This window comes from Pantherophis guttatus, chromosome 1 (genome assembly GCF_059756535.1).
Source record: "Pantherophis guttatus breed Tessera chromosome 1, ASM5975653v1, whole genome shotgun sequence".
NCBI classification, from domain to species: Eukaryota; Metazoa; Chordata; class Lepidosauria; order Squamata; family Colubridae; genus Pantherophis; species Pantherophis guttatus.
Genome location: NC_142063.1, coordinates 161,551,805 through 161,693,674, shown reverse-complemented (window position 1 = coordinate 161,693,674; position 141,870 = coordinate 161,551,805). Strand labels below are relative to the sequence as shown.

Genomic DNA, 141,870 nt, shown 5'->3' with positions numbered 1-141,870 from the left:
AGCTAGAGTTTCTATTGCACTATCGCCACATAGATATAATAAAAAATGTGTAGGAATACCCTTAAAATGTCCCCTCCCCCCCAAAAAAAAAACAAAAGAACTGAAGGCAACCTGGCTAAAGTAAAATTCTTACAAAATTTTAAAATTGGAATGAATGATAAACATGCTATGGGACTACCTTGCAGGGCTACAGGAACATAATGGGGCCCTTTTGAATAGTAAAATATTTGAATAGCTGTAGAGGCACACTGTGCAAAACTTGCCCAATAAAAATGAGCATGTCATGATAAGGAGGTGTGATATTGCACTCCAAGGTATTTATAGGTGCACATCTTTTTGACTGAAGTCCCAACTATTTGACATTTCTAAATTTGTTGATGTCAGGCAAAAACTAAGATCTTGGTTTTCTGATAATTTATTCTAGTTTATGTTCTCTGCAAAATAAAGCTAAATCTAGTGCTTTTCTAATTCCCACGTGAGGTAGACATAGTAACAATATCATCAATGTACAGTAGTGCTGAAATTGCATGATCACAGTGGGCAGATGGTGGACTGGAACAGCAAGGACTTGAATTATTGGATTTAGATATAAATTCTAACATAATGGTGTTAATATACAACCTTGTCTTACACCTCTGTATGTTGGAACAGCTTTAAATAGATGACCCCGTAGGGTACATCTAATTTTCAGGGAGGAGTTAGAATAGAGTAGAATAACCCGTTCACTGCAGAAATTTGAATTAAAGCATCCTAGACAGAAGGATATTTTAGATTTTTCCTAACAAAGGAAAGCTTACTACCTTTCTTATTCATAAAATTTAATTCACTTAGATTTGGTTGTTTTTGTTTTTGTTTTTTTTTGCTTTAATTTATATGCCACCCTTCTCCGGAGACTCAGGGCGGCTTACAATGTGCTAAGCAATAGCCTTCATCCTTTTGTATATTTATACAAAGTCAGCTTATTGCCCCCACAACTGGGTCCTCAATTTACCTACCTTAGAAAGGATGGAAGGCTGAGTCAACCTTGAGCCTGGCGAGATTTGAACCTGCAGTAATTGCAGGCAGCTGGTCTTAATAACAGGGTGCTTTAGACCACTGTACTACCAAGGCTCCTTTAAATATTGTTAAATAAAAATATTCCAATCTTCACATCTAAGTTTATAAACTCACAATGTGAGAAAAAGCAATATTAAGTGATTCACCTTTATCATAAGCATACTTACTTGGAAATAAATCTGAGTTATGTTGTTAAGAATTCTGATAGGCATAATAGGATCCATGCATGAGCTAGAACTTCAAAAGTCATGAAATATCAACTGCCAATATGAATAACTTATATTCTTTGATCATCTTTCAGATGAACATTTCTGCATTGTCAAGCTACTCTAAAATTTGTCTGAATGGGTAACCATAATTATTTCCGTCTGCCAACAATTATCTCATTCAAGTGTTATATGATCCAGGGTGCTCACACAAACAATACTGGCTTTACATGAGAAATCATGCATTCAGTACAATTGTCCTTGGGGAGGAAAATCTGTCTCTGTGGACAATTGGAGAAGCTAGTATAAATGCAGCAATTAATAGACCTAGGAACTATTATGTTTCAATAACAGAGAACTGAATCATCTAAGGAAGCAAAATATTTACTACACTAGGGTTTCTGTCCATCTGAGAGATATACAATCAAATATACAATCTGTCCATTAGAAATGTGGAGAACTTCTGGTGATCTTCTGTTCTACTTCTCTGTATCATCTGAATTAGTAGAGACATTTAGGCTGATGTAGTGGTGTACTAGAGAAGGACCAAGAAGCTGAGCTGAAACCCACGTAGGCACAGACATGAGGAAAGGTGGGGCCCTTGTCTGGAAATCAAGGAGATTGTGTGTGTGTGTGTGTGTGTGTGTGTGTGTGTGTGTGTGTGTGTGTGTGTGTGTGTGTTTCATTTGTAGTTTCCTTTAACAGCCATACATATTTTGTGGACAATGTATTGACTGGGTCAATATACTTTCTACACAATGCTAATCTTCCAATTTCTGGAAGATATTCCGAGTGAGAATATATTTCTTCTAAAATAACAGATATGTAAACTTGGGATGCTCCTAGAACCAACATAATCAGGAGGATGTAAACAGTTTCTGTAGTAACAAGTATCTTAGCCCTGCTCCAGCTGACTTGGCAACTACATGCAATCATTACTCTCCATAAACTGGTAACCTCAAAAATGTACTAATTTTATGAGTTGCTGTAATTCCAATTTTCTGGGAGGTTATGGTTTATAAAGTTTTTCAAAGCATATTAATACTTTTGGCTTCTTTGTTTAGCTCTTAATACCCAAGTAATGATTTTTGTTAATATTCTACTAACAACTTGCTTGTCTCTATTGTTTATTATTTTTCTCGTTATTTTAAGGACTGCACTTAAAATCTTTTTATGCATTTCATGTATCTATTTTATCTTTTCTTCTTTGGTTCTTAATTTCCCTGATACTTTTTAACTTAGATTATTAGGGATATTGATCAATATTTCATACCAAACTTGACATAAATTGCACTGCAGTGATAGGGATAATCAACAAAGATCAGCTAAGTGTTGCCATATCTTTCATATAGCTATTTTATAATGTTATGTGAAAAGAAAAACTGTAAAAACCAAGATAAGATTTTTAGACCACATTCCCATATCTTTTGCCTCTGGCCATACTGGATATAACTGATGGCAATTGATTTCAAAAATATCAGGTGAGCACATCTTTCTCTCTCTGAGATAATGCAAACTATTAAATTATGAAAAGCTAGGAGAGCAGGTTTCACTGAGTTTTGCCGTTTACATTATTAAGGCCATGTTTAAGTGTATTTTATAACCAAGTCTTGCCAGAAGTATGTAATTTTGGACTGCACCATTAAACAATTGCAGAAAAGTAATTGGAAGGAGACAAAAGCTAGATGGTCTGGGACAAAAATAGTCATAATACGATCAAGCCAAGAAGATGTTAAAGGATGGGAACAAGATAGAAATTTAGATCTGAAAAAGAAAAGTCAACAGGAAACAGCAAAGCAAATCTTCAGTCGCTTACTGCAAGACTTGTGAATAATAAAATAATAACATGAAAAGTATATCAGATAATATAAAGGGGTTTAACAATTCCATTTTGGATATGGAACTGACTAGGAGGTTTCAATAAAGAGCTTTGCAAAATGATGTTCCTTTTATTGCTATAAAAGTTGAACTTGAGGATCCATTGGGGAACATATCTTTTCCAGACTTATACAAATCTTAAACTCAGAACATGGTTCTGTTGGTATAGTATAGTGGAATAATTTCAGGTAAAGTCAGATCCTAGGATAGAAAACTTGATCTTGTATCCAGGATCCTGTGTCAGAAGCTTCTCATTGATAAGTTATGTACATCAACTACCTCTAGATCAGTAATAAATTTCTGAGCTAACTCCAATGTATCTTTCAAAACTGGCACTTGAGAAGTGGTAGGCTATTGGTTAGAGGAGGCCTCAATCCAGAGAAGCATGCTATCTATTTATACTTATATACATTTATATCTACATTTCAATCCTGTGCTCTTACAACAAACCTAATAATGCTGAATGGCCCTTATTCAATTTTGCTTGAGGTGGCAGGAAATTCTGGGAGAGGTAGGTCAAGTGACAGTATAATAAACATACAGCATTGTTTTCATCAGAAGGACAAAAGCACCCTCAGACTGTCATAACACAAGCTCTGCCCTTTTTGTAACTGTGATGCACATATAAAAGTGACACATTTCCCACCAAGAAGGAAGTTAAATATTATGTGCTTCTAGACAGGTTCTTTCAATTATTGGCTAAACTATTCAGTTTTCTCTCATAAAGTTCATCTGTCTAACTTGGTGGGTAGCTCTTGATCTTCCTATAAATGAGGTGTTATTGATAAATCACCTTAGAGTGGATATTCTCTTGGGGTTTTGGGCTACAAACAGACCATGGGGAAACCTAAGCAAATATGGTTTTTATCTGGCCTTAAGCAAAAAGCTCTGATCATGGAAACTGAGCTGAATTTCAGTTCAGATGAGAAACCATAAGAGCTGTTTTTGACTAGCTAGTGGGGTAAAATGCACTTACCTTTGCTACTGGATCACAAATGTGAGCGTGCACGCTTGCTACGTTCGCGCGTGTCTCTTCCACACATGCGCAGAGAGTCAAAAACGGGATGTGATGATGCCCAGGGCGGGTGGGCGGAGCCTCCCACCACTGGCCCTACTGGATTGCACGAGCTGGATAGATCCGACTGAATTTCACCACTGCTAGCTAGGTATTTTGAGCAATTCACAGTTCATAAATACTGCAGGCTTTCACACTAATGTGGTTTGACACCTTACCATCAGCAGTCCTCAAGGGTAGATTCAGAAAAATCCCTTTTGCAGAAACAACTTACCCACTGTCTTCTATCAAGTCCACCAAAGTAACCATTAGGTACATATAAAGTGTCCTGTTCTAGAGAGTTCCTGTCCTGATGAGTAGGGCTAGCCAAGGGGTGAAATGCTCCTGGTACGGACTGGATCGCCCAATCCGGTAGCGATGGCGGCAGGGGGTTCGGAGAACCGGTAGCAAAAATCCCTGCTCCCCCCATGCCCAGCTGAGCTGCACAATCATCAGAGGCTTTTTTTAAAACTTTTAAAAGCATTTTTGCTACAACCTCTTCGGCTGAAAAAATGCCTTTAAAAGTAAAAAAAAAAGCCTCTGATGATTGCGCAGCTCAGCTGGGATCATCAGAGGCTTTTAAAAGCATTTTTTTCTCCAACCTCTTCGGCTAAAAATGCTTTTAAAAGTAAAAAAAAAAGTTGGCCATGCCCACCCAGTCACAATAATAATAATAATAATAATAATAATAATAATAATAATAATAATAATAATAATAATAATAATAATAATAATAATAATAATAATAATAATAATAATATTTCTATACCGCCCTTCTCCCGAAGGACTCAGGGCAATGTACAGCCTATTAAAAGCACAAAGACAGACATCAATTTAAAAATAATTAAAATTATTAAATAATTTCGGCCCAGATTTAAAACCCCAAATTTAAAACACCCAATTTAAAATCATTACATCGATAGCCCGGCCTGGCGGAACAGCAGGGTCTTGAGGGCACAGTAAAATACGCGGAGGTCAGAGATCTTACACATTTCCGGGGGCAGTTCATTCCACAGGGCAGGGGCTCCCACAGAGAAGGCCCTCACCCTGGGTGTCGCCAGCCGACATAACTTGGCCGATGGCACCCTGAGGAGACCCTCTCTGTGGGAGCGAACTGGCTGGTGGGAGGCTATTGGTGGCAGAAGTCGGTCTCGAAGGTACCCAGGTCCTATGCTATGGAGCGCTTTAAAGGTGGTAACCAGTACCTTGAATCGCACCTGGAAGTCCATTGGGAGCCAGTGCAGCTCATGCAGGAGGGGTGTCATGTGGGCACAATGAGTTGCGCCCATAACTACCCACACGGCCGCATTCTGGACCAGTTGGAGCCTCCGAGTGCTCTTCAAGGGGAGCCCCATGTAGAGAGCATTACAATAGTTCAGCCGGGAGGTGACAAGGGCGTGAGTGACCGTGCGCAAGGCATCCCGGTCCAGAAAAGGCTGCAACCGGCGGATCAGGCAAACCTGATAAAAAGCCCCCCTGGCCATGGCTGTCATATGCTGTTCTAAAGACAGTCGTGCATCCAGGAGGACACCCAGATTGCGAGCCCTCTCTGTGGGGGGTAGAGATTCACCCCCAATAGTCAGCGATGGCACCAGCTGACTATATCGGGATGCCGGAAGCCACAGCCACATTACACCCCCCCCACCAAGCCATGCCCACAGAACTGCTAGTAACAAATTTTACATTTTCACCACTGAGCTAGCCTACCCATTATCATTGTGCATTATTTTCAGGACATGTTCAATTGATTTTCAGCTTCTCTAGAATGAATATGCTGTCAAAATTTTTCATTCTAGTAATTGCTTTTCCTTTCAGCAAACCTAGCAAGCAGGAATATCAACACCAAATGAAAATCTCCAAGCAGGGGGGAAAAAAGTTATATAAACTTCCTGGGAGGCAAGAATCTCACAAAGATCTTGTGAAATGTGTTGGGGCTGCATTTAGATATGATAAAGAGAAATGGCTGTGGCCAAAGTAAACACTGTTTTTATATCAGAGTAAAAACACATACTCCTTTTCTTTAATTTCAACATCATTTTCCTCACCAAATGGACTCTCCCATCCCTTTGCTTATTCCTTGTCTGATCAAAAAGCCATTTAAAATCGCAATTGACTTTCCACAAATTGGTGGCTGTTGAGAAGATGAGATAAATCTGTGCTTTATGCAGCAACATATTAGAGTAAGGATTTAAAAGTTACTTTTGTTATAAAAATGTGTTTTTGATGTCCTTTAAGTGATCATGAATGCTAAAAAAAAAAGTATGCAGAAAATGCCTGCAGGAAATCAATTTCTTAATTAATCAGTGTGCTGATTACTGTTCAATACATCAGCTGGTCTATGGATTCCAGTTTTACAGCCATAATAATCATGTTATTGTTGCTCACTCATTACTCTTCTCACAAAAAGTTCTAAGTGCCCTGCTAATGCAACAACTCTTGGCATAGGACGAAAGTGTTTTGCCTTCAGAATGATCACTGCACACATAAGATAATCAGAATTAATTTGGAAAAGGATGCTTTCATAAAATCAGATGCTTTTCTGAAGGATTAGGGGAGTTTGAACTTAATCCACTGTCGATCAGATTTTTTTTCAAATGACCTTAAAACAAGTGACACCTTTAAACTGGATCCCATGTTTGGCCACATGTTAAACATTCATGTGTTAGCCTGCATGCTAATTGCCATTATTGGATGTGGAGATTCTCTTTAATATATGAAGTGGATATATCCTGAATTAAATTTTATTTTGTTCCTGTCATCAAGTCAAAATATTTGTATACCTCTTTATATAAAACAAACTTGAAGCAGCTTCCATTTTGTGTGAAATGATTAATTGGCAAGAGTTAAACTGTTAACAAAACATGGATTTTCTGTTCTTATTGGCATTCTCAGCAGACATAGGAAAAAAACACCTGCACCACTTTCTAAGGAGATGCAAAATACTTCAATCAGAAAACATTTCAACCATATAACAATTATTCGGATTTTCTAAGTTCAGAACAAAACACATCACTTTGTCTATCTCAAGTATTTCTACTGTTCCAAAAGTTGTAGATGGTTTGTTGTTCTGTGGCTGGTGTACTGAGTTGCTTTTCTGCTGCCCCCTTCTCCAAATTTGGCTCATGAAAGGACCAATCACTAGATTAGAATAGTTGGGATGCTGTTGGATGGAAATGGTGAGGGAAAAGCAGCAGTGAAACAGATGGCTAAATAAAAGAAGGAAACTGCAAACAGCTTCATACTAGCCAGACTGCCTGGAAAATTACCACTATTTTAAAAAGATTAACCTATATTTGGGGAAGTTAGAATTCATGTCAATGAGTTGCATGAATGCAAAATATGCTCTGCTTTCTTTTTCAGTCAGATAATACAAAGAAGAGGGATATTGCTTTGATTAAATTGTTAAGCTTTGATGGGTATATGCATACCCCACCAGAGATGTGCAAGTCTGCTATGTTGAGTCTGTGTGTTTGTTGAGCTTCAAGCAGCATATTTGTATTTGCTTTTAGCCATTGTTGATGTTGCATTTGAACATTTCTGGCATGGATGGACTTGCAAAATTTTGGGGTACATTTGAGCATATTCTTGTGCTCTGTTGATATTGAGCGACCAGAATTTATTTCAAAATGCTAAGAATCTGGGCTGGTTTGGTGGGATTGCTGCTAAGCTTGATGCACAGTTGCTCTTTTGCCTTCATAATGCTTGGCATGCATTATTAATGCTTTGCTGGTTGTAAAGTCTCTGACGGTAACAATGTTGTGTGTTTGTTGGCTGATTTATGTATCAATGCAAAAATTATAAACAGCCAAGAAAATTGCTCCAAAATGAATTCAATTTTTAAGAAGTTATAAAAACATGCCCAGAGAATTTAATTTGTGTCTTCCTGGCAGTGATTTTATTTTATTTATCTCCAGGCTGTGAAGTGTTTCTAACTAAAGGCAGAGTTTTGATGTGATTAGCAATTTTGTCCTATTAGTATGTTAGATGAATACCTCGGGGTTTATTTAAATAGCTGAATAAATTATTGCTAAACATAATTTGTTAAATGTATATGTTACCTGCCTCCCAGCCATGCTGCAGTGATTCTGTGGTTCCCTTTCTAGCTTTGGCCATTTTTATGTAACCTGCTGGCCCATAACAGTTAGCATAATCCCATCTATATTTATGGCCTTGATATATTAGAAAACTCCACAAACCTCTAGCTTTGGAATGTTCCCAAGCTAACCATTAAAAAGCATAAAGTACCAGTCTTTCTTGTGCAAGTAAAGTACTGTACTTTCTTGTTACCTCAAATTAACTTTCTCTTTTCACCGACTCTTTTTTCATCATTACAAAATTGCTTTTAGCCCACTGCTGCCTTGGCCTACGTCTTTTTCTTCCTCCTTTTTGGAAAATGGCTTCATATGCCTTTTACTGTATTATATTTTCTTCTTCCCCACAGTTCCCCTATGCATTCTTTACTCACAGTCATCCTCTCAAAAGGAATTATTTCCTGCCTTGGTAGATAAATCAGGTCTGCCACTCACACACACATTTGCAACTCATTCTGTCACCAATTGTGTAGACTGAGACAACCCCCAACCCACGTTCCCTGACAGCCTGTTGGCATCTGAGTTTCGATCAATATTCAGAAGAGAGAAGTGTGCTCTGTAACTTAAATACAAAGTAATATATCTCACCTCCTCCCTCGTTGCTGGAGTTTCAAGCTTTTGAGTCTTTTTAAAAGAAAAAAAAAGAGGAACAGAGCAATAGTTATATGCCACAGTGGAGAGAATTAGAGAGCTAAATGCATTCTCCTTTAGCCTCTGATTGAAGTGGGCTTCCAGGAAGAAATTTCCAGGTAAGAATGGGAATAAAAGTAAAATTTCTTTCAAGGGTTGTCTGTTCTCCATGTGAATAGGGGGAAAAATAAGATGAGGCCTGTATTGTGTTTTATTTCTGTTCAGCATGTGGTAGCAATTACTATTTTTCTGAACAATCTAAGGGAATTCTTTGTAAACTCAATTTTTTCCTATCCTTTCCCACCCTCTCCATTTAAGTTTGTATCTAAGAAAAAGACTACTTTCTCTTTATTAACTTCTTATGGATTGAAATACAACTTGGAAGCAATTTATCTTCCTGGAGGGTGCCCAGGAGAATTTTTTGCAATAGACCAGCACCATCTTGTGGTCTGAAATGACTTTGAATATTAGTAGCTCAGGCTTATAACCATATCCCTAGTCCTCATTTATACCTTTATCTAAATATTATCCACTTTCTATTCTACAAACCCTAAATTAAAGAGCACTGCCCTTTAAAGGATTCAGAAAGGTACTCTGTTTTCCCAAAAATCAGACCCAACCAGAAAATAAGTCCTAGCATGATTTTTCAGGATGCTCGTAACATAAGCCCAACCCACAAAATAAGCCCCAGTTAAGATTGTCAGCCAGATGGATGCATTTGGTACCGTATTTCCCCAAAAATAAGACCTAACCAGAAAATAAGCCCTAATGCGTCTTTTGGAGCAAACATTAATATAAGACCCGGTCTTATTTTTTGGGAAACGTGGTATTTAAAGGCCAGTGCTTCCCCAGACAAGCACAATCCAAAGCGCACTGAAGATGTCACCTTGAATGGTGATGAAACGTTTGCAACCAAATCGTCAAGCTTAGAGCTCAAACCAACAACATAATCTTGTGTTCTACTTGTAATACTTTTATGGGGGGCTTTTGTGTTCTTTCTTTTAAGTTGCTGTCCCTGAACAGCACAGCTTTATCGTGACCAGTATTGCTTATTTAAATTTTTATATTTGAATGTAAGGGTGCTCATATTTTTATGGTTTCTTCTTTCAAACTACCCTTTAGTTTTATTTATCTCTGATGAAATTGATCTAACCCCCAAGGAAAGGAGAAAGAGCAGTAATCTCTGGTTGTATGACATAATCAGGGAGCTGCATTATAAATATAATTCCAATGACTAAATTTAATCCATAGATGAAGCAGGAAAAAAAATGACAAAAACTAATTTTTACAGTAAAAGGAAGAGCTGAGGTTTCGTGATATATTACACTTGTTTTCTACCAACATCGTCTGATCAGCAGGGATATGGAAAGTCATAAAAATCATAAAAACCACTGAGTGGTGGGCCCAGAAACAGAGAACAATTCAAGTAGTAGTCAGAAATTGCCTTAAAAAAACAAGACTTTGCCAACCTTATTCTTAGCTTTTAAATTTCAGAATGGAGGAAATGAGAGATTTAGAATGCCTTGAAATTGTACTTCTCATACATCAAACTTTACAGAGAGCTGTGAGGGTATGCATGATGGCATAATCAATCCACAGAAATTCACCCTCACTCTCACTGCATCCCTAGCTTGCCATGTAAGCTAGGGCTGCTGGAAATTGTAATTTAACAATACCTGGAATGTTCTTGGCATGTGGGGGTCAAAAAGCATGGTCCTGATGCAAGGTCATAATCATGGCAATCCTGTGGCTATATCACTGGGTACACATTTCCATTTTGGTGTCATTAAGAGCCATGGTGGCGCAGTGGTTAGAATGCAGTATTGCAGGCTAACTCACTGCTCACTCCAGGAGTTCAATCCTGACCAACTCAAGGTTGATTCAGCCTTCCTTCCTTCCAAGGTTGGTAAAATGAGAACCCAGATTGTTGGGGGCAATATACTGACCCTGTAAACTGCTTAAAGAAGGCTGTAAAGCACTGTGAAGCAGTATATAAGTCTAAAAGCTATTGCTATCATTACAGTTTACCATGGACACTTTTAGCCACAGACTCTTTCTCTAATAATGCATGAAATGAAAGAAGACGGAGATGGGGGGGGCATATATGTGATTGTGAGGTTACCATAGCTTAAAACTTTACTTAGATGTACCACAATGGTAGAACTTTCACAAAAGCTTGTAGGCAACCTTTTAGTGTTCCAGCATGCTCATTTTTTTCCCTTTCTTTTGGGAATAGAGAGAATGAATGTGGAGAAGGAAATTACAGGTACAAGAAATTAAAATGTCACATAAGAATGTTTGTTTCTTATCTGTGGCTCCATGAATCTTTTCATAGAGTCACGGACTCTAGACTCTTTTCATAACTCTCCTACAAAGGAAAGTTATCCCCTATTTGAAGAATCCCAAGTCTTCCTTACTTTTGTAGGGAAAGACAATTTCCCTACAATCGGTTGTTCTGATTCTGGATGTTGTCAATGGCATCAATGTATCTTCTTGTGTCATTTGGCCTCAGGATCTAGAGTTGAGCAGCAGACATGTTCTTATATTAAAAGAATCTATATCATCTATATTTCACCACTAAAATAGTCTTTATCTATGGTTTAAATGGACATTTGCAAATACCAGTCATGACTCAAAGAGAAATCTGCTCAACTTTTTACCAACTCCCTGAATCAGTATCTGATGGGAAGCTCTCAAGTTAATTTCCCACAGATGTTGCATCTCTTTGGCAGTTTTATCACCGGGAGCTAACTTTGTGTTCCTTGGTTTACACAATGACAATAGCACTGACTCAGCTCAGCTGAGTGAGCTGTTTCATGTAACTGTTCACACTGAGCATTTTTTTACTACTTTTATAGGACTATAGATCTGATGATTGGATCTCCATGGGGTAACTGAGAATGGCTCATGCAGACAATGACTGCATGTGTAATCCTTCGTACAGGATTATATCCTTGTTCCCCTTTCATTGGATTAGATGTTATCCCATTAAAAAGAAGCAGCATCGAACATTATGCTCCTGTGTTGAGTTTATTATTCACAACATTTTCAAAGAAAGGAATTGCAAAATCCACCCACCCACCCATTTCTAAAATGTAAAATGATCATTAGGCCTGGGGAAAACAGGTCTGTCGACATAAGATGTTCTGTGTTGCCTTGCCCGCAGTTCTAATGATTAGAAAAGGCTTCAATGCAGGCATGGGTGAAAACATACTCCAGCCTCTGTAACTGTTGCCATAAAAGGATCAAATACTAAATTATATTTTACTTTACTTTACTTTATTTTGAATTTATATACCGCCCTACTCCCGAAGGACTCAGGGCGGTGAACAGCCAGAAGATAAAACACACATAATACAAAATTTAAAAACAATGTAAAAGCACATTAAATAATTTGGTCCAAACAATTTAAAACACCCCTATTGTTTTAAAACAAATTTAAAATTAACAAATTAAAAAGGAGGTTAGGCCAGGCCAGCCTGTTGAAATAAAAAGGTCTTGAGGGCACGGCGGAAAGTGCGTAAGTCAGGGATCCTCCGTATCTCTGGGGGGAGCTCGTTCCTGATGGCAGGTGCCCCCACAGAGAAGGCTCTCCCCCTGGGGGCCGCCAGTCAACACTGTTTGGCCGATGGCACCCTGAGGAGCCCCTCTCTATGGGAATGTACTGGCCGGTGAGAGGCTATTAGTGGCAGAAGGCGGCCTCGTAAGTACCCAGGTCCTAAGCCATAGAGCACTCTAAAGGTGGTAACCAAGACCTTGAAGTGCACCCGGAAGACCACCGGGAGCCAGTGCAGCTCGCGCAGGAGAGGTGTTACATGGGAACGCCACGTCGCTCCCATAACCACCTGCGCGGCCGCATTCTGGACCAGTTGGAGCCTCCGGGTGCTCCTCAAGGGGAGCCCCATGTAGAGAGCATTACAGTAGTCCAGGCGGGAGGTGACGAGGGCATGAGTGACCATGCATAAGGAGTCCCGATCCAGAAAGGGACGTAACTGGCAAATCAGGCGGACCTGATAGAAAGTCCTCCTGGCCACAGCCATCAAATGCTCTTCTAAAGACAGCCGTGAATCCAGGAGGATACCCAAGTTGCGCGCCCTCTCCGTGAGGGCCAATGACTCGCCCCCAATAGTCAGTGATAGTACCAACTGACTATATCGGGATGCCAGAAACCACAGCCACTCGGTCTTGGATGGGTTGAGCCTGAGTCTGTTTCTCCCCATCCAGATTCGCACAGCCTGCAGGCACCGGGACATCACTTCCAGGGCATCATTGGGTGGTCCGGGGTGGAGATGTACATGTTCCATTACTGAATCTAAAAAATCTTTTTGATGGATAACATTGGTTTAAAATGTAGCAGCCCCCATGGTTTTGTGGAAGTCTAGATTTGTACATGTGATATCTCACCTGTGGAAGCTGCATCAATTGCCAATTTGCTTTTGAGTCCAATTCAAGGCGTTGATTTTCACTTTAAATGCTTTACATGGCTTGGGACCAGGTTATTTGAAGGGCCATCTTTTCCCAATCAGATCTACCCAACTACCTGAGTAGAGAGGCAGGGAATTCCCCTCTCCTTGGTCCATCTGGCAGGATCAAGAAGGGTCTTCTCTGTGGTAGCTCCCTACCTATGGAACATTATCCCCGCAGAGATAATATTGGCCTCAGCACTGACACTCTTTTGCAAGGCCCGAAGACATGGTTCTGTCAATGGGCCTGGGGACCCCAGAATGATATGGAACCCATCAAGAGGCTTGTTTGATCCAGAGGTGGTATCCAGCAGGTTCTGACCATTTCTGGAGAACCATTAGTGGACATTTTGAGTAGTCCGGAGAACCGGTAAATACCACCTCTGACTGGGCCTGTCCCCATCTATTCTCTGCCTCCTGAGTCCCAGCTGATCAGGAGGAAATGGGGATTTTACAGTATCCTTCCCCTGGAGTGGGGTGGGAATGGAGATTTTACAGTATCCTTCCCCTACCATGCCCACCAAGCCATGCCATGCCCACCAAGCCACGCCCACAGAACTTGTAGTAAAAAAATTTGAATATATATATATATATATATATATATATATATATATATATATATATATATAAAATAAATACATGTTATCAGAATATAATTTTAATACATGTGTTTGATTTGCCAATTCAATTCTGAAATGTTTTATTGTATCTTGACAATGATTCTAAACCTAATAGAGTTAAAGGAGAAGAGAGGGGACAATCTTGATTTGTCCTTTTCATTATAAAACACATTTGTGATTTAAAAAAAAATCAATTTACCATTACTATAGCAAATTATGGCTGATCCGGTTATTCTGATACTAAAGGCAGTAAATTTTAGAGATGTCTTATCTCCCGCCTGGTATGAGAAATGCCACAATAATAATAAATTAAATAGCTAACAATTCATTGCTTTTTTATGACACTCAAAATCAGTCTCCTTAAGCAGCCAATTCATTACAGAAGTCGAAAGCCTATAATAAATCCTCTTTATATTGGAGCATAAAGCAATAGCACTATTAATTATATATCAAGTGCTATAATTTCTATTAATCAGTCACTCTCTTTGTGTCTGTATATGTCAATGCGCTTGATTATTTGCTTACTTCTAAGAGTCACAGCAGAAGAAAAGTATTGAAGCCTTTGAATTTTGGTGTTAGAGAAGACTCCGGAGGATAAGGTGGGCTGCCATGAAAACAAACCAATGGATCCAATGGTGGGTTGCTACCGGTTCGCTCCAGATTGGGTGAACCGGTAGCAGCGGTGGTGGCAGGCTCCGCCCACCCGCCCAGACGCTTCTGTGCATGCGCAGAAGCATCGTGTGCGAGCACACGCGCACCCACCAGCAAACCGGTAGTGACAGGTTTTGAAATCCACTACTGAATGGATCATCAAACAAATCAACTCGGACTTCTAACTCTAGGCACAAATTCCCATGCTCCAGTTCCCCTGTTCTTTGGACACATACAGGTAGTCAATTTACCACAATTGAGCCCAAAATTTCTGTTGCTAAGTGAGACAGGTGTTAAGTGAATTTTGCCCTGTTTTACGACCTTTCTTGCAACAGTTGTTAAATGAATCACTGCAGTTGTTAAATTAGTAACACAGTTGTTAAATGAATCGGGCTTCTCCATAGACCTTGCTTGTCAGAAATTCGCAAAAGGTGATCCCATAACCCAGGGACAGTGCAATGGTCATAAATATGAGTCAGTTGCCAAACATCTGAATTTTGATCACATGACCATGGGGATGCTGAGACGGTTATAAGTGTGAAAAACGGTCATAAGTCACTTTTTTCAATTCCATTGTAGCTTTGAATGGTCACTAAGTGAATTGTTGTAAGTCGAGGACTACTTGTAATGTGTCCAAAGTAGAAATGTGTCCTATTTTGGGCACATTAGGTGAAGATCTAGCTCTCTGGAAAAGGCTTTAATGCTGAGAAAGGTGGAAAGAAAGAGAAGAAGAGGAAATCCAGCAGCAGGATGGATGGACTCAGTTACAGTGGCAATGAGTGCACTGTTGGGAGACTTGAAAGAACAGGTTAGGGATGTGTGTCATTGTGCAGAAAATCTATGTGATTGCTAGGAAATGACTAGATGGCACATAATTCAGAGTCAATTCCAAGATTCTTAGAAAAAGCACTAGGCAAGATAAAACTCTTCAGTAGTGCAGAAGACTAGAAATTATTGAAGTACATTACATTCCAATGAGAAACAAATGGACGGCAGTCTAAAAGTCTTCGAAAATAGATAGAGAGCTATCCACTAAATATGATTTCAAAAGAGCAGGAACAGGAAATCACCAAAATCTACCAGCAAAAAACTATAAATACTATAAACGCACATGCCCAGGAATGATGTTTTTATTATGATCACCGACCATAGTTGCAAACAGAAACACATTAAAAATAAAATCAATTAAAAAAACAAGGTAAATTATTACACTTGGTGGGCTCATTGGTGAACAATCAAACATCTGCCTAATTTTTCAGGTAATATAACATTTTACCACCTTCAAGGCAGTGGTGGGTTGTCCCCGGTTTGGACCGGTTTGCAAGAACTGGTAGTAAAACTGGCAGGAGGCTCCGCCCACTGACCCAGATGTCATCATAGGTGATCTGCACATGCACAGAAGCGTGCGCAGAAGCATGCACACGCACGCTCCCAATAGTAAAGGTAAGTAGAACCCACCCATGAATCAAGGAGACTGAATTATACCGAGAAACACTTATAGAGGGTACAGTATAACAGGGCATGAACTGTGGTTTCAACAGCTCCTTGTCCGCAGGGGCACAGTCAACTCATGGGGAACTTTATTGTATTGGCCCTTCAAAATTGCTGTGGGGATAACATTGAAGCATGCTAGAGTTAATGCTCTTCAGAATTTGGAAACAGTTATGTGGTGTATCTCACTTGCCTGTAAAAAAAAATCAGGATAACGTTCTTAGGTAGAGCAGACTGGTCCTTTAACAAGTTGTTAAATATGCTGAATACACATTCATAACCCATTATTGCCCAGGAGCTACATAGGCTCACAAAATCAACTAAAAGCATTCCCCATTTATCTTTAAAAATGGGGGGGGGGGGGGCTGTTGTACTGTTGAGATCCTTTACTTCAATCTTTAATGAAGTGAAACACATCCTCAAATCTGCTTTTTCAAAAGGCAATTGGACTTTGGTGTTTTTTTTTTAAGACGTTTCACTTCTCATCCAAGAAGCTTCAGAACTTCAGAATTGAAGAAGTTTCTTGGATGAGAAGCAAAACATCTTCAAGGAAAAACGAAGACCAGTTGCCTTTTGAAAAAGCACCTTTGGGATAACCATGATCCAGATGACTGAGAATCTCCATACACTTCCTCAAAGCTTTGCACAGCTCTACATTCATACAAACACATTGTCAACCCCATTTTGAATATTCTGAGTATGGAAAGATTTCTAACAGCCAGCTCATATTCCTTTCCTATTTTAGCCCTCATATTCTGCAGGGAAAGGTTTGTTACATCTTTCTAGTTAAGTCCTACTTCTATATATTGATATCCAACCAATATTGCTCAGAATAAACACCCTACCATGGCAATAGAAACACCATTGATAAATTAATATTGCAGACAGGCCAATGTTTAGACATTAGATGGCAGCATTACATAGCATATAAAGTCTTCTGAACTTTAAGCTACAGTGATCATTTTACCGTAATTCAAGCTACTATATTTCCATTTTGGGGGGCTGAGTGCGTGTGTATAGCTGATTATGAAATTTCTCTCTGTGTAACTATGCACTCACAGCTCTTGGTTCTCTACACTACAGTAGAGTTTATGTAGGCATATATAAATTGTGGTCTATAGATAACCATCTGGAAATATAATATAGCGTATTCCATACAAAAAAAGAAATTGAAGATTAAGTAATCTTTGCTATATTTTGATAAGGAAAAAAGCTAAACTGCCAGTGTTTTTTCCTCCTCTTATTTCATCTTGTGATATAGGTAGGGTTTCAAATATCTTGAAGTCAAATAACTACTTAGCTTGGTGACTGAGCATCTGGATTGCCAAAGATCAAAATCAAATTTCAGATCAACTTTAGGTGTGGACTTTCTTAGGAAAGAAAATTAGGTGAAAGAGAGTTGGAGAACAGGTTTTTTCATTTATTTTATTTATTTATCATATTATAAAACCTCCCATTTCCATCACAAAGGGACTTTGGGCAGCGTACAAATATTGACACATATTCACATTTCTTCTTCTTTCCATCTGACTCCTTAATTTTGTAAAACACAAAACCACAGATTATATAATAAAAAACACCTGCAAAGTTCAAGTGAGTCATCAATTTCTGTCTTTCAGATGTTCTGGAATTATATCTTCAAGAAATTCTACCCTGTATAGCTTATATTTAAGCAGTTTATTTCATTAAAAAGATAATCAAAAACATATAACTCTGAAGTAGTAAGTAACCTGATGTTGTTGGTATGTCGATGAAAGATAAGAGTCAGCCAGCAGATAAACGCATATTATAACTCAGCAATATGCAGAAGGTCAATAAGCTTCCTTCCTTCCTTCGAGATTGCTTAACAACCACAACTGGAAGTGCCAAGATTGTAGTCATTGAGTGAAGCAATCGTATGGTATCTCACTTAATTACTGCTTTGTTCAACAACTGAGATTCTGGCCCCATTTGTGATCTTAAGGACAGGACCACCTTATTGTTGTCTAATTAAACTTATTTCTCTTTTCTTTCATGGAAGTATCAGTTTTAAGAATACTTTCTTTAAAAGAAAAAGTGTAGTATTAACTACATTGTTTTTCTCTCTCCGCACACTCCACTTTGTAAAAATATGTGTCATTTTGGGGGTTGGGGAGGTGTCTTCAGTCAGTATTGACTCCTGGAGACAGCCTGGACTAGTTTCTGAAGTTTTCTCAGCAAGATTTTGGAAGTGATTAGTCCTTGCCTCCTTCCTAGGGCTGAGACAGAAAGACTGGCCAAGGTCACTCAGCTGGCCTTGTACTTAAGGTTGGATTAGAAGTCACAGTCTCTGGAGCCTTAGCCACTGCACGAAATTGGTTCTCATGTGCTATCTAACAGAAAATATTAATTTACAGTCTACTTTTATTCCAAGAACTCAAGACAATGAATAATATAGCTGTCTCGCCTCTCATATTTCTGATACCAACAACTGATTTGCGGGGGGGGGAGGAGTGTATCTTGGGGTGCTTACACAACTGAGGACAGATTAAGATCTGGATCAGCCTGCTTTTAAAGTCCAACACCTTGACTGTTACACCATAATGACTCTCGGGAGATGTATATTTGACAGAGCGATGGCCTAATTCAATGCCTCTTTATCTGGGAAATAGCATGTTTAATCAGATTTACTTGGAAAATTACTCACATCAGTTTTATTCATATGGGGTTACTTCCAAGTAAATGCTTGATAGGGCCATCATTTAAAACATATATTAAAACCTCTGAGAAACCCAAAATCCGTAGTTTGCTAATTTAATTGTAAACATTTATTTTGGCAGGCAATGAAACGTGTAATGTTTAGTAGGCATGTTAATGTATATATAATTTGTACATGTGTACATTAGCTCCACCTATGTCATGCACATTCATATTTGGTGCTGGACAATAAAATATCTGAAATTCATTTCCATTTAAATTTGGCAATTTATATTCCCACTACACGATCACTTTGAAGGATGAAAGAATGATCCAAAACTCGGATTCTGATTTTAGTTGAAGTTATGATAAAACGTGAGATTTGAAAGATAAAAGGACATAATTATAAAACTCTTCTCCACAGAAGAAATAATCTACTTTATTATATTCATTACATTGTATGTAAACTCAGTTCTGGGGTCAAAGGTTTAAATATTCCCTTCCTTTCTTCCTTTCCTTCCTATCACCAATTATATGACAATGTTATAAAACAATCCTGTTTTATTGCACGAATTCAACTGACTTACGCTTTTAGCTGTAACTAAGGAAGCTGTTCAGATGAGCAGGCAGAACTGATGCCTTTCATATCCCCTTGTCAAGATGACAAGATGACACCCAAATTATATTTTCCAGCTGCTATGGGGGTGGTGGGGTGAATCCTTGTCATTTCATTTACTCTTCCTCCCAGTTCTTCAGCAGGTAATATACCAGTGGAGAACTGTTGAAGGTCAAGCCTGAACTGAAGAACCAGAGGTATCAGTGGATTACCTGGCTGTAATGAGAAAGGAAGGCAGTCTCACATGATCATAGGCAAGTGTGTTTAAACTGAATGTTGGGCCAGGGGAATACAGATAGTTCTCAACGTACGACTACAATTGATCCCAAAATTTATGTTAAGTGAGACAAGTGAATTTTGCCCCCATTTTATGGCCTTTCTTGCCACAGTTGTTAGGAGAATCACTGCAGTTATTAAATTAGTAACATGGTTGTTAAGTGAATCTGGCTTCCCCATTGACTTTGCTTGTCAGGAGGTTGCAAAAACTGATTACAATACCCTGGGACACTGCAACCATCATAAATATGAATCAGTTGCCAAGCATCCAAATTTTGATCACATGATCATGGGGATGCGGCAACAGTCATAAGTGAAAAACAGTCATAAGTCACTTTTTTTCAATGCCGTTATAACTTTGGTCATTAAACAAATTGTTGCTTAAATTGAGGACTACATATACTGCAACTGAGTTACAGGAAACCTGCTTCTATCTATTCTTCCTCATTTATCATCAAGTTACATTTGGAGGAATACGCAGGGAAGTCTTCCCAACCTTCCTCTGAGGAGCTACAAAATATTTCTTTTGTGTCCACCATTTCTACCATCTTATATTTGCTCACTACAATCATGTGAAGTAGGTTAAGGCTGAAGAAGCAAAAGGACCTTTACTTAAGGTCAACCAAGTGTGTTTTTACTTTTGTATTTATTGATGGGATTTATGAATTGCAGGTTTCATCTAACAGGAATGAAGTCAACATACAACACAGGACTTAGGCCGTTGAGTTTCAGGGTTCCTGTAGCTTCTCTTTCTTCCTCTGCAGGAAAGTTTGGGGTAGAGTATAGAATATTCTTTATTGGCCAAGTGTGATTGGACACACAAGAAATTTGTCTCTGGTTCATAAGCTCTCTGTATACACACAAACAACAAAGTGATAAGTCATAGTTTTCAAAACTTCTATGATTGGAATCTCCAACACTCTACAGTAGTGGCCAAAATTGTGGAAACCTTTTGGGAAAAGTGTATTTTCTAAACCTAGCTAATAATACCCCCTTTTTTTGGAGTAGTATTATAAAAGTATATATCAATGGAAAGATAATTTAATCACGAATGTAATGCAATAACTTTTATGAAGGATTTGCTATTAGAATAGCAGTTACAGTATAAAGAAGAAAAGTGAAACATGTAGGAAAAACGAGATATACAAATATATAGTTCTGCAGCTGTTATAATGTAAAACCAAGATTGAATGATTGCTTCTATTAACTGGGTTTTATTGCTTCTATTAACTGGGTCGCTTCTGACTAACAAGTTTCTTTATTTGGCTCCATAGATTTTCATTTGGGTTAAGGTCTAGGCCAGTGATGGCTAACCTTTTAGCCATCGTGTGCCAAAAGCGGGTGGTGGTGGTGCAGGGGGGGGTCGCACATGTGTGCCCACACCCATAATTCTATGCATCCAACCCTCCCCGCATGTGTGCGTGACCCCTCCGCTTCCCCCGCTTTTGGCACGTGATGGCACGGTAGGCCTGGTAGGCCCATTTTTCGCCCTCCCCAGGCTCCAGAGACTTTCTAGGAGTCTGGGGCGGGTGAAAACGGCTCCCCACCGGCCCTCCAGAGGCTGGAAACAGCCTATTTCCCAACTTCCGTGGGCCCAGAAGGCCCGAAAATCAGCTGGCTGGTGCGCACATGCGCGCCAGAGCTGAGCTCACATGCCCACTGATATGGCTCCGTGTGCTACCTGTGGCACGTGTGCCATAGGTTTGCCATCATGTGTCTAGTCTTTTCCCAGGCCATTCCAGCAGTGGAATATGATTATCTTGAAACTCGGAAAAAAAAAGTGGTATTATTAGCCATCAAGCCTCAAAAATACTTTTCCCAAAAGGTTTCCTTTTGGGGATAGTTTGGATTCGAATTTGGGTCGGTCACTGGGAGCTTTTTCGAGCTTGGTTAGTTTGGACTATCTAAACTTTGAACAAGCTGTTGGAAGTTTAAATAGTCCAAACCAACCAAGCACTCCTCTAACCCTTTACCTTAACAATTCAAGCCATCAAGGGGACAGGTAGGTTTGAGATCCAACACCAGGCTTTCTACCCCTAAGTGGAAACATGTACCTTCCCTAGGGCGCTTCTACCCACCTCCCCTTGCCAAGGGGAAAGCCTCACGTTTCTGCTTTTTTGGGGATGGGAGAGGGTCGTCCCAAACACCCTGCTGCCACTTCGACTCCTATCAACCTCTGCTGACAGGGTCACACAGCAAGGGTTAATGGGAATCGATGCCTAGTTGTTCCAAGGTGAAAAAACAGAAGGGCAGACAGGCTTCCAGCCAAGGCAGAAAGAACCGCGCGGCTTTTTGCCTTTGGAAAGGAGAGCGAAAGCTCGCCCAGCCCGAGCGCGCGCGTTATTTGAGAAAGCAAGAAATGTAATACTCGACACGGGCGGGGTCTCCTCCTGATGTAACAGGAAGCGGGGATGTTTCCCCTTCGGCTGCCGATAAGTTACAACCTCACAAGGCTTCTGAGCGCTCCTGGCGGCAGAAGCCGGCCGTCGTCCGCTTCGGGCTCCTTTCGAAGATCTCCGCTGATTGGATTGTAACCTCGACCTGTAAGGAGCAACTAGCGGGATCGCGACTCTTCTTTTTTTTTAACCGTTTCAACTCCTTTCTCGGGGTTTTTTTTTTCTTTTTCTTTTTTTTTAAACATCTTTATATATACCTCATTTTTTGGGGTGGTGGTGATTGTGGTGGGAATTCTTTCTACCCAAACCGGGAAAACCCAAACTCATTTTGATTCCTGATATTAAGCCCGGGAAGGAAAGCACAGCTTTTGGTGAGTAAAAAAAAAGGGGTGAGTGGGAAGAGATGGTGTGAAACATTATAGGGGAGGCGGAAAGAGAGAAACGTAACCCTTCTACAGTTGCTTTCGGGGAATAAGATTCATAAAAGGCAGGGGAGGACATTTCTCGGACCATCTAATTCGCTTTGTGGAAGGGGCGGGGGAGGGAAGCGGGGGGAGCGCCCCTTTTTCCCCAGCGCTGCTCAATAAATGAATTGCCAGGCGAATATAAACGGGCGCTCTCCGGTGCGGCTTAGAAGCCCGATCCAAAACTAAGCTAAACCGTGGGTTGCGTTTCTTTGAGCCACGCGTGCTCGTGCTTCGGCTGCCCGAATCTGGAAACCTAGCAAATTTGGAAGCGTTTGTGCGAGAAACGATCTTCTGAATCGGATCCTGGACCAAGTTCTGTAAGCATCTCTTTCTAAAAACACACACACACACACACACACACAAGACAAGCGGACGGGAGAAGGGAACGAGAAGGAGCAAGCTGCGCGGTCTTTATAGTGACCTCCTACCCCTCCGGCCTTTCAGTGGATTCATTTCGGCGTGAGAGTTTCAGCAGCGCGGCTCGTCCCTCCGGTCCCAAAGGGAGATGGGAAGTTTTTGTTTGTGTGTGGAGTGTGTGTGTGACACAGAGAGAACAAAATGTAAAACAGTGCATTAAAGTTAACAGCTTCATCTGAAGTCGGACAAATCAGACTTGGTGTTTGGGGGACGCTCCTTCCTCAAAAGGGCGCGATTGTACACTCGTGTGAGAAACACTTTTTTAGCTGTAGTTGTCGCAGGGAGATTTATTTCTGGGAGTAAATAAACCAGCATAGGCTGTACAGTGAGAGTCAAATAGAAACTCATGAATAACAAAATCTAACATTGGCTTTATTTGGACCTGTCAGAGTGACACAAAAAGTGTGCCCATTTTTTTTAAAGCTATTCCTCAAAGAGCAGGGCTTAATTAATTCTGTGGCTTCTCAATTAACGAATTAAAGTATCAGACCTAAATTTTAGCCTGGAGGCATGTTACTTATCCCTGACTGTCCTTAATAACTTCCCTGAGGATGAATTGTGGGAAATGTAAAAGCTTGCGAACTTTTGGGTGCGCTTTTGGCTAGTCGCAGTGAAGGTAATACCATCCTATGGCTGTTGTATTTTATTCTTGCACAGAATCAGGCAATAGTCTTATGTTTTAAACAGGAACCTGAGGATTGATTTGGTTTTTAATGCTTTGAAGTAAAACTGTCCATTGATTTCAGAGGAATATGATGAAGAGTTAATTTTAGATTTATGTCTATGGCGATTCTCAATCATCCAGGTTATGGTCATCCCAAAGGTACTTTTTCAAAGGCAACTGGACTTCTTGTTTTTTTTGTTTTTTGTTTTCTTGAAAATGTTTTCATTCCTCATCCAAGAAACCTCTTCACTTCTGGTTGAATGGTTGGGAATGGAAGGATTTAGTTCTCTGATGGTTGAGATCACCTGGCGGTTTAGATGTGTATAAACTATTAAATTTTTAAGCTATATAGTTTAATCCTAAATTCTTTAAATGTGCTGCAAATTTCACACTGAATCTGCTTTTGATTAAATATGATTAATATGGTGAAGTTGGAAGGTGGTGATAGTTCATCATTAAGCTTTCTGAGTTGGAGGTTGATATATGGTGTTGCTTTTTTCTTGTATCTTTTGTTTTAAAACTTGGCAGTTATGAAAATATGAATGAGTATGACATAATAGGTTGGCCCAGAACAATCTTGTCTGTCTGTCCATCCGTCCATTCATCCATCCATCCATCCATCTATCCATCCAATATTCCTTCCCCACTCCCCACACTGAATTCTAGCACCACGACATTCAGCTTTTGGGTGTTTGATTTTCAGTATATAAAAAAGTAAGTGCAAAAGTGTTGAACTGTCCACAGTGAACATGCCAAAATATGAATACAGGTTGCTGAAAGAAAATGCCAACATTACAATAAATCTGAATGTAGTTCCTGATTAGTGTGGTTGTGGGATGTGACTCAAGAAAACAATTCCCTTTTATTTTGTCCTTTTGAAAGCATTCTTAAATGCTTGGAGCACAGCTTCCAAATCTGGAAACCAATGGAAGGTATATCAAGGAACCCTATACAAATAAGTGATGTCTGAAAAGGAGAATTTTGTGCTTTAAAGAGACTGGCTTTTTTGCCTATAGGATATGCAGGCTCTTAAGACAAAACTGACTATATACAGCAGTGAAATTAAATATGATTTAAGATTGCCTTTGTAATTCCTGGTCCATTCCAGATATGTCAGGTGTAGAATTCTGAATATTGTGGTACTTGTATTCCCAATTCTCTTTGGAGGGCGTCAAGTTAAAAAATGGTTTAAGATTTGTACTTTTTCAGTAAATGTATGTTTATCTGGGGGGAAAAAGAATTGTTTGGTACAAGTTAATTTTCAAGCAAGCATTTTTTAGGTATTTTGAGAATTTGGGGTATATTCTCGCATAATGACAGTACTCTTGAGAGGGAAATTAATATTATTTTACCTCACAAATGAGGATTAAATGAGAAAGGCTGAAAAGATGAGGTAATTCATTAGACTTAAATCATAAGTCACCTTTTACTTAAATGTCTTGATGATGTGAATATATAGTTCTAGTAACAATAGAACAATTGTAATAGTTTGTAAAAAGGTATTGCAGGAAAAAATAGCTGTCTTCCACTGAAATTCTGCCCAGGCATTTAAAGGGCTAGGAGCCCTATTCTGTTTTTTATTCTGTTCCGTTTCATTCCATTCCATTCCATTCTTCCTTAACAGAAGAAGACAAGTTTTTTGATGTTGGATCACATCAAAAGCCCATCTTACACAACATCCTGTTTCCCACAATGAACAACCTTTCATGAGAGCAATTCTTGCATGCCACAGGAAGGTCTCAAAGATGCTTCTTAGCAACTCATGGAAAAGACAGCAAGTAGGAAAGCCAAAGAACAGAAAGTAAAAAAGAGTTCAAATGAGAGTTATAGTCACTTGTGCAAAAGCACTTGAGATGAGTGGAGGGCATCTTCAGCAGATGATTAAAAAACAAAAAGGTCCATCTACCAGAATAAGGAAACTCAACAATATTATTTGAAATTTCTCAGTTTAGTCAGTTTGTTTCATTTGGAAGTATTTTCAGTAAGAGCACTTTAGAACATAGGCTAAAAAATAAGCTTCTTTGATTAAGTCAATAAAAATAAATTAGTAGATCTATTGCTGATCATATTTTATAGAACTAGAACATGTGAATGGATTTTTGGCCTGAATTGGAAGGGACTTGTTAAATCTAAGCTGGTTAGAATGTTAAAACCATTCTTTAGAAGGAAATACAATATTCAATTTGCAGTTGTTTCGTTGAGTTCCTCAGCCATTTTGGGAAAATTACTGTTCCCTTTCTTTGTATAGAGAAGGATTGGAGGGTTTTTGTTTTGTTGGGGGTTTTTTTTTTTGGTGGTTGTTCTGTAGCTCTTAAATTTATGTCATAATTTACAGTTGATGCATAGTTATTGTTATTCACGGTTCCATGTGGATTTCAGCAATTGTCAGTAAAATGTACCATCAGTTTTGTATGCAGTACGCACAGTATAATTTACTGACATCTTAAATGCAAATCATCCCTATTCATCTAGACATAGCCATAAATATGGGCATGAAATGGGGGAGAGAGGTAAGTGGGGGAATTACCTTGTCTGTTAAAAACAAGGGTAAACCATCCAAATATCTGACATGTCTGATCACCTCAAAAATATCACTCTATGAAAACTTACAAGCTCTTTGCATTTAACAACATAAATTTATAGTGTGTACTTTATAAATGTATGGGCTTAATTTAATTAATTTGTTTGTCAAACATATACAAGATAACAAGTATAGGTATGACCATAAACATGAACAAAAGAAGTAAATACAGATAAATGGGGACATTTAGTTAGTTAAATTGTTAACCTGGAAAAAATAGGGTTGTTAGAAGGTAACGTTTATAGACTTAAAACAAACAACAGCTTGGAGCTGATAGCACTTGACTTCTAAATTAAATAATGCTTGACATTTATACCATATTACAAGACTCTAGACTTTTGACATATATTGTCTAATTCCAGTCTTTGCAGCTAGCTGGTAATTTAATCAATATTGCACCGTGGATGGATAAGACTCAGAGTTAGTAGTGAAATTCTGATAGAAGTTGACTTGGTCTCAGGCATGGTACCGTGCCACTTATATTGCCTCATATTTGATGTTCTCACTTGGTTCTCAAACATTTATTGACATTCATTTTAGATGTGGAATAATATGCAGTTGCATACATTACATACATTGGAGAAAAAAAAATCTGGATTCCTCCATATCTTATCCTAGTTTAGAAGGGGGAAAAAAACCTCCTTTATGGCATAGCAGTGTATGTGGGTGTTTTTTTTCTTCCTTCTATTCCTTCTGAACTGCAGAAGGTTCTTCCTTCATATAATTGATTTTACAAATAATATTTTTTTTCTTCCTGATATGAGACATGCATTGGAAACTACAGCAGTGATTTGCTTTTTAAATAAAATGATTTACAATTGGAAATGATCTCTACCCATAGATTGATGTTGCTGCTTTATAATATATTTTGACTATGTACGATTCTTTTTTGACTATGTAGAATGAAATATACATTTTATGCTATTTTGTCTCTGTAAATGAGAGAGATGTAATTGTGGAATAAGTTTTGGGAATGATTGACAAAAATTAAAAAATAATTTATCATAAGGATGAAAACCACCAACACTCTTCCTTCATAAGGATTAATGCTCTTGATTATTCTAACACAGGTTGCCAAATTGTGTATTGAGTTTAATATAATATAAGATAAGCAACCTTATTGGAATGATTATAAAAGAAGAAAGAGATGTATGTAAGTGAAAATATTTTCACCTGTGGACTAAATCTTCCTGTCTAAGTCTGGCTTTCGTTGAGATGTTTTGTATAAGGATTTAGATATACACGCCTATCTTTTATGCATTCAGTAAATCTTTTTTCTTGATTGGATGTGCTGAAATGGAAATCAGAAAAGCTTGGGATGTTGTTTCTGGATGTTTCTCTAAAGAAAAAGGGCAGTTTTATTATATAATACACAAGTAATTTTATGTGGGCATATAGGATATTGCATTTACTACATTATCTTTTGCTTTCACTTAAATATACTACGATATATACATACATACATCTAAAGATAAATATTTTCTCTGTAATATAAAACTCACAGATCTAGCTCAAACTATTAAAATTTAAGAATAAACATGAAATTATCATGATTTTGTAAAATTCAGAACACAACAAATTTCATTTTAAACAAACGTATACATTAAATAACTGCAAACACTGTGAATGAAAGGATGAGAATACATCTAATAGGAATAATACGGCTTATGCTACTGCTACTACTAGAGTTGCGAAACAAAGTTTTGAAAATAAAACATTTTTTGACCTGCAAATTAGTTACTGGAAATGTCATCCCGGAATAGTTTTCTTTGGAGTCATCAGATTATTATTAATAGAAGTATCCTGGATTAAATCATTTGTTTATTGAAGCTTTGAGAGAGGAAGAAGTTAAGCAAATAGTTAACGCTATGTTTAATCTGTTGTATAATAAGGAGCTAGACCATAGAGAAGGACAGAGTCAGATAATGTCCTCATTATCTGGTTAAGATGAAGTATATAGATTATGCCTACTAAATTCCTTTACTTTATGTAACAAAGTTACAGGCGTGCACGCGCGCACACATCCATTAGTTCTCAACAGCAAACTAAACTTCCCTTCATATTTAAGCTTTTATTTCCATTTATTTTTCATAGAATGATAATGGAGTGGATCCAGATTGTATCCGCTGAAAATTCATTGAAGTTAATACGAGAAAATGTTTGGGATTTCCAACTGTGTATGATGTTACTTTCCCCACGTTCTTTTGCAATTATATCTGTATTTTGGTCTGAGACGGCAAATAAAAGTTATTATTATAATTCAACTATTGGAATCTATAGTCAGTTAAATAAAGATAACTTTTAAAATTCCACAGAAAACTTCTCTAATGAGTAGAGAATATTGCTGAGTGAACAGCTTTTTGCTTAGTTTGAGATCCTATGAATGAAAATTCACATCTCCTATTCTTTTTATCCATAGACTCCAGCAGGTGTCACTCTGGGGACTGCATTTTAGCAACTTAAAAGGTTGTGAAGATAAAATTTATTGAAAAAAAATACATCTACTATATAACTCTCTCTTTTAGAAACATTTTTATTGCCAGGTTTTTCCTCTTTCTCTGTTCCCTTTTGGCTTTATCAACTTTGTGGTTTCTGGGGTAGTTTCTCATAGACAGCAGTTATATTGTCTACAACTTAAATTAAAATAAATTAGGCACAATTGCAGTTTGTATTCATCTACTCAAATTGGTTGGCATCCAAATCAGGTACATGGACTTACAGTTACCTTCAATGCATGCGACTGGATTGGGGATGGACTGAGCAATGGAGTAAGGCTGATTTAAATGTTTGTTTTCCTTATAAAACAATGCTGCAATAGAATGCTCCTTTATAAAAATGATATTGCTGACATGCATCAGTTCAGATGGGTCATGAGAATATCAATTGGCAGTAGGAAGCAAAGGCCTTGCCAGCAAATAAATAATTGTGCATTATGGGTATTATAAAAAGGTTTGCAGGAAGACTTATGATATATAATGTAAGTTTTTTAAAAAGAATACTTTTTATTTCCAAAGTTAAAATAAAAAAGTAGGAAAAAAAAAGAAAAAACAAACAACACTACCAAGAAAAACAAAAAACAATGTGTACAAAACACTAACAAATGACAAATCTAATCGTTAACACTGATATTAAATATGAAATGTCCACCCTGGTTGAAAAATATATCGGAAATATCTGGTACGTTTTCTTTTCCTTACATAGGAGATCTACAAGTAATTATAAAATTTTCCATCCATATTTAATAAAAATACTATGTTGTGTAGAAAGGGGTCATTGATGTGGAAATCTATTTATCAGTCAAATCGACCCACCATCTGTTCACTGTATAAAAAAAGCAGTCAACAGGTAACCCCAAAAATAAGACTGAAACAGGTAACTAAACTAATCTTCAAAAATCTCTGTTAACCATCTGTTACTGTATTTAACATGCAGAAAGTCCACTATGAGCATCCAATCTCTTATAAACGTATCTAATCCATTGCCTGTAATCAATGTGGTTAATTACTTAGCATAAACAGCCCTTGCGGCAGTCACCATGTAAAGAAATAACATCCCAAACTGGTTTTCTGTCAATTTATCGACAATACTTAGAAGAAAGACTTCAGGTTCCTTTAGTATTTGCATTTTAAATATTTTCTGCATTGTTATGATTATATTTATCCAATATGATTTAGCACACTTACTGTACAGGACCATCACACATGGTAAAACGTATACCTGAAATAATCAAGTTTTTTAAAGGGCAAATCTATTTGCTTTCAATAAATGGGTCTGGGTGTATGTTTCCTCATGCACGTGTGTCGAAACTATTTTAGGGGCTCAGTGATGAACTAATCTATAAAGTTAAGCAGTAGAAGTAGGTTTTCTACCTTGAATTTTAATTGTTATGTGAAGTGATGAAGGAAATTCACCTGTATAGATATAATAGCTCAATTGTGCCTAAAGTGGAAGAGATGATAAATCCTACTGCTTATTGGGAGAGGAAGGTAAGCATATTCTTATAAACAAAATCTACATACCGCTTGTATGAATGTAATGATTACAAATTGAAGAGTTTGGTCCATTAAGGCAAATGACTGGATACACATTTATTTGGAAAAATCTTTCTTTCTTTAATTTGTAGAAAACAAATTCAGGCATAGGCTATATCCGTCACTATGCATGAATTCTGTCCATAAATATAATTAACATTTCTTCATTTCCTAGGAATAAAAACTGCCAGTCAGATAGAACCTATGCAATATACTATATTTTTCGGAGTATAAGACGCACCAGAGTATAAGACACACCTTAGTTTTTCGGGAGGAAAATAAGAAGAAAGCTGATTGGGGGTGGACCGGCCTCCCGGAATACCCCCAATCAGCTGTTCCCAGAGGTGAATTTTAGCAATAGGTTCGTTAGTTGTGAGCTCTGTGCCTTGCTTTTTTTTCTGATTCTGAAACTTCTGAAACTGTTTCAGAAAAAACTTTTTTTCCTGCCTCTGTAAGCCTCCGAAACAGAGCTTCAGAAAAAAATGCTGTTTTTTTTTTTGAAGCTCTGTTTGGAGGCTTTTTTTCTGAAGGACTATCTGTAATCTGTTCAGTCTCCTTTCTTTGGTATCGGTATACAGATTAACCTCTTCCGATCTGTTCGTTATTGTGTCATTCTCCAGATTTGTTGGCATAGTTTGGTTAGAACCTTTATTGATTCTTCTTCTGTTGCTTGCCATATTATTTTAGATAAAAGCCTTTCAGAGGCTTTTTTTTCTGAAGCTTCTTTCAGAGGCTTCTTTCAGCCTCTGAAATCTCCTTTTGCAAGGCTGGGCGGGGCTACATTCGGAGTATAAGATGCACCCAGATTTTCACCCTCTTTTTTGGGGGGGAAAAGTGTGTCTTATACTCTGAAAAATACAGTATCTTTGATTTGTGGTTTAGAAAGACTAAGCTGTAATCCTAGAATAAGAGATAACTGAATTTTACTTATATTTGCTGCAAAGAAAATTGGATGCTTCTGCTTGTTATTTCTTTTTTTTCCTTGCAAGTTTGTCTTTTTTTCTTTGTTTTTCTTTTCTTTCTTTTCTGCTTTTTATTCATTTGCATTAGTTTTTATGTTCCTTGTAAAACTTTCAGTACATTTTTTTTAAAAAATAGAATACATACAGTGTGTGACTAAATTTTGAACACAACCAAGTGCTGCTGAAATCTAGCCTAGAAGTTGTGAAATGGCTTGGCAATTTATGGTATGCTGATATTATATTATTATTAGAATTTCTAACCAGCCGGTTCCTGTACTGGAAGGACGCAGTGAATATAATTAATCAATGGACACATCCAGAAGTTGTAACCTTAGGCTACATAAAACATTCCTGTTTCCTTTCTTTCCTCTGTACGTCCATCCTGTTCCTCTTTTATTTTGTTCCATTTCCTCTGCACCAAAGGTACAGAATTAGTCATTCTGGCAGGCATTTAAAAATGTGGCCAGGCAAACTTTTAAAACTATTTTCTGTTAATTTTCGGGTATATTTCAAAATCACTAACAACTGAATGGTTATTAATATGGCTGATATACTCTTGCTTAAATGCTGCTAAAGAAAAAATGTTAAGTAATTATGCAATCCAAACACAGCCACATACACATCTCTGTTTGGTAAGGCAAGAAATGTGCAAAAGCTGAGCATCTCTCTTCTCAGCTCAGGATGTCATATTTTATCAGATCCAAACATTGTCCTTAATTATACCATGGTAGAATTGGATTAGGCTTCAGCTATTGTGATTAATAAACATGATTAGTAGGATGTATGAAAGGGCTTCCTAGGCACACTTCGATTAACATAATTATGGTTTACAAAGTGTGTGAATCCAATTTTATGAAAGATTTACAATTGTCATTGCATTTGGAACATGCCATGATAGTAAAATAAGACTTCAACCACAATTTACTGTTGCTTTAAATATTTATTTTTTTCATACCAGATACTGTGATACCATGGGGGTGCAGTGGTTAGAATGCAGTACTGCCTGCTCACTCACTGTTCACTCCAGGAGTTCGATCCTGACCTGCTTAAGGTTGACTCAGCCTTCCATCCTTCCGAGGTGGGTAAAATGAGGACCCAGATTGTTGGGAGCAATATGCTGACTCTGTAAACCGCTTTGTCAGCACTTCAACCTGCATTTACTCTAGCGCTGACATAAGAAGGAGAAGAGGGGGCAGCTGGCAAGGCGATGCGTGACTTTTTTTTTTTTAATTTGATTTATATGCCGCCCTTCTCCGAAGACTCAGGGCGGCTTACAATGTGCTCAGCAATAGTCTTCATCCTTTTGTATATTTATACAAAGTCAGCTTATTGCCCCCACAAACTGGGTCCTCATTTCACCTACCTTAGAAAGGATGGAAGGCTGAGTCAACCTTGAGCCTTGGCGAGATTCGAACCCTGCAGTAATTGCAGGCAGCTGGTCTTAATAAGCTTAATAAGAGGGTGCCTTAAACCCCTGTACTACCAAGGCTCTTTTCACCTACTTATTTTCCCTGAAGATAATATCCCCTAGGAGATGAGACGGGAGGGGGGGACATTCCTGGGAGCTGAAGTAGTAGATATGGGGAGAGTGATTTGGAAGATGGCCAATGAGATGCAGAGAATTGGGGAACAGAAAGGGAAGGTTTGGGATCAGGAAGTCAGTGTTGGCTACGCCATAATCGGGGACAGATTGTCGTGCTAAATAAATGGAAGATTTCATCAAAGACTATTTGTTTGGAAATGCAATTTATTTTATTTGAGACGACATCAAAACCTGACACGCTTAGAGAGAGCTGTAAAAGCACAATGAAGCATAAGTCTAGGTGCTATTGCTATTGCTACATAAAAAAGAAAGGCAGAAAATCTGAGAGAGGCATGGTTTATTAAATCAAGTCCCCTTCATAGCTCCAAAACTAGGAAGACTCCACATTCCTTAAGTTTAACATTTTTATTGATTTATAAGATAAAATAAGATATAAAATACAAAAGTAAATAGAAATGCGGTGGGGAGGAAGGGGGGGAAGAGAACTGAGGAAGGAAGAAAAAAGAAAAAGAAGCATTGATTTCCGACTCTTTCTGTTGCAGTAAAATAAGGCATTAACATAAATCAAAACTTTTTGTTTTTTCATAATCATATAAACAAGCCATTTCTATAAGGATCTATCAATCTAATCGGTAAAACCCAAAATCAAAGTTTCATTCTTTTCCACTTCAAGCACAAAGTTCAGAAGCAGTCTCCATGTGGAAACAAAAGTACTTATATTTTTTTCTTTAATCAAAATAAGTCAGTTTTGCCATTTCAGCCAACTCCATCAACTTCTGCAACCATTTGTCCATGGTGGAAATTGAAGTGTCCTTCCATTTTTTGTGCATACAATAGTCTTGCTGCTCTCAACATATATAGTAGCAAAGTTCCAATTTTTTTCTCCAGGTCTTTTCCCATTAAGCCCCAAAGGAAAAATTCTGGTCTCATCTTTATCTTCATTTTCAAAATTTTCTGTAATAAAATATGAATCATACTCCAATTTTTTTTTCCGAAGACTCCATATTCCTATTGCAGACTAAGCTATTTCTTTGATTGGGTCTCATTGTTCTGTCTCCCAAATTCATTCCCACATTATACAAATGCTTCTGTAAAGATTATACCATTTGTTCTAACTTCTCCAATGATGCAAAATTTTACAGTCCTCACAAATCCTTTGATGTAATTCGGTATAATACTGACAAATTGACTTAACTGTACTTCTTACATAATTTGCAAGTTTATATGAGTCATATGCCTTTTAAAAGTCAGGCTTACTTTCCTCTGCCCAAAGTCAAAGGGAAGAATGATAGGTCTTTGTCTTTTGATGTACCATTGGCAGCTATCAATTTTAGAACAAGCTTGGTAAAGTAGAAAGTGGGGAAATTTATTAAAATTCTTAAGGTTTCTTTCTTTCTTTCTGAACTCTGTTATTTTCTCAATTTGATATCCTACTCTTCTTCTGTGGGATAATCTCCCTGAGCAACATAATTATCCTTATAAGAAGTTGCGAGGTTGACTTATGGAATCTAAGCTTCTCAAAACTAAAATCCAGAATTCCCTGACTCTTGCTGAGTACTATATCATACAATTAATCACTTTAATTATTCAGCTTGATTCTCAGTCTTAAAAAAATAATTAAATTACCCTGTCAGCTTCATATATTTATTATATCTTTAACTGACCATGTGGTCCATGAACTTGAAGCAAGTAAATGAATGGCCATTTCTTAGGACAGTTTGATTGTTTTGCTACAGTAGGTTGAATCAAGTTTTGCAATCTGATAGTCACAGAATTAAGGGACCAGGTTGGCATTTTTGTTGATTTCTCTTTCCTACTACAGCTTCCTGTGTCTTCTAAATAGGTGTTCTGGGAGGTGGGGTTGGAGAGCCTTCCAAAATAATTGTGGAAGAGGGAATGAGGTGGGGAATAGATGAAAAGTCTCATTTTTTATTTCTTCTAATGGTAAGCTTTATATGAAACAAAGCTCCTCCAACTCTGTTATTCTGTTAAGTGCATTAGAAAATTCAATTTCCTTTTATTTATTTATCAAATATATTGCATATGCCACTCATTTTGCAGTGCCTTTTCATTCTCCAATGAATATTATTATAAATCTGTGTACAGATTCATAAACACAAGAGAAGGTGAAATAAAATACACCATAAAGAGACATACCACTTTGCTTTTATTGCAATATTTTCCTTTGGTCACAAGCAAATAAATATCTGTACACGATACAAAACAAATATACGTGATCTGTTTTCATGTTTTCTGGAAAGATAGAACTTGAGCCATACCTGTAGAACAGTTTTGCTTAATGACACAGATATGGACATGAATTTGCTGGCACCCAAAGTTTCTCCTGGAGTCCTATTACAACACATGGAAAACTACATCTCAAAACAGCTATATGGGTAGCAGCATAACTGCATTCTCAATAGATAGAATTCTTTATTGGCCAAGTGTGATTGGACGCACTAGGAATTTGTCTTTGGTGCATGTTTGGCAAGCTTCTGCTATGGGTGGATGGGGAGGTCAGAAGGGGGGCGGGGATACCTGACTCTTGTGAAAGCATAGCTGATGTTCTAAACTGACTTTGATACTTCATCAGTTTGAAGCTCTCCATTTGAGCCTCATTTTTCAGTTAAAGTCCTTGACGTGAAACTTCTCCCAACTCAAAAACTTATTTTAACCAACCACAAAATGGGTTCTTCTCTGTGCATGGGAAAACCACCCAAAGAACTAGTGAAGTTTCTCAGATAATGTGTTGAAGATAAGAGCAGCTGATTAAGCTGTGTCAACAAAAGACAGACAACACGGAGAGAAACAACCCGATTTTCAAGCCGAATATCCTTATTTTTAATGCTTAAAAAGCAGGAGCATTATTTTACACAGGCCTCAGAACCACATGCAACATTGGGTCTTTGCTGAAGTTGAGAAGTTAGAAGTTGAGAAGGCTAGTATTGGTGCTGCCTTTCAGGGCTGTGAAAGCCTATGTGGAGTAGACTGAAAGAAAGAATGTTGAAGAAGACAACTATGAGATATAGAAGAACAGTGTGGAGGCGGCAGCTCATAGGATGCTGGAAATGTATGAAACCCCCTCTAGTCAATCAAATCCCTCATCTGGAATTCTGTTTGAGCTTCAGGAATCTCATAAGGAACAGGGCAAGCGAGGAAAGTGATTATCTTCACAATGTCAAGCAGAGAAAGAAAAAGGGTAAAGAAAATGTTAAAGGATCGATATATAGTTAAGTAAGCTATTTTAACTTTTTTAATGCATATATTATTTTAGTCTATGTTTCTTAGAAAAAGCTAGTTGTTGCTAGGTTCCTATCTGAGGCTGCTTCACAAAGTTGTAGCCGAATACGTTTGCTATTCACTCTGTAATATTTAAAGTTACACACTGTGCCGCTAAATTTTAACTGGCTACAGCGCTGGTCAGTGGTTGTATAGCACACGCTGCTTCTTTTGGATCTGGGAAAGGATTACAGGCCTCCCGGTTAGGAAGGTATCACAATCCTGTAATTCAAAATACTGGTATGAGTTATTGCTTCTGATCAGGGTGGATAAAAATCAATGATTTTTTTTAAAAAAATAAAAAAAATCAGTTTTTTTTAATTTAAATTGGATTTTTTTTTTATTTAAATCGGATTTTTTTTATTTAAATTGGATTTATTTTAATAAAAAACTTTTGGGGTAAAAATCTATCGTAAGATAGTTTTCTATTTAAGATACATAAATAATTTAGTTTATTCAGCATGAAATGGAGCTTAGTTATGTAGCATGAGGCTGTATATTCTGCAACACTGGGACTATCGGTGAGTCAACAGTGGGTCAAAGGAGTAGCAGAGATGACAGTTGCTCTTTAAAAATTATGATTTAAATCGAGTTGATTTAAATCAAGCCTTTTTACTAGTGATTTAAATCATGATTTAAATTGTGATTTAAATCAACTCGATTTAAGTCAAATCTACCCTGCTTCTGATAGATCTTTCCTTGAAAACCTAAATAATATCACAATTGGGATGAAAAAGGGGAGAAAACTGTAGCCCTAAGAATCTTAGATTATGACACCTACTCAACAAAGTGTTGTTGGGTGCACTTATTTCCCAATATTCCATTCCATTTTTATGTATTTATTTATTTTCTTTTATACTTATTTATTCATTAATTACATTTTTATGCCACCAATCTCACTATCACATGACTCTATGTGCCATTATGCTTAGATTAAAATCAGGATCAATTAAGGTAGCCATGGATATGTGGGATGTGTGTGTGTCTGTATGTCAACAAAACCAAAATGCTGGCAGTGGCTGAGAAATTGAATCCTGTCCCTTTTGACATGTAGGCAATGTGAGCGATGCATGTTAAAAAGGGTTATGTTTTCAATTGCCAAGGAGCATCTGCCCTTTTGATGTAGCTGACATTCTCCGGTACACCTCTGAAATACATATTGAATCATGTATTTTTTTTCATGTGAGGAACTGGGGGATAAATATATATTTTAAAACATTTATATTATTACACTGAATATTTAATGTCACCTGAAATGTTTCTCTCATGAGGCGTACCTTGTCTGGCAGTGATACACAACCGTGGCCTTCAAACCACTGCTGGTCTGCTAGGGTGTTTCAAGTAATCATTATACATGAAGGTGCATGAAAATAAAATAGAATAAAATAGAAAAGAAAGAAAAAATAAGAATATAGTAAAGATAGTAAAAAGGAAATAAATATATAAAGAAATGATTTTTTTCCTTCATAAGTTTAAGCAACTTTAGTAATTTATCACCTCCTGAAATACAACAAATGATCTTTTCTTCCTATATTCCATCTCTTATCTATAAACAGATCCTTAACACCTTAACATTTCGGTTCTGATATTAGCAAATGTCAATTTAGATGACAACATATTTATGTTAACCTTGAAGAAATAAACCAACTTTATATTCCTTTTTTAAAAAGTTTTAATGGTCTTAAACTTTAGTCCCTTCAAATAACGTCCTACAACTTAATTTCTTGCCATTTTTTTCTATGTCCCATCTCACAAAATTCTGCCAAGCTTTTAACAAGCCTTTTTTTGTAAATCCAATATAGGAAAATTATCCAGGTCACTCTATTGGTTTCTTATTTGTATATGTCTTTAAATTATCAAGACATCAGCTGCTTTCTTTTATATGTCCTGAGTAGTACATTTTCTCTGTCATTCATATAACCTGCCATTTTAAAATCCACTTTCTAATCAGTCTCAGTCTTGTCTGGAAAAAATTGGTCCATGACATCTTTTAAACACAGTCTGTCTATAGAGACAGACTGGTTCTCTGCCCTAATGATTTCTTCCAACAACCAGTTCACCAAACTGCTCAGAAAGTTAACAACTGGTTCTCCCGAAGTGGTGCGAACTGGCTGAATCCCACCACTGGCCTTATGTATGACCACTGCAGCATCCCCATGTATTTACATTCATATGCTTGACAACTGACTCACATTTATAACAGTTATAGCATCCCAGGGTCATGTTATCCCCTTTTGCGACCTTCTGACAAAAACCAAATTCACTTAACAGCCATGTTACTAATTTAACAACTGCAGTGATTCACTTAACAAGTGATTCACTTAACAAAAGCTCAATTCTAATCGTAAGTCAAAGACTACCTGTATTCAGAGATTTTTGGCCAAATGAAATCTTGTTATCTTAAAATCAAACTGGTGTTTGAGTATGGCACTCAATGTTTTAAACCAGTGATGGCTAGCCTTTTCCGGACCGAGTGCCCAAACCCCCAAAATGCAATGCACACACGGTTCCCGTGCGTGCACCAAGCCCACATGCATGTGTGAGTACCCCCTGCATGCACCCCCCACATGCGCACATGCCCCCTGGATTCGCCCCCCGTGCATGCACAGCAGAGACCCAAAGACCAACTGGCCAGCGGGAGGCGCACACACATGTGTGGTGGAGCTGAACTGGGGCAACGGCTCATGTGCCATCAGAAAGGGCGCTGCGTGCCCCCTGTGTGCCACATCAAGGTTTTAAACATAAAATATTTTATTTAAAGGTTTTTTTTCTGGAAGTCATTGAGTCAGTAGATGGGGTTCTTTTTCAAATCATTTTGGCTGCATCATGCTTTGTTTTAATTGCTTGATTGTTGTTACAAGAGTAACAGTGGTGTCAAAACCTTTTTATTCTTATTTCTTATTCTTTTAATTTTTAAAAGAAAAATCATGGTACTGGGAGTGGGTTTCAACACAGTTGAAACAGGGGTGAAATGCTCCCGGTTCAGACCGGATCACCCGATCCGGTAGCGATGGCAGTGGGTGGTTCAGAGAACCGGTAGCAAAAATCCCTGCGCCCCCCGCGCCCTCCACAATGCCCAGCTGAGCCGCACGATCATCAGAGGCTTTTTTTTTTTTTACTTTTAAAAGCATTTTTTCTACAACCTCTTCCGACGAAAAAATGCTTTTAACAGTAAAAAAAAAAAAAGCTTCTGATGATCGTGCGGCTCAGCTGGGGATCGTCAGAGGCTTTTCAAAGCATTTTTTTCTGCAACCTCTTGGCCAAAGAGGTGGTTAAAAAAATGCTTTCAAAAGTCTCTGACAATCCCAGCCGAGTTGCCTGATCGTCAGAGAGGCTTTTCAAAGCATTTTTTAAAAAAACCTCTCTGACGATCCCAGCTGAGTTGCCTGATAGGCAGAGGCTTTTCAAAGCATTAGAAATAATGCTTTGAAAAGTTTAAAAAAAAAAGTTGGCCACGCCTACCCAGTCACATTACCCCCCACCAAGCCATGCCCACAGAACCGGTAGTAACAAATTTTACATTTCACCCCTGAGTTGAACTTCCCCATATGATACGTAGTCTAACCATAGACAACTAACAAGTTGGGGAAAACACTGCAATAGATTTATGGAGATTCTCAGTCATCCAGGTCATGGTTATCCCAAAGGTGCTTTTTCAAGAGGCAAGTGGACTTTCTGTGTTTTTTTTTCTTTGAAAACATTTCGCTTCTCATCCAAGAAGCTTCTTCCGAAGAAGCTTCCAGAAGCTTCTTAGATGAGAAGCGAAACATCTTCAAAGAAAAAAAAAACCCTAGAAAGTCCAGTTGCCTCTTGAAAAAGCACCTTTGGCACAACTAGAATAGATCCAACATTCTAATGTCTGTTTACAGGCAATTGAAATGAGACATTGATTTTGATCCACTCCTGCTTTCCAACTGATGCAAATTGATGTAATCAGGAAGGAACAGAGTAGTTATATTTTATTCCCAACATATCCAGTTTGGAGCAGAAAAATTCACTATTTGAAACCTTGAAGAGCTACTTTAATAGCTGATCTAGTTTACTCAACTAGCTTGATCACTGATCTGTTTCAAAACATCACACAGTACAATGTATTCCTAACCCAGATCATACTTTATTATCTTACTGAAAAAATAAGCTTCAGTACTTCAGAAATAGAAAATATTCTTCAATACTTCAGAAATTTCACATGTTCTGGTTATTATTCATAAGCCCTCACAAGTGTCTAGATATGTGAGGTCATAAATTATAGTCTGGGAATTGTAAATGGCTCATTGGAATGATAATTTCAGCATATTTCTTTGAAAAGCTACCATTTAGTCATTGAGTAATCTGAGGACATACAATATTACAACTTTTCCCAATCTTGGTGCCATCCAGATGTGTAAACTCCTGTTCCCAGAATTCTCAGCAATAAATTATCCTGGCTGAGAACCTAGGGGAGGGGAGGGGAGGGAAAATCTCAGGCTGCAGTATTGTATAATTGCTGCTTGTTTCTGTAGTCTATGGCGTTTTGGCAAACCATGTTGTCAGCTGCAAAACTGTGTAGTGCTCTCTCCCTCTCCCTCTCCCTCTTTCTCTCTGTGTGTGTGTGTGTGTCTGTGTGTGTGAGAGAGAGAGAGAGAGAGAGAAAGAGAGAGACAGAGAGAAAGAAAGAAAGAAAGAAAGAAAGAGAGAGAGAGAGAGAGAGAGAGAGAGAGAGAGAGAGAGAGATGGGAGAAAGTACAAGAGTGGACATAGTCTAAAAAAGATCTTAAAATAATCAATCTTGTCTATTTTTGTTGCTCGAAAAGGCAAGAAATAATCCAGGGAATGCCTATCATAACATGTGCTCATGCTTTTGTTAGAAGTGGGCAAGATTTTGCATTCCAAATGTTGGACAGCAGCTCCCATCATTCCCAGACTACTGAAAAAATTGGTGTGAGGACTCCATTGAATTATGATTAGCACATATTAAGTAAGCAGCAATCTGGGCTATATTTAGGAGGAAACACGACTAGCTGAAACCTATGTATTTATCTTAGATACTACTGCTTGTTGTTCTTACAGTGCGGAGTGTATCCCGCATGTCCATCATAACTGAACATTTTCCCAAGCAATCAGTAGCTCATGTAATAGTCTCACAGATTTCTTTGATGAGTCAAATTGGTTGTTAACCATTTGTAGAAAACTTTTAGAATTTGCTAGTTTCTTATATGTTCGGTATTGGATTAATAAAATGTCTTTTATATGGCGAATACTTTTTGGGCTTTGTACCAGGATTTAGCAGTAAGTTAACGGAACTCTAGACATTTAACTCCCTCAGCTAGTTTTGGCAGCATAATATGGCTAGATTAGAAGCCATAATTCACTGCAACAAAGATGCAGTTGCAATGCTTTGCATCGCACCCACATTGAGTTCCCACTGCAATGCAAAGAAATGAGGCATGCGTATGCATCTATACATTTAATAATTAAATAAAAAATATAGAAAGTATATTCCAGGTTAATTCCTTCAGCCTTTCTGAATTAATGGATACTGGGCATCTCCCTTGAAAGCCTTGAGAACTACCAAAACCTAAAATACTTTCTGTAATTGGAAAACAGGCTCAGCTCTTACAAAAACCTAGCTGCTTCTTACCTTCTGTGTCCCTAAGCAGAGAAGTGGAAATAGGTTGTGCGTTACTCTTACTTAATTTTATTATATTTTTCCATATTTCCTTTCTTTAGGCCAGAAATGGAAACAGCTACAAAAATGTCCTGGAAAAAGGCAGAAGCTGTACTCTTACTCTTTGTCTTGGATTATTTATAGCTTGCTGATTTTTATTGTGCAAAAAAAAAAAAAAAAAAAAATTCTTAACAGAAAGGCCATTCTAATGAGATTCCCATCCCAATCACCAGTAGGAAGTTGGAACAGCTTCTTAACACAGCAGCTAATTTACCTGAACGGAACAGGCTTACTGAATCATTTTGAATGCCTGTCCTTTGCCTCTCTCCAGCCTGCCTCACCCTGACCTCCAGTTTCATTTTCCACACAATCTGCACATTTGGAAGGAAACATCTTTGCATTTTCTTCACTCCTGGGCTTTCCCCCCATCAACAGAACAGCCAGTTTCCTTTTCCTTTCTCAGACCCATTTGATAAGATGACTAATCTTTTCCATACAGTGAAGTGCACATCAACAAACACAACGAAGGACAATTAAATGTATAGTTGTCATTTGTTTAGAGAGAATCAATGTTTTAGGATAAATTTGTTTAGGAAGAACCAATATTTTACAATAAAGACTGCACAAATAAACCTGTTAAGAGTTTTCTGATCTCCAAAATGTACATCTTCGAGACATAATTTTGCTAGAGAACTGACAATAGTGTGAGTATTTTACAATTGTTGTACCTTCAGCAACCTGGTAAAATAATCAGGCTGGACAATCAGGAAGATACCGTTTCACTCTTCTCTTTGGCACACCAAAAATTGCATTTGATTTAACCACAGATTTTCCAAACTCAGCATGCTGTTATTAATCCAAACTATGATTATTTTAAACATATTTACTTTAAAGGGTATAGTCCATAGCTGCTCTGTTTAAAGTAGTGATTGTTAAAATGCATAATTCTGGAGGAAAAAAGAGTGCATGAGCTAAGGGAAAGGCTTAACTAGTTAAAAGATAGTTGGGCAGATGTTTGAAATCTATGATTAGTTACATTTACACTATAATACATTTAGAGTGTATTAATTTGCTTAAGCCCCTTATGGTACAACTCGTCGTATACATGTTTCTGCCTTCTAGAAGCTGCTGGATAAGTTACTCAGCTAGTTTACCAAGTTTGGAATAACATTCTCTGAAATAATCTGCAACTAACTAAATATTTTTTTCTATTTTTTCTATATTTCTTTTTCTGGCAAGTGATCAAATGCAAATGAGTACAATATGCAGGACATGTTCAGTATGCATATCTACAGATAGCTATGCTGTTGAGCTTTTGGGTTGGTGGTAATGCAGAAATTACGTTGCTTTGTTTACTGGTTAGTCTTTTCAGGTAGAGAAGTCTGTTTTTGCTGTTACCTCAAGCAATGAAGTGAATGCATTGCTCTTATGGTCTCTGCTTGCTTCTATGAGTGGTTGATCGGCCGATACCTCAGCCTTCAAAAGTATGCTTAACTGTTTGCTTTCATTATTTGCTCTGGGAAATTTGATTTCAAAAGAAAACTATCCTTGGTTCCCACTCCACCCCACCCAATCCATTGATGATGTACTCAATTTGGATTGCCATCCCATTTATTTTTGTAGCCCTAGGATGAAAGATAAAGGAGGCTTGCAACAATATCCCATTTGTTCCTATGTCACTTGGACTGTTTTGAATTTGTTCCATGATTTTTAATTAAGATTTTCCCAAAAAACATCTCTTTCCTTTTGGTTACTTCCTCCTCCCCCACCAAAATGTATGATTAGTCTACTTTTCCTAGTATAGATAGTCCTCAACTTATGACCACAATAGAGCCCAAAATTTATGTTGTTAAGTGAAAAATTTGTTAAATGAGTTTTGCCCCATTTTACAACTTTTCTTGCCATATTTGTTAAGTGAATCACTGCACTTATTAAATTAGTAATACGGTTCTTAAGCGAATCTGGTTTCTCCATTGATTTTGCTTGTCAGAAGGTTGCAAAAGGGAATCACGTGACCCCAGGACACTGCGGCTGTCATAAGTGTGAGTTAGTTGTCAAACATCCAAATGTAAATCACGTGACCATGGGGATACTACAATGGTCATAAGTCACTTTTTTCCAGTGGCATTGTAACTTTGAATGGTCACTAAATGAACTGTTGTACGTTGAGGACTACCTGTTTACTGCAGTCCAATATCTCCTTACATGGCAAGTTGTAGAGATGAACCCAATACTGTATCAGCAGGTTCTGACCAGTTCTGGAGAACCGGTAGAGGAAATTTTGAGTAGTTCGGAGAACCGGTAAATACCACCTCTGACTGGCCCCGCCCCCATCTATTCTCTGCCTCCGGAGTCCCAGCTGATTGGGAGGAAATGGGGATTTTGCAGTAACTTTCCCCTGGAGTGGGGTGGGAATTGAGATTTTACAGTATCCTTCCCCTGCCATGCCCACCAAGCTATACCCACCAAGCCACGTCACGCCCACAGAACCGGTAGTAAAAACTTTGAATCCCACCACTGTATCATTGTGTTAAAACAGCAACCACTTTCATATTAGATTCCTTCCAGGTTAATCTATAAAGATAAAGATAGTGATAAAGATATAATAAAGATAGTGGTGTTTAAGCCAAAGCAAAAACTAAACTGGAGAATCAGTATTCCTTTGTGGGGTCCTTGGCTCTATTGTCTTCTATTGGTATCAGTATTCTCCTTCTCTGACATTCTCATTTTCTCTTTCAAACATACTCTTCTCTTTTTTCCTTGGGATAGATAACTTGTCACAAAACTTCAGAATAAATACATTGCCCAGGACTTTTAAAATTATGCTAAAGTTTAGAAAGGTCATAAATTACCCACCTCTGTTCTAAAAGATTAGGCATGAGTGATAGGCTTCCTTATTTACCGTTCATGTTTCTTCCTTGGTCTCACAAGCTTTTTCCTTACGGCTTCTAATTGTCTTAACCAGGTTGCTGGGCTGACCATAGTTAGCATTAATTCCCAAGAAAAACAAATTCCTATATCCTAGTTTTGGATTCAGAACAACCCAGTTTGAGCAACATAGCGAGCTGTGTTCAAACCCATCTGGAAATCAAGGAAGAACTAGCTGTTTATGATTATTTTTTAAAAATAGATATTTCATTATTTTTTATCATAAGCTCCATTAAATAATCTCAGAAGGGAAAGGTAAAATATAGTTTGTATATAATATGCATAAATACACATAAACTAAAATTAAAGTTACAAATGCTGTGTGTGAAAAAGAAGTTGGAAGTACAGATAAAAAGTCCGAGGCAGGTTTTTCATTATTTGAATTGAATTATTTATTATTAATTCAATCTTGGCGTATTTGTTCTGAGAAATTGAACTAGCGTAGCTTTCTCAAAGATAAATATGAACTTTACATTACCAAATACAATTTCTATGTTTCTACTTTTTCAAAAGTTTAAAGCAGATGGAAGATATAAATTGATACCTTTTTTATGTGAGTTACTTTGAAACCTTGTTCTTCTGTTACAGATAGTCCTCAACTTACAACCACAATTGAGCTCAACATTTCTGTTGCTAAGTGAGACATTTGTTAAGTGAGTTTTACCCCATTTTATGACCTTTCTTGCCACATTTGTTAAGTGAATCACTGCAGTTGTTAAATTAGTAACACGGTTGTTAAGTGAATCTGACCTCCCTATTGACTTTTTTTGTCAGAGGAATCATGTGACCCTGGGACATTGCAACTGTCATAAGTATGAACCAGTTGCCAAGTGTCTGAATTTTGATCATGTGACCATGAGGATGTGCAATGGTCATAATCAGTGCTGGGTTTCTACCGGTTCGCCCCGGTTCGCGAGTGAAGCAAGCGCATGCACGTTCCCGATTCCAAACCGGTAGTGAAGGTAATACTACTGGTCATAATCATAAGTGTGAAAAACAGTCAAGTCACTTTTTCAGCACTGTTGTAACTTTGAACAGTCACTAAACAAACTGTTGTAAGTCGAGGATTACCTGCTATTGATATTTCTTTTTAGATGGTCTTAAGGTTTTTAATTTAGCTCTCTGGAGGTGATTAGCTCTTTTTAATATCCACTGTCCTTTCGCCTTTCCTATATTCCGGACATTGCTGTCTCTTTACATTATTCCTTACAACAACAAAAAATAGGGAATAAATTTTATTACAAATAATTATGTCAGAATCAATGCCTTCAGTTTGTTTCCCAATTATCCCACTTCTTTCACAGTAATTCAAACTAGAACAGAAAATAGCTCCCCATCAACACCCCAATCAACAAAATAAAAAGTCATATGCAACCAGGCATCATATAAATACTACACATAGAATAGTGCAAAGCACATATTCTGGTAGAGAAAAGTTCCCAGAGGATGGGCTCCAACATGAATCCAAAAGCTCGGAAGACTAAAACTCTGGTCTTGATGACCAACTCAGTTTGGATCCTAGAACAGAAAAGAAAAAAGTGCTATGACTTGCTCTTGATCTGCAGAAAAAAGCAGGCAGGATATAGATATGGCCAAATAAACTTGCTTAAGGTGGTTATTATAGGTTAAAACCTATATTATGGTTAAAACATTTATAAAGTATTTATAACATAAACACATTGCACTTATTCCTCTTATGCCTCTCCTCTAGGAATTGAAGACAATGTATTTCAGCTGGTTACTACTGAAGTCAACTAGTGAGCTTTTGCCCGACTGATGTTTTGAATTTAGGTCTCAGTAGAGTAGAGTAGAGTAGGGTAGGGTAGGGTAGGGTAGGGTAGGGTAGAGTAGAGTAGAGTAGAGTAGAGTAGAGTAGAGTAGAATATAAATAGAATAGAAAATAGAATAGAATAGAATAGAATAGAATAGAATAGAATAGAATAGAATAGAATAGAATAGAATAGAATAGAATAGAATAGAATAGAATAGAATAGAATACTTTATACTAAGTCCAAGTGTGATTGGATACACAAGCAATTTGTCTTGTTTAATGTGAAATCGACATTCAAAAGAGACCAGAATACTGTGCTTAAAACAGTTGCTCGAGGCAAAGAATTTCTGTATCTGCTCCATCTCTTTCCCCATGATTCTGTTGATTATGTATCAAGTTTATATCAATCTTAACAACCATATATAATATATTTCCTCCAAGAGGATCTGTCCCTAACCTGATCTCTCAGAATTACCATAGTGACTGAGTGAGTCCACCTTCCTTGATGCTAGTCACCCTCTTGTCTTTTCTCCTACCTTTCCCAACTTTAGAACTTCAGAACTTCAGAACCTCAGAACTTTAGAACTTCAGAAAGCTAAGTATTCACATAATGTGTCCAAAGCAAGATAATTTGAGCCTGGTCACTTGTGTCTTGAGTGAGAACTCTGGGTTTATTTTTATTAATTGAACAGAAGGCCTCTTCCCACTTGGATCTAGTCACCTTGTTTAATTCTTGTTTGAAAATTATACAAGCCTGATCCGAGGGAGAGTATCAGAAAATAGGAATGTTATACAAATAATCTTACAACTACAATAGGGACTGGAAAATTCATCCTTAAGCAGTGTAATCAATAAGCAAGATATCACAAAGTTGACTTGCAACTTTCCCTGCCAGCTTCCTTGACTTTGCTTGCCAAAAGTAAGCTGGGTAGGACACAAATCACATGAGCGCAGGATGTTGCAACCATCATAAATGCATAACAGTTGGCAAGCACCCAAATCATGATCACGTGACTATGAGGATGCTGCAATGACAATCAGTGCTAGTCGTAAGTCACTTTTTACACTTTTTTCATTATAATTTAAAATGTTTGCTAAACAAATGGCTGTAAATCGAGGACTGCTGTATCTGAATGGTTCAGCCTGACAACTCTGATTATAGAAACCCGTGAAATATGTAGACCCTACTGATGATTTAATATCAAATGCCAGTTTAAAAATTCCATATGGAACTATTCATTTAATTACTAGGCATATTAGTTTCTTCCTGTCCTGTTAACTGCTGAACTGACTACATGTTCTAGATTATTTATTTTAGAAGAGCTGAGCACAGGATTGGAAGTAAGATCTGGATAAGAAAGTCAAGTGAAACTGGAGGGAAAACTAAGATTCAGCTAAACCAAATCTGCTAAACCTAGCAGGAAAATTTTATTCTAAATATTACTTTTGGAAGATCTATCTTTGTCTAGGAACAGAAAAGAAATCCAGCATAAATTTATTTTATACCAACATGCTATGATCCACTGAAGCATATACCACCATACTTCAGGCCAAAGCAGTGAACAGAATTCACTTTGTAGAAGTTAGCATCCATTCAGGAAAGACCATGCCAGAAATGGCATAAACAGCTTTTGCTTATGCGGTGATTTCCATTCATTGGTCCTGGAAAGATCTGTGCAAATTTCCTGTATCTTCATCTATATTATTTCTTTAATGGGAATCCAAACAGAGAGAACAAATGTTCATTTCCGGACTTTGTTTTGTATGTATTCATTCATAAATCCATTTTGTCCCAATTCCACATTCTGATGGAATAAGAAATATCGCATTCCATTTTATAATTTCAAAACTATTTTATCCATAAATTGTGAATTTATGTGTGTGTTTTTTAAAAGTTACTGCAAAATTTGGAAAAAGCCTTCTGATATTTGAGTCTGGGAAGTACTAAATTCATCTCTTTTTTTGTCAGAATATGATAGAGAGAAATTCCCCAAACATTCCTATTTGTAAATAAACTACACAGAGAGGGAAAGATATAATACTCTTTCCCAGTTCATATGGAGCTGCTTATTTAACTCAGTTGCATTGCAATGTGCCACTGGATTACAACATAGGATGAGAAAGTCTACTAAATGGCTATGAGCCCAATGCTATCTTTCAGCCTAACCTACTACACTGAGTTATTGTGAAACTAAAATGAGAATGAGAATTCTAATTATTCTGTGTGTATCCTTAAATTCCTAGAGTAAATATAAGATTGTGGTTCTCAACTTTTTCTTCACCATGTACCCCCTTTAAATACCTTTTGGGCCATGGTCCAGGGTCACAGACACCCAAGACTTAACTCCAGATTTAAATCATAACATTTCTTCAAGCCTTCGTGGACCCCCTGTGATGATATCGTGGCCTCCCGGATCCACAGACCACAGGTTGAGAACTAGTGATATAGGATATAAATGAATGAGTGAAAAATGATAGTTCTAAAATGAGGAAATTCGTACTGCATTTTAATGCTTGTGGTCCTTGAAAAAGGAACTAGTTGAGGCTTTCCTTATGTAATGATGTGGAGATGGTTGGATTAATGATTCCCCAAATTCTCAGCCAGCATGAGGAGGAACATTTGAACTTATTTTCACCAATACAACAATCCCAGATTTCTTTACACACTAGTATCTTCTGTTTGAAAGATGGAAGGGGAGGGGTACCTGGTATCATCTCTTTCCTCTAAACAGTTGATGGGGAATCCCCAGATATAACTGAACTAATAATTCAGATTATCTATGCAGGACTTCACCCACACTTGTTGCCATCCTCCTGAGGATTGCTCTAGGTCTCAGACATTTGCTGCCTAAGGTAGAAAAAATATAATGCCCCCTTTCTGTTGAAGCTAATTGGGCTAATAGGTAAAACTCAATTTTTTCAACATTGTGGATCCTTGGTGTTCTCTGAGCTTGGTTGTTTTCTTAAAGAAGTTTCATCATCCAACTAGGTAACATCGTCATATCTAGAGAGAGTAGGATTTGCTTTCTGTTTATATACACTTGCTCTATCAGTGCTAGTGGGAGGGTTGTTTTCTTCTTGGTAGATCCTTAATTAGGCTGTTATACCTAGTCAAGTATATACTGTATATACTGTTGAATTGTTTTCTGAATTTGTAATCCCTTGATTGGGGTACTGTTTACTTACTTGATTGTTGGTCTGATATTAATGCCATTTTTTTCAACACTGGAAATCTGATGACTTTCGCCTAAGTGGCTAGTTTAGCAAGTGTTAAGACAATGTGCAATAAACATAGTTGTTTGCTCTTGAGAGAAGTGGGGTGGGAAGAAGAAAGATCCATGACTTAAGGTTATGACTTCATTTCCCAAATGGCAGAATCTAATCTTGATCTTGCTCAATTTTCATTTGAGAAGATTGATGTTTGTTACTTTATTAATCTATTTACAAGATTTATAGCTATTACAACCTACCAACTCTGAACAACAGTAACTGCAAAAAAAAACTTCTATTGTCATCATTGTTACAGGATATTGCATAACATTCTTGCCAAAACTCAGCTTTAATTAAATTCAAGAGGTTTGTGATTCTCAGGTACTTAATAAAACTTAATTTGGTTCTAAATATTTCTAATGTTTTCAAAATAGAAATTAACTCATCTGTCTTCATTTCAGCCATCCCACTCATGAATGATCTGTATCGGTAAATATCCAAACTTTTCAGATTTTAATTGGTTCATATCATAAGAGCCTTATACATAGTAGAGAAGATGTGGAAGAGAGCATGAGTTCTAGTACCACCTTTGACTACTTACCTCAAAGGGTTGTTGTTGCAGGGAAAATTGGAAAAAAAATATTACATATGTCTACTGCCTTGAGTTACTTAAAAAACAATAAAAGCAGGATAACGACCAAGTCAAATAAATAAATAAATAATGAAGTCACTCAAAAATGCATAATTTTTACCCAAACTTATCCACTTAGATTTGTAATTCAGCAAATGGAATATAAATAGAATGAAAAACTCACCCATGCTTTTCATCCAGTAGCAAAACATTTTCCTTCTGTCCCCATTGGAGAGGCTCTGAATCTAACAATAGTCTTACTGTGTACAGTAAGTAGCATTAGCAGGAAAAAAACTGGTATGTTTGTAGCAGAAGGGAGAGTTGGACTCTTCCTTCAGAATTAAATACTGTATCACAGTTAATTCTTATATATTGTTGCCATGGAAGGATGCAGTAATAGCTTTTAGGGCAGAGGTCTTCAAACTTGACAGCTTTAGGACTTGTGGACTTCAACTCCCAGAATTCTCCAGCCAGCATAGCATAGCTGGCTGGAAAATTCTGGGAGTTGAAGTCCATAAGTCTTAAAGCTGCCGAGTTTGAAGACCTCTGTTTTAGGGTGACTACATAGCCTTGATTTCTGCAGTAAAATGTATTGTTCAAGGATGTCAGTACTTTTATCATCATTTTTAATTCAAAACTAAACACTATTCAACAAAATCTGTGCAATTGTCTTTCTTCAATCGTCTTTCCCTTTTACTGCTTCACCTTTTACAAGGAAGCTCTTTAGCTTTTCTCAGTTGTCTTTCTTAGGCAAAAGAAATATCAAGTCAGGTAAGATTATTACAGTCAAAGGCCAGGGACCAGAACCAGTTAAGAACACTCAAGGAATACCCAGTTAAAAACTCTAGAATAAAATAATAAATAACAGATAAAATATTATTTATTATTTTATTCTAGAGTTTTTAACTGGGTTATTCCTTGAGTGTTCTTAACTGGTTCTGGTCCCTGGTCTTTGACTGTGATAAACGTATTTGACTGGGATGGAATAATTATTTCTATCGTCCTTGTCCATTCCATGCCCTCGTATAGCATCAGCCAGGACAAAGCATTGTTTCTGATTGTCATAAACTGATGGAAGATTAAATGGGATTATTTCCTCCTGATAACAGTCCTGTGAATTAAATCTAGAGAAATGGCTTGCGTAAACCAAATCAGAGAGCATTATGACTGCGCAAGAACCTAACTCTATTTTTTCTAATTAAACCCAGCCCTATAATTACATTTTAGGAAGGAAGGATTTCAGTCAATGTAATTTAAATCACAAGGGGTGGGAGGTGTAAAATGAAATAATTAATCTAACTTGCTTCCCAAAGCTAGAAAACACACACACATACATACAGCATAGGCACTCACTGGTTAATCTAATTCCTCAAGCCATGTCAGTTTATTGCTAAGTGAAGCATTTTTTTGCTATCTGTGAGGATATTGATTTGGATATACCTTTATTCAATTGTTTTATTTACCATATATGCTAACCATCTTTAAAATTGTGATGTCAAACCAAAAACATAAACCAACAAGGTTAAAAAAAAAAAAAAACCAAGGAAAAATATGACATAACCAAGGCCAACCAACAGTAATTCAGTTTCCAACCATTACATCCAGCAACCTGATCCAATGCCTGGGGGGGCGGGGGAGGCCTTATGGAAAACCAACAGGGTTAGGGCAATCCAAAAATTGGGAGTATGTTGTTCCAGACAGCAAGCACCAAGAAGGCACATCTCCTAGATCCTACTAGATGTCAGCGTTTCATAGAAGGGGCCCGGAGTAGGGCCCCTTATTTGGATCTCGTGAGATGGGCAGAGTCAAATGAAAATAGGCTTAATAAATGAGTGTATCTACAGTATGTAGTAGGACATATTTACAATATGACTTTGCGGCAGTGTTAAAAAATGTCATTTCAGACCCTGCAAATGAATCCCCATTCACTCTTCTCGTTGATATCTTAGTTGTATAAACCTACATTCCTATAAAGTTTCAATGAGTTTCTGATTCACTTTTTTGTCCATTGTGATATTTCATTAACTAGACATTTCATTCGCATGACAGGCAGCTCCACTAGTGCATTGTAGTATGTTTGGGTATCTACCAAAGTCAGTACTTTTGTAAGAAAGGCTTACTACCAATTACCTCCATCCATGTTGGTGTTCCTCCCAAACACGGTTGTTTGACTGAAGTTGTCTTTTTCAAAAGACAACTGGGCTGGGTTTTTTTCCTTAAGGATGAAGAAGTTTCACTTCTCATCCAAGAAGCATCATCAGTTGTGACTGAATGGTGGGGTGGGGTGTGGAAGAATAGGTCCTGACAGGATGGTGGGGAAGGGAAGGGAAAATAGTATTTCTTTGCAGTCATTTCATTAAGGACTAAACTTTGAGTGTGGTTGGTTGGTTGGTCCCATTCTTGAATTCTTGAACTTAGTGATCTCCTGCTAACAAGTAGCCAAAATTATTTCCTGCATTTTCCAAGCATTTGTTTTAGTTCTGCTTTCTGGATCAATAGAGAATGACTCTGCCATGTTCTGAAGGCTAGCTATCGGATATACAAGCACACCAAATTGTCTTTTCCCTTACTTTCTTTTTCTCTCAAAGCTTAGCTGTCTTAACATTTTTCTGGATGCATTGTAATTTGTCCAGTTCCTGCTTACATGTTGTTGCCCAGATTTGAAATTAGTATACTGTAGATATACAATACTCTGACTTGTACAGAATGGAATAAAAGTACTAATTCTTGTAATTTGGCTGCTATCAAATTCTTTGCAGCCAAGTATTTGGCACAGTTCGTCTGTGAATTTCACGTACATAGAGTTATTCCAACTCTACTTTGTTGGAGTCAGGTTATTCAACATTTTTTGAAAGCAGCACTGCTGATTTCTAGAGAGGTCCTTCATGCAAACTTCTGAAGAGAGGTAGAACTGCCTAAAATGGAAAATTAAGTTTGATTTTCAGTGGTGGTGAAGCTAAACTTTTGCCCAGTAGGCTTGACACCCATAACAGTCCTTGACAAATATCATTTAGACTGGAAGAAAGTGTCATCAGACAGAATGTGGTCAGAATGTGGACAGAAGATTCTTAAATAATGAGTTATGAGTGTAGATTTGGAAACAGATATAAATCTTATGTCCAGAGACCTTAGGTCTTGGAGACTGAAATATTAGTAAGGAACTGTCTAATTAACTCATAACCTCATAGTTTCTTAGATATTGCAAAGCTTTATTTTGAATTCACTTTAATGTACTATCTCTCTTGTTAATGGAACAGCTTAATAAGATTCTCTTTAAGGAACTCGTTTGCCACATAAGTCAGGTACAAGTCAAAACCGCTAGCCATAACTTAAATTACTATGTATAGCTTTAGAAAGATGGGGTTCACTTTTTGTAATTCAAACTTTGATTGTCATCTAAATTATTATTATGTCCCTTATTATCAAATAGTACCTAGTCATTGCACCCATATCCTAGTCTAGCTCCATACGTGAAGCAACTTATAAAGCCCAAGCATGGAATAACTGTAAACTCTTAGCAATATTTCTAAAACATTACAGTAGCAAGCTTGATTGTTTTATCACCTTTGCATAAATATATACCTATTGCTTTTGCCTTCAGTATTTTTACCATGATGGTTCATAACTGATCGATCAAATATTTCTTGCAATACAGGTAGTCCCCACTTACTAACTGACTGCAGTTGGGATTGGCAATTCCATCACTAAGCAACAGGGTTATAAAGTGAAATATCACATGATCATGCCCAAATTACAATGTCAGTTCATCAGTTCTGGTTACAGTTGTTAAGGGCAACATCACATGACCCCCATTTACAACCTCCTGCCAGCTTCTCCATGACTTTGTTTGTTAGAAGCTGACTGTGAAGGTGGCCTACGATGATCATGGGATGCTGCAATGTTTGTAAATACATATGTATGCTGCATGATCAAATAGTGATCATGTGACTCTTGGGATACTGCAATGGCTGCAGTGAACTGGTTGTAGAGTTTGTTCCGTGGCATGATAACTTTGAACACCTGCTGAACAAGTGATCAGTATTGACATTGTGCTCCTGTTAACGCAGCTTAGAACTATATTAAATATTTAAAATTTAAAAATAGTGAAACAAATTCACTGCTGTTCAATGAGACTAAGATCTTAATTGATCATCTGTTTTGTATTTTGTTTTCTCTATAACTCAAGAGATTTATGTTAAAGAAAACCTCAAAGATGTACCCTGAACTCTGTTACATTTGGATTTTGTATAGGAGGCACTTGATATTTTCCAATGTGATCTTCATTTCATTCATTTTGTTCACTTTTAGCAAATGATCTTGTCCAGTCAGATCATCCATACTGGGATACCCTCGTGGATTCTGAAATTCAACCAACCAGTGGCTCTTAGAATTACGGCATTTAAGGATGAATTGATTCTAACTTGGTAGAATTATTGCATCTTGTAGTAATAAATAATATAATATTTATAAATATTATTGGCTGATGCATGGACATAAAGTTTATTGCTGTGAAACTACAATACATCTTCTCTAAGATAAAAGATTCTAAGTGCTATATCCACAGTTCTTTTCATCTTATTGTATTGTTTAGTCTAAGTCCGTCTTCTCTGTGCCAAAAATAAAATTTCTTGTGGGGTGGGTGGGAGGAAGCAGATGACAAATGGACCCCTTCAGTAATTCTTGGATTATAGCATAGCTACACACTGTTTTGAACTGCTTGCTCCTAACCATATGTTTTTTTAGTGCACAATGCTTTTTATTTTTAGTTTAATTTCCTCTCACAAATGCCTTTGCTAAATTTCAAAGATTTCCCATTCTGTTCTAATGGAATATGTACAATTGTTCATTTTTAGCTTACTTCAATATTATTGCTTTGCACAAGTCAGGTAGAATGACAGGGTGGAGTAATTTTGAAAGGATATGGGAGGAGGTAGTCTGTTTATACATTAGGGGAATGCTAATTGGACTTTAGGTGCCAAGTCTTAGATGCTTCAGACTTTCCCATAACCACACCTTAAGTATATGAGCTTGACCCAAATTCATTACAGTCTTTTGTCCGCTTTTCAAAGAACAAATGAAACTGGCAGTCTTACGTGTGAAGAAAACTCATCTGTGCACGCACGCAAGTTTTTGCTACAAGTTCCTACATCTGTTCATTGCCCCATTGTTCTTTTCCTTGCTGGCTAAAGGAGATATATTCGCATTTTCTCCCAAATGAAGGAGGTTTGTGTGAAGCGATTATATATTGATACTTTTTGACTCTAGTCTTCTCTATTTATCCTGCTATTAAATAGGCAGCTTAAGGTTAAAGGTTAACCTTGTAGATTAAAGAAGTTGGGGGGGAGGGTAATTTTAGTTCATAAATAAATACAAATACAAATAATTAAAATAGAGATCTGTGTTTTCAATAACTTTATAGCAGTCTGGTAAGTTATGGGACCTAACAATACAACAGTCTTGTCATTAGCTTCAATTATGCTAATGTATCTGTAAAGAAACTTATTTTTAATATAAAAACACTTCTCAATGTTAAAAGTTACAATTAGTTGTAATTTTGCCACCTTGATTCATTACCCTTTTTAAAAATGATATACTTTTTTTTTTTTTTTTTTTTTTTTTGCAATACTAGGCTATTAGAATTAAGGCTATTGATGGTGCCATTTTGAAGGGTAATGGAAATAGGAAAATTTATAAGTCTACATAAGCTCTTTGTGGTAATTATTTATTTTTTGCTGGAATTCATTTTTCACCTCCGACTTCTGACTCTAGTAGAAAGATAAGACGCCTGCAGATAGGCATTGTTTAATTGTCACAATTTGGACCAGCAACTTAGTCATCAAGCAAAGCAATCACAAAGTGAAACCACAGCTATGCTGATACTGTTAAGTTCAACTTTCCTTTGCTTACAGACCTGCAGAGGTTGTAAATGTCTTCAAAGTTACTTTTGCATCACTGTTGTAACTGAAAATGTTTGCTAAACTAGGCAGTAGCTAAAGAAAGACTCTGCATGTTTAAACAGTTGTAACTGCAATAACAAGAGTCAAAAAAACCCCATTCTTTTCAGCTGTGTGCACAGATTTCCAGTCAATATGGATTAGAATAGATTAATTAAGCTAACGTCTCTGACAACATGCATTTTAAATCATAAACAACTTAAAAACTGCACAATACTAGATCCTATCACCAAGCAGCAACAGCAGGTGGAAGAGTGCCAGTCCATCAAAAGCCTAGGTACCCTGGTCATTTTCAAACTAGCAACAAAGGTTTATGCAATTCAGCATCAATCATATCAGATGAGGAAAATTGTTCTGCAGATGCAGCCTTGGGCTTGTCAGATAATAAATCATTGATAAATGCAACATTCTCAAGAAGACATTGCCAGTAGATTTCAAATGATAGGCAAACAGCCATGGGAGGTCAACTCATCCCAGATATACAGTATAGACAAGCCCTTGAAGCTACTCTGCCATTTGTGAACAAAAGATGAAGATATTCTTGCCCACAATGACCTTTTGGAGAAAGCTGATTAAAGGTTGTGTTATCCCATGCCCCCTCTCCTAGAGATGGAGAGAGAGAGTCTGAGTTAGATCAGGGTTGCTATTTTTTATTAGTGACTCCAATCCATGTGGGTAATTTATGAGGACACAGCATTAATTTCATTACTTACAAGCCAGGGATTGTGTTTTGAGTACAATTAAGATAAATACTACATGATAATATTTAATCATTTCTCCCCACTTAGGCTTATATGACAATCAAGTTGTTAATCTTGCTAACCAAAGATAAAAGCATCAAAGTTTTAGCTCAGTTTCTTCTGGATTCCTAATCACATTTATAACTTTGCTCTCACTTGATTTTTACTGTTGCCTTACAATATTCTTTTGGTTGTGCCAGATTCTTTGCTTTTGCAGATCTTGGCATGTATTCGTGTTCGTGCAAGCATGCCCATCTGTGTGTAATATGTATATTTCAGTTAATTTAGAATTGCTTGAGATTTTACAGTTTTTCACATTAAAATTATTGTTATTAAAATAAAAACCTAATTTCTCTGAATGAGAAAGGCATTGTAAACTTTTGTAAAAACTCTGAGGTCAGTGATTGATTTCCATCTTGAATGCATCCTCTTGCTTTGAAATCTGTATTACAGTGACTCAGCTTCTGCTGGATAGGCACATTAACCTCTTATAATTTGATAAAGTGTCAGGTCTGTCTTGTCGTTTGCAAAAATGTTTGTTGACTTCTCCAGAAATTGAATTGAATCACATTTAAAATTGGTACATTTAGTTATAAGTTCCTATAGGAACATAGATCACTTTTTCTACTTTTGTGTTTCTTGTGTCCTCCTGAGTTGTATTCTTCATTATGATTGTCTGTGTAATGATTTTATTTTCAGGTAAATTAATCTATCATATTATTAAGAATTCAATTCAAACCTTTATTGTCAATACACATGTGTATAATGAGATTGGATGAGCCTCCCTTAGTGCAGCCCCCCCAAAACACAAAATACATCTCAATGACTCATAAGTGAAAGAAGAAAAAAAATACCCCTAACCCAATAGATCATACTAACAGACACACAATCCTTTATACATATATGTGCATAACATAAGATAATATTATATTATATTTCACCAGTATAGACATATTGCACATTGTGCTAGCCCTGCAAGTCTATCATGCTAAGTAGTTATGGTGTTATATTGCATTCAGAAGTCTGACAGCCCACGGATAGAAGCTATTTTTCAGCCTGTTCGCTCAACTGGCTATGCTTCTATATCTCTTGCATGATGGTAGGAGAGTAAACAAGTGCTGACCAGGGTGTGAATCTTCCCTGAGGATTTTCCTCACCCTGCTAAGACATTGAGTCCTAATGATTTCATCTAGTGAGGTCAGGGGACAGCCCATGATATTTTCTGCTATTCTCATCACCCTTTGTACTGTCTTTCTATCCATGGCTGTCAAGCCAGCATACCATACCGTAATGCAATATGTGAGGACACTATCCTAGACCGGTAGAAGGAGGTCATCAGTCATTGTTCCACCTTGTCTTTCCACAAAATCCTTAGGAGTCTCTGTTGAGCCTTCTGGACCACCTGGATCGTATTATTTTTCCAGGTGAGATATTCACTAAGATAGACTCCCAGGAATTTGAAAGAGGAAACCCTCTCCACACAGCTCCCCTTGATGTAAACTGGGGCAAGTTCTTCTCTCTTCTTCCGGAAGTCTAGCACCATCTCCTTGGTCTTGCTGATGTTTAGGTGCAAGTTGTTTCCTGAGCACCATGTGGTTGACTTCTGGACCTCTTTCCTGTAGGCTAATTTGTCATCTCTGTAATAAGACCCAGTACGGTGCTATCATCCACATACTTGATAATCACATTAGATGGGTCAGAAGACACATAATCATATGTGTACAATGAGTACAGGTAGGGACTGAGCTGATGTGTGACAAGAAGATGTGTGACCTGAGCTTATTGCACTCAAGTCAATGGCATCCACAATGAAAGCCACTGTCTTCAAATTGGTGGGCACATTGCAACAATTAAAGCTTAATTCTTAATTGGGGTATATTCAGTCTATGCTAAAAAGGGGCAGATCTTTGCCCAGTTGCACCCACCATTTTGAAACCAGTGACTATTAACAGTTAATTCCCTTCAAAAGAAAGTTACTGTAAGTAACTAAACAGCACTTTTATTTTGTGCTAGATTTTCTGGATCCAGACAGTTTAATAGATTCATGGAAACAAAATCCAAGTAGAGCAGGTTACATGTTCTCTATCATTTGCAATTTTAGAGCAAGATTTATTGCATGGCTCAAAACTTATAACTATATGTTTAAGAGAAGAAGCAGAACTGTTAAGACCACTGCCATAAAACACGCCAAAGTATAAAACTCCCCATGATGTTTACATATAAATTTTAATTGTGTTTCTGAAAAAGAAGCTATGTTTAAACCATCTACTTTCTTTATCAACAAAACCGGAGAGTGTTTTATTCAGTGGAATTAATGTGTTAGTTATACCGGCAGGCAGTTTTAACTACTATCCTTTAAACCTCTGAACTCTTTTAATGAGATGATCTGATGACAGTAACTTTCTTTGCAAATTGACTTTTCTTTTTCATTCACACAGTAATTCTGTCTAGTAATGCATATGTGTTGCTATTAGGAAAAGTGAATATTTTGGGAAATGTGCTTTTGTACTGTTTGAAATCACTCAGACATGACATTGCATTTCTTTTTTAACCAGTCTTTGTTTTAAATAGGTTGGGGAAAAAAGTATTTGGCACCAGGTTATGCAGGAAAGAAAGTTATTTTAACTGTCTATTGAGGACATGTTTTTAAAACAGGAAAAAACACAGCCATGAGTTGATAATAGTTCACTGAAAAGGTTAGCACAACTAAAATGGTTTTGCCTTCTTTTTTAAATGGAACACAACATCCTACATGAATTCACAGTTTAAGAGCTGTAATGTGTAACAGGATAGTTTTCTTTCTGTGAAGTTCTGGTTCTGATTTGAAGTACACATTAACTCATTTCTTATGTGTGAACTAAGACAAAGAAAAAAAAGAAAGCCCATGTTTAAGCTAAGATGACCCTGTTTATTTATAAAAAAAAAAAAATACTCGGTGAGGAGAACTAGAAAAAACCCAGCATTCTTTAGAAAAGAAGACAATGTCCAGTGATTTTTACTATATACCATTATATGCTTGAATATGTACACCAGAACATTTTTTAATCAAATATTATGACACATGCATAAACCTTTTTTACTTGAGAGCAGGTCATACAGTATTTCAGACACCAAGTGTCTTTATTGGGTGTCTCACATTTCAGCACAAAGTTGCACAATCTTGAGGGCCCAGAAATAAATTGAATCCTTCAAAATTGCAACCAAATTTTGTATGCGGCAGAAAAACAAAAATAAGCAAAAATGTTTTAAATAAACTTTAATTATATTGAACTGAAAATGTTTAAAAATAATTATTTAAATATAGTTAAGCAAATATAATGAGGGAGCCAGTTTGATGTAATGTTTGAGAAACATGGCTAGAAACTGGGAGACTCTCTTTATCTTTTATCTTTTATTAGATTTATATACCGCCCTACTCCCGAAGGACTCAGGGCGGTGAACAGCCATAAATAAAACAAATATAATATAAAATTTAAAAACAGTTAAAAAACATATTAATCTCTGAATTCTAGTTTTGCCTTAGGCATGAAGCTAGATGGCTAGTCACTCCCTCTCAGATCTAGGAAGAAGATAATGGCAAACCAGTTCCAAAATCTTGCCACAAAACTGTAAACACTGGTCCAGGCAATCACCAGAAGTAAAAAATGACTCAAAGATAGACTCACTCTCTCTTTCTCCCTCCCTCCCTCCCTCCCTCCCCCTCCCTCTCTCTCTCCCCCTCCCTCCATCCCTCTTTCTCTCCCCCTCCTTTACTCTCTCTCTCTCTCTCTCTCTCTCTCTCTCTCTCTCTTTCTCTCACACACACACACACACACTCACACAATTTTGGTCTGGCCCTTCCTACTCTTTGGAATTTGATTCTTGCCATACTATCCAAAGACCAAGTATTGCTGTCTGCTCTCCAAAAGCTGGAAATTCTTGGTTGACTACTACAGAATGAAACTTGGAATATATATACTTGTTATGGAGACTGGGTATTGACCTAATCCAAAGGTGATTCTACATCACAAGGAGTCATTAAATAACTTCAAATAATAACTTCAAATAGATGCAAAGACAGTTGTTCTTTTGAATATGCATGGATATTCTCTTAGTGAGTTGAATCTTTGGTTTTATTATACAAACTGCAGGTTTAAAGGCTTTGAATCACAAGTTTGAATTCTATTGAATTGTCAAATTGCAAATTCAAATTGTATGATTCACTCACATTATAAGTTCTAATAGGAGGCTGCTGTTATTAATTTCCAGCTAACCACATTTGGCTGTTATGCTTTAGTCAAATAAATCTTAGTTAAAAAGAATTCCTACTTTGGACATAACAAACTATACTCAGACCCCAAAGCATATGGTTTGGATCCTTGGATGGCCAACCAGAGAGTAGAGAATTGTTCTACTGTGCTGTCCATCATCTCTGCCTATGCCAGCTATTTCACCATTGTCCTACTTGTAATACTATTTCTACAGTGCTTCCCTACTTTTACTGCATTTCCTCATCCCCTAGTATTTTGGAAGTATTCTCATCAGCTGGAGGCAACTTTAACTTTGGTACATTATCACATCGAACAAAGTCTCACTGTAGGAATTGGTGCCACAGAATCCATTCAGCATGCTAATAAATGACATCAGTATAGTATTACTTTGTGAAAGATTTATTGGTTGCGTGTGTGTGTGTGTGTGTGTGTGTGTATACCCACACAAACACTTTACACTCAGAACTTTATAATATGCAAATAAGTAGCAGATTTATTTACTGGCTACAAAGTCTAGACAGTTGTTGGCTGAACACCGAAGAGCCCCTTTTTTTAGAAGAACTCTCTTTTCCTTGTAGTTGAAGCATTTGAGATATTTATTTAGTGGACTTGTGTGGCTACCAGCTCACAAATTGCAATTCTGGGTGGCTAACATAGGGTTAAAACCAAAACAAAAGACAGGGCCATCACCATCTCAAGCAGTATGCTATTCCAAAGGGCAGACGCCATGACAAAGGAGGCACACAACTGAATCCTGCCAGATAACATATTTAGCAGAAGGGACTCCAAATATGCCCATCCCATTGGATCTGAGACAGCTGAAACAATCAGAAATAGGCCGTCGTGCAAGCAATTCAGGTTTGTGCCATGAAGGTTGTAACCAGAAGCTTGAATTGTATCCAGAAACCTATTGAGACTTTGTGCACCTTGCAAAATAATGATTTTATTGTGTGCTTACTGAACTACGACTAAAACTATTATGCCTGGATGTTCTTCCCATCCCTCTTACCTCTCCTTAATACTTTCTCCTCCCCAGTCAGGAGTGATGTGTAACTTGTAGAGCTGTTGACAAAAGGGCCTTTGCACCAGTGGTGGGTTGCTATCGATTCACCCCAGATCACGTGTAATATGTTCCGGCCGAAGATGAACGATTCTGAGGCGAATGGGAACAGCAACAGTAATGTTTATTCAACTCTCTTCAATATACATAACATGCCAAAACTCCCGCGCTTGACAGCTCCCTTTTATACCCGGAGCTGTCATCTTCCAACCAATCAGAGAATAGGTAGTAACTAACTTGGCCACTAGGGACTGACTGTATTTGAATATTCAACACTCCTTCTCACCCAGCTTGCGCATGCGGACGTCACTCGCATGCGTAATCACTCAAATATGCTGGCCTCCTCCGGACCCGCCCTGATCGCCTGAGCTCCACCCCCTCGTCTAGTACAGGCGGTGGATTTGAATTGCTACTCTCGCTAGATTTACCGGACTGCCCGGGACCGGCCTCCCCCAGTTGGTCCCCATCGACAGGTACGTCGTCCGCTGGTGTATCGGACGGGATTGGGGTTTCTGCTCTGGCCGCGGCCAGCCTTGAAGGCTGTTCGCTCATGTCCTCCCTGCTGTCCTGCTGGGGAATTAACACCCTCCTAGCCCGCAGTTGGTCTTTATGACGCTTCCAAATCCTCCCGTTATCCACCTCAACTTGGTAGGAACGCGGCCCCACTACTCCTACGACCGTTCCAGCCAGCCATAATGGCTGACCCCCATAATTACGGGCGTAAACCATGTCTCCCACTAGGAATGGTTGGTATCTACTGCGTGAATCCAAAGGCTTGCTTGGGTAATAAGAGGGGTGTATTCTGTCTAACAGGGTGCGTAATTTGCGGCCCATTAAGAGCTCGGCAGGGCTTTTATTTGTAAGTTGACAGGGAGTCGTATGCTGAACCATTAAGTATTCTTCTATTCGCTCACTCCAACTCCCGTGACCCAGCTTCTTAAGTGCATCCTTAGTGGATTTCACGGCGCGTTCCGCAAAACCATTACTAGCTGGGTGGAACGGCGAAATTAGACAATGCCGTATCCCCCGGTGCGCCAGGAATGCCTCGAACTCAGTAGATGTAAATTGGGCACCGTTGTCGGACATTATCATATCTGGTAACCCATGGGTGATAAATAGTCGGCCTAGTGCCCGAACAATGGTCTCCGATGTGGTGGAACGTATGGGTAACACCTCCACCCACTTAGAAAAGGCATCTGCTACCACCAGCAGGGACTGTCCCTGTATAGGGCCAGCTAGATCAATATGTAACCTAGACCACGGGGCCCCGGGATCCTCCCACTCCCGAGGCAGCTCCTTGGCCGGCATAGGTAGCGCTGCCTGGCACTGTGAGCAGGCTGAAACCCAGTCAGTGACATTCTTATCCAATTGTGGCCACCACATGTAACAACGACCCAATGCCTTCATGCGCACCACCCCCAGGTGACCCCGATGTAATTCTTGTAATAAGGATTGTCGTAGAGGGGGCGGAATCACGACTCTATGACCCCACAACAGGCATCCGGCTTGCGTGGACAACTTGAGCCTTCTCGTAAAGTAGGGCTGAAATTCCTGGGCGAGCGGTCCTTGCGGCCAACCCCTAGCCATCCAATCCAAAACCTGGGCTAGGACTCTGTCTTTGGCGGAGAGACGAGCGACGTCCGACGCTGTGACTGGCAGCGACGAATCAGCAATCAGGAACACCGAGGATACAGGAACAGGGTCAGCGAGCAGAGCTGGAATGGGGCAGCGGCTCAAAGCATCAGCGTGAGCAATGTCCCGGCCGGGGCGGTGAACCAATTGGTACGTGTATGCAGCCAGGAACATGGAGTAGCGAGTCATGCGGGGTGACATAATTTGTGGAGCTTGCCGGTCACCCGCCAGAATTCCTAGAAGGGGCTTATGATCGGTGTATAATACAAAGGAACGACCATATAAGTAATGGTGGAAGCGTTTGACCCCTGCCACTAGAGCCAATGCTTCCTTATCTAACTGTGAGTAATTACGCTCAGCAGGAGCTAAGGTCCTGGAAAAATAGGCAATGGGCAGTTCCCGGCCAGAGGGGAACTTATGGCTCAAAACTGCCCCCACCCCATAAGGGGAAGCGTCACATGCCAGAGTAAGTGGGAGGTGAGGCGAAAACTGTTGGAGGATGGCGTTAGATGTTAAGAGACGTTTTACAGCATGGAACGCCGCAACTTCCTTTGCTCCCCACCGCCAAACAGCCCCACGGTCCAAAAGGCGGTGTAGGGGCTCTGCGACCGTTGCCTTATGTGGCAGAAAAACCGCATAGAAATTTAACAACCCCAGAAATGCTTGCAGGTCGGCTTTACCGCGAGGGGCTGGTGCATCCAAGATAGCGGACGTCTTGGCAGCCGTCGGGTGAATCCCGGCGCCATCGTTCAAAAACCCCAAGAACTCTACCTGCCGCACTGCAAATTGGCACTTGTCTTTGTTCACTTTGAGCCCGGCGTTGCTAAATTTACGAAGGACCCAACGAAGCCTATCCCTCAATTCAGACGTGCTGCTCGCTGAGATAAGGACGTCATCAAAATATGGCATGACACCGGGGATCCCGTGCAATAACCTCTCCATCAGGCTCTGGAATATCCCCGGGGCTACACTAACTCCAAATTGCAGACGACGACATCGGAACGCCCCCCGGTGTGTCACAATTGTCTGGGCCTCCGCAGTCTGGTCATCCACCCGTAATTGCTGGTATGCTTGGGCCAGGTCCAATTTGGCGAAAATTGAACCCCGGCCCAAGGAGTGCAGCAGATGCTGCACAACGGGGACAGGATAGGCGTGTCCCAAGAGAGCCTTATTTAAGGTCGCCCGGTAGTCTGCGCATATGCGGATCGAGCCATCCGCTTTAATGGGCGTCACAATAGGTGTCTCCCACCGTGCAAATTCCACCGGTTCTAAAACCCCTTGTGAGATCAACTTATCCAATGCTGCATCCACCCTTGCCTGTAATGCGAAAGGCACTCTGCGTGGTTTCAATCTCCGAGGGGTAATCCTGGGGTCAAGGCTAAACGACACCGGGGGCCCGGTATAACACCCTAACTTGCCATCGAAACGGATGGAAATTCCTGGATTAGCATGTCCAATTCAGATGAGCGGATGGCATGCACCCCTTGCAAAGTGAGCCCCAACGCCTGGAACCAGTTTAATCCCAGCAAACTGGGCAACGGAGCTTCCACGACAATTAGAGGCAGGCGGCCAGAAAAGTTCTTAAAATTAACACAGAAACGGCCACACCCCACGACGGCTATTGGTTTTCCTTGAAAATCTTTCAACTGTAAGTGACAAGGGGAAAGACGGCTCTTGGCCATCTGTGGTACCAGTCTTTTGACAGTGCTCCAGGACACGATAGGATGGGCGGAGCCAGTGTCCACCTCCATCATGCAGGGCTGGCCCTCGATATATACTGTCACTTTAATCTTGCGATAGGCAGCCCCAGGTGGATCCAGATGTACCATTTAAATTCCCCCTTGCTCTCGATTCCAGGAAGGGCGACCGCCCGGATCGGCTGCTCTTCTGCCAGGAACTCGACGACTGGCCCTGGGGGGGGCGGGGGCATCTCCGCAGGTCTAGGCGCTCTGCACACCCTCGCAATATGGCCCCGGCGAGCACATCTGCGACAGACCACGTCTTTCAATCGGCAAGTATTACTAGAGTGACTACCCCCACAGCAACTGCAGTTTCCCCTCGGCTGCCTGGCATGCCCAGCAGGGCGCTGCGCATCTCTAATTTGATCCACCTCGGGCTCCACACTGGAATCGTATTCATCGCTCCCCTCAGCCGCATTGTAGTTAATGGGCTCGCCTTTAGGCTTGGCGGTCTGATGTCCCCGGGGCAAGTCAGCTAGGGATAGAGCAGCTAGCTCCGCGGCACACGCTTCATCCAGGGCTTCTTGAAAGGATAACTCAGGCTTGGCAATGAGTCGTCTTTTAAGGTGCTCGTCTCTCACCCCACTGACTAATCTGTCCAACAAATAATCGTCCAAGTCCACAAATTGGCAGTGTCTGGCCAATTTTTGTAGCGCCGCAACGTAGTGACTAATTGACTCCCCCTCAGCCTGATCCCGATGGTAGAAATGTTGGCGGCGAGCGATGCGTGATGGAGCTGGAGCGTAGTGTTTTTTTAATTTTGACATGAACTCTTCCCATGTCCCCGCATGAATTGATTGTGGAGCCATGAGGGTCATAGCCGTTTCAAACATTTCTGAGCCACAGAAGCTTAAAAAATAGGCTCGCTTCCTCTCGCTAGACAACTCCCTGTAATCATTTGCTACCAGGAAGCAGTCAAATCTGGCTACAAACGCCTCCCACGATTCCATCGAGGGGTTAAATGGGGCAAAGTTGTGTGAGGACGCCATTCTCCACCCCCTCTTATTCGAGTGTCAACTCTCTGTCTCCCCGTTACCGCCGGGCACTTCAAAACCTCGGAAAGCCTCACTTCCTCTTTTCACTGCCTCCAGCCGGCAAATCCCATCCTCGTCGCCACTAATATGTTCCGGCCGAAGATGAACGATTCTGAGGCGAACGGGAACAGCAACAGTAATGTTTATTCAACTCTCTTCAATATACATAACATGCCAAAACTCCCGCGCTTGACAGCTCCCTTTTATACCCGGAGCTGTCATCTTCCAACCAATCAGAGAATAGGTAGTAACTAACTTGGCCACTAGGGACTGACTGTATTTGAATATTCAACAACGTGAACTGGTAGCGGCGGTGGTGTGAGGCTCCGCCCATTCACCCGGATGCTTCTGCACATGCGCAGAAGCATTATGCATGTGCGTGTGCCCACAAGCGAGCCAGTAGCGACAGGTTTTGAAACCCGCCCCTGCTTTGCACACCTCCATCTAAATTATATTACAGATGTAAGATATTTCCATAAGATAGGTCCATGATGGTGAACCCATGGCACGCGTGCCGGAAGTGGCACACAGAGCCATCTCTCCGGGCACACAAGCCATCACCTGTTGCTCTTCCGGGTTACAGTGCACTGGCCAACTGGTCTTCACATGTGCGGTAGCGCTGGAATCCGGAAGAGCAGCCGCTTGGTGCGCATGCACGCGCTGGGAAGATGATGCTTCTGGTTTCTGGTGCATGCCTGCGTACCAGCCAGCTGGTCTTCACATGTGCATGTATGCCAGAAACTGGAAGACCAGGTGGCTGGTGCGCATTCACGTGGGCCGGAAACCAGAAGATCATCTTCCCAGCACGTGCATGTGCTCAGGGCGGCTGCTCTTTCGATTTCCGGCACACACATGCATGCTCCCATTTCGGCACTCTGTGCCAAAAAGGTTCGCTAGCACTGGGATAGGTGATAAGTTACATTATCACCAGTTGGTAGCAGGGCATCATACTATTATATCCCACGTTGTTCATATCCACCTTTCAGAGTCTGAACTGAAGAGGAAGTGGCATTATTTACTCTTTTACTCCAGAGTTCTGCTATTTGCATTTTAACCACTGTGAGCACATCTAAGATTGTATTTTCAGATAGTCAGCTAACAAAGCACAGCAGGTTCTTCAGTGAAGTGGAAAATTCTCAACAGGATTGTGAATAATGCTGGAATAGGATTGTATAGGCAGATGTTATGAAAGGAGAACAGCTAAGGCTGTGGTGGGCATCTCAAAGAGGATAATTGAAGTGCAGGGTTTTTTGTTTTATTGTTTCTCTGTTTTTGCTATGATTGTTTTATTTATTGGTTTTATTGTTGTGAGTTGCTAAGATTTCTGAGAACTCAACAAAGATCAGCAAAGTTAAAGTAAACTCTATTGAACATTTATAATATTTCAAAGTACATTTAAATGGAATGAAATGGAGATTATGAAGTGTTTTGAGTAGCATAGCAATTCGCTAACTTTGAAGAAAAAAAAACCAATTTGCATCAAAGAAATACCCAAGTATTTTACAATTAACATTTGCCCCTAAGCATCAGTCAAGCTTCTTGTTATGATTATATAATAGGTGTGTAATTGGTTTTAGAGTAATATAAATTCATTTATTAAAAGGTCAGAGTTTTGTAATAGTTAGTTAAGGACATTAGACAGACAATAAAATTGATATTGTTGCACATTTATTGGGTAGTAAATTTTATTTACTACTTACTACTAGAATTTACTCTATAAATTCTATTTATAGAGCCGTGGTGGCGCAGTGGTTAGAGTGCAGTACTGCAGGCTACGTCTGCTGACTGCTGGCTGCCTACAATATGGCAGTTTGAATCTCACCAGGTTCAAGGTTGACTCAGCCTTACATCCTTCTGAGGTTGGTAAAAATGAGGACCCAGATTGTTGGGGCCAATATGCTGACTCTGTAAACCGCTTAGAGAGGGCTGTAAAAAGCACTGTGAAGCAGTATATAAGTCTAAGTGCTATTGCTATTAAGATTAAGTAATCATGCATAGGACATTTACCAAATCATACCAAAATTACATCATCTCTATTCTGTTATGAATTATCTTGTCTGTTTGAGAAAGAAAGAAAGAAAGAAAGAGTATCCAACTGTTTGTTTATTGACATAAATCTCATGCAGGTGATGACTGTTGGCAAAAAAATCTGAAGATTAATCGAATACATGAGAAAATGCTACATGAGTTAAATATATGTAGGTATTTAGGTTTCCACAGTGCAGGGATATTTTTATATTACCAGTTACCAATGTGGCATATAAAATTATGAGTATCGTGCTAATACAAGCACCATATCGTTGTTGGTAATATTTCTTCCTATTTTGAGTGATCAAAGGAAGGAAGGAAGTGCCTTGATGAATCTTACTAAGTGTTCTATTCTGACTGGTATCCTTTCAAGGATCAGTCAAATAGTTCTGAGATACAAAAAAAAGAACACAGGAGAATAAGCTCTATCATCACTGTTTTTGTTATAATTTGTTTGTATTTTTATCTTTTATCTTTGCCACCCCAAGTTCCTTTGGTACCGAGGCATCTATGTAAATCTGTTTAATACAAAAATAAATAAATTAGTTTTTCCAGTACCTGAGATAAACAAAGCAAAAGTACTTTCATGCAATTTCATATTCATTTAAAATTTTAACCATAAAAGATAGAATGTATAATGTGCTGAGTCAGATCAAGCCATTTTAAGTCTGATGTTAAAAGAGAAAATATCAAAGCGACAGGTAGCAGAGGAGAAAATTCTGTTCAAATGAATGGGGAAAATCAACATTGCTGGAGATCATATTTGTTATGAATGGTTGAGTATGGGACATGATAATATTGTGGCATACTGGGGAAGAATAAAGAGGAAAGGAAGAGGGGGTAAAAGTGATTTTTATGAAGATGCATTATATAGACTGTAAAAACAAACACGGGAGACTTGAATGAGAAGAAATACTGTAGACCAGGGGTCTCCAATCTTGGCAACTTTATGACTTGTGGACTTTAACTCCCAGAATTCCTCAGCCAGCACATGCTGGCTGAGGAATTCTGGGAATTGAAGTCCACAAGTCATAAAGTTGTCAAGGTTGGAGACTCCTGCTGTAGATAATATATTAAAAGTAGAAGAATGAATGAGGACATCAATATTTTTTGTGATGGAGAATAACAACTTGTTATCCAATTAAATGGAGGCTATTGTCACTATCACTTAATTGATAGAGACTGTGTCACTGTTTTCCTTTTTTTATTGTTAATTATATTTAATTATTGTGTTAATTGTTTTTGACCTATAAGATTAATTTTTTTTTTTTTAATTTGATTTATATGCCGCCCTTCTCCGGAGACTCAGGGCGGCTTACAGTGCGTTAAGCAATAGCCTTCATACTTTTGTATATTTATACAAAGTCAGCTTATTGCCCCCACAAACTGGGTCCTCATTTAACCTACCTTAGAAAGGATGGAAGGCTGAGTCAACCTTGAGCCTTGGAGAGATTCGAACCAGCAGTAAATTGCAGGCAGCTGTGTTAATAACAGGGTGCTTTAAACCACTGTAGTACCAAGGCTCTTGAATGTGAACAGTATTTAATTCTCTAAAGAACAATTCTTAAGTGCAAATTTCTTAATGTATAAAAGAGCTGTGTTTACAATAGTTGCCTCTACAGTAGATAGTTGGAAGTAGAACAAAATACTAGCTAACAAAATATGAATCCAGATCAGGGATGGATTCTAATTTTTTTTACTACTGGTTCTGTGGGCGTGGCTTATTTTGTGGGCATGGCTTGTAGGCGTAATGTGACTGGGTGGGCGTGGCCAACTTTTTTTTTTTTTTTTTACTTTTAAAAGCATTTTTTTCTACAACCTTAAGAGGTTGCAGAAAAAAATGCTTTTAGAAACTTCTGACGATCAGGCAAGTCAGCTGGGATCGCCAGAGGCTTTTAAAGGCATTTTTTTCCTACAACCTCTTCAGCAGAAGAGGTTGTAGAAAAAATGCTTTTAAAAGTCTCTGAAATCCCAGCTGAGCCGCACGATCATCAGATGCTTTTTTTTTAACTTTTAAAAGCATTTTTTCAGCCAAAGAGAAATTTGTAGAAAAAATGCTTTTAAAAGTAAAAAAAAGGCTCTGATGAGGTGGGCGGGGTAAGCGAGCGGCGACCGGGCCAGGGACCAGTTCGGGGGTGTGGCCAGCCAATGTTATTACCGGTTCTCCGGTTCTCCGAACTACTAATTTTTTTTTACTACCAGTTCTTGCGAACTGGGAGCAACCCATCACTGATCAAGATGTTATATTGGGTTGGATTATCCTTGTTTCCTAGGCTTTAAAAGAAATGTAAAGGAAACTAGGCATCTATTGATAGAATTTCCCTGAACTGCTTTCTTATTTCATACTATTTATTATGAATAAAAGAAAAAAATAAGAAACACTCCCAGCGGATATATTATGTAGCAGTTCAAAAATTGTTCTCTTCTGACTTTTTCCCCCCTACGCTTTCTATATGTGCCTTTTACTGGTTACAGTAATTGAAGTAAATTTAATGCGGCTACAAACGCCTGCAAATTCCCATAGCTAACATTGGTGGGAGTGTGAGAAATGAAGACCAAAACTAGAGCTGAGTTGCCATATTGGAATATTCTGACATTATGATTTTAGAGGCCATATTACAGGAGCATTGAGACCTCCCCTTTATTGACCCATCTTTCTTATTTCCATTTTTTCCCAAGCTTCCCAAACAAAAGGAAACAACACAGACAAATTGGCCAGTCTTTTTCAGTTGATTTGTTTTCCCTGAGGGTTAAGACAAAGTGACGTGTCTTCTGCAGTTTGCTACTGTTATTTTAATTCTGTTTAATAAACACTCGGGAACTCGGCCAACATTGGATGCTTTTAAGTTTCACTGGCTGAACTGGGAAAGTTAAGTGCAAACTTCAGCCCTCCCACTGAGAGCTGAGTCATACAGTAATCTTATAGATGACTACTGAGGGGTAAACCAGATTATGTTCAATGGGATATTTCCCCAGTGAATGAGTTTAGGATCATAACCGTAACATTTTAAGATGTTTATAGCTTGTTTTGTTTTTTTCATCTACAGTTTTTTGCTGAATTGTAAAGCTACATTTAGTGATGGAAGCTGGTTGGACTGTACATCTGTTGCCTCTCTTAGCTCTGACATTGGTGAGTCTGTTCCCTCTACATGCACATCTGCAGATGTTTATATAATAGTGTGTATACATGAATGGAAGTTGCTCTTAAATTTTGCTTGCTGTTAGCTAGGTAGCTGGATAGATAGTTTATTGATTGATTAGTGGTGGTGCAGTGATTAGAATTAGTGATTTGATTCTCTTTGATCCTCACCAGGCTCCAGATTGACTCAGCCTTCCCGCCTTCTGAGGTCGGTAAAATCTGAGGATTCAGATTGTTGGGGCCAATATGCTGACTCTGTAAACCACTTAGAGAGGGCTGCAAAGCACTGTGAAGCAGTATATAAGTCTAAGTGCTATTGCAAATATGATGATATCAAATATAAAACAAAAATAAAATATGGGATAATTCCAGGGTAAAATAGATGCAAGAAAAATACAGTAATAAAATACATATCTGTAAAGTACAAAGTATCAACATTCAGGTATATACATTATCTTTGCAGGGTAATTTGTTTGTTCAATATAACGGATCCTTTGGTCAACCGCCTTAGCTACAAATCTAGCAGGAGGTAATTGGAGAGACCCAAGTTTGCAATAGCGATAGCACTTAGATTTACATACCGCTTCACAGTTTTTTACAGCCCTCTCTAAATGGTTTACAGAGTTAGCATTTTAACCCCAACAATCTGAGTCCTCCTTTTTTTGTTTTTTTTTTAAAACAGAGTACTATTTAACTTGGGACCTATTCGGTTAGAAAATAGAAGCAGAATTAATAATTAAGGAGGATCAATAAAATAAAAGTAATTATGCATATAAACAATAATACCATAAGCACAGGATTATACTTGATTATAGATTAAATTGTATTGGGTGATTAGTAGGGAAGATTACATTGTATGTATTACGAGAAAAATGGTTATAATTATGGTTTGTATAAAATTATATGTATTTAAAAGAGATTTGATACAGACAAGTACACTGCCGTTGCAAAAATGGAAACATTGTGTATAACAAAGGACAATGCATAATAAAAGCAATTTAAAAAATCTGCGTCCTCATTTTATCGACCTCAGAAGGATGGAAGCCTGAGTCAATTTTGAGCCCAAGAGGATCAAACTCCTGGCAGTGAGCAGTGAGTTAGCCTGCAATACTGCCTTCTAACCACTGTGCCACCATTGCACCCAGTGGTTATGATCAGAACATCAAACAGAGCACAAATTATGTTGTATAGCCAGGGCCGGATTTAGATGAAAAGAGGCCCTAGGCTATTCCACTTATGAGGCCCTTTCACCTATAGTGAAAGTGTAATTTTAATTTTGCTAACAATTTGAATGTAAGGAATGTAGGCCCCTCTTGATCTTGAGGCCCTAGGCTGAAGCCTAGTTAGCCTATAGGAAAATCCGGCCCTGTGTATAGCACATGTCCTTTGTGTGGATAGTCTCAGTTTTGACTTCTTGAGGAAGACTTCTGTTTGAAAGAAATCAATTTTGAAGATCTACTTGTCATCAGCCTTTCTCAACCTGGTGCCTTCCAGATGGGATAGCACTCAAAGACTTCTGGATGAGAATTTTGAGGGTTGTAGCTTAGCATATCTGTAGAATTCTAATTTAATGAGACATAGTATAAATCAACCATGTCTGTAACATTAACAAGCATTGTTCTTGGAGTTGTTCCTGAGAGCACATATGCAATAATGTTATCATTCCAAGGTCTCAATTACATTACATGACATTTGAGACACAACATTATGTTACAATGATGATGATGATGATGACATGCATGCTTCCACTTGCTTGTCTTGCATTCTAAATGCCTCATTATATAGGCATCATGCTATTCCATGTTTTAACCATGTTTTATTAAATAATACCCAGTTGACTGGGTTTCCATAACATACTGTGCCATTAATTATGGGTTACAAACCACAGTGGCTGCTTTGATATTTCATGCTAAACTAAAAACAAATAAATCATACTATGGCTTATGATTTCTGAATTCTGCCAGTACAGGTAGTCCTCACTTAATAATGGCAATTGAGACTGGAATTTCTATCATTAAGCAATGTGGTTATAAAGCATGACATCATGTGACCACACCATTTAGCAATAGCATTTCCAGCAATCCCCAGTTACCATTGTTAAGCAAGAATCCTGTGGATAATTAAGTGAGGACCTGACATAATCATAACTTCTGACTTTCTGCCAGTTTCCTCGTTAACTTTGCTTTTCAGAAGCCAGCAGGGAAGCTTGTAAAAATCACAATCATATGACCACATATGCTGGACAATCTGTGGCATTTCAACTCCCCAGGATTTTTTTTTTACAACCAGTAGCAGTTTGTTTGGCTGGCAGAAGAAAAGATGGAAACAAATGCAATAGAAAAACCTTTGCAGGAAATAACAGCAGTTTTTCCTTTCAGCTGTCTCAACTGAAAGGAATTTAGGATTCTTACTTGGAGACTACAACTCCAGGTGTCAGAGCTACGATAAGCAGACACGTACAAATAATATAAATCTCAATACTTTTACTAAAACTATATTGATAAATAATAAGATTTATGTTAAATTTGCAAAATCCAAAATAATGCCTACATTCCCCTGCTACAGACAAGTCAAAGTCAAGATATTCATTGTTCATTGGGACACTTCTCCAGTCAGAATGTTAGCCAAGACAAGAACTGGAGTTTTATAGTTTGTGAAAAGGTATCATAATCACCTTTCTGAAACTTGTCAGGCTTTTGTAGAGGTAACAGAAAACCACTCTGAATGGCAAAATAACAATATCAGAATATTTGTGCGCAGGGGATCTTAAAGCAGCAGTGGTGTCAGCAGGATGATTTACAGGTCAAGTGGAACACAGAAGTGAAAAGAACAAATTTATTACAAAAGGTTGTAATTATTAAATATGCTACAAAAGAGTGTACATATCAATCATAGAGGTACTGTAGTCCTCGACTTACAACCGCAATTGGGGCTGTTGAGTGAAGTGGAATATTGGTTGCTGAGTGAAGCAGTCATTAAGCAAGATGTCACATGACCATTTCAATAATCAATGATTTCAGCAGTCCTGGATGCAGTTATTAAGCAGTCTCGTGGATAAGTGGACAGAGTTCCGGGTAAGTAGTGTAAAATGCCATGGTGGTAAGGATCCAGAGTATGTGAAGTGTGACCTTCTTACTGACACCACTTCATGCCAAGCAGCCTCCTTTCTCATGATCTTTCAAGAGCTGCCTTCTCAAAATTGCACAGTTTGGAGAAAGAGGCTTTTGAAGCACCGTGAAAGCAGGCTCCATTCCCACATAACTAATTTAAGTCATTTACAAAATTAGGCTGAGGTGCCTGAAACTCAACACATTTTGGACAGTTATACATGGAGATATTTTTGTTGAGAGAGAAAGAGAGAGGGTGAGGGAGAGATTGAGACTGTACCTTTAAAGCAGGGATGAAATGCTCCCGGTTCAGACCGGATCGCGATGGCAGCGGGTGGTTCAGAGAACCGGTAGCAAAAATCCCTGCCCCCCCCCCCATGCCCAGCTGAGCCACACGATCATCAGAGGCTTTTTTTTTTTAACTTTTAAAAGCATTTTTTCTACAACCTCTTCCACCAAAAAAATGCTTTTAAAAGTAAAAAAAAAAGCCTCTGATGATCGCGCGGCTCAGCTGGGATCGTCAGAGGCTTTTCAAAGCATTTTTTTCTGCAACCTCTCCAGGGGAAGAGGTGGTAAAAGAAATGCTTTGAAAAGCCTCTGCTGATCAGGCAACACAGCTGGGATCGTCAGAGGCTTTTCAAAGCATTTTTTTAAAAGTCTCTCTGATGATCCCAGCTGAGTTGCCTGATCGTCAGATATTTTTTAAAAAACCTATCTGACAATCAGGCAACTCAGCTGGGATCGTCAGAGAGGCTTTTAAAGCATTTTTTTCTGCAACCTCTTCAGCGGAAGAGGTGGTAAAAAAATGTTTTGAAAAGCCTCTGACAATCCCAGCTGTGTTGGCTGATTGGCAGAAGCTTTTCAAAGCATTTTTTTGCATTTGCAGAAAAAATGCTTTGAAAAGTTTAAAAAAAAAAAAAAAGTTGCCCATGCCCACCCAGTCACATTACCACCACCACCACCACCACCACCAAGCCACGGTCACAGAACCGGTAGTAACAAATTTTACATTTCACCCCTGCTTTAAAGAGATATTCAGAGGAATTTGTTTTTTAGGGAGCATCAAGGTAATAGATTCACAAAATAATGTGTATTAAAAATTGTGAATCTCTTTAATGCTCTTCTGCCCAATTACTTGGTGTGCACCGTATTACATACTTCAAAATGGGTTGCATTAATTCATCCAATTCAATTAACACTCTGTACAATGTTTGCAGTTATTTTGGCAACTGTGACAATCTAGTTTTTCTCATTATCTGTCCAGGCTTTTGTCACAGCTGTTCCAGATGAAAAAGAAGGAAATTGGTCCAGTGAAATGGGAACTAAGAACCATACAGACCATCAAACAATACTAGGTGTAACTAATAATAAAATCATGACAGCACAATTTGAATGTTATCAGAAAATTATGCAAACTACTGAAGAATATGAGGGTAAACAATGTATATCAATATATTTTGATCTTATGTTATTTTCCCTAACTAAAGCATTCCATCTGTTAATTCATGCAAATATAATTTAAAAATGTTTTTTACCTAATACTGTTCTTATTGCATCCCCCTTGGAAATAATTTAATACTTGAAAGTATAACAGCTTTCGATTCTGGTTTTTTCCTGTCTAAAGAAACAGATTTGATCATTTAAAGTTGTTTACAGAAAGCACTGGAAACTCAAATGTTCCAATAAAAATTTTCAGTAAGGCACTCCAGGGTATTCTTATTTAACACTGTTTAATTTAATTGAATCTTGAGTTTATTTTGAATGTGATAATAAGTGCAACAACTATTTGGTTTGTTGGTTTATCTTTTGCATGTAACTCTGGCTTTGGGTTGTGAAAAGGAATCAATACATTACAGATAAATTAATGAATAGAGATGTTTGTTGAAAAATATTTTGCTGCTGAGATACTGTAGTTAAAGGCACACATTGATTTGATAGGCAGTGATAAATAATTGTAACTTATCTGTTATGAAAACAGGTAAGTTGAATGAAAATCTTATTCAGCATTGTAATAAAGAGCAGCTTTATTTACACTGCAGAAGTCAAATTATTAATGTACAACAAACCTTGAATAGTTTTAAACCATTCTCATTATTTTAGCAAAAGAAAGGCTTTTAAAAATGGGGAGGAGGACTGTTTAGTAAAAATCAGGAGATTTGCATTAAGGTTTCTTTCTTTCTTTTTTTTACAAAATGGGCAAGAGATGAAGGCAAGTGTGTCAGAATAAACTAATGGCAGTAGCTTCCCTTCTCATACTTCCTAAATTCCAAGAAAAACATCCTAAACAAACTCATTTCACAACAGCTGTTATTTAAGGCAGGCAGCAAGGGAGGCCTTAAGCAGACGGAGAGGTGTGCAAGCAATCACAGCAACAATGGCCAGCCACAGCTCTTTCTATCATCTCCCCAGAATAAAGTTCAAAAATACCATCAGTATAAATCCTAGGGCACTAGAGAAGCAAAAGAAATATACTGCACAGAATTTTTTCTGCAAAGAATTAAAAAAAAAAAAAGGAAACATTCTGACCCTAATTTTGTGGTTTTGAAAGCAGGGTGATTTGCTTGGACCAGTTCAGAAGCTTCCAGTCTCAGAAATGGGATTCATTTAGAAATGGGATTTCCATGCAATGGATCATTACTAGAGATCCACAAACATCTGTTACCTTTTTCTTTTCTTTTTTTTGACAGAATTGGTGGAAATATATGGTGTTTGTTTGTTTGTTTGTTTATTCTATGTTTATAAATAACTCAAGGCAGCCAACACATCTAATACTCCTTCCTCCTCCTATTTTCCCCTTAACAACAATCCTATGAAATGAGTTGGGCTGAGAAACTGGGACTGGCACAATATCACCCAGCTGGTTTTTCATGGTAACCAGGGTGTCCTCCTGGATACACGGCTGTCTCTGGAAGAACATCTGACGGCTGTGGCCAGGGGGACTTTTTATCAGGTCCACCTGATTCGCCAGTTGCGTCCCTTTCTGGATCAGGACTCCTTATGCACGGTCACTCATGCCCTCGTCACTTCTCGCCTGGACTACTGTAATGCTCTCTACATGGGGCTCCCCTTGAAGAGCACCCGGAGGCTTCAACTGGTCCAGAATGTAGCTGCGCAGGTGGTTATGGGAGCAATGTGGTGCTCCCATGTAACACCTCTTCTGCGCGAGCTGCATTGGCTACCGGTGGTCTTCCGGGTGCGCTTCAAGTATTGGTTACCACCTTTAGAGCGCTCCATGGCTTAGGACCTGGGCATTTACGAGACCGCCTTCTGCCACCGATAGCCTCCCACTGGCCAGTACGCTCCCATAGAGAGGGGCTCCTCAGGGTGCCGTCAGTCAAAGAGTGTTGGCTGGCGGCCCCCAGGGGGAGAGCCTTCTCTGTGGGGGCACCTGCCCTTTGGAACAAACTCCCTCCGGAGATACGGAGGATTCCGGATGTATGCACTTTCCACCGCACCCTCAATACTTTTTTATTCCAACAAGCTGGGCTGGCCTAACTCTTTTAATTGCTAATTTTAATTTGTTTTTAAAAAAGGGGGTGTTTTAATGCGTAAGGGCCAAATTCATTTAATATGTTTTAAATTGTTTTTTTTTTAATTTTATATATTGTTATGTGTTTTATTTGGCTGTTCACTTCCCTGAGTCCTTCGGGAGAAGGGCGGTATATAAATCTAATAAATACAAATACAAATACAAACCAGGTGGAACCTGCCAGGTTTCAGACAAAAATATTTAGAAGCTTCCCTCCCCGCTCTCAAGATTAAAGTGATAGATGTCCTAGTGATATCTGCAGCTAAGAAACCTGCACAAGTTCAGAAGGTGAAACACTGATTTCAGCATGCAAAGGAAGTGTTCAGAGGTTGTCAGGGTGAGACAGATTTGCTTCCCTTTCCCTGCTTCAGTTGGTTTATTTTGTTTGGGGAAATTTACAGGAAAACAGTTGTGTTTCCAGGCAAGGTGCTTGCAAAATTGTAGCATAACAGTTACAGGATAAAAGAGCGTGATGGTGAACAACATCGTTAAACCTTTCTGTTGTTTTCTGTTCAAGCGCAGTATTTTTAATAGCCAAGATTTAAGTGACAGTTTTAGAACTCAAAATGGCAAAGTTTAGAAAGATGTAAACATCCAACAAGTTGTAAGAAAGAACCCAACGCAAGAATAATGGATGGTGTTTTTTCTCTTGGTAGGAAGGAGTTATATAACCAAGGCTGGTATGGAAGCCTCTTTGGAAGCAAATACTACATATGTCAATCATAAGGAATTTGGATTGGATCCAAAGGTTTGCTTCCTTGCAAGGAAAGGATTTTGTGTGTGTGTGTACAGAAAAAAAATGTACCCAGCCCTGGTAAATTAGGACAAAATGCTTCAAACAATGCCTCTTCACTTTGTAGGTCCACATTGCAACAGAACATGGGATGGTTGGTTATGCTGGGATAGTACTCCGGCAGGACAAACTGTGGATCAAAACTGTCCAGACTACTTTCAGGACTTTGACCCTTCAGGTAAGGATTAAGACTTCAGTACTGTATGTCTACTTGAGAGAGCCAGTAAAAATATTTTCTGAGTGCTATGAATTTGGGTAGAATTATGCAAATTCAACTTTATGACAAATCTTTAAATAATTTGAAAGCAAGCTTTTTCTAGTACAGGATTCTTATTATTTCAAATGCACTTGGTATCATGTGTCACAAACAAGGCCTACAGAAATTATACTGTGGCCCATTAAATGTTTGTGAAGTTCTGGAAAGAATAGTTCCAGGCAGGAAGCAAAGATAGGAATTTAATCAGACTCCAGGATTGTTTTCATACTTGGCTACTAGACTGCCTAGCCTGATAGGTCATACGTTGTGTATGCAAGAACAACATTATGGATTTGAGATTTTGTCTTCTTTGTATTTTGAAGTACCACCAGATTTATGTTCCAGACAGACATTTGATCAAAGATGTCTCAAATAATTAGGAAAATCAAACTGTTCCAAATCTCTTGAAATATTTTGGCATTTGCATGTACAGAACAAGTATCCATAGATAAATTTGCAACTTGCTGCTTGTGGTCTCACTTCATCTAAACTCAGAGCTAAATTACGAAGTCAAACATTTAAGCAGGGTATTTCAAGCAATTAACGAAGCTTATTTTGCTATTAAGGAGAGCTTCTATTTCATTTAAGAAGTTGCATTGATTATAATCCATCATTTAATTATGTACATTTAAACCTGTTTAAATGCATATTTTATTGCTACAAAGTTAAAGAACAGTTCTTGGTGATTTATGGATTTAGGGCAGGGGGGGCAAATATGGCCCTTTTACGACCTGTGGACTTCAACTACCAGAATTCCTGAGCCAGCTTGGCTGCCTCAGGAATTCTGGTAGTTGAAGTCCACAGGTCGTAAAAGGGCCACATTTGCCCACCCCTGATTTAGAGGATGGAAGAGGAGTGCAGATTAAAATAGGCAAGGATATATTGAGAAAACATCTGGTTGCATTGAATGAATTCAAGTGCTGGGGCTCACCCCAGGGTTGATGTGATCTCTGAACTGCTGACTCAGTGGAGTGTAGAGCAAATGTCTGAAAACTAGAGAACAGCTATCATTCTTCCAGTGTTTTAATAAGAGGTGGGGGAGGAAGAAGACCCAGGAAATACAGACTAATCAATTTGACATCACTACCTAGAAAATCCTAATCATCAAGTTGTGGATTAGACAGCAAGTGTAAGATAAAATACTAAAGAAGGGTTAATTTGTTAAGCATTTCTGAGAATCTCTTTCATAGAATTTTGATTGAAAGGATTCAGAAAGAGATAACAAGAAAAACTGAAGAATTTAGTAAGGCTTTCTGCCAATTGGTTGGCTAGATTAGATTTTTGCTGTTTAACAGATCACTGAAATTGATGAAAACTGAGAAAATGTTTATTGACTTAGAGAAAGTGTATGATAAAGTGAGTTATGGAATGTTTTGTAGGAATATGGACTTCCTGAATATAGTAAGACCACTATATGATGGAAGTAAAGAATGTATAAAAATAAATGAAATATTTGCAAGTGGTTAATAGTTGAGCAGAGAGTGATACAAAAATATACAGTATAATATCCTCTTGGTTATTTATGTACACACACATATGAAAAATGTTTGGGAAGAGATTAGGGAAGCATTGGTTAAGAATTTGTACATTTTTAGGTAGATGATTTTCAGTGAACATTAATACTGTACATTGAAGGAAGAATATGGATTTGGTAATTAATATATAGGGAAAAAATTGTGACATAGGACATAGGAGTAAATTATAGTGGCTTAAATTAGTTTAAGCAGTCTTGTCTTTTCCATATTTTGTTCTTCAGATGTAATTGCCTTACTATTTATTGCTCCTTTTATATGCTCTGCATAATGTTGCTTACACCAAAAGGGAATAAAGTTGATGGGAGCATATGTACTGTATATATGTATTTCAATGCTTTTTGCTGTTACATTTATTGAAATGTTAACTCTTTTGGAATGCAGAAATTATAATTCACTTTTTTCTCCTTAATTTTTCTCTGAAAGAAAAAGTTTATAAGATCTGTGAAGAAAATGGACACTGGTTTGTGCACCCTGAGAGTAACAGAATTTGGACAAACTATAGCCTTTGCACTCATCAAATATATTATAAATTGCAGGTAATTGCATTCTCAGAAGAATAAAGGATTTTAAAAACCTAACAACTGTGAAATGTCCACTATGTTAACTTCTTCTCGCTTGCCACTGTATTATATTTCAGTAAGGTTAATTAATTTAGATTGCCATCCTAGAATAAGTTGCCTTGGAAGACGGTGCATTGAATTAAGCAGGGCCTATTTCTCTTAATGTTTATTAAGGTTTTATTTTATTATATAAAATATAAAGAAGAGAAGAAAAAATAGGAAATTAAGGGAAGGAAGGGGAGCAAGGAAAGAGGAGGGTGAGATACAAGGGGAAAGAGAAAAAGAAGAGGGGTATTGACTTCCAACTCTTCTTAGCACAGTACAAGATAAACATACTCCAATGTCCACTTTTTGCTTTTACAAATTACTATATAACTAGCCATCCCTATAACACCAAATCTTTTTGATCAACAAAACCAAAGTCAAAGTTTCATATATAGTTTTCTTCACAAGCAGACCTATTTCTCAATAGACATGGATGTGTTGTTAGCATTTTGAGTGTTTATATCTATGTATTTTTTTACCACTTCCAATCAGGCAGAATGTCATGTGCCATAGAATTGGTTTCAAAAATAAGCAGGGAGATCATAAATGGGGGGAGGTGTCCTTGGTGCTCTCTGAGCTTGCTTGTTTACTTGCAAACGTTTCATTACCCAGTGCTAGTCACTGCACTGACGGTGTTACCTAGTTTGGGTAATGAAATGTCTGCAAAAAGACAAGCAAGCTCAGAGAGCACCAAGGACCCCCCTCATTTCAATCCTGAGGTAGAAATATTGTCCTTTATCAAGATCATAAATAGCTGGAAGGAAAGACCATTACAGATAGATACTTTAGCAGCTTTTTTATGAAAGAACAAACATGAAGAATTATTTTTCTTTTTTAATATAAGTTTATTAATTTTTCTATAAAACATAAAGATAAAAATTAAGAAAAATAACTGTTCAAAGAGAGAAACAGCTGAGAAAGAGAAAAGAGATAAAGGTGCAAACAATAAAAATTCTAGAAAGAAAAGCGTAAAAGAAAAAAATAAAGTAACTTCTGACTTTTTTTCTGTTTCTTGCTAAAAGACCAATGTCTTTTCTCTAATGAGGGCCATACCGTTACTTTCTCCATGATTTAAAAAAACTCAATGTACTGAGATTTTATGTTAGGATCAGGACTGACCACACACAACAATTGTAGGAAATGGTAAAAACAAACAAAACAAGTTTATCCAATCACAGGGAGGTGTGAATACTTGTTAATATGTATAGTTTGCTAGACACTCAGTTGAATGTGTTTCCATCTCTGTTGTCCGGATATCCATTCACTCTGGATGAACTGTGAGAATAGAGCTAGTGTCATGGATTTGCTGCAATTTGTGAAAATTTATGTAAAAAAGGATAGAAGGTAAGAAAATAAATACAGCGGGCAATGATCAAATGTAAAATCCTAACAATAAGCTGTTCTGAATCCCCATTGACAGCCTACTCGCCAAGCTGCCCTTAGTACAGTATGGCTGGTCAAAATTTGTTTGAAGCTTGAGAAGCATGTTCAGATTCCTAACAGCTTAAATCCCAGGAAGTTGCTATTGAATTACAGTGCAGTTGGTTTACAAATTTTATAAGGCCGGTTAATACAGACCTTGACTGACCCTAGAGACTTCATTCCAGAGAAGGGGGGGGGAATAGCTTCGTTTGTGAAGGGCTAATAATGTGCAAGAAATCTGAGAACCTGTTCTATAAAAGCAAAAAATGGAGCAACAATACTAGGAGCAGCAGCGGAAATAATACTGTTTCCATTTAGGACAAGCAATACACATCTTGTGTGACCCCCTCCCCCAGGCACTTTGCTACCCATCCCATGGCTATATTTTGATTCTGGCCAATTAATCCTGTAGTGTTTTCAAGTTCTACTAAGCAGCAGAATCAAAGGCAGACAGCAGATATATGCAGAGGTTCATCAGTCATGCAGCCTGGTTTGAAATCTGATCCTCTATTCAAGTTCTGCTCTGCTTTTTTGATGTATGAGAAGCTGGGTAGCCAATTCTACTGACTTCCAGAAGTGTCACCCAACCTGGAATCATTTTAAGAGCAAACAAGGCTACATTATCTGTCACTTCTCTCTATGTGTGGATTATTCAGGGCTGCAATGACCAGATTTGGCTGCTAGCTCCATGGCCTTTGAATCTGTCATGGTGCTTTTAAAATTATACTCAATTTGATTGACTCAAGGTCAAATGATCTGCAAAAGCACTGGACCCTATGCAGTTGGATTTTTGTATCTCTCTATAAGAGCTGGGGGAAATTTTTATTTTGAAAGAAATATCCAAGATACAAAAGTGAAACCTGCAAACATGTATTAGTGATTTCTTTTTATGTCTATTGTCTTGTACTGTGCTCTATTTCCATTAAAATCTATATTACACACTGTTCTACATACGATAGTCTACTACTATTATTATACTATATTCCCGTGATGGCGAACCTATGGCATGTGTGCCCGAAGTGGCACACAGAGCCATGTCACCTGGAACATGTGGCGTCGCCCATTCTTCTTCCGGGTTTCTGGCACACATGCACGCGTGATGATCAGCTGGCCTTTTTGCATGCAGAAGTGCTGGAAACTAGAAGAGCTGGTTTTCAGTTTTCCTGCATGAGCATGGCACCGGCCAGCTGATTGTCGCATGTGCATGCGCGCCAGAAACCCAGAAGAATAGCTGGCTGAAACCGGAAGTTCAATAGCTGAAACCGGAAGTTCATTTTCAGGTGCGCACATGCACCCTGGGCAGCTCTTCTTTGGGTTGTGGCCCAGACACCTGCACTCCCTTTTCGGCACTCGATGCCGAAAAGGTTTGCCATCACTGCTATATTCTATAGTCACCTGTACTTCTATGCTATATTTTACTATTTCTATTACAAGTGTACTATTACTATTGCTTCTATACTTTTATTACTCTACAACAGGGTTTTAACTCCTATAGATACTGGTCTGTCTTTAAATCCTCTCTTCCTCCCCACTCCCTTCCTCGCTCTCTTCCACCTCTCTCTTCTCTCTCTCTCTCTCTTTCTCCCCCTTCTCTCTCTCTCTCTCTGTGTCTCTCTCTCTCTCTCTCTCACACACACACACACACCTTCTATTGTTGTTTTCACACTAGCTTGTGTGGTATAGTTGTGAAAGTGATGGACCAGGAGTGGGAAAATCCTTGCTTTCATCAAAATCAATCACAGAGATTCATTGGGAGTCTTTGGGTCAGTCCTTCTCAGCATAGTTTACCCCAGAGAGGAGTTGTTGTGAGAGTAAAATATGTGGAGCAATAACCATAATGGTGTGTTAGCAAATTTATTTAAAGTTAGAATCCCCCCTCTCCAAAAAACCATGTTTGCCTAAATTTAACTGTGCCCTTCCTATGAGCTCCCTATAATTCCTGGCACAGAAAGGTTACCAGCTCTTTTGGTTATGGAACATTAAAATCCTAACCTTAATGGGTCAGCTGGTGAGTGCTACAATGAAACAGAAATATTTGATAGAGATAAGAGAAGTCAATCCAAGCTTGCTGTTCATCTATTTATTTCAGAAATATTTTCTGTTGTTTTCCATGTGTATCGGATTTCCTTATTTACATTTGTGCTAGCATTTATTTATTTCCCCTCCTGAAAACACGGTGGAAAATTCGTATTTGCCATGTCATCTTTAGTGTATAAATTTTCCTTCTTATGCTGTTTTCAACCATACCACAATACACATGGCTTTCATAAAAACATTTTGGAAGTATTTAGAAAATGAGCTCAATATGTATGTATATACTTAGTACAGTATATACTCCGAACATATGCTTACTTGTAAAAAGAAATAGGGATGACATGGAATGAATTAGTACAGTCAATAAAATGTAGAAGAAAAAATAAGTAAAATATTGTTAAGCTGCAGCATGGGAGATCATGTTAGTATTGCTGTCGTGTTTAACAAAACAATGCTTGAAGTTTATTGAGCATAGACAATGCTCATTGTTTTCAGAGAGACTGCACTACAAATAAGCAAGGCAGGATAATTGTTTTAAAAAATCAGCTCATTAATATTTTAAAGAATTAAATTAAGATCTGATATAGTTTATCATTTGATAACATTCTTTCTGATAATTCATGCTACCTATCAGGACAAAATCTCCCAAAATATTATACAGTAAAATAAAGAGAAGTTTCAAGATTGAAGTAAAAGAAAATGTGCTTCGTTTTTAGGGTAGAACAAAATGCTTGGGGTACTCGATTTTTTTTCTGTCAGTTCACAGCCAACTTGGTAGAACATTTTGAGCAGGATGGCTCCAAGCTCAGATATTGTTTTCAGATTCTCATTTTGTCCATATTCCCACAATGAAATACATAAAATAAAAAACAGAATCATATTTTCTTAAAAAGAGTAGCAAAAGGAAGTAGTTTTTAAAATAGTTTTTTTTAAAGCCCCAGCGATCAAAAAATCAGAAGAAACTAGAGTTCCTGTTTAAAACTCCACAGAAATTCTAAGCAGAGGAACTTAAGAATGAGAGGCCACCGGTGAAAATGTCCTGCCAACTCAATCATTCTTAAAGAAAAAGAAGGGAGATGGATTTTGGAAGATAATCAGACTAGCCTCTATCTAGAATAGCAACACAATTTCAGACATTGTTGTCACCAGCTCTAGCCCACACCAAGATATGTTGAAATGTTTCTCAGATATTAGATTTGATACTCTTGTTCTCCAGCAATTATTTTGAAATAATGTTTGGGCTAATGCTTACTAAGCTGTATTTAAATGGTCATTCTTCTTTCTACATTTTATTACAGACAGCTCTGAATCTGTACTATATCTCTATAATTGGCCATAGCCTTTCAATTGTTTCACTTCTTATTTCCCTTGGCATATTCTTCTATTTTAAGTAAGTATAATTTTCATTTATAGATTGCATTCACCCATATAGCTTATACAGTAGTCATTATCTGTATGTAATTAATAATATATTACTTCTAGCATTCTGAGTACTGATTCACAGCTGGATTTGTTAAGTTGTATTCATATTATCCTAATATTAAATTATTGAAGTTACCTGATAGAAAACTGTTGGGATCGTATGATTCCAAAGTCTATGCCTGAATTTATGGAATTTTTGATATTGGAGAGACATATGAAGCCACTGTTAACTGGGATGGGTATATAGAGACCAAATCTGCAAGTACAATATAGTTTATATGTCAATTTTTCTGGCAAATTGTAAGTCAAATATGAATTTATGTTTAGCCCATATGCATGACTGATTCTTAGTGGCAGTTGATTTAAACTGCTGTGGTAAACGACCTTCAAGATGCCAGAAATCAGGAGAAGGACTAATTAACCAATAAGAAATATCACTGTGTCACAAGTCACTCTGACCTCTGTTTTGTTCTTTATATTATATAAACAATGTATTACTATTCCAAATTCCAAATGTTGAAATACTTCAGTGTAATGCTCTTCTATCTCATCCAAGTAAATTGTTTTAGGAACTTTGGCTTACATCTAGAATTCATCTTCTGCCTTAATTCTTTTTTTTTTAAATGAATGCTGTTTATATACTTGCAATTGTTTCTTTAATGCACATCAATCATGTTTAGACAAATATGTAGTTATCTTTTAACATGAATACCACTAAATCATTCCTTCTTTTTGGGTAAAGAACCTCTGTTTTTGTTCTATTCAAACCAGAAATCAATGGTGATCAAGTCCAAAATAAACCAGGATACTAAAGCAACTTCAGAATATAGCTTGATATTTTCTTTTGTCTTGATACTGATCACCCTAATTTTCTAATGAGGACAACTCTCCCAAATTAATGGCTTCCTGGAGTAATTAAGGTACTATGGCCAGAGGTGGGCGTCACATAATGTAACAACCAGTTTACCCAGCACCGAAAATGCATGGGTGTGGCTTCAAAATCACGGCGATATAGGATGGGATAGCGCCCGGGCGGATGGTCACAACTACCTGTTCACCTGAACCGGTCCGAACTGGCAGCAGCCCACCTCTGACTATGGCCAATCTTTCACTCACAATGTAGAATGAACATTTGTAGAATATTTTATCACACAAGACTTGGAGCACTGACTGCAAGTAAATGTGTTCCATTCAGAGGGTCAGTTGGGTTACCGTGGGCTCTTTCAGAGGATCAAATGCTCTTGAACTACAAAGCAACTTTCCAGTTAGCAATTAAACTGCTAACAAGAAACTGTTCTGTGCAAAGGAAAGAAATTTCTGTCTCTCTAACTTAACTTTCTCTTGCTCATTTTCTTTCAGGAGCCTCAGTTGCCAAAGGATTACGTTGCATAAGAATCTCTTTTTCTCTTTTGTTTGCAACTCTATTGTAACAATTATTATTCTATCAGGAGCTGCCAACAATCAAACAGTGGCTGCAGATAACCCAGTAAGTGTCTACCACCATGATGGTGAACCTATGGCAAGTGGTACGCAGAGCCATCTCTCCGGGCACATGAGACGTCGCCCATTGCTCTTCCAGGTTCCGGCACACCAGCCAGCTGGTCTTCGCGCATGCATGCGTGCCAGAAACTGGAAGACCAGGTGGCTGGTACGCATGCACGTGCCAGGAACTGGAAGATCATTTTCCTGACATGCACATGTGCACCAGGCAGCTGCTCTTCCGGTTTCCGGCACGCATGTGCGTGCACGCTCCTGTTTCGGCACTTGGTGCCAAAAATGTTCACCAACACTGGTCTACCACATTAGTATTTTTGCTGCTTCATAAAATACCTGGCAACATGATCTACTAACATTCTATGTAAATATGCATAGCTTCATCTAATTAAGCAATTATAATAATCAGTGAAATAATATGAAAGGAGCAGTGTTTATAGGAATAATCCTGATTATTGTGTGTTATATATTTATGGAAAAAAAAACTCTTGATACAATAGCCTTCTATCTCTCTCTCTTTTTCTTTTGGGTCCTTTCAACTAGATATGTCCATGCTATATTTTTCGGCAATATTTTTCAGAAATGGTTTGTTCATGTTTTCTTCCTCGTGCTGAGAGAGAGAAAGACCAAGACTGGCTAAAGTCACCAGTTGGCTCCATGTCTTAAGGCAGGACTAGAACTCACATTCTTCTGTTTTGTAGCCAGGTGTCTTTAACCACTGAACTATTCTTAATCCCATTGATTAGAGTGGTAGAAATTGTTGTTAACTGTATCCATGAACATCCCTGCCTTATTAATTTCTGGATGGAAGTAGTTGCCTAGTGGCACCTACTCAACATAAGGAAATAAGCATCTTGTTATAGTAGTTTGAATGAAGCAGTCTCCATTCCAGAAGTGGAGATTGGAACATTTCTATTCACAGTGCCAGAGTTATTTCTATGTTTTTTCACAGTAGCTTGAAGGGTTCAAGTGGCTTTCTGTTTCTAAAAGTGATTGACAGAAATAGGTCTATTGTTTATTCTTGCACAAAAGTTTAATAAATTAAACTTTTTAATTAAATTAATAAATTATATTTAATAATAAATTAAATTAAACTTTTAAATTATAAGAGATGATGATGATGATATGATGATACCAGGTGATGCACGAATTGAAGAGAAACAACTAGGAAAAATAATAAAATACATGGAAATTTTGAAGTTATCAGACCTGAATATTCTGATTTTGCAAAAAACCACCTTACATGGAACTGCCTATGTATTCAGACGTTACCTTAACCAGGTTCTTGGTTAGGACTTGAACTATACAGTTTTTACTGCTCCCAGACTGAATTGAATTGAAGAAATAATGATAAGTATAATTATAATAATTTGTACAATAAGGGTCTAAGGTTTGAGGACTGCAGAGAATGCATTCATGGAATAAACTCTTTTCAAGAATATCTTATTTTTGTACCTGGTAAACAAGTAATAAACCTGTTTGCAGACATGGATGGCATTTCTCATGGATGGCATTGTTTTAATTTTATTTTCATCATCCACTTTAACATTGACAATAAACTAAATGAATAATTTGCTGTGGCTCTTTGCTTTTTAACAAATTCCAGATCCACTTTTTTCAGGTACTTTTAACTAGTTTATTTATGCAGATATAGAAATAGAAAATTATGGAGAGTTTTACAGTTCTGTTACACTGAATTTTTGATTATTGTTTTTTTAAAAAAACTTTTGACTAGCTATTTCATCAGAGAGGCTGTTTGAACACCATTAGAGATTGATCTTTTCATTCAATTTATGTAATTGCCTATCTCTTTAGATAAAGTAAAGAAAAGTAAAGAAAAAAGTAAGGCTCTGAGAATCCTTGGGATCCACTTTTTATTGAATTCTTAATTGTGGAGAATTGTTGCTCAGCCTCTCCTAGGTAGATAATACGGAGCTAGATAAACCAGAGGTCTTTCATGGTAGAAGCTTCCTATAGTCCCAAGGATAAGATTAGTGATATAACAAAATTTAGTAATAAAAGTGGTACAGAGCAATGCCAGAAAAACAGTAGAGCCATGAAGAAACAGGCCTCCTTCAAATTAAGCTTGATTCCTAGGGACCTGAGCATGCAGGGGATATAGGCAAAAGATATGATGATTATTCACTGTCTTTTTCCAGGATATGTTTTGGTATCTTGATATCCCTGGTAACTCTCCTATCCAGATACAAGGAGACCCTGCTCCCAAGCCCAGATAAGATCAGCCAGGTATTGTTACTTGCTGATGCAAATCAAGTTCTAATTATCTAGAATCCAAGATCTTGGAAATTAATGTCCTCCACATTCTTATTCCTATGGGCAGATGAGAAATTGAGGTGTTTTTTGTTTGTTTGTTTGTTTTTTTGAGATTCTGAGATCTTCCAAATTCTTCTCCAAAAGGTGTGTGATCTCAACATAGCATTTTGAAGCAGAGAGGGTTATCTTTGTTGTCTCTTTGTGTTTCCATTGTTGTTAGCCCAATACAAATTGAATTGGTTTTATCCCTTGCATATTACAAGAATATTTATAATCATATTGGTCTTTTCTCCTATAGGTTGGATGCAAAGTGGCACAATTCATTCACTTTTACTTAATGGTTTGCAATTACTTCTGGATGCTCTGCGAAGGCATTTACTTGCACACTCTGATTGTGGTGGCTGTATTTGCAGAAAAGCAGCATTTACTTTGGTATTATCTCCTTGGATGGGGTAAGCTATTTTTCTTCTTCCCCTCCCCCTTCCTAAGTATATTAATATCACTTTCTGGGCCCACTCATACTGTAATTTTAATTCAAGGGGAATTTTAATATCATCCAAAGGAAAGCCAGCAGCAATTTGTAACCTCCGTTACTTTATTCACAGTGACCTGAGTGACCTCAACAGATGCTAAATATCATTTTACATTAGATACCACTCCCCACACTGGAAATATATCATTTGTGGCTTTTAAGTGTATATTACTGACTTACAAATCTTATCTTAGCTAAATGGAGAAAGTGTTGGGCAGGAAATGACTTCTTTGATTTAGAAAAAGTAGTCTTCTATTAGGAAAGGGCATGAGGGCATGATTATTCATTGTTTCCCATCTTAGGAGTGTTTATACAGGCAACATTAATTGTTGAAAAAAAATATATTACCCATTCCTACAGTGGGGGATAAGCCCACCATTTATTTTTCCAGGAGTTCCTTTGACCTCTTTTGTTTGCAGAGTAAAAAGCCACACCTCTTGAAAAACCTAAGCTTTTTTTTCCCTTTAATGGGTCAATAGGCGTTCATTTGCTTTATTCTCTCATTGAATTCCAAAAGGGAGGAACCCTTTCTCGCCCTGGATGTCTTGCATCACGCCGTGATCTAAATGCACCTCCTGCCCCAAAGCCCACAATTGTTGTTTGCAATTGTTTATTTGTTGCTGGTGCATCTGGGGTCCATCACTTCTTTGGCTGACTAAAGATGCTTATTTCAAGTTCAGTTTTGCATCTTAGACTCTGAACATGTTATATATTCTAGTCTATGCTGTGTCTTGTTCCTCTCACAATCACGTAAAACCTCTTTCCAACTGAAAACACTTCTTTAGAAAAGTAGATATGGTGATTAATCATCAAATATTATAGGCATTTAGGAATGATTTCTAGCTTTAGCCAAAATGATATGCAAATAATAGGAAAGGAATTATTTAGGTTCATGTAAGAAGTGATCTCTGCACTTGTGGCATCGTGATGGAACAGGATAAGCTTCAATACTTCATAGTCCTATCCTCTCCTGGTCTCCTGTGAGGGAGAGAAAGACTAGAAATAATTTCTGGGGTTTGGAGAGGACTCTGGTTTTTTTCCTGATATTGGAACCTACTAATAATCATCTTTGTTATGGGCAAAATTATGGTAATAAATACAGGCCTACCTTGTGCAGGGTTATTATGACCATAAACTTTTATTAAATAAATTTCTTGCAAGTAAAAACAAAATAAATCAATAAACTAGAATTATCAGTGAAACCTACTGGTACACATGGCTGATTTTTCAGTCATATTTTGATGGTCTCAAACTACAAGACCCTTACAATGTGTTGATTAGTTTTCAAAGTATAAATCTTTACGATCCGTGACAGAAAATTGTTGTTCCCCAAATAATTATCATGAATGGGAAACCCTGCTCAGGACCTGATGATTTTGAGCCACAAGATTCCCTTCAACATCTCTTAAATCTTGAACAGAGCAGATTTGCAGTCTTTCTCTTCTGCTATCAGCTGTTCTTAGAGGTGATGAATTCCATTCACATTTCATCAAGGCCTCTAGTAAATCAAACTTATTCTTTTAAAATGAGTAATTTAGATTTGAGCCTACTGTTTAAATCAATGGTGTTGATGCTATGTAGCCTCTGGGATCAATTTTTATTCTTTCATAACACATACTTATTTTAAGAACTATTAACAATCCATTAAATGTGGATCTAACTGAGAGCTTTAATTTATGGAGACCCATGTACAGAGACATTTTAATGTCACTTTAATTAGATGAATCAAGACTTTAATCGAGTTGGATTTATAGCTTCAAATGCCAGTATTATAAAAATAAATTGTTCTATATTAAAGCATATTTATTGCTAAGGTTGATTCTAATTCTCTATGGGTATCGACTCATTTTATTAATTAGTGGTAACTGTGCTACAATAAATTATAAACAAATAAACCGTGTGTGTGTGTGTGTGTGTGTTTGTGTGTGTGTGTGTGTGTGTGTGTGTGTTAAATTTACAGATATTTCTGCTATTGCAAAAGTATCCAAATGCAGATTTATATAATTCCAAACCAGTTCTTAAAATTTCTTGACTTTTTCATTTCATGTTAATGTATATATAGAAGACATATCTGTAGGATCAGCAATCAGGAGAGAAATTTCTTTAGAAAATTAGCCTTCTCTTGTTTGTTTTGCTGTTTTGTATTTTACCTTTTATGATAAAACAAAACAAATATACTTAAGCAGAAAATTAGCCTTCGCCCAAATCAGGTATCTTCCAAATGTGTGGACATCATCTCCCAGAATATTCTTCAGTAACTATTTGCAGTGGAGAATTCCACACAATATATTTCTGTCAGTTGCTGCTTTAATTCAAACGAGATTTTGACAGCATTTTGAGAGCAACTGTGGCTGCCGCCAAGAAACCATACCTGCTGTTTTCACCACTTTGCACTTCTAGTCTCATGATGCTGTTGTATCACAAGGTTAGCCAAGAGACTTGAAGAGTCAGGTAATAAGCTCCTGTATACACAGGAATCTACTTTCACCATGAGATTAGATTGATGAAGCCAGTCAGAGTTGGAAAATAATCAAAAATCTGAATTTAAAACTGTACTCCAAAATATTCTTGTGGATATTTTAATTATTTACTGGCTGAGTTGATTCCTACCCACTTTTTCATCCAAAAGGGCAACTAACAGATATGGAGCGTAATTAAAATATGCATGGTTAAAATATACATAATTACAATAGGAATATAAAAGATGATCAAATGAAGAGGAGCAGGCACAAAGAATGGTTTTGAATCCGCCTGACTGTAATTTCGGCTGACCTGAGTCAGAGTAAACTGGCTGACATTCAGCCTGAAGTATGTATATATGTCTAATGTCTACTTCTTCTATGGGAATTTCTCTACTGCCAGTATTGCATCAAAAGTTGAGATGTTTTACTGATGCAATGCTCAAAATTCCCTTGCCACATCAGTTGAGTAGCAAAACTTGGTCTCAAGCCACTTGTGCTTTCTTGCTTTCTCTTCTGATGAAAACAAGCGTGATGGTAAGGGAAAAGATGCTTGTGGTCAACTTTCATGGGCTGGGTTCCAATGAAGCACTTAGAATGTTTGCCTGGCTGCATGAATTTAGTGGCCTCCCTCTGAAAACCTGGAAAGTTCGTGTGCTTATGAATGGTTTAAAGGTGCAATGGGCTTTAACATCTGGCTAAAATTATATCTTAATGGCAACGGGACTAAAACAAGCTTATTTAGCCAACTGAGGTTTGTTAAATGTTAGAATTAGTTGCAGGAGCATTGGAAGCTTAACAAACAACAGCCTTTCATTTCCTAAACAGAAATAGCTTTTTAGCTTTCTCAACAAAGGCCCTTTCCAAGCAAACAATTTCTAATCAGGCTCATGGAACAAAGTCAAATGGTTACAATGCTGATGTGATGTTAAATTGTATTTTTTTAAAAAACAAAAATGGAAATTGTCCATGTATGAAGAGCTCTGGATAACCATGCTTGGACAATAGCAAAAAAAAGATGATATTGTGATAGATCTGTGCATACCCATGATACAGTTGGTTAAGACACCTGGGGTAGGACTTGTGATAGGAGTTGGGGGGTGGTTAATTCCTTCTTGAGGGAGGGGATAGACCCACCAGCTTTAAAAAGGTCATGGTGACTGCCTCCTCAAGTGGCCATCACCTGACCCAACTGTATCATTTTCATCCATTCTCCAATCTTCCCTTTTTTTTAAAGAAGGTTCTAGAAAAGACAATCACACTGCAGCTTCAGAGGACTCTCAAAAAAATGGATTGCCTGGACTTCTTTCAGTAGGGATTTAGACCCAACTGGGGGAGGTACTGAGGTGGCTTTGTGTTGTGCAACATCTCCTTCCTCCAGAGCTGGTTTCAATAGTTGTTGTTGGGGGTGGGGGCAAGATCTAGTGCACACCCTCTACAATGTGGAGTATTGCAAGACTCAGTTCTCTCTTCTTTCCTATTTAGCATCTACATGTTAAACTTTCAGTGAGGTCATGCAAAGATTGGGGATTATATCACCAGTATGCTGATGATACTCAGCATATATGTCTCCCAGGCCTTTTGAGTGATGTCATAGATATCCTCCAGAGGCTGTAGAGGCCTGGATAGGGTGGAATAAATTTTGGTTCAACTCAAGCAAGACTGAGAAGCTTTGGGTGTTCGGACCTCCTGGTACTGGAAATCTTTTATATTTGGTTTTGAATGAGGTGGCATCGCCTCAGACCTGGTGCACAATCTGGAGATCCTCCTGAACTCACAGTTCCTGCTTGAAGATGAGGCCTACTCATGGGTTTGTCATGTCATCATGGCTTCCCATCAGGGATACTGCATTGAGTACATGGGGCTGCCTTTGAAGAACATTCAAAGGTTTCACTTGGTGCGTAATACAGTTGATGGCACAGATTGTTTCATGCATTTAACACCATTACTCTGTGAGCTGCATTGGTTGCCTGTGTGCTGTCAGGTTACTTAGAGGACCATCTTTTCCAGTTGTTTCTATATGTCCCATCTCTCCATCAGGATGGCATGCCATGGGTCCTGTCAGCTAAGAAACGCAGGCTCACAGGATTCAGAAAATGAGCATTTTCTGCCATTGCACTCAGCTTTTGCACATTTTTCCCCTGGAGATTAGGTTGGCCCCGATCTTGCTGTACTTTCATAAATCCCTAAAAACCTGGCTCTGTGCTCAGGCCTGCGACCCTAAGTATGTGACAGGACCTGTCTCCTGACTGCTATGTATTTTTGCATATGTATTTGTTTTACTTTTATCATTATCCACCACCCAGACTCACAGAGATGGACAGCTATATAAATTGATGGAATGAATAAAGTTTGGTCTGATTATATATATCAGTTTTCAGCCTTCAGAATGGCCTGGCATCAGTGGAAAAGTATGATTAGGCAATAAGCTTCTGAACCCTCCATAGCCAATTCACTGTTTAAAAATCAAATTGTATACTATACAACATTGATCTTATATTGAAAGTGTAGAAAAGTAGTCTTATCTTCCCTTTATTTCTATTATATCCATACAGTACAGTAGCCAGAAGATGCTATTGTAGAAATAACTGATAAGGAAATGCCCAAAATTCAGAAGAGCCAGTGAAAAACAAAACCCACAAAAAACTATATAACCCCTTAAAGATTAGCAGATTTGTTGTTACATATGTTTTGATAAACTACAGCCTGTATTGCCCCAAAGGTGCTTTTCCAAGAGGCAACTGGACTTTCTGGTTTTTCTTTGAAGATGTTTAGCTTCTCATCCAAGAAGCTTCTTCAGCTCTGGATGAGAAGCAAAAAGTCTTCAAAGAAAAACCAGAAAGTCCAGTTGCCTCTTGACAAAGTATCTTTGCGACAACTATGACCTGGATGACTGAAAATCTCCATAGACATATAGCCTGTATTGTTAGTTGGTTCTTTTTCTAGATCACTTTCAGTACCTGTTGAAATGGGCACCAGTCTCACAGTAATGACCCTGTTTTGGAACCAATATGGTTCAAAGGAAGCATTTCCAAGAATGGCAGTTTTCCACCTTTGTCCCACTGGTAACAATGGAATAGGAACATAAGAATCTGCAGCCATGTATGAGTTTTGGTTGAAAATTTCCCAATCCCTAAACCTTCTAACCTCAGATATTAAGGACTGAGCTTGAGATCTTCTGCTTCCAAAGTATATACTATCCCACTAAGGTTTGCATCTGAATCTCAAAATGAATGCAATGTATGTGATTATGGTGCTGTGCTGTGATCCTTGGGACTAGTGGAGGATGAGACACAACAGCAATATGCTAATGTCATCCAGGGGACCTTGCTGTCCTTAAAGATTAAGAGAACCTCCCTCACTCCCTACTTTTTTTTTCTTGATTTGTTTTTGATGTATTGAAAGTGTGAAAATCTACACACTTTTTAAAATTTTCCTACTGAAAACTGTTCCTTCAGTTGTTGCTCAAATTTGGTTACACGGACTGTTGCTCTCCATGGATATGCCAATAGCTAGGTATCCAGAATGAAGGAAGCTGCATGATGAGATGCTTGAAGCAAAGCCAGCCAGTCAATGCTACTGTACTGAAGATACATAATGGTTAATATATTTGAAAAGGGTGGTTGAGTGACTACAGATGCAATACTAGATTGTATGTTTATTTTATTATATTTTACATGAGTGTTTTTTAGTCAAAAGCAATTAATCCCATAAGAGAAGGAGAACTAGGGCCTAGGCAATAGGAGATAGAGCTGGGTTGTGAGACTCACAACCCACAGGCCGAATGCATCACGCACTGGCCACACCACACCTGTTTTAGCAAAGGGGGGCAAAGTTGCAGTATGTCACCTGACGCCACCATGATGTCACAAGTTTGACACCCCTGAGATAGAGGAAGAAGTACAAGACTGAGGCATTAAAAAGACTGTTCTGAGGATCTAAGAGCCGAAGTGGCACAGTGGTTAGAGTTCAGCACTGCAGGTTACTTCAGCTGACTGCTGGCTGCAGTTCGGCAGTTCAAATCTCACCGGCTCAAGGTTGACTCAGCCTTCCATCCTTCCGAGGTGGGTAAAATGAGGACCCAGATTGTTGGGGGCAATATGCTGACTCTGTAAACTGCTTAGAGAGGGCTGTAAAAGCACTATGAAGCGGTATATAAGTCTAAGGGCTATTGCTATTGCTATCTGAGAGTTCTTCCCTTGCAGATGGGTTATTCTTCCATCACGCTGCCTTCTACTGCCAGTCAGTTGAAGCCCCTATCTCCAAGTGCCTGCTCTTCCATCTGCTGGGAGGGAAGGGTGATATTTCCTACTGGTCCTTGTGAGAATCCTGGCAAAGGCCATATCACCTCTTGCTTCTGCACTCCCGAAGTTGAGATGTCTCAGTAATAAACCCATCATTTGATTTCACAGGCTTCCCATTGATACCTTCCTTCATACATGCTGTAGCCAGAAGTTTATATTTCAATGACCAGTAAGTCACTTCTGTCTTTGAAAGAGTTTCTAATTTTTTAAAAAAAAAAAATTCTTACAAGAAAGAGGACAAAATTATTATTCTTTAACTTTTTTTTGTTTTTGTTTTAATATTCTGCAGCTGCTGGATCAGTTCAGAGACTCATCTGCTGTACATCGTCCATGGTCCTATTTGCGTTGCTCTTTTGGTATGAACTTTTAAAGACAATCTCTTTTCTTTTCTTTTCTTTTTAAAGAACATCCTTGGTTTTATGTTTTCTCAGTCTGTAAGGACTGTTAATCTTTTATTTAAAAGGGCGTAAGCTAAACAACAAGTACATCGAACGTGGTCACCTACATTTGAGGTGAAGTTGTGAAATGTGTCAGTGTTTGATGTCAGTGCTGTGATAGTCTGTTTCACTGGTTGGAATCCAAAGAATTGCGTGTCTGTACTATTGGGCCCCTGGGACAGATTGACATTAGCATGGAACAAGATAACTTGCTCCAGCAAGCCTAACAATGTACCTGCTGAGCAGGGCGGTTTCCACCAGTCTCCCTCGCCTCCTGGCAGGCTGATTTAGTTATGCAATAGCAGCACTGTCATGCTTAGGAGTTCTATGATTACCATTTATATTCATGCTCAACAGATGTTCAGTTTTTTTCTCCCCAGCCTTGCTTATAAAAACAAAGTGATTGGGGCGTGGGGGGAAGCTCTTGTTATGGGGGTGCCTTCAACTTCAGCTACAACTTCCATTGTAGAAAAAAATCTCTCTGGTAATCTGCAGCCTCCCTAGCTTTTCCGCTTTTCATCCCCAGCGAAGGGAGCCTGAGAGAATAGCTTCATGTCTTTTCAAAGCAGGAAACAGTTTGCAGAATGATAGGGAACACAGTAATGTAAAACAGTAGGAGCAGCACTACCAACCTTAGCCATTGTAACACCATAACCTTCTAAATAGCTGCCGAAGCCATAGAAGATGAAATATTTTTTTAAAAAAGGATCTCTGATGAAAAAGAAAACTTTGGAGAAATGGAAAAAAGCGATCTTGGCTCATGCACTAGACACTGCAGATACTAGCAGCAAAGGTCTTGGCTGGAACTTGTTGAGGAGTGGCATTCACAAGAAGTGTGCCAAAGTCCCATCAACAATTTTCTCATAAGCTTGAACAAGGAGTTCTCCTTTCCAGCAACTGTTTGTCTTCTGAAAAAGTTTGCCTGAAGTCAGGATAGTCATCCAAGTGCCTTTTGAGACTTATACCCTTCACATGTTTGGGAAACAAGCACTTTCCTAATCAGATCCTGGCCTCAGCTGTTGCTTGTGTGCATTAGGAAAGAGGCTGAAACTAAAACCACTTATTGCATAATCACTGGTTTTTAATACTGAATATTAGATGTCATTTTGGCTTCCTGCAGTATAAAAGCATCCAAGAAATTATTATAAATGAGTAGTGGTAAGTTGCATATATAAATTGATACAGCTGTATTCTTGAATACTTCCTCTGATTCTGGTCACCCACTGAACAGTTATATTACAGTATTGGAAAAGATGTGGTGCCTAGAGGTGGAAATTTTGCCTCACAATCAGGTGGCTGTGAGTTCGATCTTACATAGAGGCAGATATTTCTCTCTCTGGGCACAATGAGAATATATCTGCTGAAGAAAACTCTGCATTGATGACAGGAAGGGCAGCCGGCCAGTAAACACTATGCTAGCTCCATTCAGTTGCCCAGATTCCACCCCGCAAGGGATTATGGGTTCGTTAAAAGAAGATAATGATAATTGGAAAAGGTATGCAAAAGGGCAATGAATATCATGAAAGGACATCAAGCATTGACAGATCTGCTTTCAAAAGAGTGGTAACACATGCAATGTAAATTCCATTATATTTAATGGAATTTGTTCCAAGATTGCAGGCTAAGAATCAGTGTAAAAGTTTATACTAGTAGACCAATGTTTCTGTTTCGCTTTCATCATTGGGGTTTTTCTGTAATGAGGGTTCTTATGAAATAGCTAGTTTAGAGGGGGAATTGTATCTATTCCAGTAGTAGCTAGTCTCAAAGTCCTCATTAATCAGGAACCAAATTAGACAAATTGTACCTTGCCATTTCCTCCACAGGATACTTTCTACAATCGCAATTTCCCTCTATTTTTTTTTTCCTGACAAGACAACTTTATTTCCAAAGAAAGCAATGGATTACAATAATGTCCCTCTTAACTGATGATTGGTAGAGAACCTGGCAAATATCAAAGGAATTGGAGTTTGAGTGATTAAATGATTGGTCACAGCTTGGTGACCATTACTTACAGAAATGAATGGTGATCACATTGACATTCGCTGTTGCTGTTATGGTCTTTTAACAGTCTACTTCCTGGCTCAAATCAGGAGAGAGACCAGGAGAGACCAGGACTATGCACTTAATCCTACCCCAGCTTCTCTGCAGCCTCCACTGAATCTGGAAGTGAGGGTGACTGTATTTGCATTGGCTTGATGCAGTTAGTTATCAGAACAAACCAGCCTCCTTATTTTATTGTTGCACAGAAAGCTGTAGTCACATTAATGTCAACACAAATAAAGCTGTCCTCCTCCACCGAATGTGTGGAGGCTGGAGAGAAGAAAAGACGGGACTGTGTGCATAGTCATATTCTCAAGTGAGATTAAGCTTTTCATACATTTATGCAAACACCAGAATTGTGTCCTATTGTCTCCTAAGAAACAATAGGAGACGATTCTATTGCCCTATTGTCTCCTAAGAGAAAAGAATTCAGGTACCACTACACAGTAGGAGCCGTCTTCAGCCTAACTTAGAGAACTGGAAATGCTTTTCTTTGGGAGGCATAGGTTTCTTATTCTATTTTCCTGGAACTTATTCTTAAAATAGTTTCATGCTACAGCAGTGAGTCAAAAGGCTCAAATTCTGATGAAATTCATGTCTCTTGAGACTATTCCATATTTGGAGGGGACAGAGGGGAATTCTAATTATAAAATGTCAAGAAGGAGCATGTTTCTCAAAATAGATCCTTACATCACTTATATGGAAGATACAGATTTTGTACAGATTTTGATGTAGGACCAAAAGGATCTGAAGAACTGTCCATCATCACTGGGGGGAGCAAAGGTATCACTGTGCTCAATAGCTGCCCTTATATAAATTTCTGATGACCGATACTTCATGTGATCCTCCTTTGCGACCATCTTGACAGACAAAATCAATGGGGAACTATCATAACTACGAGACAGTTGCCAAGTGTCCAAATTTTGATCACGTGACCATGGGGATGCAGCAATGGTCGTAACCAAGAAAAAAAAGTCATAAGTCACTTTTTCTCAGTGCTGTTATGAATTTGAATGGTCACTAAACGAACTGTTGTAAGTTGAGGACTACTTGTATGTGTGTGTGGATATTTTCCTCTGATTTTCTTCTTTAAATACAAAAAAAAAAGGAAAGAACAATAACTCCAGCAACATAATAACAAAAACAAAAAATCCAAATGTCAAGTTTGATACATTTACATAATACTAAACCCCTGTGCTTTAAATAATCAGGACAATTACTAACATCATATTAATACAGCATTTAAAAGCAGGAGGAACAGGAAAAATAGAGGAAACAGCACAACATATGAAAAGATCCAAAACAATTCCAAAATGTTTGACCAGTTTCCTTGAAAATATTGAAGATTTACATCTGTGCTGTAGTTATTCTATGTATGATGTAGAAAACTTTTAATTTATGTCTTTCTTCAAGCTAACGTTATTTCATGATTAAAATGTATTAATAGTACTAAGAATATAAAATGTATTAATAGTACTAAGAATAATCTAATAAAGTCACCTGTTAATAAAGTCAGAAAAAATAGTTTTTGACAGGATTGGCTTGGTCTACCCAGAGATGTTTCAGAGCTGCTTCTTGAATTTTCATTAGAATAGAATAGAATAGAATAGAATAGAATAGAATAGAATAGAATAGAATAGAATAGAATAGAATAGAATAGAATAGAATAGAATAGAATAGAATAGAATTCTTTATTGGCCAAGTGTGATTGGGACACACAAGGAATTTGTCTTGGTGCATACGCTCTCAGTGTACATAAAAGAAAATATACATTCGTCAAGAATCATAAGGTACAACACTTAATGATAATCATAGGGAAACAGTCAATATAAATCTTAAGGATACCAGCAACAAGGTTACAGTCATACAATCATAAGTGGGAGGAGATGGGTAATAGGAACGATGAGAAGATTAATAGTAATGCGGTAATTATTTACTGATACAAAGTGACCAAACCATTTACTAATTATCGCTATCTTGGAACAATATAATAAAACAATGCAAACAATCATTTATCCTCTTTTGAAATGAAAGGGTCTTTAAATCATATAGTATGGTCAATGCCAAATACATTGTAACATGCTATTTTAAACACTTGCATTTTTAAAGATTTTTTTTATCACAACGAATTTGGACCTCCTATCCCTATCATTTCAACCCCAAATCTTCCCACCACAACTCAGATACTTTCGGGGATTCAATTTGAAGGTGCAACATATGATCTGTAAAAGGAAATCATAAACATTCACAGAACGCTCTTCTTTTCCTTGCAGGTGAATCTCTTTTTCCTGTTGAACATTGTCCGTGTTCTAATCACAAAGTTAAAAGTCACCCATCAGGCGGAATCCAATCTCTACATGAAGGCAGTTAGAGCCACCCTCATACTGGTGCCCCTACTCGGCATTGAATTTGTGCTAGTCCCATGGCAGCCCCAAGGTCGTGTTGCTATAGAGATTTTCAACTATGTGACGCATATCTTGATGCACTATCAGGTATCGAGGGTTCAGAAGTGTTGGGAATTTATAGTGCTTGGAACCTGTACATAATGAATAAATTAACTGATTTCTTATTCAAGAAGCAGTTGGAAGTCCTGAATACATATTTTAGTACAGTATTTTTCTCAGATTTCTCATATTGAGAACTGAATGACAACGCAAGAATGAGAGAAAGGGAACAAGTCCTTTGCATTTTTTGCCTTCAGGATTGCCATTCTAAAGATATGAAAGGGAGTAAAAGTGTTTTTTGTAGCCTGGCCTTTTACAATCATGCATGAGTTCCTTCTCAACTTTGTAGTTAACTGCTCTGGCAGACCTACTTCTAAGATCTGTTTTCTTAGCCAGTAACATTTGGCTACGGAATAACCATAAGATCCAATGTAAAGCCAAGTGAAATCATGATTAGGAAGAGAAGAACAATTTTCAGATTAGAGCAAATGACATCAAAGGTGCAGCCAGCAGAGAACTATAGTGTATGAAAGGTATCATTTTTGGGGAGATATTTTAGAATCCCTTTGTTTCAGTCCTATTTAAATTGGTCTAACTATTGTAGGATGGATCAATGAAGATTAAATCAAATGTTATTTATGACCTGTAAACCCCGCTGGCTTCCAGCTGCCTGTCACTCTTTCTGCAAAGTATTCTTGATAATTAAGGTTCCTCTGGAATGGCATGAGATGCAGTTCAGGGATCTGCTAAAAGCATAGCCATGGAATGACTTCAGAGAGTATGCCTGGTTTGGGTTATAATATCATTCATTTTTCAAATACAAACATATGTAAGGCAAGTAATCATTTCTTGTTTTACTCTGCAGGGTTTGCTGGTGGCAACAATTTTCTGTTTTTTTAATGGAGAGGTACAGTAATTCATTTATATATATATATATTATGGAGTTGGATTGCTGGTTTGAAACCTAGCTGTGCTTGAGGTTCTAAAAGTAACTAGAGCTAATAGTAGTAAAGAAAAAGCTTTTAGGATGGTTCCAGATCAAGCTTAAATCATCCTGCATCTTTCATGGAATTTTAAGAAGATTGTCTTCCATTGGCTATTAACCATCTTTCTCTCCCCCGCCCCCACTGCTGCTTTAGTCATTTTCACACATAAAATGCTCAAAGAGAATGCACTATACCACGGATGTCAAACTCGCCACATCACGTTGCCGTCACATGATGTTTCGTGACTTTTTTCCCATTTGCAGAGCTGGGGTAGGCATGGCCTGCGTGTGACACATCTGGCCCATGGGCCGCCAGTTTGACATCCCTGCACTATACCTTTCAATGAGTCACACTGAACTTTCTGTCAGGAATAATTTCTTGTCTGTAGCTGAAAAGGAAAACAATGTCTTCCTTGCACCAACGTCTTCCTTAACAATATAAGTACCAAATATAATAAATAAATTTCCTGCAAGTAAAAACAAAATAAATCAATAAATTTAAGCCAGAATTATCTGTGAAACCTACTGGTACACATGGCTGATTTTTCAGTCATATTTTGATGGTCTCAAACTACAAGACCCTTACAACGTGTTGATTAGTTTTCAAAGTATAAATCTTTACGATTCGTGACAGAAAATTGTTGTTCCCCAAATAATTATCATGAATGGGAAAACCTGCTCAGGACCTGATGATTTTGAGCCACAAGATTCCCTTCAACATCTCTTAAATCTTTAACAGAGCAGATTTGCAGTTTCTCTCTTCTGCTATCAGCTGTTCTTAGAGGTGATGAATTCCATTCACATTTCATCAAGGCCTCTAGTAAATCAAACTTCCTGTTGCACAGGTGGCTTACCACATTGTATGAACGGAAACTATTGTAAAACAGAACATCCTTCCAAAGAAATGGGTAAACAAATTTAGGCCTTATGTGGCTTCATTTGTATTAGCCAACATATTTTTAACCAAGGTGAACTCTATTCAGGAAACAGTTTTTCCACCAGCTTGATGGAAATATAAATCAGATTTGTCAGCTCAAAAATCCTGCAGGATTAAGCCAACAAAAATACATTGTCTCAAATGCTGCCAAGCATCTAAAATTGATCAGTAGTGTTACAGAAAATTTATTACATTCATATGTAATCTCTCCATCCTTATAGTTATTCAGAGAGATACATGTGGATTCTCAAACAGTCTTTCAACCAGAGATTCTTCCTTGAAGGCCAACAATTTCAAGGCTAATTATAGCAATTATAAGTGTTAGAAGTGATCAAGTTCCATCTTTTTAATCTTTTTGTGCTGCCTGTAGATCCTTTGCTGTTCTTGTAACAGGTTAACACAGCCACTATTTTGGACAATATTTTATAACATTTTCCTTTTATTCGAAATGATAGTCATTGCATGCACATTTCTGTGTCTTTAAGCACCTAAATCAAAGGCTCTTTTGGTTATTACAGAACTGGGATGAATTGAAATTCAATTAATGGTATTTGGGATACATTTGGGGCCATAAAGTTCTTAAGGAGAGTAACCCCCATTACAAAATTCAGGTTTCAGTGCGGTGGAAATGGAAAGTGGAAATATAAATATAACTCAGCATTTAATAGTTATTAATGCTATTAAAGAAAGCTTACTCCACAATTTGTACAGCATTAAATTATTCAAGTGACCAAATGAACCATCTAAAAATGCAAGGCTATTGTATATGTTTTTCCCCTTATACCTTGACTTTTTGATATATCTTTTCTTGTCTTTTATATCTTAGTTGCTCAGTACTGTGTTCTTCCTTCTGTGTCACTGGAAAGGGGAAAAAAGCTCAATAGACTTGAATCTTGACCAACAATATGGAATTGTTGATCCAGAGTAGAAAAGAAAGAAAACAAGTTCCAGTTTTTTTCCCCTTTAACTTCTATCAGTTATTATTTTTTTATTTTTTTCTAAAATAGGTCCAGTCTGTCCTACGGAGGCACTGGAATCTGTACAGGATCCAGTTCGAACATAGTTTTGCCCACTCCGATGGTCTCCGGTCAGCTTCTTATACAGCTTCTTCCTCCTTCACTGATGGCCAAAGCTTCAGTTTTAACCATGACTGCCCCAGTGAATATTTAAATGGAAAAAGCTTTAATGAGATGGAAAATGTTGCTTATAAACCTGAAAAGCTATATGGATGATTAAAGAAGACTGAAAGTTCTCACCAATATGTTATTTCAAATCGACGGCTCCCTGAGCAACAATGATTTTGGGGGGAAATGGCTGTTCTTGAAGAATGCAATGAGTTTCAATTTGTTTATTGTGTCCACATGCATTAGCATATCTTCGCATGTGAATGCTGGTATACGGGAGCTGGTGACACCCAATCATTGGAATGTTAAGCTTCAACCTCTGGATTTAAAACATTCAGAAAGATGCTGGTTGAGATTTTAATGGGATCAATCATGCCCTAGTTAGATCTGTACTTGTATATATGTTTTCTGCATATGAATATATCTGGAGATAGATAAACTTTGCCTCTTCAACTTCTACTGTGTAGACAAATTGGGCAATTTATTTTGTATGAAGGGAATCAAAGAAAGTTCTGTATTTTTTTTTCAGCAGTTTGTATCTTGACTGGGTTGTCATTTTGCAGCCATTTTGTTGCTTCAAAACTTGTATATACGGTATTTATCATATTCTGTTGTCTTAAGTGCAACCAACACACACAGTCTAAATCTTGAAGGAAAAAAAATCACTAAATGCAAAGCATTTTTTGGATTGACACTGCAACTTCTATGTCTGACAAAGATGGATACAAACCAATCTGCAATATTCTAAATAAAGTGGATTCAAATTTACTAGACATATGCGGGCCAACATTTTCAAATATGCCTCTTCCCTTCAGTTCCTGTAAACAATTATGGTAGTGTTGGTGGTTGATTTGTATTCAGTAAAGAAATTAGGTGCCAAGGTTTTTTTTGTTTTTTTTTTTAAAGTACAGTAATTTGCAAATAGGCTTCTCTGATTGAGCAGATGCTTTAATAAGAACAGTGCAATAGCTTAGCCTTTTAGAGAGCAGAGAGGAATGATGAGGCTCATACCCTAATTTATTTATTTTTTCTGAGTGGGAATCTTGGGTGAAAGAAATTGTTTTAGGAGCTCCATAATCCCCACAGCCAGAATGTGGAACACTTATAAACAACATTGATCGTATCCCTCTATAACCTTCGCAGATGCAGAGACATTCTCACTCAACATCCTAGCTAGAAATGGGTTGTTCCTACTGGGGTGAGCAAAGACCAAATGATGATGATCTAATCATACTAGATACCCCAATTCAGACACCTAAAACAGGTAATCTTTTGACTTCAAACATACAGATGTTGGCCAAGCACAAGTAGGGTTGTTTAGACCTCGACTTTTTTTTTTAAGAGCTAATGAGAAAAGTGCAGTTCTTTCCATCCATTGATGACTGGATGGAAGGGAAAGAAGGGCAAATTATTTTTCCCTTTTACAGCCCTGTGTATAGTCTCCAAATCTACTCTGGATCATTGGGGAACTCTCCAGAGCCAGTTCAGGAGGAGTTGACAAAGTGAAATTAGCAAAAGATGGTTGTTGTACTGGCAGATTTCCAGTGGGAGTCCTTTGGGGTGTGTGTGTGTGTGTGTGTGTGTGTGTGTGTGGGCTTGCCTCACTGTTCATTTGTATGTGGGCTTGCCTCACTTTGTTCATTTGTAGAAAACAGATGAAATGGCCAATGAGGCCATCCTATTGGATCTTGTAGAGAATCCTTAAGAGGCTACAGTTAGCACTTTACATTAACAAAGTGTCCTCTTCTCTTACCCGCAAACATGGAAGCCACAAGGAAGTCAGTGGGATTTGAGGCTATCTTAGTTGTTTGCAAGGTTGTAGCTGTAGCCTTCTGAAGTGAATCGTCTTCTGGTTTGCACACGAGAACTGGTTTAACTTTGTGTTGCGCAGGGTTACTGGGTTTTATTCTTCTGCCTTTACATACGCTCAGAAGTGATTTACCACTGTTACTGTATTTTTAACTGATCCAGAACTGTGCAAAATATGAATAAGATAAATGTCTTTCAAGGAAGTTTGGTAAGAACTTTATGCTGTGCCTTTGTGAAACGTTCTTTTTTTTTTTTAAAGGAAGATAAATCTTGTATATTGAATAACAAAATAAAGATGCAGAAGCACACGATGTTAGGTGAAATAAACCTTTCAAAACTCATAAAAATATCTTGACTGTAATTTAATTTGAAAGCACAAGAATTGACAAGTTGCTGCTGTTGATCATGCATGCACATACTGAAGTTCTTCCGATGCCTGAAATAAATGAACAAAATGTCCAATGCAGCTTCATCTTCAGCAGAATCTCCCTCCAAATATTGTGAAGCGTGTGGATCTCCTCTTTTCTCAGAGATACACACTAGTTGTCATTTCGCAACCAGGCAGCCGCTGTTCAGTTATTATTTGAGATGCCTTCAGAACTATCTGGGTTTACTTCCAACTAAGGCTATAATGTAGCTGATTCCATTTCAAATTAGCTTCCTCTGTTGACCTAGCCATTAAACAGTCCTTGTTTAACCATATGGGTGAATCAGGCTCTTGGGGCATGTTCTAAAACATATATAAAGCCAACTGAAAAAGAACGATGACTTTATTATCAATAATCCTAGGGGCAAATTTAGGTGACAGTTGGTAAATGCTTATATTTTACTTTTTCATTGCATGGGCAGTGGACTGTATTTATTTGGGTATTATAATTGCTGATGATGGCATACATTTAAGGTCCTTAAATTTTCAGGCACATCTCTTTGTTTGGAAAAACACGACTGCAATCAAGATTGTGTCCAGACTATGATTATTTAACAAACAAACAAAAAAGCTACAAAAATTATTTTCTTAAGAAAAGATCTTTTTGGGGAAAAAAATATTGTTAAGTTAACCAAAACTAAGTGGATAATTATGTGCTGCATCTCAGAAACAAAACGGAATGGAATCCAACAACAACAGCAAACAGCTTCCCCTGAAAGTTTGTTCCACATCTTCAGCCCAAGGCTAAGAAGAATGTAACAGGTAATGTAAACGAGACAAATGAAGCAAAACTCCATAACAGAATGCAGGTCAGAGAAATCATATTTTCAAAAAATGGATTTGGACTTCTAATGTTATTTGCGTAAAGTAAGTCCAATGTGCTGACATCTGGAATCACATCTGGATCCAAACTACACAACAAAACGTAATGTTTTGATTCTAATACATGCTTCTTCTGTCTGTTTTAAGTGTTCCATCATGGAAAGCCAAGTGCTCATGTTCCAGTTTTTTTCTTTTTCTTTTTTTTTTTTTTGGTCATGGGTATGGTAACTTCATCTCTATGGAGTAGGAGAAGATGACTTCTGAGAAGTTGTAATCTTCTAGGACACGGGTGTCAAACCCACAGCATCACAGTGTCTTGTGACGTTTCATGATGTTTTTTTCCCTTTGGAGCTGGGGTGGGTGTCGCCTGCCCATGATACATCCGGCCCATGGACCGCCAATTTGACACCCGTTTTAGGATATCATCTTTCATACAGATTACAATGTGTAGTTTCATTTTGGTTGGCACAAATCTGAAGACAATTCAGAACAGACTTACCACAGCTAAATCCACTTACTAAGACTTTATTTTATTTTTTTAATTAATGAGTAAGGCACTGCTTTGAGAAGATAATTTGGAACACCAATGCATGCAGCTGAAATATTTATTTCATAGAAGACAATGGAAACTGATCCATCAAATGTTTCTTGCCCCAAACCTTAATACTTTACTGCTGTACTGTCATAAATTTGAAAGCATTACATTTGAATGGATAAAAAGATGGTGAAAATGTTCCCTCTCAGATAGCTTATTCAAGCATATGTGCCACCAGAGGATGCTGGACAAAGAAGAATTTGAATAAACCAAACCTTAAATTATTTGAACCTAGCATAAGTAGCTGTTGTGCACTTGATGCAAATAATAAATACAATGAATGGTTTATTATTTTATATCTATTACTATAAAAGACAGCTCTTGAAACAGTGGCATTTCAGACTACAGTTGAAAGTTCTTTTAAGAATTTGACATTGAAAACATGCAAGAGAATGAGGCAGAACTTATTTTACTTTTAGTATCTAATAAAAATACTTCTTAATATTGCATGATTTTACTTCAAATGAATGAACATTTTTGGTTTTTTTTTAGTTTCAAACAGCCATGTCCTTTTTTCTATCAGTGGTTACTTACATTTTATAGTGAAAATCCATCTACTCTAGCTAATCGGATCCCCTTGTCTGTTTGATGTAATTGAATTAGGTGACTGAGCCTGAAGAGTTTTGAGTCTCTGTTTAATGTGTTTCCAGCTTCTTGAAGTAAAAATAGGGGAAATCTGATAAAAATGATTCAGTTTCTTTGTGGAAATCAATTTTTGATCAATGACCTTTTTTAAATGTAAAATACAACCAAGTGCTTGGATAAGTCAGCCTTTTTGGCAGTTCACAGTGGTGTGCTGTTTTTGGCATGAGGATGTAATTTGTTGTTTCTTTTGCCACAGTATGATAATGCCAGGAGTAAAGTACAATTCTGTTGTTCTAAATTATGGAAAGGAGAAAATGCTAATGAATAGAAAGTATCCCTTGGCTATTCAATTGGCTGTTGCAAAGCAGACATTAAAGTAACTAGTAAGTGGATTTTCACAAGAGCTTGATATTTGTAGTGGATTTTCTTCTTTAATTTTCTTTCTGAGAACTGATGATATCAAATATCTAAGTTTGTTTGTTTTTTAATGATTTTTTTAAAAACAATATAAGCCACATCCAGATTTGTGCAGAACTTTTTAAAAGAGATGGTACCATAGATTAAGAAGAGGAAGAACTCTGCTCTCCACATCTACCCTTAATAATTCAGATTTGCAAGAAGTAAATTCAGCATCTTCCATTGTGTTTTTTCCCTGAATCCTAATTTCTTCCACAAACAGAAGAAATAGAGTGAAGCCAATGAATTTAATATTTAGAAAGAGAAACAAACTAGAAAATGAAAAACAACACAAAAGTTTACAAGAGTAAACTTTTAAAGAGTAAACATGGCATCATATAATCTTACCAGCACATCAATATGAATAAGAAAACTGACATTTGGACATAGTTTTGATCCAGGAAAGAGAACTTTTCTCTGTTTCTGTGAGCTAGTAGCATTGAAAGAAGTACAGTATTACTTTCTAGCCTTCAATGAGACAATATGAGAGAGAGGGTCTAGTGGTTAAGGCAACAGGCTAGAAACTGGGAAACTGAGTGTAAGTCTGGCCTTAGTCTTGAAAGCCAGCTGTCTGATCGTAGGCCAATTGCTCTCTCTCAGCCCAACTCACTTCACAGGGTGGTTGTTATGGGGAAAACAGGAAGAAGAAGGAGCATTATGTTTGCCACTTTGAGTTGTTTATAAAAAGTAATGAAGGTAGAATATAAAGAAAACAAACAAATACAAATATATTGAACAGCAAAAACAGATTTAACATTTCCTCGATAAAGAAATCTTGATATAATTGAAATTGGCTTGGTCATCCTTCAGATATTAGCTGTTAGGGACATGAAACATGCATACAAATGAGACCTAAGAGCCACAGTGGCACAGTAGTTTAGAGTGCAGTACTGCAGGCTAATTCTGCTGATCACCGGCTGCCAGCAGTTTGGCAGATCTCACCAGGCTCAAGGTTGACTCAGCCTTCCACCCTTCTGAGGTGGGTAAAATGAGGAGCCATATTGTTGGGGGCAATATGCTGACTCTGTAAAACCGTTTAGAAAGGACTGTAAAAGCACTGTGAAGCAGTATATCTACACCGCTTCACAGCGGTATAGTCTAAGTGCTATTGCTATCTGAAAATACATCAAGTTGAATAGTCCAGTGTTCTAAATGGATGTAACAATGAAAAAAAAAAGATTTCCTATGCTTTTGCCCATTGTTTTTCCAATCAGAATTTATACTGAGAAACCAGCCTGATATTACTACTGACCAAGAGGCCAATTTCTCTGAATTACATTAGAGAAGACCAAGATGCAAGTAAAATACAAAGCAGTCAAAGAAGAAACAGTAATAGATAGCTTATGATTAATATTCACATGCATATTTATTTTCTGTACTAAAAACTAGGTTTGGGACTGGAATTATGATTTTGGTTGTAAAGAATTTAATCCAGTGGCGGGATTCAAGTAATTTAACAACCAGTTCTCTGCCCTAATGATTTCTTCCAACAACCAGTTTGCCAAACTGCTCAGAAAGTTAACAACCGGTTCTCCCAAAGTGGTGCGAACTGGCTGAATCCCACCACTGATTTAACCCTCAATACCATCCAGAAATCCAGAAAGTCCCAATTTCCAAAGAGAGACAAAACATGGCTGATTCAAGGCAAGCAGTAACATTAATAGCAGCATCTCTTCTGGAAGCAAATTTACACTTGTGGAAGTTTGAAGTGAAGAAAGCCTTGTTCTTAACCCACCTACATGCTTTGCCTTTAATTTTTATACTTGAATGTTTAATTTCAGGCTTAGAAACAAGAGTCTGTAGCCAAGCAAAAGCAGATGATATATTTTTATAAGGTTTATACTAGAATGCTGTATCAATTGGATTGTGAATCATCTACTGTCAAAACATGAAAGAAATGTTCTGGAAACGTTAAACTAATACTTTGCTTTTTCTTAAATAGTGTTACTTCCAAGTAGAGCTGCTTAAATAACATGCAAATGTATGTATAAATGTGTGTGTTGAAGATGACAGGGCATTGTATATATTTTAGTGCAATGCTCTTCTGTGATATAAAACAGCTACATGTATGGTGTTGCATGGAAGAGTTATTTTATTAGTCATCAGCTCTCCCCAAGAATGCAATTCTTCTGGTATAGAAGTTCCTGGTACTACCAAGTTGTTTTTTTAAAAAAAGAATAATTACAGAAGCTAAATTGATGGTATGTTATTTGGGAAAAAAGAATTGCAGACATGCTTGTGGTCTGGTGGACTCCAGAGTACCTTTTTAGAATTGGAGTGCTGTCTAGCCCTTTGAATTAAAACTAAGTTACAGTTACATAGCTATACCTACATCTACAATGCCCAGATTTTTTGAACCAGTGAAAAGTGTTCTAATATTTAAATTCCAAATAAAAGGATAGCATAAGGTTCCGGAAAATCACCACCTCTAATACCCACCAAGCTAATTCTTAAGATCTTTTACCAAAGTTCTGCTCTAAGACCTCCCTTTAGATCAGGGGTGAAATTTACCTACCTTCGCTACCGATTCACAAATGTGAGCATGTGCGCTCGCTTGCTATGCTTGCACGCACCTCCATGCAAGCGCAGAGCCTTCTGCACACGCACAGAGGGGCAAAAACGGACGTGATGAAGTCCGGGCAGGTGGGCTGAGCCTCCCGCCACCGGCGCTACCAGTTCGCCTGAGTCAGATAGAACCGGCTCAATTTCACCGCTGCTTTAGATGTGAGAAAGAATGTGATCCTAAGGCTGTCTTTTTGGTGGTGGCATCACAGTTGTAGAACATTCTTTAAGATATTCCCCTTGAATCCCTTGTAGTATCTTGATGGTTGTTTTGTTCATCAAGGCATCTTAAATTGTAGGGAGGCAGCAGCAAGTATCTTAGTTTTAACCTGTGTTTGGTTGTAGTAATTGATCATGTAAGACTACTTTTTAACATTGTATTGGTTTGTGACCCCCATTTGTTATGCACTAACTAAAAATATACAGTCAAATTTGATTTGATTCTAATTCAATATCTGGTGACTACTTGGATATAGATACAATCATATAGATTTGTGGCAAAAATGCCTTCTTCCAGACTTTATTCCATTTCCCATTGTATCCTACAGCCTTGGGGTTCTCTGGTGGTCTGTTCAATTACTAATTATCCACAGTTAGTCAAGATCAGCCAGGTAGTGCTTCTTCCTAAGATATAGGACAGCTGTATCAATATTACAAAAATGTTTATTATATATTGATGGTATTTTGGAAGCCATGATGGAAATAATTGCATTTTCCTCTGAGTAATGAGAAGCAAACTTCTCAACTCTCCATTAAGCCACACTGTGTATATGTACACAATTATGCCAAAAATGCAAAAAAGAAGCCATCATTCTTTCCTCCCTTCTATTCTGCCAAGAAGCCTCCCTAAGCTAACATGATACTTGCTAATTTAAAGTAACATTGTGGCTCTTCAGCTTCACTGCTATTTCCAGCACTCCTCACCATTGACTACTGTGGTTAGAATTGTTATCCACTGCAATTCGGCCATTTCTAGATAGTCACAACAGGGCTTTAAAAACACAGAAGAGGGATAACACAGAGTTAATCTGAAGAACAAATGGCATGCTTTCCAGAAATTTTAAAGGTGACGGAACTGAAGAACATCACCAAAATAAATGTTCTAGATCCTTTGAACAGTGGAGTCCTTGATGCTCTCTGAGGCTTCGTTGCTCCACAAAGACTCCCAGTTTAACCCCTTTTTTGGTTTTTTAGATAGATAGGTAGGTAGGTGTGGAGTTGGGATTGTAGAAACACCCAGGAGCATAGAAGAGTTCAGAGGCAGATGCATAAATAAATGTCTTAAACGTATTTATTCATATGATAAATCATATTAACTATGTACAACAGAGATCAAGTCTCATGAGGAACAAACATGAAAAGAAAGAGATGGAGAGAGCGAGAGTGAGAGAGAGCAAGATGGAAAAGGTTGGAGGGGGTTTTATACTCAGGGTAAACCCCTCCTTTCCACATAGGGGTGGAGACACTCTCTGCCTCCACTGGTGTCTATAGGACACATGTGCCAATGGCTTGCAAATACTTGACAGTTGGTAAGTAGGTAGCAGTGGTGGGTTGCCCCTGGTTCACACCAGTTCTATGGAACCAGTAGTAAAACTGGTGGGAGGCTCTGCCCACCAACCCCGACATCATCAAAACGCTTCTGCGCTTGTGCAGAAGAGCGTGTGGCCCCGTTACGAATCTGTAGTAAAAGTAAGTAGAACCCACCCCTGGCAGGCAGGCAGGCAGGCAGGCAGACAAACTAACTTCTCTGTTGGAAATTCTGTTCTGTTTTCCCCGTAAAATTACATCTCCTAGGCTTCCCTGCAGAGAGGAAATTGCTAAGCTAGTTTCACTCAAAATTTTAGGTACACCCTTTACATTTCCCAGGCATTGTTCTTTCTGGTAGTCAGGCTACTTTATTCTAAGCCTCACAGGAAGACAAATCTGTAGCATCTTTCCTTATTGCAACTATTGTTCTTTGACTATGTTGGAAACAATTGTATGGTTTTTGTTCCAAGTACTGGCAAAAGTTCTGGTGGGAAATGTGGGAAAAATTTGACAGAGCAGAAATAACTTCTATTCTCTGTAGCACTTAAGAACTATTAACTAGACAAAACTGCCCTGGTCACTCCATAAAATTATAATTTTGATACTTCTTTATGACAAGGTCAATAAAAGTTTGTGTTCATGTTTTGATGCCAATGAAATGTTAAAATGTCAAATGTCTACTCCTTCATAATTAATCTGATAGCATCTTTATATGCCAAAGTCCTTAGACTTGATTTATTTGCTATTCACTGGATGATGTTATTCACTGATAATAAAAAATCTGCTTATTCTTGTATTTAAAAACAAAAACAAAAAGAACTGTTTCCAAATGTGTTGGAGGGCAAGATCATCCTCAGAAAACTGAAAAAAACATCACATTACAGTAGTGGCCAAAATTGTGGAAACCTTTTGGGAAAAGTATATTTTTGAGGTTTGATGGCTAATAGCACGACATTTTTTGGAGTAGTACCATAAAATTATATATCAATGGAAAGATAATTTAATCAAGAATGTAATGCAATAAAGTTTGTTCAATTATCTCTATTCTATGAAAAGTTATAGCCAAATAACCAAAAAAAGGAAGCACAACTTGCTTAGGTTGATATCAGGTAGCTTTCCTTCATCTGATTGAGCCAATGAGCATGAGTGTTTAGAGAGCCAATCATGTGTCATCTTGTTCTGACAATGAGCCAGTCAGATCACAATAGGATTCAGTTATTGATGTCATGTATTGAAGCTGAGAAGAGGACATTTGTCAGTGTGTTACGTGATCGCTATCAAGTTGGTTGGGTTTTTTGTGTTCTTTCATTTAGTGAGCTTGTAAAATGTAATAAAATTAAAGTAATGATGCAAAGAGTTGACTGGTTGCCTAGAAAGCAATGTAAAATAATAATATTAAATGAACAAGGCTACAGTTATAAAGAAATTAGAAGAAAAATTGGTGGAAACTTAACCAAAGGTGGCATTTCTAAGTTTTTGAAGAGGTATAAGCAGTGGTGGGATTCAAATAATTTAACAACCAGTTCTCTGCCCTAATGATTTCTTCCAAAAACCAGTTCACCAAACTGCTCAGAAAGTTAACAACCGGTTCTCCCAAAGTGGTGCAAACTGGCTGAATCTCACCACTGGGTATAAGGAGACTCAATCACTATAAAACCACAGTGGTAAAGGCAGGAAAAAGTGCACAACAACAAGTGATGATAGAAGAATTAAGAGACTGTGCCTACATGACAGAAGAAAATCATTCAGGTGTATGCAAGATGAAATGGCGCAATGCAATGTGAAGTTGAGTGCAAGGACTATTCAGTGCAGACTGCAGGAATTTGGCCTAAAAACTAGAATTCCACAAAAAAATCACTTTTATCTCTAAAACAAAGGTTACATTACATTCTTGATTAAATTAATATATAATTGATATATAATTTTATGGTACTACTGCAAAAAAAAAGTGGTGTTATTAGCCATCAAACCTCAAAAAGGTACTTTTCCCAAAAGGTTTCCACAATTTTGGCCACTACCATAACTAGAGACTGTGGGAATAATATTATTCTTGAATCATTGTCTGAAATAGCTAATACATTCATGGTGGATGACGATCATATTTCTACAGTGGAAGAAGAAACCCCATTGAAATAAATCATGTTATAATTACTGCTTTAGCTGAAATCTGAAAGAACACCAGCTGCAGCCATTATCAACTTCACAGAAAACCTAGGAGGTCCAGCAGAAATGAAACTTTCAGATATCATCAAGTGAGCTCGTCATTTTCTTCTGGGCTAAATCACATGGGAATCTTATTCAGTTTCCATAAGAAATTCTTTCCCTCCGAGGTTTTCTCTTGTGTTACGTATGTGCCAAAATCTGCAGGTTTGTGTATGTGTCAGTAGGGGGATTCAAAAAATGTTTACTACCGGTTCTGTGGGCGTGACGTGGCCTGGTGGGTATAGCTTGGTGGGCATGGCAGGGGAAGGATACTGTAAAATCTCAATTCCCACCCCACTCCAGGGGAAGGTTACTGCAAAATTCCCATTTCCTCCCAATCAGCTGGGACACAGGAGGCAGAGAATAGATGGGGGCGGGGCCAGTCAGAGGTGGTATTTACCGGTTCTCTGAACTATTCAAAATTTCTGCTACCAGTTCTCCAGAACTGGTCAGAACCTGCTGAATACCACCTCTGGTATGTATGTATGTGTGATTTATGTTTGTTTGAGTTTTCTTCTCCTACAAAAAGTACTTGTTTTTACAGATTATTGTTCAGTTGATTTTGAATTTCTTTTCATATTCTTCAGATGATATATTGTGAATTTACTTTGCTATTACGAGCTGCCCAAGGCTGCTGCTGTAGTTTGTCTATATACCCTCCCTCAGTTTTCCAATTTTTTTTCTTTTAAATGCTGCATGGAAGAGTTACTCCAGGGCACCTTCCTTTTGACAGATAATTGAGCTATGGGAACCCTCAGACCTGCAGCAGAGAGCTTATTCTAAAATGAAAGAGTGGACACACACACAGAGAAGTAAGTAAGGCAGCTGCATAAGCCTCCAGTCCTTTGAGAAATTCATGGCTTCCATCATATTTAACAACAGCCAAACTCTCCCCACCCCCCGCCCCCAAAAGCTTTATAATTTGTAGTATTGGACCTAATGCTGAAAGGAAAAAAAATCATGAAACCTATTTAAACAAGCTGTTTATCAGATGAGGATGAATATACATTTTAAGTGCATAATTAGCTGAGTTACATACAAAATCATTTTTAAAAATAGTTTATTTTTAAATGGTTGTGACATTTGTTTTCTTGCTAGAGAGCTACTTTAACCTTTTGTTATTGACGTGTATTTTCAAAGAAACTCCACTCTTTGACTTGTCATATCCCCAGGACAGTATTTGACAATGCCAGAAAAAATAAAATTGTGAACTTCAACTGAGGTTCTAGTTTTCCCTCTCTACTTAAAAAGAAAAAAGAAAAAACAAAACAGAGCAAAAGCGAACAAGAAGCTGTTACTAATTTTGGCATTTGCACATAGCCTGACTAATGTGTCTTTGCTCATTCTGAGTCACAGTATTCTGAAAAATTGTATGAGATATCAAGACATTAAGATATATGTTGTACGATTCCTATTTGGAAGCATTCCTGTATTTTTTAAATAAATAAATAAATAAATGGAACAAGATAATTTGGAATGTATTTCATACTAATAAATCAATTTCTTTTTTATGAAATCAAATTGGTATATAATCTCAGTGGCCTATTTTATAGGAGAAAGCAAACACTGCAAATTTGTAAAATAATTATTTTTTTAAGAACTTTTACAGGGCCCATGTGCACGCTATTTCTCAGAAAACTTCACAACAATCTTGTGAGTTGTACTGTTGTTATGATTGTGCAGAATAGAACAGGTACTCGTTTGCCAAAGATCTCAGATTCAGTCTTGGCATTTCCAAGGAAGACTGGGAAAATCTTTTATCTGAAACCTTGTAGTGATGTTACTAGTCAGTACAGTTAATATTGAATTAGACAGAAAAGAGGTATAAACTAGATTACTGGCCTGACAATAAAGTAACTATTTATATTCCTACCGGTGTTCATGTTATAGATCTGAAACAGAGACTGTCCTGGAAAACTCACCCAAAGTGAGTAAGATCAACAGCACTAGTGATGTTACCTAGTTTGGGTAATGAAACATCTGCAAGAAAACAAAGAAGCTCAGAGAATGCCAAGGGCCCGTCATTTCAACCCTGAGCTAAAATATCTCCTTTATTAAAACTCACTGAGTTAAGCATCAATAGCTGGAGAGATCAACAGTCTTATTTTCTAAAGCTTGCAGCTACAGACAGTGCTTGTTTTCTTGCACCTAGATAAGCCAAGACAAGAGACTCTAACTCACTTAGCTCTTATATACAGTAGACCATTGGTTAAGGACGGTTATACACTAGCAGAAGATCTTAAATACAGAAATAATTGCTTTACAACTGATAAGGTTAAAAGATCTGGTATTATTCGAATTAGGAAGACACTGCAGACACATTCCTTGAAATCAGTGGTGAAATCCCTCCAGAGACTCCACCCACCCACTGAGACATCATTACGTCCCATTTTTTAACCATCTGTGTATGCGCAGAAGAGGCGCATGCACGCATAGCATGCGCTCCCGCATGGGAGCACACCCGAACTGGTAGCGAAGGTAAGTAGATTTCACCACTGCTTGAAATGTAATATAGCAGCTCCAATGTAGGGCATATGTCAAGGCTATAACTATTATTCTAATAAACTGCAGCAGAAGAGGGGAAAAAATTACACATCTTTAAATCGGCATCCTCTGCTAAAGGCATAAATATTCTAGGCATTTAAATTGTTGACAGCATATTAGCACATTTATAAAATGTCATACATAAGCATAAGAGACATAAGATTAAAAACATTATTATATCATATGAAATACAACTACAGGCAAATAAGCAATAGCGTGGCATGTACCAAAGCAATTACAGATCAATTAAAATTAAAATCCTTATTTCAATTCTCAGCAAGGCTGAGAAGTGAGATTTATCTGAGGCTAACCAGTTGGATTGTGCCATAAGCTAAATTTAAAGCTGAAAATTCTCTGCTTATTAATTTAGTCCCATATGTGTGGAATGACTAATCCCAAATCTGGAAAGGCTTCCTTAATATTTGTTTCAATTTGGAAAAGCTTATATTTCCATTGCCACAAATGACATAAGGGGCTATTGCACTTCTATAGTCTTACTCAAAAAGGAGTATGCCTTACTTGTATAAACCCTAAGCCCTGCCAACTATCTACATCATTCCCATGTCACCTGACTCTTTGGGGTGTCTATCATGTAAGTTTAACATGATATGTATACATTCTTTCTTCGTGTTAACATCTGCAGCACAAATGTGGCTATCCTAAGGGGAAGGATGCATCTCAATGACATCAGCGGAGCTTAATGACAATGTTTCCATGATGGGTAGTTTTTGTTGTTTAATAATTAGAAGATGTTGCTGAACCACAGACCTAGCTTTCCGGGTCCTCAAAATTGTTTATGATATTTTGGTGATTTTTAAAAAGCAGTGAAAATGGCCTTTTATTGCATTGTAGGCTCTTTTTCCATTTTTAAAAAAATGAATTACCATATCCTTATAGCATATTATCTTTTGAAAAAGATAATCCCTGATAACATTTTCTGACTTCCAGAATCATTTAGAAATTATGGCTACTCCCTGTACTGCATGGGTGGAGTGTTTTGGCTTCCTCCAAGACTGTGTGTCAAGTTGACTGAGATACATTGAAGCCTGACTGCAGGCCAGCTCAGTCATTAAGTAGGATGGAGCAGCTGCTTCAAAAAGTAGTTTTTCAGTAGCTTGTACAAAAAGCAAATAAACAGTTGTCTTAAATATTCTGTACAGGGTATGGGAAATGATCTGTTGAGTGTTTCAAAGTAGAACAATCTTTGTCTGGATTTACTTTAATGGATTTGAATTGGGTTGAGGGAAGGCACATCTGGCTTCTCCGTCTCAATCAGCAAAACATATTGGTCCAATTTCAATTCTCAATTCAAGTTGTTTCATTCCAGTACAACAATATTTATCCCTAATATCTAAATCTAACCCTAATATTACAATATTTTTGCCCCAGAAACAGGACTATTCAAATCTGCAGTGATTTGTCACAGCCAGGTTGATGCAAGTCATCTATCTTTTGTCTCCAGTGTGTGTTCTGTTCTATGTTCTAGAATTTTTTCTCAGTGCTAAGTAGTTACATTCTTTACATTCAAACTTTTGCAGCCTGGGACACTCCATAAAAATGTGTTACAGTTTCTTACAACTCCTTAACTAGTTTCTCTTCCAGTCTTATATCACTGGCAAAGCACATACGTGTTCCTTGCCTCTTTCCCCACACTCCCAAATTGTCATGTATAAATGTGTATTTTCATTTCTTAGCTATGGCCAGCCCAAATTAATATTCCTTAAATATTTATCTACACATTCATGCACACTTAGAAAACAATACTTAAAAAAAAAACCTTCATGAACTAATGCCTTCCAATTATTTAATTTATTTTTAACAATCACAGTTCACAAACAGCAGCATGATACAATTCCTTTTAGTTTACATATTTCTAGCAGCAAAATAAATTCCTTTGGAAAAGTAGTAGTACAGTTTTGCAGATAATTGAATCCCTCTAACTCTAGCACATCACGACATCGCAACAAGAGGGATTAGCAGGGTTTAAAAAGTGTGAATAAAACACTGCAATGTTGTTAATGCAGTAAGCCCCAGAGGAAAGTCTTATAAACAGTACCACAGTCTGCAAGGTGCTAGATGAAGCCAAGAGACTGGCAAATAGTGGTAAACCTAATACCCATCTAGTTGAAACAAAGAAATGCAGAATGCGCAAAGTGGAGATGTGGCTGGGAGCTTAATCCAGCCAGATCTTCTCTACAAAAGTCTTCCCCAGCTGGTCTCTTCCAGAGATGTTAGGGCTACAGCTTCCAGAATTGCCAGCTACATTCCACAATTATTCCTGCTGCATTCCTCAATATAATGACTAAGAATAAGAGCAACTGGAGTACAAGAGGACCCACATCTGATTAAACATTGATAGGCTTTAGTCATAGAGCTCTCTCCACCAGCTTCTCTGCCCTAACAATTTAAAACATCATCTTTATGGTGATGTAAAATTGGTCCATACTAGTGACACATCACTACCATGAGGGGCTTTAAATTGCTGTGAAGGAAAGTCTCTGATTTTCTTTATTATTATATGAGTACATTAAGTTCTCTGCTGCCTACACTGATTTTCTGAATCATCGGAAGGAAGTACAATGCAGTTGAACTGGGTTTGTGCAAGTCCTTGAATTTTCACCAAAGGAAAAGTCCTCTTTACAGATTCAATCTTCATACCCAATGAAATTTCAGGTTGATGTTGATTATATTGTGGTTACCAGAGTTCCAGGTTTCTGTACTTCTCAGCAGCTAATAGGCCAATCCTTCTCACATGTCAGCTTAAGGCAATGCCATATGAGGATTCTGCAGTAATTTGAAAACATTGCCAGGCATCCAAACATGGACTCAAACTGGTCTAATTTATTTCTGGATTAGCTGAAATGTATTTGCAAGCCTAGCCCCTCCTTCCTATCTCACAAGCCTATGGAGCATGTGCACAGTCTTCAAAGAGGAAAGGTTGCTTGATGCTATCACAGCTAGTCCTCATACAAATTGGAAGAAATTTCTATGGGCAACCTCATACAGTGGTTGCCCATTGAAACTTCTTCCAATACCCCAATTCCAGCAGCTCCATAAATGGTGTAGGGTCTCCTGCTTGGGCAAACGGTTGGACTAGAAGACCTACAAGGTCCCTTCCAACTCTGTTAATTTGTTATTTCATATCTACACTGCCTTGGAAGAATGGTTTTATGAAATCACCCCTAGAAATGTTAATAAATAAAAATTTCACAGTATGTTTCCTTGGCCCATCCTCCACTTCTTTGGTTGCTGTTTCAGAAGCTTGGAATATAATGGAATATAATACAATACAATACAATACATGTTTTGTATTACTAAAAGTTGTTCCATTGGCTCTGGGGGGAGATCAGTAGGAGAATGAGAAGGTAGCAGCTCTACATGCAGTGTAGTGAGGTTTCAAGGTTTAAACAACCCTATGAGTATTTTTTTTAAAAAAAATCTTGGTTGAAATAAATTACCATCTACAAAAACAGAGATTCGAAACTGATATTACTGCATATTTAGACAATGGAGATGCATGCTTAGACTAGGTTTCAGAAGAATCCTTACATAAGGAAACAGAAACAGGAAAATGCTTAGTGAGCGTGATGAGTTAACAAAAGATGCCCCTGAAAGGAGGTGGAAATGAGATATGGCGGACCCTTTGAATGATGCTGATCTTCACCCAATTCATTGTCCTTTGTTATTCTTATGAATACACAAATATCAAAGAGCTGGAAGAATGGATAGATGGATATGGAAACACTCTGAAGAGAGAACAAATCCAGGTTTCTCAATTACAACTGAAGAAAGCTTTGCAGAGTAGAGAATGAGAGGAACAATCAACAATACACAGCAGGAAAACCAGGAGGCAGTGAAAACAAAGAAATGGTCAGACATTGACCAAGTTAAGGCATGATGAACTCTACTTGAGGATCTGCACTTAAGATAACTCTTTTAGATAAGTTTATCACGCCAGCTGCATGCTGTTCTCAATGTGTCCATTTAATTTCCGAGAACTCACTAAATACTATTTTATGAGGTCAGGCCTTCTAATTAGCAAAAAAAAAAAAAAATCTACAAACTCTCTAATGGGTCTTTAGAATTTGCAGGGGTAAGGTTTAGAGAAAGATACATTTTTAGAAGAGTGTCATTGATGAGATCTTTCTTCTAAGCCATGCAATATTGTACTGAAATGCTTACAGGGAAAAAAAAAAGACTACTGGTGGAGTTCACATTCTCTGATTTAGCAAGGCAAACAAACTGAGGAAAAACCACATCAAATTTAGAATGATTCATGGATAGCTCCTGGCCTAAGTGAATTCAGGACCTCCAAGGAGAAGTGAATTTCAAAGGTTTGATTTTAAGAATGTACTCTGTCTCTGACTCTTGTCAGATTTTTGCTGTTTGGTGTGTTCTTCCCCCATTCCAAAGAAATATTCACCATCCCAAAGGGAAGACTGTCACATTAAAGTGTTTTGTAGATGTATGCATTGCACCCCCCAGTCTATTTCATTCCCTATGCAAATTTATCACTTAAATGAAAGTGACTGACCCAAGATCATCCAGCTTCTTTTGTGCCTGAGGTAAAACTAAAACTGAGGGTCTTTCCACTCAAAAAAAAATGGTCAAAAGTCTCTTTTTCTCTTGAAATAAATTTGAAAGCAAATTATCCTCCATTAAATTAAAAGAGAACTGTTAGGGAAAATGTTAGGTATATCTTCCTTCAGGCTCCATGCTGGAGAAAAATAAAAGAATTTAAAGAATTCTTTCCCAGAATATTATTCACATTATATTATAAGTACTGTATATGATGATGATTTTTTTTTTAATTTCAAAGTTGGGTGAATCCCAAATATTACTTTTCTTAATCACACTGATTATATAATTCCAGAAGACATGACTCTCTCCCCTATTTCATATGTGTTTTTGTTTGTGTGTGTGTGTGTGTGTGTGTGTGTGAATTTGTCTAACTGAACCTTTCTTCCTTTCTTTCCTCTATTCCCACCAGTTGGGTTTCTCAAGTCTTAGATTTAGAATAACTTTATTGTCACTTTAAATGTACACTAATCGTCATACATTAAAATGAAATTTTGTTGCATACAGCTCTCAAGAGTCACCACCTCCAATCCACACTACATAAACATGACAAACCAAAAAACAAACAAACAAATAAAAAATTATGCATATACCCACATACCCACATATATTATATGACAGAGAAACAACACAGCCTAATTCGGATACACATGCACATGGCAAGAAAAACGAACCTTGCAAGTTTACCAGACAGATGACATAGGAACGAAGCTGTTACAGAGTCTGGTAGTCCTGATAGAAATACTTAAAACCTCCTCCCAAAGGGGAACAACAGAAACAGACCATAAAGTGGGTGTGTGGGATCTCTAATAATGCTTTGAGCTCTAAGCACATAGCGCTTATAAGCAGTATCCTGAATAATGGGAAGTGAATAATCTTCTCGGCTGTCCTTACCACTCTCTGAATGGACTTTCTCTATGAAGCGCTTCAGCCACCAAACCAAACAGTGATGCAGTATGTTAAAACATTTTCAATCGTGCCTCTGTAAAAAGTGGCCAGGACAGAAGGAGAAAGGTGTGCTCTCCTCATCCGATGCAGGAAATGCAGACACTGGTTTGCACACTTCCCTAAGGATGTCATGTGGAGAGACCAATTCAGATTGTTAGTTAGCTGCACCTCCAGATACTTAATACTTAGCTCTGGTATATTTGTCTGATTCCTGAACACATGGAAAACAGGTAAGTGTGTCTGTCTGGGGCATATTAAGGTTGGCTTTGGTCCAGCTTGAGGGCCCAATGCTCTAACAGCTGTTCAACAGTCCTGCCTTTTGAAACTGTCTCCGAAATTGATGATTTCTGCAATATTAAAGATGACGCAGATCTCGTGCTGTGCTGCACACAGCTGGACTTGGCTTTGTGCCCTGAGCACAACTTTTACCACATTATATAAGCCCCATCTATTAGACATATGTAGCAGCATCAAAGAATACTAAGGTCACCACTGCAATGGTATTTTTGAATGACAACACAGTTTCCATGAGCAACCAAACAGACTGATCTGAAACAATGCGGTCCAAGCTAGGGCAAAAGATCAAATAAACAATCAGATTTCTTTTGTTGAATAATTACAGCCCTACACCCTTTTTCATAATGGAACAGGATATCAGGTATTTATAACAGGGAAGGGTTGGCATTTTTATAGAAACCATTTTGAATATGATACACGCCCTTTTCTTATCCAGTTGCCAAAGATTCAGGTCAGTCATTGAGGAGAGTGGCTGAACTGGACAGAATTATTAAAGCTACTAGCAGGTGCAACAACGTTGCTCCTGCCTCAGAAAATCAGATTCAAAAAAATCTCAGACACCCCCAACAATTGGACACATGTGTGAAGAAGCAGGTTTTGATTATATAGTCCAGCCTGCCATCTTGGCCTTTTGCTCACCCCGAAGAAGCCCCTGAGGAGATGTTCGAATCCTGTAGGCCACTGGTCTACAAACCTTTTGGATCATGTGCCTTTTCCAACAAAATGCTTTTGAGCATGCATCCCTAACATAGGCATGTTTGTTTATTTTTAAAGTTATGTATATGTTGATTGATTATCTACCATCTAGTTGGTCATGATCCTTAGAAACCACGCAGGCAGATATTCCCCAACCTTGTTCTTCTCGGCTTCCCACTGTGCCCCTGTTTCTGCAGTAACTGAACCCATCCACTTTGCTTCTGGTTCTCATCCTCTTCCACTTTGCACAGTGCTAGAGACTTCTCCCAGATCTCTAAACGTTCTGAAGACCACTGTCTTGTAGTCTTCTCCTGAGGAGCAGCTGCCTGAAACACTTGTCCTCTCCTTGTCTGGAGAGGAATTATTGAAGAGCAGGTCTATTAGCCAATATTTCATTCTGCTGTAGTTACCGGTTCCAAGAAATCAGTCTACCATTTTTTTAAACAAAAGTCCTTCAACTTTTCTTATTAAAACTAGAATCTGCTTTTCCCTCAGATCTGAAGGGAAAAAATGAGATTAATAATATAAAAATATTCAATTATACTTTTTTTCTTGTATATTTTTATTTTATGAACTGTAAATTCTTTTTTATTTAATTGGTACATTTAGGAAAAAAATTTTCTGAATGAAGGGAAGATTTAACGCTCTGAAATACCACTATATTTGATTTCCATTGTGCAATCTTGCACCATGTGCCCATATTGTTGTCTTTGTTATTATCTCCTGAAAATAAGCTGCTTCTTTTCTTTTTTAAAAAAGTATTGTTGAGATGTAAGAAAGGTTTAATTCTTTAGCACCAAAGGGAATTGACTTACTCAGGCTTTTTTTTTTTAAATTAATCTCAGCAGACATAGAAGATATTCTTTCAAGAGACAAAAGCTAATAAGAACTCTGAAAGATAGAGCTGAACTGTCTTCTGCCACACACATAACTGCATACAGACTGCAGTTTTGAATGCTCCAAAACTGGAGGTTTTAAAGAAGAGATTGGACAACCATTTTCTGAAATGGTATAGAGCAGTGATGGCTAAACTTTTTACCGTCATGTGCCAAAAGCAGGGGTAGTGGGGGGATTGTGCACGCCCGTGCCCACACCCATAGTTCAATGCGCCCCGTCCCCCCCACATGAGCACGTGGCACCCACCGCTCTCCCCCCGCTTTTGGCACGCAATGGCAACGTTTGCCCTCCCCAGGCTCCAGAGCCTTTCTAGGAGCCTGGGGAGGGCAAAAACAGCCTTCCCCACTCCCTGGAGGCCCTCCAGAAGCCTGGAAACAGCCTGTTTCCTGACTTCCGGTGGACCCGGAAGGCCCGAAAATCAGCTGGCCAGCGTGCACATATGTGCTGGACTGAGGTAGGGCAACGCTCGCGTGCCCACAGATATGGCTCCGTGTGTCACCTGTGGCACCCATGCCATAGGTTCGTCATCACGGGTATAGAGTTTCCTTCCTGAGCAGAGGGTTGGACTAGAAGACCTCCAAGGTCCCTTCCATCTCTGCTATTTTGTTCTGTTCTGTGTGTGTATGTATGTCAAAAGGATATAAGCCACATTAGTTGATATAACATAATAAGCATATTCAACTAGGAGTCCATTAGAGTGGCTTAGGAGATTTTCTCCTACTGTACTGTAAAGTACCAGTTTCTTACTAACTTTGGCCCAAATACCAAAGCAGAAGCTTCTTTCTTGTATATTTTTGGCTTAAGGAGTTCTTAGTTATATTGTTGTTTGATAAGTTTCCCCCATAATTCCAACAGCATGTTAAAATTTTTAGGCTTGAGTTCCATAAAATCTGTTGACTATAGACTGGGAACAGAAGAAGGACATTGATCAGCAGTGTGGGCATCAAATTACATGCCCATCCAGGTTTTTTTTTGGGGGGGGGATTGGACTCAGAGCTCTATGTGATTCTAGTGCTCAAGTTTCTGGGTCCCTCCTATAATATGGGAATTTCAGCAGGAACAAATCAGTCCGCTTTTGAGGACCATCTGCTGTGAATTAGAAAGAAAGCCAACAGATAATGTCATGAAAAATGTGCAGTGAAATTGCATCATACTCATGTTCTTTATAGAAGGTAGAATAACAGGATAATAGAGTTGGAAGGGACCTTGGAGGTCTTCTAGTCCAACCACTTGCTCAAGCAGGAGACCCTATACCACTTCAGACAAGTGGCTGTCCAGTTTCTTCTTGAAAGCCTCCAGTGTTGGAGCACCGACAACTTCTGAAAAAGAGCCATTTCACAGGTTAACTGTTCTCAATGTCAAGAAATGTCTTAAGCCTGGAATTTTTTAACATTTTTACCATGAAACTAACTTGCTAAGCTACAATTTTGTTGCAAATTATCTTTAAAGGAAAAAAATTAGTTCATTCTAAATTTGGTCATCATCAACAAATATACTGAAAACGGTTGAGATCTAGCGGGCTATACATTCCATCAATAGACTATCTCACTACATGCATACTCTTCGTCCCTCAGATGTTAGGCTTCCCTTGTCTGAGGATTTGACAGGTTTGTTCCTTAAATGGAAGGCATGGTGTTTATAGCACCCAGGAGCTATCAATTAATGCAAGTTCTGCTATAACTGTATCTGCTTCCACAAGTTGGAAAGACTGCTGTGTGTAGGGGAGGGGATAAGGACACTTCTATTCCTGCCCTCTAGTGCATTTTTTAAATATTTGGGACCTTTTCAGGTTTTTATCGTAACATTATATAATCAGGAAAGGAATGGCTCATTTGCATTTGTTTTCATGGTGGAAAAATATACCATATTTTTCGGAGTATAAGACACACCTACCTTTTTTGTTTTGTTTTGTTTTATAAAGAAAAAAAAAATTTTAGACGAACACACATACAAACATACAATGTATTTTCTTTGAACAGAGTATTTGGTCGGTTCACAAATTTAAACAGTGTTTAGTCATTTCAATTAAATTTACAATTTCTATATTTCCTTTTTGCCATATTTATTCCTCATCTATTTTTTTTAAAAAAACCAATATTACCCTTCATCCTCATCTCTAATCTTCATCAAATTCAATTTTCCCTTCTATTCTATATTATACCCCTTCCCATTGTCATCTGTTTTTATATCCATCCTCACATTGGCTAATTATGTAATATTACAGTTATTTAATTTAATATAAATTCAACATTTTAATATAAATCAATTAGTTATATAACTATCTTTTTTTATATTAATCAATATGAACATGAATATTCCAATTATTTCCATGCAACACAATTTCTTACAAATCAATTAATTATATTTACCAATAATAATAAACCAAATAATTTTCCCCATATATTCGTCCAACCACAACTTAACCATTTCTGCTTTCAACACAATATACAATTAATAGTATCTCAATTATTACAATTCCCTAGTTAAATAGAGCTTTCCCCTTATGTTACTTATTTTCACATCTTAAACTCTCCCAATAACCCAAATAGTTTTGCCCATATAATCCTCAAAATCACAACTTAATCATTTCTACTTTCATCACAATATATAATTAAAAATATTTCAATCATTTCAATTTACCTAATTAAATTTAAAAATGTTCTAGCTGTTATCCAAGCTACAACTTAATCTTTTTTACTTTCACCACTATATACCATTAAAGGTATTTAAATTGTTACAGTTTATACTTATTCATATTTCTAAAAAAAAGAATCAAAGGAAAACTTATCATTGTCTAGATTTCAAAAATACAAAAACAAATATTCCAATTATTATTCATTTCATTTTTTACAATCATGATTTCCCATCTATTTCTTACTACTATTCTAAATATGTATAACATCTTTCTCTTTCATTTCTTTTTCTCCCTTCCCATTTTTATTTTTGCCTTTTTCTTTCTCCTTTTTTTCTTTTGTGTTTTAAAATCTTGATCTCTCCTCTTTTGCCCTAAATTTTCCATTGTTTGCACCTACCTTTTTTGGTGAGGAAAAGAAGAAAAAGAAATCTGCCTCCACTTCTGAGCAATTTTGCCTCGTTGCAATAAAAGTGAACAGCCTGCTTTACTTTCATTTTTGTTTTCAGCATAGCTTGATTAGCACAAGGGGGAAAAAAAAATCTGCTCTAGCAATTTACCTCTTTGCAGCAAGCAGTAGAGCCCTGAGCAAAACAGCTGAGAGCAAATCAGCTGAGAGTAGGGAGGCCCATCCAATCAACTTGTGCTAATTAGGGTGCGCTGAAGCTGAAAGGAGCTGTTTTTTCTTGCTGTTTGCTTGCAAGGAGGTAACTGCTGCGAGGCACAGGCCAAAGGGTGGGGGCCAGTGGGTGGGCAGGGCTACATTCGGTGTATAAGATGCACCTAAACAGATTCTAGTTCTTCCATTATTTCTTAACTTCACTAGATAACTATCCATCCCATGTATGCAGTATATTGCTTCTCCCTGCCTTTGCTGGCACATGAAAAGAAGCCAGTGATCTTCAGGTCTGGAGCTTAAATGTGGGGTTCTACCTTGAAGGATCATCTCTCCAGTCTGAACTGGGAGCACTTCACCCCTGATGTAAACTAATCAAGAAGAGAAGCAACCTGGAATTAAGGAGAAACTTCCTAACAGTGAGGACAATTAACCAGTAGAACAGCTTGCCTTCAGAAGTTGTGGGTGCTTCATCACTGGGGGTTTTTTAAAATAAATAAATAAATAAATAAATAAATTTATTTCTATACCGCCCTTCTCCCGAAGGACTCAGGGCGGTGTACAGCCTATTTAAAAACACAAAAAACACGACAACAATTTAAAATTTAAAATCATTAAATAATTAGGCTCCAATTAAAATTCCAGAAATTTAAAATACCCCAATTTAAAACGTTATGTTAATAGCCCTGCCTGGCAGAACAACAGGGTCTTCAGAGCGCAGCGAAACACCCGGAGGTCGGAAATCTTTCGTATTTCGGGGGGCAGTTCATTCCACAGGGCTGGGGCTCCCACAGAGAAGGCCCTCCCCCTGGGTGTCGCCAGCCGACATAACTTGGCTGATGGCACCCGGAGGAGACCCTCTCTGTGGGAGCGGACTGGTCGGTGGGAGGCTATTGGTGGCAGAAGTCGGTCTCGAAGGTACCCGGGTCCTATGCCATGGAGCGCTTTAAAGGTGGTAACCAACACCTTGAATCGCACCCGGAAGACCACTGGGAGCCAGTGCAGCTCGCGCAGGAAGGGTGTCACGTGGGCGCAACGGGTTGCACCCATAACCACCCGCGCGGCCGCATTCTGGACCAGTTGGAGCCTCCGAGTGCTCTTCAAGGGGAGCCCCATGTAGAGAGCATTACAATAGTCCAACCGGGAGGTGACAAGGGCGTGAGTGACCGTGTGCAAGGCGTCCCGATTCAGAAAGGGCTGCAACTGGCGAATCAGGCGAACCTGATAAAAGGCCCCCCTGGCCACGGCCGTCATGTGCTCTTCTAAAGACAGCCGTGCATCCAGGAGGACACCCAGATTGCGAGCCCTCTCTGTGGGGGGCAAGGATTCACCCCCAATAGTCAGCGATGGCACCTGCTGACTATATCGGGGCGCCAGAAGCCACAGCCACTCGGTCTTGGAGGGGTTGAGTCTGAGCCTGTTCCTCCCCATCCAGGCCCGTACGGCCTCCAGGCAGCGGGACATCACATCAAGGGCATCGTTGGGGTGGTCAGGGGTGGAGATGTACAGCTGAGTATCGTCAGCGTACAGATGACACTTCACCCCAAAACCACAGATGATCTCACCCAGCGGCTTCACATAAATGTTGAACAGGAGAGGCGAGAGGACCGACCCTTGCGGCACTCCCCATGCGAGATGCCTCGAGGTCGACCTCTGTCCCCCTGCCAACACAAACTGCGAGCGGTCGGAGAGGAAGGAGGAGAACCACCACAAAACGGTGCCCCCTATTCCTAACCCCCTCAACCGCTGCAGCATGATACCATGGTCGATGGTATCAAAAGCCGCCGAGAGGTCTAATAGGACTAGGACAGAGGAGCAGCCCCTGTCCCGAGCCCTCCAGAGATCATCCACCAATGCGACCAATGCCGTTTCAGTGCTGTACCCCTGCCTGAAGCCCGACTGGTACGGGTCCAGATAGATAGCTTCATCCAGGTGCCGGGGAAGTTGTCGTGCCACCACGCTCTCAACAACCTTCGCCACAAAACAAAGGTTGGAGACTGGACGATAGTTGGCTAATTCAGCCGGGTCCAGGGAAGGCTTCTTGAGGAGGGGCCTCACTACCGCCTCTTTCAAGGTGGCAGGAAAGGCACCCTCACTCAAAGAAACACTTATAATCCCCCGGAGCCAGCCTCGTGTAACCTCCCGGGAGGCCAGCACCAACCAGGAGGGACACGGGTCCAATAAACACGTGGCGGCACTAATCTTACCCAGAACCCTGTCCACATCCTCAGGAGTCACAGGATCAAACTCCTCCCAGGTAACATTCTCAAGACCTGCCCTCGTCTCCTCCCGTGGACTCATCCAGTCGGAGTCCAAGCCATCCCGAATCCGAGCGATTTTATCGTGCAGGAATTGCACAAAATCCTCAGCGCGACCCTGCAAGGGATCTTCCCGCACTCCCCCCCGGAGGAGGGAGTGGGTCACCCTAAACAAGGCGGCTGGGCGGTTCTCTGCAGATGCGATAAGAGCGGAAAAGTGGTTAGACTTTGCCGCTTTTATCGCCACTAGGTAGGTCTTGATATAAGACCTCACCTGTGTCCGGTCGGAATCGGACTGACTAGTCCTCCAAATGCTCTCTAGGCGTCTTTTCCGACGCTTCATCTCTCTCAGCTCCTCAGATAACCAAGGAGCCAGTTGAGATCGGCATCGGGTCAGAGGCCGCAAAGGCACGACGCGGTCCAAAGCTCCAGCGGCTGCCCTTTCCCAGGCGGCCACCAGCTCTTCAGTTGAGTCGTGTGTTAGGGTCTCAGGGCACGGCCCAAGCTCCATCAGGAACCTTTTGGGTTCCATCAGGCGCCTGGGACGGAACCATCTAGTTGGCTCCGTCTCCCTGCAGTGGGGGACGGCGGTAGGAAAGTCTAGTTGGAGGAGCGAATGATCTGTCCATGACAAGGGTTTAATATCTAGGTCCCCTCTACCAAGATCATTCAACCACTGACCAGAGGCAAAAATCAGGTCCAGAGTGTGTCCCCCTATGTGAGTTGGGCCTTGAACTAACTGGGTCAGGTCCATGGCCGTCATGGAAGCCATGAACTCCCGAGCCGCCTCTGACGCCTCACCCGCGGATGGAAGGTTGAAATCCCCCATGACGATAAGTCTGGGGGTATCAACCGCCACCCTGGCAATGACGTCGAGTAGCTCGGGCAGGGTCGCTGCCACGTGGCAGGGAGCCAGGTACGTAGTCAGCAAACCCATCTGCACCCCACGGCCCCACTTTACACAGAGGGACTCACATCCGGCTATCTGAGGAACAGTGGTCTCCCTCGGACAAAGACTTTCCCTAATAATCACCGCCACTCCCCCACCCCTCCCCTGGGCCCTTGGCTGATGAAATGCACAGAAACCTGGCGGGCACATCTCAACGAGGGGGACCCCCCTCCTGGCCCAACCAGGTCTCCGTAATACCTGCCAGGTCCGCACCCCCCTCCGAAATAAGGTCACAAATGAGGGGGGCTTTATTAACCACCGACCTGGCATTACACAACATCAGCCGCGGACCCAGGGCCTGAGACTCTACACAACCCAGGACACGAGTCACGCATCGGGGGCCGGAGTGCGCAATCGCTCGTAAACAGCGTATGCGCACCCCCGACACTTGATATGGCCCCCTGCGTCCATCATACCTGCCCCTCCCACTCATTATTTCAATTTCACAGCCCTTCCTGTCATCCCCCTGCTTCCTGGTTAAATTCCCTTTTGCGACCCTCCTGCTGCAACTAATCGACCCATCATCCCGCTCAGTCGCTATCTGGACCCCCCCAGGTCCGCTTTTACAACCCCCCCTCCCTCCCGGGTCCCCTTAAAATTTAAAAAAAAATTTACCTAATAAACCCCTCAACCCCCTCTTCACTACATGCCATCTCTCAGGGTTCCAAAGCCCGTCATCAAGATAGGCCCTCGATAATGTGGAGGGCCAGGCCTGCGAGAGGGGGGAGTCTCGCAGCGCAAGAAGGTCGGCTTTTTGGAGCATCAACTGAACCAGAGATGGGAAAAAGGCCAGTCCGGGGGTCTATCATAGTCCAAAGGGATAACTGAACATAAAGATCACAAAGTGTCCATTTGTAGAGCTGGACTCCACTGTCCTCTCACGACAGGGAGAAAGTCCAATGTTCTTTTTCTCCAACAGAGGCTAATAGCTAACCGTCCTCTCACGACGGCCGGTCCCGTTACAAGAGGTTAACGGGAACAATGTTCTATCCTCCCCGTTGGGATACAAAAATCTCTCAGTTCTTTCAAATGGTGTTCAGTCTCTCCTACCAGCGAGGGCATGAGTGGAACATAGTGGGGGGGGGATGTCCAGAGCGTAGTAGAAAAGACTGGACAGTCACTTGTCTGAAATGGTACAGGATCTCCTGTTTGAGCAGGGGGCTGGACTAGAAGATCTCCAAGGTCCCTTCCAGTTCTATTCTGATTCTGAGTCCTCTAGAATTAAATTAGATTTAAAATTGCTTAACTTTAGTGAGAATAATCTTGAACGTGCCACCTCAGATATAAACCCACAGCGTAGGTTCTGCATACTTTGAAAATCATTTGGAAGCAATGCTTCATCACATGGACAAATGGCACATCCCTCTATTACTTCTTAAAGGAACCACCTCTCCTTTTTTTACCCCAGAGTCAACTCAAAACAGTTGTTTTTTTATTATTATTATTTGCCTCCTTAAAGCACCCATGCAGCTGAGCAGTAGAGAATTACTGCAATTATGTTAATCTGAGCATTATTTTTGAATCATTTTCAAAGCTCACCCAGCCCTAGTCCATGGCTGCTTGGCTTGATTTTCTTATTTGTTTCTTAGTTATGATCAAAGATCAAAACTTATAAACTGTACATCAGATGTAGACCAGAGGTATTCAGCAGGTTCTGACCAGTTCTGGAGAACCGGTAGCAAAAATTTTGAGTAGTTCAGAGAACCGGTAAATACCACCTCTGACTGGCCCCGCCCCCATCTGTTCTCTGCCTCCTGAGTCCCAGCTGATCAGGAGGAAATGGGGATTTTGCAGTAACCTTCCCCTGAATTGGGGTGGGAATGGAGATTTTACAGTATCCTTCACCTGCCACACCCAACAAGCCATGCCCACAGAACCGGTAGTAAAAATTTTTGAATCTCACCACTGATGTAGACATAATAGAAATGAAAATTTATGAAAACTTAAACAAAAGTAAACATACATGAACTTAAAATGGTTATACATATTTGTCTCCACACATATCTGAATAAAATTTTAAGCAAAGTGCCCCCCAAACTGTCAAACCAATTTAGCAACCCTAGCAGAGTAAATAGAGATTTATCTTAACAAAATAATACTTTTCTTCTACTCCAGCCTACTAAAGATTACTTTATTACATCTATATTCCACGCTGAGTAAAATTAGCTAACTAGTAACACTTACATATTCCCCTGATTATATAAAAGAGGTAGCATTAAACCTGGCCAAAGAAAAAGTTATCCTGTGTGTCTGGAACAGAACATGGGCAAAGAACTTATTGGAAATAAAATTGCTTCCACGAAAACTAGAACCTTTTTGGTAAGTGCCGTATTTCAATCTTTCTGGAGAGCAGTGTAAAAAGCCTACCATTTCGGTTTCATTGTAACTCTCTGAGAATTAGGTATGACTAGAAATTATGCTGAGACATTATAAAAGCGGAAGTCCAAATTGAGTCCTTTCTTCAGAATGAATGGAAATTACCCTGAAGAATCTTGGGAAGTGAGCCATTAGCAAAAAAACAAAAAAACAAATTTAATCAGAATTTTAGTTGGCAAAGACAGGTCTATGTCTCTAAAGAAACTAGTCCCAGTTCTAGGCATAGCAAAGGGGTTAAGATAGAGATGTATTTGTCTAAAAATTACTATGGTTACCATGGTTACCTCTTGTGCTACTGGCAAGCAGCCTTATATATTCTATAGCATTATTTTTGAGGTGGGCTAAGCAGGCAAATTATCAGATGAAGTTACATATTTTGAATGGCTCTGGTAGCTCAACTTATATACTGTCAAATGTGAATATCTATTAAGATCAGTATCATGTTCCATGAAAATGCAATGGAGTATAAAAATTTTACAATTTCAGTGTGAAATTAATGTTTACAAGGGAAACTGTACATGTTTACCTGGCATAGCTAACTATAAGTGTCACAATGGGTGTAATAAAGCACTCTCTTGAGTGTTAACATTGCACAGCCAGCCACAAGTATCACAACGGGTGTAACAAAGCACTCTCTTGAGTGTTAACATTACTGGGTCTCCCAAGAAATCTTGATTAAGATGCAAGCTGCTGGATGTGAGACAGGAATACAAGAATTCTGCCAGCAACTGCTGGACTCCTTCGTCCTAAGTCAATTTGGATAAAGCATTCTGCAATGTATCTTTTGCACTCCAAAACCACATTCGATTAAGGTAATATAGTCTGAAATTTCCTGTTGGTCCTTAGCTGGGGGCAGTAATTGTAATTTTTATTTTACTATTGTCAATATAACTTTTTTTTTAAAAAAAACCCTCAATCATCATCATCATCATCATCATCATCATCATCATCATCATCAACCATTAGTACCAGTCAATGGTATTTTTGATGCATTTTTGAATGTTCAGTTGACTGAGTTTCATGTTTTAATGAATAAGGTAAATCATAATCATAATCATAATATAACTTGCCTCCAAAAATTGTGAATGCTCCAACACTGGAAGTTTTAAAGAAGATGTTGGAAAACCATTTGTCTGAAGTGGTGTAGGGTTTCCTGCCTAAGCAGGGGGTTGGACTAGAAGACCTCCAAGGTCCCTTCCTTCTGTTCTCTTTTGTTCTCTTTTGTTCTCTTCTGTTCTCTTCAGTTCTCTTCTCTTCTCTTCTCTTCTCTTCTCTTCTCTTCTCTTCTCTTCTCTTCTCTTCTCTTCTCTTCTCTTCTCTTCTCTTCTATTCTATTCTATTCTACTCATGCATACTGTACCTTGCAGCTTTACTAGTTGTGTAAGGAGCTTCAGTTCACATTAAGACATATTGCAGAAGACATCACCATCACCATACACATACACACAAACATGCAGAGAGTATATAGGCAATATAAACTTCACATACTAAGTCCCTTGTCTTATGCTTTTCAGTTTAAAAAATCAATAAATATTGAGTTGCACACAAATTATCTATCTAGTTTGGGTAAATGTGGGCTGAACACATTCATACTCAGTACTGCATAGAAATAAGTGTGTGCTGATTTCCCAAACCCATGTACCAGCCAGGAAAGACATGTGGCCCTTTATAAAACACTTGTAATTCAATATATCAGCTATTGGCACACGGAAAAAGAACAAATGAATTCAGCCTCATTCCGCTTTTCCTTCCTCTTCCATTTAGCTGACTTGTGTGATTACAGTGTTTTAAAAAGCCTGGAATGTTGGAATATTATTTTGTCCTCAGTCCAAATCTGCATTACCTTTCTTACTCTGGGGGAAAATAACAATGTTTACAAGAGAAAAAGATTATATTCTGCAAGTGCAGCTGGACTAAATTTCTGACCCGCACATAATACAGGCTGTAGAGCAGCAATAGCCTCCAAAAGCCTCCTTCACTTGTTTGTTATCCTTTAGAAATCAAGTTCCACTTGAACTAAAATAGATGCTTCTCCAGAAATGTGCCCCCCCCCACACACACACACACCAGGTCCTCCAACAAGGCTAACCTTTTTCTTAGAAATCAGGAGGTTCTGTTTTATAATATAATTCTGGCATCAGGATAAGGAGTTAGAACAAACATGGCTGGTTTTGCAATATCTTGGATGTGCTTTGTGGAATTCAATGTGTGACACTGAACTTATCATTTCAGTAAAATCTTCTAATTGAAGAATGGATTAGACATCCATTAAGATCAAGAATGAAGCTGGCAAAAAAAAAAAGTTCTTCATTTACGGTTCCAAGTAATAGATCCATTGCAAGCAAAAACTCCGAGGCAGGTAGATTCCTGAAAGAATAGCTTTATTGGAAATATCAGATTGGCACATATCTGGTGAAAACCAACTCTGAAAGATCCCGAGGTTTTCACCTAATTAAAAGTTAAAAATTTCCCTCTCAACCCCAAACAATCAGTCACATGACCCAATCATAGCAGTGTCCTCTGGTCTGGTGACAGACCACTCCTCCATCCGGCCAGGTATGATAATGTCCAAGGAGAAAGTATTTTAATATGACTATACCACACCAGCTATCTCTAATTCCCTCTCCCTCTCCCTTGCTCCAGTGTGGCAGCACTGTAGCCTCAAAATGGCTTCAGCCAGATCAGCTTCAGGGTTGACACGTTTTGCCTGTGCTACAATTCTGACGAAAATCCTAGGCACGGAAGTTGCTCTTTGCTCTAATTTCAGCGATATTGGGACAAATGCAAAGAGCTAAATATGCAGATTGTAGGTCAGCCTTATGAGGTCCTTGGAAGTTATTCAGCTACAGTTCCTATCTTCCTAGCCAGAATGATTAATGGTCATAAAGCTGCTATAGATGTTCAACAAATAAGGAGCCAAGTTAGAAAAAACTGCTAAAACTTACATCATTAAATAGATTCAAAGAATTACAATTGTATGTCTAATGTAAAGATCATTATGTTCAATACAGTCATTGTTATCACTGGGATCCCAGTATATGTAGGTATAAATGAAAAGAGTGACTTAATTGGGTGTGAGGTAATGGTAGGCTAGATTTGCAGGATCTTGGCTAATAGGTGTAGGGTGGACAAGAATCTTTGTTTGGTCTGGATTGGCTGCATTTTAAAACTATGGTTATTTTGTTTCTCAAGGACCACAGGGGGTAGATTTGGTAATGTGCTTTGGTGAGAGAGGGGAAGAAATTTTAGCAGTTTTAAAATAAATTTGTAAATTCATGATTTGTTTGAAGGGTTTACAACAGAGGTGAAATTCAACCGGTTCTATCCGGATCGCACGATCCGGTAGCGCTGTCGGCAGGAGGCTCTGCCCACTCGCCCGGAGATCATCATGTCCCATTTTTTTATCCTCTGAACATGTACAAAAGGCTCTGCACATGCATGGAGGAGGCGCGTGCGCACTCACATTTGCGAACTGATAGCAAAGTGAATACCACCTCTGATTTGCAAGATTCTATCATTACAGCCAATCTCCATAAAAGCCTTCTTGTGAATTGATTTCCTGGTCTGGCCTATCTAGTGAGGCTAACATCAATCCTGCAGATCTCTCCTTACTTATATTCTAGTGACTCAGGGTGGAGTCAGGGTCATCTCTTTGTTCTGGGCTTTAAAAATGTTTTAATCCCTTTTTCTTAGGTAAAGATTCCTGCGTATTTCCATTGAGGTCATCTTCCTGACTCTCAACATATTGCCTCTTAAATTTTATTTATGTGAGTTCCTAGGAAAACTTTGCTCAGGCAGAGTACTGGTGTTTGGAGTCTAAGTTCATATTTTTTAGGGCTCAGTATCAAAGGTAGTTCAACATTTCCATGATTTGCACATTGAATCTCCCAACCAAATTGAATTTCCAAAACATTTATTATTTCCTTCAAAACCATTCAACTCATTTTTTTTTTTTTGCAGCAATCATTGTTTTAAATTGTATGTATCATTGTATGTATCATTTCCCTCCCAAGGCCTCTTTTACTTCTCATTCCACCAAGCATTCTTTTTCTTTTTTTTTTCTTTTTTTTAAAATTTTTATTAATTTAAGAAACCACATAATACATTTATAAATGCAAGTAAAACAATTTACAACAAACATCATCTTTATAACATCTACCTATAATATCTGAATTGTTACAATATCAATATCCTATATTCTTCAATATACAATATTTCTCTCACCTTATATAATGATATTATTTTATTGATATCTCATGTCTCTTTCTTAAATTTCATTTGATTTAAAACTTTATTTTACTCTATTGATATCTTTTCTTTTATTCAATTTTTCTTTCTTTCTTCTTCTCTTCTTTTTTCACTTCCCTCTAACCATTTATACCATTTTTGCCAGACTAGATAATATTCAGATTCTTCTTTTCCTTGGATCTCCTTGGTAAGTTTATCCATCTCAGCGCATTCCATAATTTTGGATATTAATTTCTCTTGAGTCGGGACCTCTTCTTGTTTCCAATTTTGTGCGTATATAATTCTTGCTGCAGTCAAAATGTGTGTTATTAAATATATTATTTCTTTTTCATATTTGCTTGTAGGTATTCCTAATAAATAAGTTTCTGGCTTTAATGGCACCTTTTGAGTTATTATTTGTTCTAGTTGCATTTTTATATTGTTCCAGAATTTTTTAGCTTTGGAACATGACCACCATATATGATAATATGTCCCTTTATGCGCTTTACATTTCCAACAGAGTGGAGATGTGCCAGGAAACATTTTAGAAATTCGCGCCGGTGGTAGATGCCACCTATAGAACAATTTATAAGCATTTTCTTTGTATGGTACAGAAAATGTTAATTTATTAATATTTTTCCACAAATTTTCCCACTTATTTAATTCTATTGCATACCCAAAATTCGTCGCCCATGTGATCATATTCTGTTTAACTACTTCCTCTGCTAGTTTATATTCCAATAGAAAATTATAAATTTTGGTTATTAATTTCTCATTGGGGCCTAATAAAATTTTATCCAACTGATTTGGTTCCATTTGAATTCCAGTTTTTTCCATATCAGATTTATATCTGGATTTTAATTGCAAATATGACCACCACTCTATTTCCACATTTTGCATTCTCAATTCTTCTCTTGTTTTTAGTTTTCCTTCTTCATTTAAGATGTCCTTATATGTTTTTAATTTATTTGTATCTATTGTATTTGGATAAATATGTGCTTCCATTATGGAAGTCCACCTAGGAATCCTATCATAGTGATATTTTCTGATTTCATTCCATATTTTAAGCAAATTATCTCTTACAATATGTTTGCGAAATTGTTCTTGTTTTGTAATTTTCTCTCCCCAAAGATATGCATGCCAACCTCTTGTTAAGTCAAAACCTTCCAATATTAATGTTCTTATGTTTTTGAGTTCGATCCAATCTTTTATCCATATTAACGCTGAGGCTTTGTAATAACTCTGCCAATCAGGGAGTCCCATTCCCCCTCTCTCTCTTTTGTCTTGTAGATGTTTTAATTTGATTCTTGCTTTTTTCCCCTGCCAAATAAATTTTAATATCATTCTGTCTAAATCTTTAAAATATGTTCTTCCTGGGTTTACTGGTATTACCCTAAATAAGTATAACACTCTTGGCAGAATATTCATTTTAATGGTAGCAATTTTGCCTAAAAGAGACAATTGGAGTTTTGCCCATTTTTCCAAATCCTTTTCTATTTGTTTAGCCAATTTAATATAATTGTCTTCCTTCAAAGTTGATATTTTGTTTGTAATCCATATTCCTAAGTATTTAACTTTCTTTGCTATTTGTATCCCTAATATATTTTCCAATTCTTCTTTTTGATACTTGTTAAGATTCTTTGTTATAATTTTAGTTTTTTGTTTATTAATTTTCAATCCCGCTACTTCTCCATATTGTTGTACTTTTATCATTAATTTTGGTCCAGATTGTATGGGTTTATCTAAAATGAATACTATATCATCTGCAAAGGCTTGCAGTTTATATTCTTGATTTTTTATTTTTAGTCCAGTTATTTCTGTATCTTTCCTGATTTCTTCTAGTAATATTTCCAATGTTAATATAAACAATATAGGAGATAATGGGCATCCTTGTCTCACTCCTTTCTTTATATCAAATTGTTCAGTTGTATCGCCATTAATTTGTATTTTTGCTGTTTGGGTGTTGTATATCTTTTTAATCATTTTTATAAATCTTTCTCCAAATTTCATTTTTTCTAATTGTGCTAATAGAAATGTCCAGTTGAGATTATCAAACGCTTTTTGCGCATCTAGGAAAATTAGAGCTAACTGGTTTTCCGATCTTTGCTCATAGAATTCCAGAGTGTCAATAATTGTTCTTGTATTGTTATGAATTTGTCTTCCAGGAATAAAACCATTTTGATCAGGATGTATATAGTATTTGACTAGGTTTTTCAATCTCTGTGTTATAATTGATGTGAATAGTTTATAATCTACATTGAGAAGAGAAATTGGTCTATAATTTTTAATTTCTGTGGGATCCGAATCTTGTTTTGGTATTAATGTGATTATTGTTTCATTCCAT

General features: G+C 38.3%; 1 protein-coding gene across 4 annotated transcripts; it reads left to right on the top strand.

Annotated features, from left to right (window-relative positions):
* The first annotated feature begins 21,930 nt into the window (after window positions 1–21,930).
* On the top strand, window positions 21,931–107,679 carry LOC117672480 (calcitonin gene-related peptide type 1 receptor). 4 transcript variants are annotated; one of them, XM_034429133.3, is made up of 13 exons: window positions 21,931–22,454; window positions 71,699–71,781; window positions 76,162–76,330; window positions 79,287–79,397; window positions 81,434–81,546; window positions 86,370–86,461; window positions 87,853–87,979; window positions 90,560–90,713; window positions 97,665–97,725; window positions 97,846–97,912; window positions 102,307–102,525; window positions 103,343–103,384; window positions 105,407–107,679. In XM_034429133.3, the coding sequence occupies exons 2-13, from the start codon at window positions 71,731–71,733 to the stop codon at window positions 105,629–105,631; spliced, it is 1,431 nt and encodes a 476-aa protein (XP_034285024.1). In that variant the 5' UTR covers window positions 21,931–22,454; window positions 71,699–71,730; the 3' UTR covers window positions 105,632–107,679. The 4 variants fall into 4 exon arrangements, with proteins under 4 accessions (XP_034285024.1, XP_034285031.1, XP_060544040.1 ...); XM_034429140.3 differs by lacking the exon at window positions 21,931–22,454 and adding an exon at window positions 22,666–22,867; XM_060688057.2 differs by lacking the exon at window positions 21,931–22,454 and adding an exon at window positions 71,540–71,591.
* The last annotated feature ends 34,191 nt before the right edge of the window (window positions 107,680–141,870 follow it).

Coding starts and splice junctions, on each gene's coding strand:
- LOC117672480 (XM_034429133.3), top strand. CDS start 71,731: ATGGAAGCTGGTTGGACTGTACATCTGTTGCCTCTCTTAGCTCTGACA. Junction 76,331..79,286: donor AACTACTGAAGAATATGAGG/GTAAACAATGTA, acceptor TTCACTTTGTAG/GTCCACATTGCAACAGAACA. Junction 102,526..103,342: donor ATATCTTGATGCACTATCAG/GTATCGAGGGTT, acceptor TTTACTCTGCAG/GGTTTGCTGGTGGCAACAAT.